At 45.4% G+C, this 141,981-nt stretch overlaps 3 protein-coding genes, 2 long non-coding RNA genes and 2 pseudogenes across 8 annotated transcripts; 2 read left to right on the top strand and 5 right to left on the bottom strand.

Annotated features, from left to right (window-relative positions):
• The window catches only part of LOC147582655 (large ribosomal subunit protein uL16-like), a 2,398-nt pseudogene extending 220 nt beyond the window's left edge, over positions 1-2,178 (bottom strand).
• A 3,163-nt stretch (positions 2,179-5,341) lies between these two features.
• LOC147582654 (uncharacterized) lies at positions 5,342-10,797 on the bottom strand. 2 transcript variants are annotated; one of them, XR_015249381.1, is made up of 3 exons: positions 9,047-10,797; positions 8,595-8,945; positions 5,342-8,082 (listed from the first exon to the last, which is right to left on the bottom strand). It is a non-coding gene; the product is annotated as an uncharacterized LOC147582654 (long non-coding RNA). The 2 variants fall into 2 exon arrangements; XR_015249382.1 differs by having other exon boundaries at positions 8,595-8,942.
• Positions 10,798-43,190: 32,393 nt separating this feature from the next.
• On the bottom strand, positions 43,191-53,849 carry TMEM230 (transmembrane protein 230). 2 transcript variants are annotated; one of them, XM_086701741.1, is made up of 5 exons: positions 53,698-53,849; positions 51,465-51,585; positions 51,014-51,092; positions 50,016-50,138; positions 43,191-44,283 (listed from the first exon to the last, which is right to left on the bottom strand). In XM_086701741.1, the coding sequence occupies exons 2-5, from the start codon at positions 51,482-51,484 to the stop codon at positions 44,143-44,145; spliced, it is 363 nt and encodes a 120-aa protein (XP_086557867.1). In that variant the 5' UTR covers positions 51,485-51,585; positions 53,698-53,849; the 3' UTR covers positions 43,191-44,142. The 2 variants fall into 2 exon arrangements, with proteins under 2 accessions (XP_086557867.1, XP_025787596.1); XM_025931811.2 differs by lacking the exon at positions 51,014-51,092 and having other exon boundaries at positions 53,698-53,848.
• A 510-nt stretch (positions 53,850-54,359) lies between these two features.
• PCNA (proliferating cell nuclear antigen) lies at positions 54,360-61,024 on the bottom strand. The gene is made up of 6 exons (XM_025931742.2): positions 60,610-61,024; positions 59,676-59,773; positions 59,457-59,524; positions 58,203-58,397; positions 55,732-55,855; positions 54,360-55,632 (listed from the first exon to the last, which is right to left on the bottom strand). The coding sequence occupies exons 1-6, from the start codon at positions 60,828-60,830 to the stop codon at positions 55,553-55,555; spliced, it is 786 nt and encodes a 261-aa protein (XP_025787527.1). The 5' UTR covers positions 60,831-61,024; the 3' UTR covers positions 54,360-55,552.
• Positions 61,025-61,646: 622 nt separating this feature from the next.
• On the bottom strand, positions 61,647-70,525 carry LOC147582653 (uncharacterized). Its single transcript, XR_015249383.1, has 2 exons — positions 70,401-70,525; positions 61,647-62,967 (listed from the first exon to the last, which is right to left on the bottom strand). It is a non-coding gene; the product is annotated as an uncharacterized LOC147582653 (long non-coding RNA).
• A 127-nt stretch (positions 70,526-70,652) lies between these two features.
• Positions 70,653-127,783, top strand: CDS2 (CDP-diacylglycerol synthase 2). Of its 2 annotated transcripts, none has more exons than XM_025932397.2 (13): positions 70,653-70,950; positions 111,110-111,246; positions 113,129-113,225; positions 114,206-114,303; positions 115,313-115,452; positions 117,231-117,289; positions 117,943-118,025; positions 120,496-120,583; positions 121,104-121,172; positions 122,104-122,256; positions 124,000-124,119; positions 124,843-124,946; positions 125,207-127,783. In XM_025932397.2, the coding sequence occupies exons 1-13, from the start codon at positions 70,894-70,896 to the stop codon at positions 125,337-125,339; spliced, it is 1,338 nt and encodes a 445-aa protein (XP_025788182.1). In that variant the 5' UTR covers positions 70,653-70,893; the 3' UTR covers positions 125,340-127,783. The 2 variants fall into 2 exon arrangements, with proteins under 2 accessions (XP_025788182.1, XP_086557866.1); XM_086701740.1 differs by having other exon boundaries at positions 70,654-71,000.
• Positions 81,569-86,588, top strand: LOC147582652 (ATP synthase F(0) complex subunit C2, mitochondrial pseudogene; annotated as a pseudogene).
• Positions 127,784-141,981: the final 14,198 nt, after the last annotated feature.

Genomic DNA, 141,981 nt, shown 5'->3' with positions numbered 1-141,981 from the left:
TGTTTCGGATTCTGTGTCTCCCTCTCTCTCTGACCCTCCCCAATTCATGCTCTGTCTCAAAAATAAATAAACGTTAAGAAAATTTAAAAAAAAAGAATTTTGGAGGTTAGATACACAATAATGTGAGTGTGTTTAACATTAGTAAACTATACGCTTAAAATGGTAAGTTAGCAAATTTTATGTATATTTTTTCCACAATTTTTAACTTAACCAATCAACCCTAGAGAGAACATGTAATATGCTGAAAATTGATTTTTGGTAAATTATGTGAAAGGAGAAATTAAATATATCCTAATTACTAATCGGTTATCCTAATATGATTTACTGAACAGTTCTTCCCTGTTCTTTTGTGTTATTTTGTGGAACGTGTTATTTCCTTAATTTTTAAAGATGCTGTGAATCTGTGGGTTCTTTTATAAGCCCCCAGTATTTTAAATCCTTTACTGCTTAAAATCTTGGATATTTGTGTGATCGCTCCTTAATGATACACCTGCCAGAGACTTGTCTGTTCCATTAATCTTTTCAAATGATTCTTTTTTTAATGTTTATTTCTTTTTGAGAGAGAGAGACAGAGACAGACCGTGAGCGGGGGAGAGGCAGAGAGAAAGAGAGACACAGAATCTGAAACAGGCTCCAGGCTCTGAGCTGTCATCACAGAGCCCAACGAGGGGCTCGAACTCATGGAGCGCGATATGACCTGAGCCAAAGTCGGACGCTCAACTGACTAAGCCACCCAGGCGCCCCCAAATAATTCTTTTTTTAAAGTTTATTCATTTTTTAGTAATCTCAACACCCCACGTGGCGTTCAAACTCACCACCCTGAGATGAAGAGTCACACATTCTTCTCAATGAGCCACCCAGGTGCCCCTCAAATAATTCATGTTTTTAGTTTAACAATCTTCATTTTTAAAAATTTTATTTTATTTTATTTTATTTTATTTTATTTTATTTTATTTTATTTTATTTTATTTTATTTTTAACGTTTATTTATTTTAGAGAGAGACAGAGACAGAGAGTGAGTGGGGGGAGAGGCAGAGAGAGAGGGAGACACAGAATCTGAGGCAGGATCCAGACTCTGAGCCGTCAGCACAGAGCCCGATGGGGGGTTTGATGACCTCGCTGAACTAAGCCACCCAGGCACCCCTAAAAAAATTTTTTTTTTAGAGAGGAAGCAGGATTCATCGGTGGGCATGAATAGGGAGGGGCAGTGCTGAGGTTCCCATGAGTGCAGAGCCCGCCATTTGTCCAAGGGGCCACGATCAGGGATCTATTTGACCCCACAGCCGTCTGCGATGAGTCGCTTTTCAGTCACCATGTCTTCAAATTCGTCGGCGTTAAACTCAGGAATGCCCCACTTCTTGGAAACGTGGATCTTCGGACGGCCAGGGAACTTGAACTGGGCCCTACGTAGGGCCTCAGTCACATGCTCCTTGTTTTGCAACTTGGTACGGATGGACACGATGACTTACTTGGCCAGTGTGGACCCCGGCCACTGTGCCCTGGGGCTTTCCAAGGCACCTGTGTCCCTGTCCGGAGCCTGTCAGCTCCAGCACAGAAACGTTTCGTGGATACGGATGACGTGGAAGGGGTGGAGCCGACCCCCCATGTGAAAACCATCTTTGCCACAGCCTTTCACCATGTACTTGTTAGCACAAATGCGGGCAGCCTCCAGGGCTTCAGAGGGGAGCTGCTCATATTCATCTGACACCACGTGGCCACATGGCGGGAACTCGTCCCCTTTTGCCTTCTTACGCCCCAGGTCAAAGATGCGGATCTTAGCATCAGGGACACCTCTGCAGAAGCGAGACTTCTTTAGGAATAAATATGCCAATATTAATATAGATTCTTATTTTTCTATTTTAATCCCTAAGATAGCATACTATAATACTGTTCGGCAATTTCCTTCTTTCGTGTAACAATGGATCTTGACAGTCTTTCCACGTCACTCCTGAGAAAACGTCCATGTTCTTTTTAAGAACATAATTGCATAGTGTTTCACCGTATGTTAGGTATGGTGTTTTTGAGCTCTGGCGTGTCTGAGAATAAGCTTCTTTTCCCCTCTTACATGTAAAATCCTTGGGTCCCAGGGTATTCCTCCTTAAAACCTTGCAGATGCTGTGGTCAACACCAGGCTGATGTTTGTTTCTTTGTTGGTATCTCCATTTTTTCTACCTGCATCCTATCTTTTTCCTCAAAGTTTAGGTACTTGAATGGGATGTCTTTAGATCTTTTGTTGATTCTATTCCGAAGACAGTAAGCTCTTTTATCTGCATATTTTTAAATCTCAGGATAATTTTATTCTCACATAACTTCAATTATTAGGTCTAATTCACATGTTCTGCTCTCCTCTTCAGAAATACTAATCATATTTATACTAGCACATCATACTAGGGTTTGGGGGTTCCTATTTCAGAAAACCAGATTATCAATGGCTTAAATAAAATAGAGGTTTATTTTGTTCACATAAAGAAAAGTCCAGGGATAAGCAGTTGCTAGTCTTGGGTCAGTATTTTAAGGATGTTGGAATCTAAAGCCCTGATTCCCTTGGCCTTTTCCCTCATGGTCAAAATATGGCTGCTCCAGCACCAGCCATCACATCCCTGATCCAGTGAGAAGAAAGGTGAAAGAAGCCAGGAGGAGGAAAGGATGGTACCTGTATCAGGAAACCAAGGGGCCCCTGACAGGCTCAAAGAGTATGTGACTCTTGATCTTGGGGCTGTGAGTTTGAGTCCCACCTTGGGTGTAGAGATTACTTTCAAAAAAAAAAAAAAAAATCTTAAAAAAAAAAAAAAAGCAAAACTCTCCCAGCAAACTTCAGCAGAGTTTAGCTTACTATCTCCTGGGCAGAACTATGTCACAAATCCGCATTTGAAGAATGTTTTTGTTTTTTTTTAATTTTTTTAATATTTATTTTTCTTTTGGGGGGGAGGGGCAGAGAGCAAGGGAGACAGAATCTGAAGCAGGCTGCAGGCTTCAGGCTCCAAGCGTCAGCACAGAGCCTGATGCGGGGCTCAAACTCATGAACCCCAAGATCATGACCTGAGCCAAAGTCAGACGCTTAACTGACTGAGCCACCCAGGTGCCCCTGGTGAGTGTTTTTTTAATGCCACCTCCAACAAAACTAGGATTATGTCAGCACAGGAAAGGGGAGCGTGGATAGTTCTATTGTGTCTCTGGCAGAACTGTGTGTTCTCCGGCTTCTAATCCTTTGCAGCTATCATTTTCTCGGATCTTTTTCCCTCCCTTCTAGGTGAACTTTCAAAGGACATTCTCCAAAATGGATTTTAATTCTGTTCTTGGATTTTAGTTTTCCTGTAATATTTTCTGATCTCATTCATCTTTCCCCTTCTAACTTATCCTACTCTCTTTTCATCTTGGTTTTTTTCTGTGTGACTTTTTTTTTCATTTTTAATGTTTATTTATTTTTGAGAGAGAGAGAGAGAGAGAGACAGAGCATGAGTTAGGGGGAGAGGTACAGAGAGAGGGAGACACAGAATCGGAAGCAGGCTCCAGGCTCTGAGCTGTCAGCACAGAGCCCGACGTGGGGCTCGAAGTCACAGACTGCGAGTCGGCCGCTTAACCAACTGAGCCACGCAGGCGCCCCTCTCTGTGTGACTTTTTGCTTGCTTCTCACAGAAGCCGGAGTTTCTCCATGTCATGTTATAGTGGACACTTCTGTGGAATGCCTGCTCAGCCCATCGCCCTCCCCTCCCCTTGAGGAATAGGCTTCGGGGCATTAGGAGGACCATTTTGATACTATCTATCCTGCGTCCTTAAACCGAGCTGAGTGGACCAATGGCAGTCAATTGACTCATCCTATCAGATTAGATGATCTCCCCCTGGGAGTACAAAATTGGAATTTAAAAGGACTATTTTAATCTGGTTGGAAATAGATGTTATTTCAGGAGTATGAGGCAGGCATCCAGTGGGATGCTGGTAGACGTTTAACAGCCAACTCTTTGTGAAAAATAAATGAGTATATATATAACAAAGCTTACTGATGTATAGCATATAATTTATATATAATAAAATATATAATACTCTATTGCAAATCCCACATAGCCAATTGATTCTAATGGAGAGCTTTCACTCTCCATGATTTTTGCTGAGTTCTTGTATTTGTGGCAAAACTTTAGTCATAATGGTTGGATGAGGATAATTCCAACATGAATGTTATGAACATAAATTCTCATTTATGTTGTGTTATCTTAGGAAGGCAAAAATAAAACAACAAAGACCTATTTCAAAACTTTTCTTGTTAGTGATAGGAGGACTTCTTTGCTGCAAAGGGTAATAGTTTTGGAACATTTGCTCAAATTTTTGTGCTATTCCCAATGCAAAGGCTATGGTGCATTAAAAAAAATTTTTTTTTAATGTTTATTTATTTTTTGAGAGAGAGATTGATAGAGTGAGCAGGTGAGGAGCAGAGAGAGAGAGAAGGAGACACAGAATCCGAAGCAGGCTCCAGGCTCCGAGCTGCCAGCACAGAGCCGGATGCGGGGCTCGAACCCACAAACCGTGAGATCATGACCTGAGCTGAAGTTGGAAGCTCAACCGACTGAGCCACCCGGGCGCCCCTATATAATTTAATTTTTTTTTTTATAAATTTTTTTTTTAACGTTTATTTATTTTTGAGACGAGAGAGACAGAGCATGAACGGGGGAGGGTCAGAGAGAGGGAGACACAGAATCCGAAACAGGCTCCAGGCTCTGAGCTGTCAGCACAGAGCCCGACGCGGGGCTCGAACTCACAGACCGTGAGATCATGACCTGAGCCGAAGTCAGCTGCTTAACCGACTGAGCCACCCAGGCTCCCCTATATAATTTAATTTTTAATAACAGGCATGCCTAACAGCCAGTCTACAAAATTCCTGCAAATAACAATGGGCTTTCAAGAGTCTGTAAGAACCAGCTCCAGTGCACGGCTGCAGCCAAGCTCTGCCACAGGCCTAGGAAGCAGAGGAAGCCAGTGGGCAGAACCAGAGGGAGAGAGGAAGGGGTGGCGGGAGGAGGGGAAAGAGAAGGAGGAAGAGAAGAATGAGAACAAAGCAAAAATACAAAGAAAGGCAAAGAGGAGAGTGGTTGGGGGACCATGGCGTGCATTCCTGACTTGTCCAACTGCTTGGTTCCAGTCACTCTTTCAGCCTCATGCCATTCTGCATTTCTATATTATAAAGATGTACTTCATATCCTTATCACAAATTCTTCTTTTTCCTTGTGTTTCTTTTTTTACACTTTATTAAGACCAAGTTGGTAAATCCAAACCAGCTTAAGATTAATACTTGCTGTTCATGCGGGACATCTGGGTGGCTCAGTCAGTTAAGCGTCCGACTTGGGCTCAGGTCATGATCTCACATTTCATGAGTTCAAGCCCCGCATCCGGCTCTGTGCTGGCAGCTCAGAGCCTGGAGCCTGCTTCGGATTCTGGGTCTCCCTCTTTTCTGCCCCTCCCCTGATCGTGCTCTGTTTCTCTCTCTCTCTCTCTCTCTCCCTCAAAGATAAATAAACATTAAAAAAAAGAAAAAACCTTGCTGTTCATACACTGAATTCTATGTTGAGGACTTTTAGGATACAATGACAAAAGATAAAATATTTATATCAATTAACATTTAGAGTCACAGTGCTAGCCACCCGACGTGTAAACTTCCCCAAATGTCTTTGACCCAAAGTTCTATATGACATGTATAGTGCTTCACCATAACACTGGTGCTTTTGTGCCTGCTTGATATTGAATTATGGAATTGTTTGTAAATGTAGCATTTAACTAAGCTTCTCTGTTTACGAATTCTTCTTGATTTCAACTGAAGTACAGAGGTGTGTGGGAGGGCAACGTAGAGTGAGGTTGAGTTTTCTGGTTTGTTGTTTACATATGTTTTGCAGTTGTGTTTAATGATGGTTACAATGTGGGTTACACTTGATTTTAGTCAAAATTATTTACAAATTGCATTGTCAAAATTCCAGCCTTTCCTTTGAAGGAGCTGTCAGTTTCACGTGGAAAGATAACAATGGTGACGAGGTTTTGTTCTCAAGTGAGACATTAGATCAAAGATCACTCAAGTGGGGGAGAAGGGCAAAGGGAGAGAGGGAGGCGGAGGGGGTAGAGAGAGGGTGGGGGGGGAGAGAGAGAGAGAGAGAGAGAGAGAGAGAGAGAATCTCAAGCAGGCTTCATGCTCAGCACGGAGCCCAACGCGGGGCTTTATTCCACAATCCGGGGATCACAACCTGAGCTGATATTAAGAGTTGGACACTTAACCAAATGAGCCACCCAGGTGCCCAAGTGAAAGATGATTGAATGAACCCCCATGTATGTATCATCTACCTTCAACAATTACTAACTCCTGGTCCATTTTGCTTCATATACAGACTCTTCTCACACTGGATTACTGTAAAGGAAATGCCAGACATAATGTCATTTTCATCCACAAATAAGGAAATTAAAAAAAAAAAAAGTATTCCCAGTCTTAATTTGGTTTATGCGATCGCACTTAATATTAGTGCCAAATTTTTTTCAAGTTCTATTTATTTTTTAGTGGTCTTTACACCCAACGTGGGGCTTAAACTCACAACCCCGAGATCGAGTTACTTGCTCCGCCCACTGAGCCAGCCAGGTGTCCTCAGTATAATAATCTTAAGCTTCCTCTATTGAGAAATCCTGGGCGCCCTCGGTGGTCACGAATGAATCAAGCCAGATGCCCAGGAAAGACCCCTTTCCTCGTTTAAGCTGTTTTAAGTTCGCAAGCACAACAATGTGTAACACAATTGCAGTTTTCTTTGTGTGGTGTGCCCAGTTTCCAGCCACGGTCTGCTGAGTCCCCCAAAGCCATTCCTTTTCCTCGGTTTTATTTTTCTTTGGCCCCGCGGTTTTTCCTTTTTACCACTTGGAACACCAGGTTCAGAGTAGATCCCAGGGATCTGTGTTTTTAAGAATCATCTGGGTAAACCTTGCATCCGGTACATTTGAAAAAGACCAAGGTGGGAGATCCTTGGACCACACAGAGGCCTCCCTGCTCCACCAGCCCGTGGAGGGACTCTCAAGGATTTCTCTCTGTGTCACCCTCTAGGCCACCAGCGGAGCCTCTCAGCTCTCCCTTTGAAACACACTCAAGAGTCAGATCCCTCCTCACCAAATCCACGACTACCACACCTCAGTGGAGACAACCATCTTCTGTCCTCTGGATTATTGCAGGAGCCCCCTGATGGGTGCCCCTCACTACCATTGCTTTCCTATAGTCTATTCTATTCTCAAAATTCCTATGTTGAAGCCCTAACCCCCCCAGTGCCTCAGAATGTGACTGTATTTGGAGACAGGGTCTTTAAGACATAATTAAGTTAAAATTTGGTCAGTAGGGCGGGCCCTAATCCAATTATGACTGGTGTCCTTAGAAGAGGGGATCCGGACATAGACACGCACAGAGGGAGGACCACGTGAAGTCACAGAGAGAAGACAGACGCCCCCCTGCAAGCCAAGGAGAGAGGCCTTGGGAGGAACCCACCTGTCCACCCCTTGATCTCAGACTTCCAGCCCCCATGTGAGAAAAGACATTTTTGTTGTTTAAGCTCCCCTATCCATGGTAATTGGTTATGGTACCTGTAGCAAACTAATACACCATTGGAGAATGGCTCCTGATCCCACCTCGAGAAAAGGCCAAAATTTGTACTCAAACCTACCAAGCCCTAAATGATAAATGTACCAGATTAGGTGCCCACTGTTTGGAAACTCACCGTTACCGCAAGTTGGAAGGCTGAGGAACTGCCATTGTCACATGAAAATGGGATCAACACGGTTACTGCTGCCGCAGGAAAAATCCAGAGTAGGAAGGAAAATTAGTCATCAAAAAGTATTAACCTTGGGTGCCTGGGTGGCTCAGTCGGTTAAGGTCTCAGGTCAAGATCTTGTGGTTCCTGGGGCGCCTGGATGGCTCAGTCGGTTAAGCGTCCAACTTCAGCTCAGGTCACGATCTCGCGGTCCGCGAGTTCGAGCCCCGCGTCGGGCTCTGGGCTGATGGCTCAGAGCCTGGAGCCTGCTTCCGATTCTGTGTCTCCCTCTCTCTCTGCCCCTCCCCGGTTCATGCTGTGTCTCTCTCTGTCTCAAAAATAAATAAACGTTAAAAAAAAAATTAAAAAAAAAAAAAAAAAGATCTTGTGGTTCCTGAGTTCGAGCCCTGCACTGGGCTCTCTGCTGTTAGCACAGAGCCTGCTTCGGATCTTCCGTCTCCCTCTCTCTCTGCCCCTCTCCCACGTGCTCTCTCTCTCTCTCTCTCTCTCAAAAATAAATAAGCATTTAGGGGCACCTGGGTGGCTCAGTCGGTTAAGCCTCTGCCTTCGGCTCAGGTCATGATCTCACAGTTCATGGGTTCAAGCCCCACATTGGGCTCTGTGCTGTCAGCTCAGAGCCTGGAGCCCGCTTTGGATTCTCTGTCTTCCTCTCTCTCTGCCCCTCCCCTGCTCACACACTCTCTCTCTCTCCCTCAAAAGGAAGTAAACCTCAAACAATTTTTAAAAAAAGTAAAAGTAAATAAATACGTATTAACCTTCACGGTGGTCACATAAATTAACGTCTCATCTCAGAACGCTTAGCCAACTCTGCCTCCTTACCTTTCTGGTCCGCTCTTCAATGGAGATGTTGGGGACAATCCCTTGGCCCTTTGTAGACGCGGCAGGACCACACAAATCACCCTTCGTCGTCCGAACTGGGTATTGACGGTGGGTGAAGGACTGAAACGCAGCGACAGGCCATTGCTCATTGGAACGGAAGGACCGTCCATCTGTAGCCCGGCTGCACTGTTCCGAGTGCCGAGATGTTCCAACTGCGGCACGTAGGCTGGGAGAGCCGGCTGGCTCCTGTCTGGGGCGGGCAGCTGATATTCCAGCCAGGAAATGAACTGCCTCTCCTAATTGGCGCTGCTGCTCTTCATGACGAGGGGGAAGGCAGATTTAAATGACCTGCTTCGTGCAGGGAGGTGGGGCAGGAAAGGAGAGACGGTTTGGGTGAAGAGCTTAAATGAAGACGGAGAGAATGTTGCAGGTGCCATCTGGGTCCCGCTTACCTGCTGATTAGGTTGCTTGGGCGGCCAAGACCCGGTGGCTTCGCCGACAGAAAATGTGTTTTCTCACCGTTCTGGAGGCTGGGACGTCCGACATCAAGGTGTCGGCAGGACTGGTTTCTTCTGAGGTCTTTTCCCCTTGGTTTGCAGATGGTGGCCTTGTCTCTGTGCACGTGCACATCCCTGGTGTCTCTCTGTGGGTCCTAATCTCCTCTTGGACACCGGTCAGACTGGATTAGGGTCCACCCTAATCGGCTTCCTTTTAATTTAATCACCTCTGGAAAGGCCCTGTGTCTAAATACAGCCACATTCCGAGGGCCTGCGGGTTAGTGCTTCAGCATATGAATTTGGGGGTGGAATACAATTCAGCCCCTAACACCTGCCTGGGGCAACCCTCTCCCCACTGTTGAGTGCTTGTTGCTAGTGACTTTCAGCTGTCCCCTTCTCCGGAGACTTGTTCTGGGCCAACCAGGGTTCCCTTACCCGAGTGGTTCCTCTTACACTATTGTGTAAAAGGCTGGCCCTCTTGCCTCAAGGTGAGACCAACGCATTGGGGCTATCTGCTATGGAGCTGTCTTTGGGGTCACGGTAAGGCCAGATTCCACATGAAACCACAGCCTCCTTAGCTTCTTCCTCTGCACCATTATGCTTCCCTCACTCCCCTCCCTCTGGGAGCACTCCTCCAGTGAGTCACAGACACCTGGATCCCTGCCTCAGGCTCTGCTTCCAGGGGACCCGATTGAAGGCAGTGTTATCTTAGATCTTCTTCAGAACTACTCCAATTTTAACCCTAGAATCTAAGAATGGAAAATGGAAGTTTCTGTCACTGCATTTTGTCTTCTCCATCTTTGAAAGGGCCCTTGAATCTGTCCCCTCCTCTTCATTCCTTCAACCACTATCCTAACTCAGGGCATCATCACCTCTTGCCTAGACAATAGCTCACAACAAGGCTCCCTGCCTCAATTTCTCCACATTTTCTTCAGAGTGCCTTTTGGTAAAACTATTAGGATTAACTTTGATGTGGCTTAAAGCCTTTTAATACCTACCCAGCTGCTCCTGATAACACCCTCCAGCACTCACCCTTCTCTGCCTGCAGCAGACAGTCCATATTCCTTAGCATGGCCTTCAAGGCCCTTTCCAGCAGGCCCCTCCTCACATTTCCACTCCCCAGGTGGGGTGTTAACTCATGTGGCCTGCATAAGGCAGTCTAAGAAGTGCAGGTGTAGACAGCCTCTGCTAGTTGTTGGATGAAGGATGTATGTCCTCCCTAGTCCAGAGGCACGCATCAAGGCTCTGTCCTTCGTCCTTCCCAAGCACTTATCTGTGCACGACAGGAGAACAGGGGGACAGGCTGCTCTGATCTGCCGACAGTAAGAATCCCAGAGGGGCAGCAGAAACACTGGATCGCAGAATCAGGACACGAACACGCTGAGAAGTCGAAGTGAAGGACTGAGTCTAACCATTAGTCTAAATAAGATTTGATCAAGACAAGAGAGTTCATAGGAGTATATTTGAGAATAGGGCCTTGGGCAGCGTGGCCTACGGTACCTGTTCCGGAGCATTATCCCTGTGCCCCACAGAAGGGTTCCATTCCAGATGAGCTTGGGAAACACAACCATGCTTTTCCCTCCTGTTATAAAGTCAGTTAAACCACCAGAAAATACAGAGGCTCTGAGATGCCATAGGAGCCCTTTCTCTTTGTTTAATCCACCAGTCCTCAAACAGACCCCTTTCTGTATATCATATATTAATACCCACAGAATTGGTGTTCCATGGAACCCGGTGTGAGAAACTCTGGCGCGGGGTTTCCTTTCCTTCCCTTTCCTCTCTCAACACGTGTGGTGGGGTGGGGGACAGAAGGGCAGGCATCTGAATAGCTGAAGAAGACCCCAGAAGAGGAAAAAGACTCTGGGGGAATCCCCTCCCTCCACAGGTATCACCAGGTCACTGCTATCAAATTTTTACCGGAGCATCCGCGAAAAGCGGAACCAAAATGTCTTTGAGAGGGAGCAGAGAACGGTTCAGAGACAGGTGGATTAGTTTCAGAAAAGTGAAAAGTAAAAAGTCAGACAAGCTGTGTCCTCGGATCCCTAGGCAATAGAACTACAAATTAATAAGAAGAATTTAACCCAAAACGGGTTAACGTGAAAAATTTTACAAAAGCTTTCTAAATGAGTCTTGGTTTCAAAAGGAAGTTGAAAAAACAAAGTACATACTATTCAGAAATAACCACTAATTAGAGAGCTACATGTCAGAACCTGGGCGATGTGGCTAAAGCAGTACTTAGGACAATGCATACCCACAGGTGCATTGATAACAAAACAAGACGAATGATATTAGGTGAACAAAGTTTCCAACCTAAGAAGCCGGCAGGCGAAGAGCAAAATCAATCCAAAGGAAGTAGAAGCAGAAATCATTAAAGATAAAAGCAGAAATAAATAAAAGAAAAACAAATTAAACACAATAGTACATTTGATCAATCAAAGCCGATGGTAATTCACTGAAAGAAGAACAATAGACATTTTTTTTTTTTTTTTTAAAGAACATTCAGGGGCGCCTGGGTGGGTCAGTCATTTAAGAGTCTAGGGGCGCTTGGGTGGCTCAGTCGGTTGGGCGTCCGACTTCGGCTCAGGTCACGATTTCACAGCTCGTGAGTTCGAGCCCCGCGTCGGGCTCTGTGCTGACAGCTCAGAGCCTGGAGCCTGTTTCAGATTCTGTGTCTCCCTCTCTCTGACCCTCCCCCATTCATGCTCTGTCTCTCTCTCTCTCAAAAATAAATAAACGTTAAAAAAAAAAAAAAAAAGAGAGTCTGACTTCAGCTCAAGTCATGATCTCACAGTTCGTGGGTTCGAGCCCCACATCGGGCTCTGTGCTATCAGCGCAAGGTCTGCTTTGGATTCTCCGTCCCCCTCTCTCCCTGCCCCTCCCTGCCTGCACTTCTTTCTGTCTCTCTCAAAATAAATAAATAAATAAACTTAAAAAAAAAAAAAAAAGAACATTCACCCTTTTTTTTTTATTAAGTTTATTTTTTAAATTTTTTTCCACAGAGATAGAGAGCAAACAGGGGAGGGACAGAGAGAGAGGGAGACAGAATCCCAAGCAGGCTCCGTGCCCGCAGTGCAGAGCCTGATGCGGCCCTCGAACTCATGAGCCTGGAGATCATGACCTGAGCCAAAATCAAGAGTCCGACGCTTAACCGACTGAGCCACCCTGATGCCCCTAAAATAGACATTTTTGGAAAGTGCTAGCAAAGAAAAAAAGGAGGCAGTAAGTACAAGAACAACAAAGCATAGATATTTGAACAGATAGAAAATATCACGTACAATTTGTAGCAATAAATTTGAAAATTGAGACACAAGCTATGATTTTTGTGAGGGAAATATAAATATCCAGGAGACATACGCAAAGATGGAAAATATTATAGGAAAGCAGGTTTGATTTCATCATATGCAATGACTTCCTAACAAATTGGAATGGTCCGTGAATGATATCACCTATGCTTCTAGGCAGGGAGTATCATAGGCCCAGATGCTGGTTGACCAGTTGTCAGGAGCAATGAAGTTGGTGCTGTCGAGGGGGACTGGAAAGAGAGAATTCTCCATTTCTTTGGTTTCCGTGATCCACCTCCCTGGGCTGTTTGTTGTTTTTGCCAATGGCCCTGGTTATGGGTAGCAAAGTTGCTCCGACAATCTCATAAGGACTAGTAGGCAGCAGAGAGGCGGTGGGTATGATCAGGAGGCCAGAGCAGAGGGCCCTCACTACTACCAGCCTCCCAGGTTCCCAGGATACATTTAGGGATGCTTCTGGAATAATTGGGTTAAAGTCAGGTCAGGGCCCATCTAATGACTGCACTCTGGGGCAGGGCTCTGACACGAAGGACAGGAAGTGACCAGCCCACAGAATGGACCATAAAGGCTGTGACTCACTGGTGGTCATGGGACGCAGGTCATGCCCCCAGTAGGCCAGATACCACAACTATGGGTCCCATTGTGGAGATGGGCAGTCCCGGCATGGGAGGTAGGCTGCATTGGTGATGTCCATGCCTGTGAGCACCAGAGAAGCAGGAACTGCCCTGAGCAAGGGGGAGAGGGACCGCCACGCAGTGGAAGGAGCCCGCAAAGTGTCACAGTTTTGGCCTCTGCCCTCACCCCTTGTTCGGTTCTGCCCACACACCCACACTGACCCAGACTGGGAAACATCACAGCCTTGCCCAGTCATGGTCAAACCAGTCATGGCCAGCAAACCAAGGAGGTGACGCATCATTGCCACACTGGCAGGCCTCCTGGACTGGGCTGGGACTGGCCGGCCAAGTCCCGGGTACTGGCCTTGGGCCATTTTGCCAGCCAGGCAGGGTGGAGTCACTCTCCCTTGAAGGACACTGCCTTCCCTGATGGAGGATGTGAAATGTTTCTCTGTCCTCCTAGAGTTTTGAAGGCATCTGAGAAGGGGCAAGACTGGGGAGCAGAGAAAGGAACATTTCTTTGTAAACAAAATCTGTCAAAACCCCAAACATACCCGAAGAACCTTCTTCCGGTTAGTCACACCTGTGATTCCCAGAATTTATGCCTGAATGTTTCTGGGATCAGACAGAACCTCCCCACTCAGGTCAGCTCGCAGACATGTGCGTGCTCATCTCCCCCACTGACTTCTTTATATCCCCACCCCTCCCCAGCCGGGTCCCCAGCTACCAACCCGTCCAGATCTGAGCCCCTATTTACAGGCGCTGGGTGTTCCCATTGACCTAAAATGAAGCTACTGTTTCAGCTGGTCTTGGCTTGAGTTCCAACAAAAGTACATTCTGGCTACGGGGAGTTTGGAAATGATTCCAGGAAGAGGTGGGGAAGTGATACAGAGAAGGAAAGAAATCCGAGGAAGAGAAGCCAGAGGAAGTTGTCTCGATCACCCGGAAATGTCACCGGTGAGGAAGCGCAGTCCACCCACTCCGCCACAGTCTTGTCCCTGGTGAGCCAAGGGCCATGGCAGGTGGCGGGTGGTGTTCGCACAGCACCGTGATTCCACTCGTCCAGATGGAAATGCAAAGCAGTATTTCATTATTGAGTGGGAGAAAACTCAACAAATATTTGCGTAAGAGGATTTTTGCTCACCCTGGGCGAATAGCCCGGCAGGTTTTGTTGGTTGGTTGGGATTGGGGGTAGTGGTTGCTCTGGAGCAAATGTGGCAGAGAAAAAGAAAACAGGCTTCTCAGAAGATGTTGGGGATTTTTAAATTTGTGTTTGTTTCTCTTTGTTTGCTAGGAGCCGGCGGCAATGCCCTGTTTCTAGGTGAATGACAATGGGATGGTTGTCAGGAGGTACTCAAAAGTCAGGTGATCATGTATCTGTAGAAGCCCCAGAAATGACAGTAAAACTTTGAAGTGGGAATGTATTTGACTCCGGCCATTAGGGAATGCCTTGGCTCAGGAAATACGCATCACTGGGCTACGTGTGGCTTTAATGCAGGGCTGGGGAAGTGAGAATTCAGAAATACACTGATAGAAACGGGTGCGGAGAGGGGGGAGCTGGAGAAAGACGGGGAATTAACATACATATGAGGATATACAGATCTTTAATTACAGTGATACATATAACAAGGTGAACGTAGACACCAATATGTGCGCTTAGAGAAAGATATACAGAGATATACAAAGAGGTTCACATATGTAGAGGAGAGTTTATTTACCTGTGTGTGGTGAGATAGCTCCTGGATGTTTTCCCTTTCTGCTTATCTACTATAATCTGCTTTTCCAGAATGGACTTGCATCATTTGTCCAAAAAGAAGGTTTAAAAAAAAAAAAAAAAAGATTGAAGATATAGAAAAAGTACAAAACAGCTCGTAGGAAAGGCTTCAGACTGGCGGACACTTTGAATTAATCTCCTATCTAGTTAGTGTTGAGGCAAATAGAGGACTTTCTGCATCACGGAGGAGGGAATATTGGTTACCCCGAAGAAAAAAAGAGAAGTTATGTCCATGGTCCCAAACAGCTAATAACATACCTTGCTATGTTTCTGTCTGTGAAATAGTGGACTCCTGAAAAGCGGCAGTCTTCGACGAATGTCCAGTTTGCAATCCAGCTTTTCTAGGAGGACAGGAGCGATTCTTTGTGGGGATTCCTGATCCCAACAGCTGTCTCCATGCACGTTGCTCTCAACGTCTGTGGCACATTTAAATAAATCAAACGAACAGGTCCATAATTAAATGGACTCATTTGATTATAAACAACTTTTCATCCTTTGAGAGAGGCTTTGAAATATGAAGCATCAAAAGTTATCACTAACCAGAAGTGGGGACTAAGATAGTTTAGAAAAGGCATTGTATTTGTTTGTTGCTGTGTAAAAATTATCATTAACTTAGCAGCTTAAAACCACATCTGTGTAGGGGTGCCTGACTGGCTCAGTCAGTAGAGCATGTGACTCTTGATCTGGGGGGTTGTGAGTTCAAGCCCCACGTTGGGGATAGAGTTTACTTTAAAAACAAAACAAAACAACACCTATTTATTATCTCACACTTCTGTACATCAGACATCCAGGCAGTCCTGGCTGGGTCTTTATTTATTTATTTAAAAGTATTTTTGTTTATTTGCTTATTTACTTATTTAGAGAGAGCACGAGCAGGGGAAAGGCAGCGAGGGAGGGAGGGAGGGAGGGAGAGAGAGAGAATCCCAAGCAGGCTCCACAGTGTCAGCACAGAGCCCGACGCAGGGCTTGAACTCACGAACCGTGAGATCATGACCTGAGCCAAAACCAAGAGACTGATGCTCAACCGAGTGAGCCACCCACGCACCCCATTGGCTGGGTCTTCTGCTCAGGGTCTCACAAGGTTGAAATCAAAGCCTGGGTAGGGATACATTCCTCTCTGGACGCTCTCCTGGGACAGAATCCACTTCCAAGCTCCTTTAGGTACCGGCAAAATTCAGTTCCTTCCTGCTGCAGGACTGAGGACCCCGTTCCTCATTGGCCGTCGATGGGGGGCCTCTCTCTCGGTTCCTTAATGCTGCCCACATACCTTCCCAGGTGGTTCTCACAATCTTCAACCCAGGAATGACATATCAATTCATTCTCACGCTCCGAATCTCTTTTTCTTCTGCCTTCTGCTGCTGCTTTGTAAAAGACTCATTGTGATTAGATCAGCCCTACCCAGATAACCTCTGTGTGTTAACATCTGTGGATTGGGAACTTTAACTACAATTGCAAAATCCCTTGACAGCAGGGTCAAGGTTATTTGATTGACTAACTAGGGGATGAGAATGTGGAGTGGAGAGAATCCCATCTTTAGAATTCTGCCTACTGTAGGCATAAAATGGACCATGTAGGCATAAGAGGGACCATATGCCCCACTTAAAAAAAATAACTCAAAGCGTCATTTTCAGCATATAGAGAACTTATTAAGATAATGTTAAGTGGTATTAGAATGTAAAATAATGTATGTTATGGGGCTCCTGGGTGATTCAGTCCCGTTGGGCGTCTGACTCTTGATTTCTGCTCAGGTCACGATCTCACAGTTTTCCTGAGTTCAAGCCCCACAACAGGTTCTGCGCACGACCACACAGAGCCTGCTTGGAATTCTCCCTCTCTCCCTCTCTCTCTGCCCCTCCCTGGCTCGAGCTCTATCTTTCTCAAAATAAATAAATAAATAAATAAATAATTTAAAAATGTACATGATAATTATAATTTAAATATTAATATAAATTACAAATATTGTGTATCATTTAAGTATTAATTATCATTTTAAGTAAGGTATTTGTCTGCCGTTAGTTCAGCAGATACATTTATTTTTATTTTTTTTTTAATTTTTTTTTTAACGTTTATTTATTTTTGAGACAGAGAGAGACAGAGCATGAACGGGGGAGGGGAAGAGAGAGAGGGAGACACAGAATCGGAAACAGGCTCCAGGCTCCGAGCCATCAGCCCAGAGCCCGACGCGGGGCTCGAACTCACGGACCGCGAGATCGTGACCTGGCTGAAGTCGGACGCTTAACCGACTGTGCCACCCAGGCGCCCCAGATACATTTTTTTTAAAGAGCTTAAGAAAGCGTTGTATATGGATGAACAAAATGTGATATATACGTACGATGGATATTATGCAGCCTTAAAACGGAAGGACGTTCTGACACCTGTTGCAACGTGTTATAACACCTGAGGACAGTGTGCTAAGCGAAATAAGCCAGTCACAGAAAGACAAATATTGTTTGGTTCCTCTAATATGAAGTACTAGAGGCAGAAAGCAGAGTGGCTGCAGGGGGCGGGGCGGGGAAGGGGAGGTGGGGGGAGGGGAGGGGGGATGGGAAGTTGCTTAGCGGGTGCAGTTTCTGTTGTGCAAGATGAAGGGTTCTAGAGATGGACCGTGAGGATGGCAGCAGGGTAAATGTCCTCAATGCCACTGAACAGCACACTTCAAAATGGTTAAGATCTGGGTGCCTGGGGGGCTCAGTCGGTTAAACGTCAGACTTCAGCTCCGGTCACGACCTCCCAGTTCTGGAGCTCTAGCCCCGCCTGGGGCTCTGTGCTGACAGCTCAGAGCCTGGAGCTTGCTTCAGATTCTGTGTCCCTCTCTCTCTCTGCCCCTCCCCTGCTCACAAGCTCTCTCTCAAAAATGAAAAACATTTAAACAATTTTTTTAAACTAAATCTAAGTAATTCTTGTTTATAGTATTAGAAGACATTACTAATGTTATTAGAAGAATCAGAATTGATTTAATTAGTTATTTAATTAGAATAATTCAGTTATTAAAAGAATTAGAATTTATTATTATTTTTTTAAGAATTGGAATTTTTGGGGCGCCTGGGTGGCGCAGTCGGTTAAGCGTCCGACTTCAGCCAGGTCACGATCTCACGATCTCACGGTCCGTGAGTTCGAGCCCCGCGTCAGGATCTGGGCTGATGGCTCGGAGCCTGGAGCCTGTTTCCGATTCTGTGTCTCCCTCTCTCTCTGACCCTCCCCCGTTCATGCTCTGTCTCTCTCTGTCCCAAAAATAAATAAACGTTGAAAAAAAAATTTTTTTTTAAATAAAAAAAGAATTGGAATTTTTAAAATATTTATTTATTTTTGGGAGAGAGAGAGAGAGCAGGGGAGGGGCAGAGAGAGAGGGAGACACAGAATCCAAAGCAGGTTCCAGGCTCTGAGCTGTAAGCACAGCGCCCAACGTGGGGCTCGAACTCACGAACCACGTGATGATGACATGAGCCAAAGCTCGTCCTCAACTAACTGAGCCACCCAGGCTCCCTGAGAATTAGGATTTTTTTTGAAATGTTTATTCACCTATTTTGAAAGAGAGACAGAAAGAGGGAGGGGCGGGTGGGGGGGATGTGGAAAGAGATTCCCAGTGCGAAGCTGAGCCCTATGCAGGGCTAGATCTCATGAACTGCGAGATCATGACCTGAGCTGAAATCAAGAGTTGGAGACGCTTAACCAACTGAGCCACCCAGGCGCCCCAAGAATTAGAATTTTAAAGTAACTCATGACAGGGGCGCCTGGCTGGCTCCGTCAGAAGAGCAAGCAACTCTTGATCTTGGGGTCATGAGCTCGAGTCCCACATGGGGTATAGAGATGACTTAAATACACGAACTTAATAAAAATAAAAATAACTCGTTACAAAGAATAAGACCTACAAGTTCAAATGATTTACATAGAAACTGGAAGGCGAGAGAAGAGAAAGAAAACTTGGGCTTTCGCGACCTTACGAAATAGAAGTCAATAGAGTCTGTTTCATTGGTGACGTCTGGCCTGGAAGGCGAATTCAAAGGTCTCTACATTTTAAAGGTGACACATAGAATCAAGATGAGAAATATAACTTCCAAATTACTGGATGGAGGGGAAAAAACTCAAGGGGGGGGCAGTACAAATCCCGCTGGTCCGCAAAAGGTGAACTGCTAAGCTTCAAATCTTGGCCCTCCCACTCTCAAAGAGTAACTGTGAAGAGCGCAAGAGAGAGAACGTACATACGACACGATCTCGGTGGGAACACAGCAGTACTCCACGATTGCTGCCACGCAGAAATGTATGGGTCCAAGAAGGAGAAAGGAAAGGAGCTAGCATTTCTGAAATCCTGTTGTGACTAAGGCTTTGCCAGCTCTTTTAGGTCCGTTACCCTACCTCACCCCCCCACGACAACCGTAATTTTATGCCAGTTTTACATCTGATGTCAAGTCATTTCCATACCTTCACACAAAGAGTTCAGCGGCGGATCCCGAATTTCAACCCCGGAATAATTGACTCTAGGGAAGAAATTCTTGAGCCTGGTGAGACAAGACTGGGACAGAATACGAAGAGGGCTGGTTATTTATTTATTTATTTTAATGTTTATTTATTTTTGAGAGAGTGCAAGCAGGGGAGGGGCAGAGAGAGAGGGAGACACAGACTCCGAAGCAGGCTCCAGGCTCCGAGCTGTCAGCACAGAGCCTGATGCGGGGCTTGAACTCACAAACCGCGAGATCATGACCTGAGCCGAAGTCGGATATTCCACTAACTGAGCCACCCACCAGGTGCCCCTATGTTTTTATTTTTGTTTTTTAGAGAGAGAGAGAACGAGAGCATGAATGGGGGGAGGGGCAGAGGGAGAAAGAGAACCTTAGGCAGGCTGCAAGCTCAGTGCACAGCCCAACGTGGGACTCGATCCCATGACCCTGGGATCATGACCTGAGCCGAAATCAGACGCTCAACCGACAGAGCCACCCAGGTGCCCTGAGGGCTGGTAATTTTTAAAGTATTCCTGTAAGTTTCTTTATCGTTGTTAGGCTATCTTTTCCGTAAAAACTAGGGTCATTAAGCCTGTCAAACAACCTGTAAATTCATTATTGGCAAGTCTGAAAATTGGTATACAGAATAGCATGTGCACAATTATATGCAAAATGCATTCACATGACAAAAACCGGAATGATGTGTGTGAGGGTCATGTTAAGGGAGTGGGTCGCCGGGGATTACTTTTATTTACAATGTTTTAATGTTATGTTTGAATCCTTTTTCTTTTTTTTTGTATTATTTTTCAATAACAACTTTTTTTAAGTTTTTTTTTTGGTAAATTATTTTTAATGTTTTTTTTCTTTTTTTGAGACAGAGAGAGACAGAGCATGAGCGGGGTAGGGGCAGAGAGAGAGGGAGACGCAGAATCAGAAGCAGGCTCCAGGCTCTGAGCTGTCAGCACAGAGCCTGATGCGGGGCTCGAACCCATGAATCGTGAGATCATGACCTGAGCCGAAGTCGGACACTCAACCGACTGAGCCACCCAGATGCCCCTAAATTTGTTTTTAATGTGTATTTATTTTTGAGAGAGAGAGAGACAGAGCATGAGGAGGGGAAGAGCAGAGAGAGAGGGAGACACAGAATTTGAAGCAGGCTCCAGGCTCCAAGCTGTCAGCACAGGGCCCCATGCGGGGCCCAAACTCACGAACTGTAAGATCATGACTTGAGCTGAAGTTGGACCCTCAACCAACTGAGCCACCCAGCCGCCCCTCAATAACAACATTTGAAAAGTAAAAGTCGAGGAGAAAAGAGAGGGGAACTTAAGCCATGGAGTTTAAAACCTGGCTCCCAAGCTGGGACAGTGGCCTGCCTCGATGCCATCTCTGTGGCATCTCAAGACCCAGCAGACACTAGGATTGGCCTCTAAATTCACTGGCACAACTTCCGCATCCTGATGGGCAGACGCTGGCCACGTGGAGGATTTCTGAGTCCTTCTGTAGGAAACCAGGCCAGAAAGTAAACACAAGAAAGAACGGACTCATTCATGCTCTCGCTCCCTCGTTTAAGGAGGCCTGACAGCCCCCGTGTCTGGGCTGCGCAAAGCCAGGAAGCCTTGGCCCTCTGTGGTCTATGCTGGGACCATCCACATGCCCAGGATACCCTTGGACTACCGGTCCCTGTGGAGCTCTGTGATACTCTCAAAGGGCAGGTGAACCTTACCCAAGGTCCAGGGGTCAGGGTCGGGGATGTCAATAATCAAGGGGGACCCACAGAGACAGAGCTGTGAAGGGGAGCTGAGGCTAAGAACAGTGGGAGAAACAGTCCCGAGACGTGCCAAACTGCAGGCACCCCAAGTCTGCTTCATTGCAGAAGATAGAAGCTTACCGTCTGAGGCTGATCTTAAAGTGCTATGGATCTACCTGCTGAGTTGCACTGCCACCTGAGTTCAAGGTCCCCCCTAGCCCGCCTAATCTGCTGGAAGGTACAGAGAAGCATTGGGCCTCTGCACCATTGGGACTTAGTTGGCTGCTAAGACGACTATCGTTGATTTTGTATGTCTTCTCGCGATCTCCAGTTTGTCATACCTACCACCATACAATAATCTTGCTAAAATGCAAATTTTACTTATTTATTTTTTAATGTTCATTTATTTTTGAGAGAGAGAGAGAGCGTGAACAGGGGAGGGGCAGACAGTAAGGGAGACATAAAATCCGAAGCAGGCTCCAGACTCAGCTCAGAGCCCGATGTGGGGCTCAAACTCATGAACTGTGAGATCGTGACCTGAGCCGAAGTTGGACACGTTAACTGACTGAGCCACCCAGGTGCCCCAAATGCAAATTTAATTATATCACCCCTCTCTCAAAAACCTTCAAGGACTCACTCCTCAGTGCCTGCTGGATAGTCAGCTTTCTTTTCCTAGTCTGTCATCACCAGCTTTCTAGCCACTTGACTTCAGTCAAATCAACCTTGTTGACTCGCCATAGAGGTGAACACAGATTCCTCCAGACCTTTGTGACCGTGTGCACACAGGTCCCTCCCCTTCCCCAGAGCTGACCCAGCAGGGGTCCTACAACAGAAGTCTTGGTAGAAACAAACTGAAAAATGACAAAATATATAGTAGACATCTTTGCAAATGTAGGGATTACAATAGAAAAATACCATCGAGAGAGCTAGAGGAAAACGTAATCCCTATTGAAGGTCATGTTTCCAACCTGTTCCCTGAAAACACCCCTCCCAGAAGTGTCAGGAAGTGGGAAAGCAATCTGTGTCCTCCCCAGGAGGGTCCTAGTGTACATGAGCACATTTACAGTTCTGAGAAGTCCTGTCATTTGAAACAAAGAGACAGGGGCACCTCGGTGCCTCAGTGGCTCAGTGGATTAAGCGTCTGACTCTCGACTTTGGCTCAGGTCATGATCTCACAGGTTGTGAGTTGGAGCCCCGCACTGCCAGGGGGGAGCCTGCTTGAATTCTCTCTCTTCCCCTTTCCCACTCACATGTGCGTGCTTGCTCCCTCTCTAAATAAATACAATAATTTTTTTAAAAATTAAAAAAAAAAATATGGGGCGCCTGGGTGGCTAAGTCGGTTAGGCGGCCGACTTCGGCTCAGATCACGATCTCGCGGTCCGTGAGTTCGAGCCCCGTGTCGGGCTCTGGGCTGATGGCTCAGAGCCTGGAGCCTGCTTCTGATTCTGTGTCTCTCTCTCTCTCTGCCGCTCCCCGTTCATGCTCTGTCTCTCTCTGTCTCAAAAATAAATAAAAAACGTTAAAAAAATTTTTTTTTAAAAATTAAAAAAAAATAGAACAAACAAAAGCCAAGAACAAACTAGCGTTTAGCCCAGCATGTCCCAAATGCAGTTGATTGTGGAATCCTGACTTTCTGCCCCACCCATCAGCATCCCTTGGAAAAAGCATTTTGTAGAATATGACTGAGAAGAATTACGTGCAGTTGTTCCTTTTTCACTGTGGCCTGAGATTTTTTTGAAATCTCATCATTTTTTCCCTCTATGCCCATAATATAGTATTTGAAAGAAGTCTTGGAAGACCAGTGGTCTCCCTAAGATTCTTGTCCCCTTGTCCCAGAATAATAATTTTTTAGTTGCGCACGTGGCTATCAAGAATAAAGTTGGCTCTACCCAGCCTCCCATGCGGCTAGATGTGGCCATGTGATGAAATGCTGGTCTGTGGAACGTGAGAGAAAGGCTATAGGTTCTCGGTTATATTCACACACACACAAAGGAATATGCTCACCCCTCTCCTTCCCCTTCCTCCACCACAGTGACTGCAGTGCAGAGGGGTGGGGAGCCGTCTCGAATCATGCAGTTAAAAGCAACACAGAGCAACAAAGGCAGAGCAAGAAGACAGAAGGAGCCCAAGCTGGCAACATCACAGAGCTGAGATGCCATACCACCGTGTCCCATTCTATGAGAGGAAAAAAAACCTATTTCTATCGTGTGTAAGGTGGTATTATTTTTTATCTCTGTCACAAGCAACCAAACCTATATTGTCACAAATGCAATCACCGTTTATTATCTTGTCTGACTGGCATAGTAGGCCTACCATGTAGGACATGCTTCTCCACTTTCTAATTGTGTAGTTCTTGGGGAGTCTTCAGGACCCCATTTTCCTGTCCGTGGTGATGGTTGCAGGGGTGTACACGTGACCCATGTCGACCAAGCAGAACTCCCTCTGGGATCTTTCTATTCGGAGCTGACGGGGAAGAGCTTTTCTCTTTGCCGGTTATGACGCTGTAAGAATATGAGCTTGGAGCTTCCTAAGGATCTAGTTCCGGGCTCCTGTGGGGATTGATGACCTGAGAGACCTGGGCCAACCAGCATAGTCACGTAGGTCAGATTCCCCGGAAACAGACCGTGAAATGGTCTGTGTGCGAGAGATTACTGAGGACGGTTTCTAGGGGTGCCAGGAAGGGAGTGGGGGAAAAGAAGGAGGTGGGGAAAGGGAGGAAGCTGAGCCACGGTGGCATTTCAGGTGAAGTGTGAGCCCCACCTGGTCCCTTAAGAAGCTCTGAGTGTCGATCATACCCTAGGGCTATCCTTGCCTCGGGCAGGAAAGCAGGACCTGTCCTCTCCCGAACTCTCACTCACTGATTAAGGGCTGCCCTGGGGGATGCAAAATCCCAGTGCCTATGGAATAGCTCCAGGAACCCCAGGGCAGTCTTCCCTCGAAAGTCACAGATGCAGGTTGCAGAAGACCAGGGAGCCCCCAGGGTTGGGCGCCTAACCAGTGAGAGGGCTGCCAGAGGGTCTGGACAAGGTGCAGGTGGTAACTGCCACCAGAGCCCCCGATGGAGCCAGCCTGGGGAGCCCTTGTGTTTCCTTCCCCGGGTCTTGACTTCACTGGCTCAGGCCACAGGCTCCCGGGCAATATCAAGGCGCTACTGAGGGACAGAGATGGAACCAAGTTCAGGCCGAGGCCTGGCACCACTGACTGTGCTGAGTGGGCAGCTCCGGGGCTCCGCGAGGAGCAGTTCGCAAACCCCCCACCCCGCCCCCACCCCACCCCCACCCCCCGGGGCAAGCGGGCGGCCAGCTCAGAGCCAGGTGGGTCAAGGCCAATGTGAAGCTTGGGTTGGTGGGGGTTGACGCCCCACTGTGGGAGAAACTGGAAAAGGGTATGCTTGTCCCCCTCACTCTTGGACTGGCCCCCTCAACGCCACACTTTGTTCTCCTTTCTACAGCTACGCTCATCCGGTCCCGTTGTGGGGTGTTCCTTGGCCATACCTGCAGCTTACTCCTTTGTGTGGCCTCTCGGGCCCTGCCCTCAGGCGGCCTGGGCCTGCCCATCCGGGCATCATCGTCATTGGCTTTCACAGCAATCCTGCTCACGCCTGCTCTGCCTGTAAATTATATCCTGGTGAAACTGATTAAAAAAAAAAAAATCTTTTTCCTGCAGGGGTACAACCTCATGACATCCTGTAAGCTTACAAGATTCTTATCAGGATTTCTAGCAATGACTCAAGCACCCAACTCCATCACTGGACAGGGAGTGCTGTGGTTTGGCTGTTATCACACCCCCAGAAGATAATATGACGTAGTGATCAGAGAGGCTACCATTAAATACCATTGAATGGATGGACCCACCAATGCATGAATGCCTGTTACATACACTCTTATTGATATCCCTTAATTCATTTACTTGGTCAACAAATATTTATTAAGCAGTCACGATATGACAGGTGCTGTCCATTTAGATGTTGAGGATACAATGGTGGCCAAAAACTGACAAAACTCTGTGCCCTGATGGATTCCATTCTAGTAAAGGAGATACACATAAATAATATAAATGAGTGAACCCTGATGGATGGTGATAAGTATTAAAGAGAAAAATCAATCAGGATAAGGGGTAAGGAACATGGAGGACGGGGATTAGCATCACTGAGAAGGTGACATTTTTAAATAAGGGAAATGTTCCTTCTTTCTTTCAGGTTTTTTTTTTTAATGCTTTTTTTTTTTTTTAAGTTTATTTATTTTGAGAGAGAGCGAGCGAGCACACAAGTGGGGAAGGGCAGAGAGACAGGGAGGGAGAGAGAATTCCAAGCAGGCTCTGCGCTGTCAGCACGGAGCCTGACACAGAGCTTGAACTCACAAACCGCGAGTTCATGACCTGGAGCCTGACACAGAGCTTGAACTCACAAACCGTGAGTTCATGACCTGAGCTGAAATCAAGAGTCAGACGCCTAACCTAACTGAGAGCCACCCAGGCGTCCCAAGATTTTGTTTTTAAGTAATCTCCACACCCAATGTGGGGCTCGAACTCACAACCCTGAGATTAAGAGTCACTTGCTCCACCGACTGGGCCAGCCAGGTGCCCCTCGAGGGACCTGTATTTTATTAATTTTTTTTTAATTTTTAAAAAAATTTATTTTGAGGGAGAGAGAGGCAGAGTGGGAGCAGGGAAGGGGCAGAGAGAGAGGGAGATACAGAATCTGAAGCAGGCTCCAGGCTGTCAGCACAGAGCCCCACACAGAGCTAGAACTCATGAGCCGTGAGATCATGACCTGAGCCGACTGAGCCTCCCAGGCGCCCCACGGGACCTGTATTTTCCTTTTGCGATGGGGCCCACCAATTCCGTGGCCGGTCCTGCATACAGCACTTTGTTCTTTTGGATAGGCAGTACCTCCTCTCAATACCCGCTTTGAAAGCATAGATATGGGGTGCCTGGGTGGCTCAGTCGGTTGAGCATCCGACTTCAGCTCAGGTCACCATCTCACGGTTCGTGGGTTGGAGCCCCGCGTCAGGCTCTGTGCTGACAGCTCGGAGCCTGGAACCTGCTTCGGATTCTGTGTCTCCCTCTCTCTCTGCCCCTCCCCTGCTCATGATCTGTCTCTCAAAAATAAATAAATGTTAAAAAAAAATTTTTTTAAAGATTGTTAAAAAAAAAAAAAGCACAGATACTCCCAGTAAACAAGAATGATCTGCATTTCTAATACATGAGTGTGACTTGTTTTTCTTCTGACGGCTGTGAAGTATGAGCTATGACATAGCAATTGTACCAGTCAGGGTAGGCTGCATAACAGAACCCCCCAAGTCCTGTGGCTTAAAACCTCTCACGCTGTGTGCTCATCGTGGGTCAGCTGGGGATTCTGCTGTGCATCGTCCTCACTCCGGGACTGAGGCAGAGGGAAATTGTGTAATGGCTCTTCCAGCTTCTCAGAAGTGACACCCATCACCCCGACTCACTTTCTGTTGGCCAGTGCCCATCACGTGGTGACACCCAGCCTGAAGGAATGTGGAAGTATAATCCAAACAGGGGCCCAGGAGGACGGGGCAGATTTGTTAATCCGTTATTCTAACACCCTTTAGTAAATAATCCATCCTTTCTCTCTTAATTCTCATTGTCCCTTTATCCTGCAGTAAATTTCTATTGACCTTCAGGCCTTTTTCTGTATAATCTTTCTGCTCCATTGATTTCCCTCTCGATGCCTATGCAGAGTTACTGTTTTAATTTCTGTAGCTTTATAATGTTATTTAATTTTTTTTTACATTTATTTATTTTTGATAGAGAGAGACAGAGCGTGTGTGGGGGAGGAGCAAAGAGAGAGGGAGACACAGAATCCGAAGCAGCCTCCAGGCTCTGAGCTGTCAGCACAGAGCTGGACGCAGGGCTCCAACTCACAAACTGCAAGATCATGTCCTGAGCCGAAGTCAGACGCCCAACTGACTGAGCCACCCAGGTGCCTCTATAATGCTGTTTAATATCAAAGAGGACCATCGCTCCTGGGTGGCTCAGTCCGTTAAACATCCAACTCTTGATCTTGGCTCAGGTTATGATCTCACGGTTTGTGAGTTCAAGCCTCACATGGGGCTCTTTGCTGACAGCACAATGCCTGCTTGGGATTCTCTCTCTCCCTCTCTCTCTCTGCCCCTCCCCCACTTGCATTCGCTCTCAAAAATAAACATTAAAAAAAGAAAAAGAGGGTAAGTACTTTTACCAGATTCTTCTTTGACAAATTTTTCTGGCTATTATCGTCCTTGATCTCTAGACTGATTTGAAAATTACCTTGTCAAGTGTTCTCCCCCATCTTGTGTGATTTTGATTAGAAGGGGATGGCATTGGAGACAAATTTGCGTCTCTTCACAATACAGAATTGCTAGTAATAAAATTTTCTGAGTATTTCCCTCAGGTGGTATGATTTTCTCCAAATATATTCAGTAACTTCCTACTCATTTGATCTCCAAATATTTTGTTTCATGGTTACTGTGAGCGAGACCCTTCCTGTATTGTTTTCTAGGCATTATTCTAATACAGGAGAAGCGCTCTTGAGCTTGATATTCTTTGTAACCATTTATCCTACTGAACTTTCTTTAAAAAAAAAAAAAAGTTTATTTATTTGGTGGGGGAGGGGCAGAGGGAGAGAGAGAGAGAGAGAGAGAGGATCCCAAGTAGGCTCCGTGCTATCAGCACAGAGCCTGACTTGGGGCTAGATCTCACAAACCTTGAGATCATGACCTGAGCCAAAATCCAGAGTCCGTTGCTTAACCAACTGAGCCACCCAGGCGCCCCAAATTAATGATATTTTCTTTTTTTTTTTTAAGATTTTTTTTTTCTTTTTTTGAGAGTAAGAGAGGGAGGGAGGGTGGGACAGAGGAAGAGAGAGAGAGAGAGAGAGAGAATCTCAGAGGGCTCCATGCTCAGAGGGGGCCCTACAACCCTGGGGTCATTACCCGAGGAAATCAAGAGTCTGACGCTTAACCGATTGAGCCAAACAGGCACCCCAAGTGTTTGGTAGGTTGTACATTGATTTACATTTACTTATTTACAAATTATGATTAATCTCTCGCTTTCACCATTAAAAAAAAAAAATCTTATACTTCTCATTTCTGCAGCAAGAGTGAAACTTGCTGTGTGAACCGATGCGATTTTCATTTCCACTATTTTCTGTGATCTCATGACCACTGCTCTCCAGCCTGGCAGCAGCTAGGGTGTTCGGTGCCTACTGGCTTAGGGAAGGGGTGACACAGCAAAAAATGCACAGGGAAAGGAAGTCAAGTTCTTGGAATTTTTATTTTTGAATGTCTTTACCACATTTAGAAGAACAGATGAGGAGGTGACTGAGCCCTTATACCGGGTTACTCAGTGTGGCCTCTGACCACTGCTGGCCCGTGAGCTGTTTGTCACTGGGCCATGATGAGTTAGGTACATATCTGGAGAGGAATCGTTTAGAAACTTTTATAGCAATTCGATGTTGCCACAATATCCAGACGCGTGAATGGCCGACTGGCTTCATCGAACAGTGTATAGACCAAAAATATTGATCCATGACAACCGGAAGTAAAATGATTCTTCACCCCACCTTGTTTGATCTTTAGATTAACTTCTTTAGGTTAACCAAAAGGTTCTGGATTGAGAGAAAAGAGGAGAGTTAGAAGGAAGCGAGTGGGTTCAAGACCTCAAATGTGCCCCAGCGTCCTGGCCCCGCCCCCAGATGCTCTGTAAATGGAGGGCGGGGGATGGGAGAGGAGAGCTGCCAGCGGAGAACAACAGATACCCTTGACAGACTGGGAAATTGGAATGGGAAGGGGCCCATGCCCTTTTCTAAGTAGGGCCTGGGAAGCAGCAAGTTTCGATCATTTCTTTGAGAGATGAAAAGGCCCTGGGCAGAGCTAGACGGCTGGATTGGAGACAGCCCACACACTTCCCACACACCCAGCATGCCGCTGGGAGCAGCAGAATAATTTGCTGTGTATCCAAAAGGAGCCCAAAGGCGGTGAAGAACCTTGGAAACTCCCACTATGTAGGCCCAAGGGCCACCTGATGTCCTCGCGTGCCCAGCTGGGGTGCAGAAGGAGCTCGGGGGCAGAGACTTTAGGGAAATGTGCAGTTGATACGCTTCGTGGTGAGCACAGCATACTGTATAGACTTGTTGAATCACTATGATGTATACCTTATATACTTGCTTAATATTGGGTCAGCTATCCTTCAGTTGGAAGGGAGGAAGGGAGGAAGGAAGAAATGAAGGAAGGAAGGAAGGGAGGGAGGAAGGATGAGAGAGAGGGAAAGAAAGAAAGAAGGAAAGAAAGAAAGAAGGAAAGAAAGAAAGAAAGAAAGAAAGAAAAAGGAAGGAAGAGAGAAAGAGAGAGAGAAAGTGGAAGGTAGGGAGGGAAGGGGAAGGAAATGTGCAGCTGAGAACAAGGGACAACACCATGGGTACGTGTATGGACCAATGCCTAAGGTCTAGACAAGACAAAGGACATCTCAGCAAATAATAGTGTGGAAACACAAGGGCCAGGTGCTTCCTCTCCCGAAGACCTTGACACCACTGGACACTCCCCTCCTGCCACTAAGATGGCTAACCTGGTGGCAAGGAGACCCTCCCATAATGACCAAGAGTAAATCTCAGGCACCTGGTGGAATGGTGACCCGTGGTTGAAATTCAGTGGAGTTATTTAAAAGGCAGAAAAAATCGAACACCATACGTCTTGCAAACTTGAGTCTATGAAATGAGATTCATGCCCACTTTTGCTTTGTGTAACCAGAATGAGAGGTGTTAATGGATAACACACCTTGTTTCTGATTTTAATGGGAATGCATCTGGCATTTTACTGTATGACATTTGCCATTGATTCTTCATGCTTTTATGATGTCAAGGTTTATCTATTTGAAGCTGGTTAGAGAGTTTTGTTATTAAATCAGGAATAGATGTCGAATTTTGTCTAATGCCTTTGGCATCTATCAGGAGGGTCATATGATTTTTGTCTTCTAACCTATTAAAGGAATGAGTACAGAAAAGATTTTAATACACTTTCGACTTTGCCTGTTTAACTCATAGCTGAATTTGAGCTTATAGCTTATTTACAATTAAAAATTTTTTTGTTAATGTTTATTTATTTTTGAAAGATAGAGCACGGGTCGGGGAGGGGCAGAAAGAGGGAGAGACACAGAATCCCAAGCAGGCTCCAGGCTCTGAGCTGTCAGCACAGAGCCTGACGTGGGGCCCGAACCCATGAGCCATGAGATCATGACCTGAGCTGAAGTCAGATGCTTAACCGACTGAGCCCCTATTTACAATTTTAAAAACAGTATTTATAAGTGAGTTTTGTGTGTACTTTTTTAAAAAATTCATTTAGACAAGATTTGATAAGGGGTTATACTAGGCTTATAAAATTTTCTCATGCTTAAGATTCTAGAATGTAACAATTATCGGCAGCCTCTCTTGAAGATTTGCTAGAAAATTTCCACGCTGTTGTCCATCTGGGTCCAAAATTTGGATGAATAAGACCTTTGGCGACCCCTTTCTTATCCCTTAGAGTTAGTGGGTCTATTCGGGTTTTCCATTTCTTACTGAGTCAATTTTAGGAATTTGTATTTTATTCTAAAAGTACATTTCATTTTCATTTTTTTTTTTAATTTTTTTTTCAACGTTTTTTATTTATTTTTGGGACAGAGAGAGACAGAGCATGAATGGGGGAGGGGCAGAGAGAGAGGGAGACACAGAATCGGAAACAGGCTCCAGGCTCCGAGCCATCAGCCCAGAGCCCGACGCGGGGCTCGAACTCACGGACCGCGAGATCGTGACCTGGCTGAAGTCGGACGCTTAACTGACTGCGCCACCCAGGCGCCCCTCATTTTCATTTTTAAACTCTCACAAGTTGTGCTTAACATTCTCGGGGCACCTGGCTGGCTCAGTTGGAGGAGCATGCAACTCTTGATCTCGGGGTCATGAGTTCAATCCCCATGTTGGGTATAGAGATCACTAAAATAAATTTATGAGGCGCCTGGGTGGCTCAGTGTGCTGAACGTCTGACTCTTGATTTAGGCTCAGGTCATGATCTCGCAGTTCGTGAGGTCGAGCCCCATGTTGGGCTTGGCACTGACATGGCAGAACCTGCTTGGGATTCTCTCTCTCTCTCTCTCTCTCTCTGTCCCTCCCCTGCTTGTGTGCACTCTCCCTCTCTCTCTCAAAATAAATAAACCTTAAAAAATAATTACTAAGTAAATAAGATTAAGAAAAAAACGGTACCTAACATTCTCTTCTCTGAGTGTCTACTCCTGAGTAGAAAGCAGTATTCATCTGAAAGCAGAATTCCCAGACTCCAGGTGGCCCCTCCAATGTCCTCTCCAATCTCACCACAAACATGAATCTCCTTTTGGGACACACTTCCCGTTACTGGAAGCAACGCTCCTCTCATTTCCTGCTCCATTTTCTTTTGTGTTCCTGAATCTTTTCATGTGACTCTTTTCATCTTTACCCACAAGAGTCTGTTTTTATCCAGTGTCAGGAGTTTCATGGGCTGATCAAAGACCGGGATTTTCTGTTCTAATCTTCTAGCCTCAAAAGAAAGTCATACGTTCTCTGGGTTATTTGCCAGATTTAGAGGATGAGCTGGGAGTGAAGGGAAGGGCTGGGCGCCCAGCTGGGGTAGGGGACGGGAGGCTAGCCTCTTCCCCAAGATCTCACCTGCCTGCGCTCTCTCCAAGGCCCCTCCTGTTAGACTATCTTGGCAATAAGGATCCGGCAGCTCTCAGGCCACATCTGCTTTGTCGCCTCTTACCTTCTTGTCAGCCCTGCCCCATCTGCCCGGGACGCCCTTGTGGTGCTTCTTGACTTGACAGGTGCTTCCTTGAGTTTTCACTTTACAATTATTTAAGCTATACATTTATGTTTTGTGCACTTTTCTGTATATGTATTATATTTCACAATGAAAAGGGTTTAAAAAGAATCTACATATTTTTAAATTATACTTTTTTTTTTTCCTGAAAGAGTATACTAGCTTTGGAGGTGAGTGGGTAATTGTAATACAGTTCCATATTTAAATAAATTATGATTTTCCAAAGCCTGGAAAGTGACCAGGTAGCAGGGAAACCCCAGGCTGATCCCAGATGACCAGAGACACTCTCGCAGTCTTGGCTGCGTCCAGAGATATTTCAACACGCATCTGTCTCCTTCCTGGACCACAGACAACCACGCCTTTGACCTGTTGCCTTCTGCCCTCATTGCAGACTGTCAATCAGGGTTTTGGGCCTCAGGACCTGATCTTTGCCGGATCTGGCTCTTCAAGGCTTTCTAAGGATCTCAAAGAGCAACAGGACGTTTTTAAAAAAACAAAACAAAACAAAACAAAACTTCAAACACAATGAATTCTTTTTTTTTTTTTAAGTTTTTATTTATTGGGGCGCCTGGGTGGCTCGGTCAGTTAAGTGTCCGACTTCGCCTCAGATCATGATCTCACCGTTGGTGGGTTCAAGCCCCATGTCAGGCTCTGTGCTGACAGCTCAGAGTGTGGAGCCTGCTTCAGATTCTGTGCCTCTTTCTCTCTCTTCCCTTCCCCCCACTCGTGCTCACTCGCTCTTTCTCCTTCAAAAATAAACAAACATTAAAAAAAAATTGTTTTTTAAGTTTTTATTTATTTTGAAGGAGAGAGAGAGAGAGGGAGGGAGAGAGTGTGAGCAGGGGAGGGGCAGAGAGAGAGAGAGAGAGAGGGAGAGAGAGAATTCCAAGCAGGCTCTGCACTGTCAGCACAGAGCCCAACGTAGGGCTTGAACTCATGAACCGTGAGATCATGACCTGAGCCGAAACCAAGAGCCAGACGCTCAACGGAGCTACCTAGGTGCCCCAAACACAATGAGTTCTAGTTCAATTTCCTTTAAAGAAAAGAAACAAGAACCCTTTCCAGGGTAGAGATTGAAAAGGAAGGAAGCTAGTCCTGTTTTGAGAGTGGCATAACATATATTTATTGAGCAGTTGTGGTAAATAAGTTAATGAGTGAAGTGGTGCCCATGTCTTTTAACTTGGCTAGGCCAGCAGAAGCGAGAGCAAAGGCCTAGCAACTGGGTTGAATGACAGAGAGGCCACTGGTGATTGGAGGTCCAAGCAGCAAGTATAATGTTGATGACACAAGCTTCTCTGCGCGTGGGTGGTGGGAAACACAGCAGAATCCAGGCCCTGCAAGGGTTTGGGGGAAGAAGGAAATATGGTACGAGCAAAGAGCCCGTGGTAAGGATCCGTGCAGGAGAGCAGGAAGTGGGGGGGGGGGGGGGTAAGAAAACGGGCCCACATACAAGAACGGGGGGAGGCAAGAGGAAGAAAATCAGGGCTCAGTTACTGAAATCATCGCTCACTTTCCCTCTCTTCTGTGGCACAGAGAGCAAAGAGAAAAAACGTTCGTGTGTAGCTTTGCTGGGACACCGACAGCTAGATTCCTCTCACCCAGGGCCAACACAGACCTTAGGACCCCGGGCAGTCCTAGGAGAGCGGTTCAGCTTCTCAGGGACAAGCAGGCTGTGCAGACTGACCCACTCTGACCTTTGTCCCATTTGCTAGAGAATGAGGAATCCTGATTGCAGAAGAGAAAGTGAAAAAGCAGAGAAGCAGCATGAGTTTATAATAGGGCCCCCCCCCCCCCACCAGACTCAGGGAGTTGATGATGCCAAGTGCCTCTAAAAGTGGAGTTCAGGGGTGCCTGGGTGGCGCAGTCGGTTAAGCGTCCGACTTCAACCAGGTCACGATCTCGCGGTTCGTGAGTTCGAGCCCCGCGTCGGGCTCTGGGCTGATGGCTCAGAGCCTGGAGCCTGTTTCCGATTCTGTGTCTCCCTCTCTCTCTCTGCCCCTCGCCCGTTCGTGCTCTGTCTCTCTCTGTCCCAAAAATAAATAAACGTTGAAAAAAAAAAAAAAAGTGGAGTTGAGGTCAAGCATACATGAATGGATTGGCTAAAACGTCTAGTTAAAAATTAGACTTTATGTGTTTATGAAAATACAACAAACTTTTGATTTGTGTACTTTTATGTATGCTATACTTCAATAAAAAGTGAAAAATAAAATGAGTTAAACCCGACCTCTCCTCCCCAACTCTAAGAAACAGGGCAAAGATCACTCCAATACCCTTGCAGAAATTGGAAGCTTGCTCTTTGCAGAGGGTTTGTGAAATCAGGGTTTTTGACCGAGAGGCTGGGAGATACCATTTACAGGTGAGGTGAGAGCAGCATACTGAGAACAGGGGGTTAAGTAAAAGTCTACAGACCGAATGTCGAGAATCCCAACTCTTGTTGCCAACTTTGTTCTCAGGCACTGGTGGCCAGCCCTGTCTGGGAAAGACCAGCCTCAAGGAAAGATCGAAAGTTACTGACCACGAGTATTCCCCAATGAATGGTCCCTGCAGAAGATCCCATAGTCAACAAGGCCCTTCCCCAGGCACAGAAGCTGCACTGGGTTTTGTATCCTGACTCTGTAACATGAGCTGACAGTCATGGATCACCTGAGAGATAGAGACTGAAGTGAAGAAATAGAAAAAGCAACCTAGAGAAAAGAAAGGCATGCAGGGAGAAGGAAACTCCGAAAACAAACCGTGAATATCCTCAAAGACATTCATTCATTCATTCAACAAATCTTTTCACTCAACAAAGACTACCAGTGCCCCTTGTGCCAAGCATGGTTCTGAGGTGCTGAGAACATCAGTGAACAAAACAGGTGTTTGCCCTTCTCAGTGGCGTGGGGTGAGGGAGTGGAACAGGACAGAAAGCAATGAAGAACACACACAATAAGTAAAATTAAATAGTGAGCTAGAAAGTGACAATTGCTATGGGTAGCATAGAGTCGGGCAGGAGAAGGGAGCCCGGGAGTGCTGATGCTGTAGGCAGGGGTGGGATGCGAGTGTGGGCAGGTTGCAGTATTATCATGGAGGCCAAGGCATGCCTTACCGAGAAGATGCAGTCTGGGCAAAACCTTGAAGCAGTGAGGGATTCTGGGCAGAAGGAATAGGTAAGGCCAAGGTGCCAAGGTGGGAACACTGAGGAGGCTGGTATGGCTGGAACAGAGTGAGCAGGAGGTGGAACAGCCCATGACAGGGAGGCCAGGGGGAGGAGAGATCATGTCAGACCACATCAGCCACTACAGGGACACAGGATTTTTCTGTGAGTCAGATGCAGAGCCACCGAGGAGGTATTTTGAGAGGAATGACATGATAGGACATATTTTCAAAGGACCATTCTGACTGCCATGCTGATAAGTGAATCTTTATGTCTTTTTTTTTTTTTTTCTTAAATAAGATCTATACCCAACGTGGGGCTTGAACTCACAACCCCAAGGTCAAGAGCCGCATGCTCTACTGACTAAGTCAGCCAGGTGCCCTGATTCATTCACCTGATTCAGGTGTCCAGAATGTTTATGTTGATAATATATTAAGATAAGAAAAGATGTTATGGCCACAAAATAAAATTTTGTTGCCGTAAAAAGAACACCCAGAACACTGAAGAGAGTCTTTGGACATTAAAACCACGATAGCAAAAAACCAGAAGGTATGACAGAAGAGTTGGAAGACAGAGCTAAGTAAACCTTCCATAAAGGACATCAAAAAGACAAACTATGGAAAAAAGGCAAAAATGTGAACAATAGGAGAGAAAAGGTAAGGACCAATGGCTAAAGAAACAATCCCAGAAACAGAAAACAGAGGCCTTGAGTGAAGGAGCTTATCAAAGAAATTGATTTCAGAAAATCCCCTAACACTAAAACATGTGAGCTTCCAGAGTGCCTGTGTGGAGAAACACAGGCCATCAACAAGACATGTCATTGTGAAATGTCAGAACACTGAATGCCATCCTACAGGCATCCAGGGAGAAAAACAGTAACAAAAGGAAGAACCAAGAATCGGAGGGGCACCAGACATCTCCACAGAAGTCACATGGGAAGCTGAAGGCATTGCAGTCACATCCTCACCTCTGGGGGACAATAAGCAGGCAGAGAACAGGGCAGCAGGCTCCGGAGAGAGTTCAAGATGACACGGATAGAATTCCAGGGGATGCACATGGAAATGGTGGGATCAAATGGCTTGAATTAGTGACAGTTACGTAGAAAGTAAACAAACAACAGGATTGTTAACTCCAGGGAAAACTAAAGGTTGTGCCAGAGGGGAGAAGCAAGTCATAATACGTGTCCTGGCTAAGCTGCAAATAGGGTTTATATATTCTTAGTCATGTCAACATTTAATGTTGATCCGATCTGAGTCACGCCATTATGCGGAGGAAAGGGACGACTGCAAGGATGTGAGTATGATGGGAGACAAGGAGGGAACAGAGCAAAATCTCCATTTTCTACCAGATAAAGTCAATTGATTAGGCCTAGTACTGAAAAATTGTGAAGGGGTAATATAAACACTTTTTGTTGAACTCTCAAAGTCAATACAAAGAGATTCAGGCGGAAGAACAGAAGGAGGGTGGTTTGTCCCTTGGAGGACGAGGCAGAAGGGGTTGCTAAGAACTGCTGATTTTCATAATGAGCCTGGTGTAACTATTTAACTTCGTAAGATATGTGTGCTGATCGTTTTGAGAAAAAGAAAACAAAATTTAAAAAGAAAACCCTCATAGCTTCTCATTCCTTAGCTGGTCACAACCTAGTCCCACTTAATCTAGGCAACCTAATCCCCAATCTCCCAGTGCCCTGCCTGGACACAGCACACCCATTGCCAGTTGGGGTTCAGCCCAAGTTCCTTCCCACCTGCCCGGGGTCTAGCTCAAGTCCTGTCTCCACCAGGCCCTTCAGAGCCTGCTGAACCTCCTTTCCTTTCTAACCCACTTAGCAGAGCAACACTTTTCTAAATTAGCATGTATTAATATTACTTATTACATTTGGTTAGCTAGTTCAGGTATGGATCTCTTCTCCCTAAGTAAGTTGCAAACTTCTGGAGGAAGTCCACGATTCTTTTTTGATGCCTGGCAAATGTCTACAGTAGGTGCCCAAAAAACATTCCATGAATCAACTTAAAAGTATTCAGGGGGTGCCTGGGTGGCTCAGTTGATTAAGCATCTGACTCTTGATTTCAGCTCAGGTCATGATCTTGCAGTTCATGAGTTCGAGTCTCGCATTGGGCTCTGCACTGACAGTGCTGAACCTGCACAGGATTCTCTCTTTCTCCCTCTCTCTCTCTGCCCGCCACCCCCCCCCCCCGCCTCTATCTCTCTCTCAAAATCAACTTTTAAAAAAAGTAGAATTCAAGGTGAATTAACAGACAGATTTAAAACAAAGTCTGGAGATAAAATAAGATTAGATTAAGGCTGGGACTGAAAACAGAGCTGCCTTCTAAGCTTTGTGGTCTACTTTTTTGGTTAATGTTTCCAAGTTGACTTGTTTTAATAAGGAGATATTTTGCTCCCAATGTACTCTCAGATTTCAAGTTTTGGTGACCCGGGCCTTGGAAAGTAAATGTAATCTGCTCTGCCCCAAACCTATGTGACTCTAGAGACTTTGTGCCTGCCTTGTTCTTCTACATTGCAAGACCCCGATCTCTGTGCTTTGAGAAGTTAACTTCTTTTAGGGCCAATCGATGAGATAAGACTGGAGGAGAGAGACTCCCCGGCCCCTTGCTGGAGGCGGGGCGTAAACACCGGGAGAGCAATACAGAGGAAGACCATCTTGAGTCAATGTTCAGAATGAGCAGGAGTCCTTGATCTTGGGCCAGCATCATTCCGTGCTCTTTCGGTGTCACTGTGGCTGCCTTCCGCCATTAAATGGGGAAATACTTGGCATTATTCTGACATGCCCAAGAAGGGGAAACTTGGAACTCTCAGCAAGTACCCTGTCAATATGTTCTTAAGTCTTAAAGGGCTCACATCACGGCTCAGGGGACAGGAGCCTGCAATTATATCCAGAGACGTGACTCAGCCCCAGCTCCTCATGGTTACAACTCTTGCCCGGTGCCAGTCACCTTCCCAACTCTGCCAGGCCACAAACCCTGCTAGCGGTGTTGGTGATTCCACCGTTGTCACCTTTTCAGTTGGGGGGGGGGGGCACTGGTCCCGAGGGTGCTGGTCTAAGCGCAAACTCTGTGGATACTAATCCCAGGGAAAACCCTCTCAAAAGATGAGCACTTGAGCCAGGACTGGAGCATTTTCTAGTTGGCTCTTCTCCAGTTAGTGAGAGGGATGAAAGAATGGAGGCACTGGAGACCCACCCAGCCAGGGAGGAAAGCCAGCACCTCCAGTGTTCAGGGTAAACTAAGCCACCAGGCCTGGCTTCCATTGAAACTGCCAGAAAACAGATCCTGCCTCTCACTGGGTCCTAAATTACACTACCTCCGGAACACTAGAGTGTGCTTCCCCTCCTGCCATGGCCCTTCCCCATCTGCGGGACTTCCATTTTGATTTCTCACTGCTCACACAAAGGATCTTCACAAAACCTTCTTGCGTCGTGTCCAGGCCATTTCTAGGAACCTTCCTCAAGACACTGGGAGTTACTGTTTCAGCTGGAGAGTAATGGTGGATCAAGGAGGAGGAGCTACAAATTCTGGGTGCCCCCCCACCCTCAGCCATTGGTGCTAAGGGGAGGTCTAGCCCCAAAGGGAGGAAACAGATTAGGAGGCACAGGGCACCAAACCATTGCTTCTCAGGCACTGACACGCAGTGCACCCCCTGAACGTCTTGTTTAAATGCAGGTTTGGATTTGGCAGGGCTGGGGCAGGCCCAAGCTTCTGCATATCTAACTCCTGGTCCACAGGCCACACTTTGAATAGCAAGGGGCAAGACTGAGGAGGGACAGTGGAGAGGGAGGTGAAACTAGGGACCACGGGAAGAAAGGTGAGGGAAGGCCAAGCTCCAGGGTGACACGGTCCGATAGCACTACAGCTGCACCACCTCTGGTCTCCAGGGCCCTCTCTGCAGGGCCTTCCCGGGCAGGGCCTCCGCTGGCCGCACTGCGGTGCTTTGGTCCTTTCCCTTCGCCTCTCGTTCCACGGGACTGGAGCACACAGCCTCCCAGCTGCATGCTGGAGAGGGGCCAGGGTCCGGAGACCTCGTCACACCTCCGGTTCCGTCAGGGGAGCCCTGCCTCAGCTGGGGCCGACCACCACGCCAGCTCTGCCCAACGGCAGCCAGGGCAGTTCGGCCATGGAACAGAAGATTCTTCAGGTTGGCCCGAGGAATACGGATGGGCTTTCTCCCCTCCCGAGCCTCACCCCAGGCACCGCTCCCTGAAGCCGAAGGGGTGATTGTCTTCACCTTCTCAGACCGCAGCCCCCATTTACTGAGTGCTTACTACGTGCCAGGCTCTGGTTGAAGCCCCCTCCCACATTAACCTAATCTTCAGAACTACCCTAGGAGACAGGACTTGGTTTATCCCCCACTAGATAAGGAAACTGAAGCTCGAGACGTAACTTGTCCAATAGCTCCCAGCTAACAGGATTCGGTCTACCCCTCCTACCCTTGGCATTAAACCATAATGTGAGGCCAGGAGCCTGTGGGACTCTATCTAGGAGAGAGGCCTCAAGATAGGAGTTTAGAGGACACAAGACAACCCAGGTGAGTTTAGTTTAGGGCACTTGGAAGGTCAGCAGAAAGTCAAAACTGTTATTGTCCCCCTACCAGCTTCCCTCATCGCACCAGGAACAGCAGGCTCTTCTGTGCCAGCTGGCAGGGGACACGGCAGGACCCTGGAGGGAACTTACAGGATGCCTGGGAACTGGGTTCAATGGCCTAAGCAGAGGGTGCCAGGCGGAGACTCGGCTCACCAGGCGGCACCCAATCTTTCTGAAGAGCAGCTGGCCTGCCAGGCAGCCGATGGGAGGGTCATTTGGGAATGTCTGAGTCAAACAGTACCAGCCCAACTGTCCACACCTCAGAGGAGCGGCACATAGCATCCTGACGTGCAAATGCGCTCTCAACGTTGGTTCTCCATTTATTTTTTTTAATGTTTTTTTTTTAATGTTTATTTACTTTTGAGAGAGACAGAGCGCGAGAGGCAGAAGGGCAGAGGGGGAAGTCACAGAATCCAAAGTGGGCTCCAGGTTCTGAGCTGTCAGCACAGAACCCGACGCGGGGCTCGAACTCACGGAGTGTAAGATCATGACCTGAGCTGAAGTCAAACGCTTAACTGAGTCACCCAGGTGCCCCGTGGTTCTCCATTTAATAAACCAAAGTGCCCACAAGCACTGGGCTGGACTTTGTGGGTCCCTAAGACACTCTCAGCCTTTAGTGAAGAAAATTAGCAGGTTGGGTATAAAGGTAACCAAGCAACGGAGAACTGGAGAACGCTGCTCAGATGAAGCTGCTTTACTACCTTGCTGCAGTTGGTTGGGGCCTCTCATAAGGAAGAACAATCTGTTGATTTTTCAAGAAAAGCCCCAAAGCAAGATAGTGTGAACCTTCCCATTTTTGAAAACGAAACGCAGGCCAACACCTGCGGCCACTAGTTTGCAACCTCTGCTCCGCTGCCTCCACCATCTAACAAACCCTGGCAGAAAGCAAGCAGTCAATATGCGTCTGCCACGTGCCCAGGTGAAGCTCATCCAGAGGCAATGGGTCTGAACCTGCATTAGATGTAGAACAGCTGATCCAATCGGGGAGGATTTTTAGCCTTGGAAGTGACTAAAGAGAGAGGCCTAACAGTTGTTGCAGGTAAGAAAATCCTCATAAAGCTAGAGCACATGGTTTGGCCAACACTGTAAGCGGGGAGACGGGGAGAGGAAGGCTGCTTTCAGGTAAAGTGTACAATTGACCTTGGTCCCCACTGCTGCTGTCTATAGCTCTGCCCACCCCCCATACCCCACTTCTTTACTTGTCCAGGCCTTGAAGGCATCTATCTGGCTTTCACACTTGGTAAGGGGAATTCAGACTTTGCCTTCATAGGAGTACCAAATGTCCAACCTATTAGCTAAGAACATTATCCAACGCAAGTGTTTTTTCCAAGGATTAAAATGAAACAGAGTATGTAATAAAAGTGCTTGGCACAACATCTGGCAAAGTGTTCAAGAAACATTCACATTATGAAGGTTTAGATGTTTTCTTTTTTATGAGATTTTTTTTTATGTTTATTTATTTCCGAGACAGAGAGAGACTGCATGAGTGGGGGAGGGGCAGAGAGAGAGAGAGGGAGACACAGAATCTGAAGCAGGCTCCAGGCTCTGAGCTGTCAGCACAGAGCCTGATGCGGGGCTCGAACTCACAAACCGTGTGAGATCATGACCTGAGCCGAAGTCGGTCGCTCAACCGACTGAGCCACCCAGGCGCCCCGATGTTTTGTTTTTTAACTTTGAGAGAGTGAGCGCGCAAACGAGGGAGCACAAGCCAGGGGAGAGAATCCTAAACAGGCTCTGTGCTGTCAGCACAGAGCCTGACTTGGGGCTCGATCTCATGAACCTGACCTGAGCCAAAGATCATGACCTGAGCCAAAGTCGGACATGAACTGAATGGGCCACCCAGGCACCCCTAGTGTACATTTTTTAAAAGAGCATGGCTGATCTCCATGGATATGGAAATATCTGCCAAACAAAGTAAGTGGGGGGGGGGGGGGGAGGAAATTATAGACCTATACAATGGGAACTTGAGTTTTAAAAAAGGATATGTACGTTCATGTGCTTAGAACACTTCTGGAAAGGTGTATTAGACAACCTTAGAGACTGAGTCTGGGGAACAAATATTTACCTTCTACCACAAAATGCTTAGTTCTCATTTTATACCCTTCTGTTCCATTTTGAGTGTTTTCCCCTTACTAGCAGCATCATTGCCCTTATTAAAAGGACCAAATAATTTGGTCTGCCCAAAACCTTCTGGTCTGAGCTTTGCTTTGCAAACAGTTCCCAGGATAAAGTGTAATAGATCTCAAAGTCTCCAGTGTCAAGGCCCAGGAACTTCAATTAGAGTACTGGGCTCCCCAGCCTCCTCTCCTATTACCAAATGCATCTAACTTTGGAGGCTGCTTCAGGCCACCCCTGCTTTGTCCGTTTTCTGTGCCCTAGGTTTTTTTTTTTTCCTCCCCCATGTGCACTTTGCTCTGTGGATAGTATCACCCAGCTTTTAGATACTGTTCCAACAGTGACTACTCACTTTCTGTCTCTGGCCTAGTCTCCCTCCTGGACTCCAGATCCATGCTTTGCAATTGCCTATTCAACAGTTCCATGTGGATGGAGAGTACACATGTAAAATTGAACACATCCCAAACTGAATTCATCTTCCCCAATAGACCTGTTCCACCCACAGCCCTCCAAATCTCAGTTGATGGCACTTCCAGGCTGCTAGTCACCCACGTCCATAAGCTTGTGGTAAAAGGACAACTGAGAAGCAGTCCAACCCACAATGCCAGTTATCTAAAAATGAAGATGGCCCTGGGTACTGGGATCAAAAATATATAATCACTGAACTAAAGGGTATTATGCTAAGCAAAATCAGTCAGTCAGGGAAAGGCAAATATCAGATGATTTCACTCATGTAGGATTTAAGAAAAAAAAACAGATGAACATGGGGGAAGGGAAGGGGAAAATAAGATAAAAACAGGGAGGCAAACCGTAAGAGACTCTTAAATACAGAGAACAAACTGAGGGTTGCTGGAGGGGAGGTAGTTGGGGGGATGGGCTAAATGGAAGATGGCCATTAAGGAGGGTACTTGTTGGGATGAGTGCTGGTTGTTATATATAAGTGATGAATCACTAAATTTTACACGTGAAACCAAAAAAGAAAGAAAGGAAGGAAGGAAGGAAGGAAGGAAGGAAGGAAGGAAGGAAGGAAGGAAAGAAGGAAGGAAGGAGGGAGGGAGGGAGGGAGGAAGGAAGGAAGGAAGGAAGGAAGGAAGGAGGAAGGAAGGAAGGAGGAAGGAGGGAGGGAGGAAGGAGGGAGGGAGGAAGGAAGGAAGGAAGGAAGGAAGGAAAGAAAGAAAGAAAGAAAGAAAGAAAGAAAGAAAGAAAGAAAGAAAGAAAGAAAGAAAGAAAGAAAGAAAGAAAGAAAGAAAGAAAGAAAGAAAGAAAGAAAGAAAGAAGGGGGACATACAATCATTAAACTGTTTTCTGAAGTAAGGGGTGCCTGGGTGGCTCAGTCAATTGGGTGTCAGACTTCAGCTCAGGTCATGATCTCAAGGCTGGTGGGTCTGAGCCCTGCGTCAGGCTCTGTGCTGACAGCTCAGAGCCTGGAGCCTGCTTTGGATTCTGGGTCTCCCTTTCTCTCTGCCCCTCCCCTGGTTGCACTGTCTCTCAGGAAATAAACATTAAAAACAATTTTTTTTAAATGTTTTCTGAAATACACTTAAAAGTAACAGGCTTTAAGTCTAGGATTTAGATATTGGCATTTTAATTTCTTTTGATTATGTCACTTTTTTTGCAAGCTAGGAAACAGAATCAAACTAAGGCAGTCTATAGTCCTCTAGGGATCCAGGTCGAGTCTTGGGATCTTCAGTAGAATGACATCATAATATAACCTGCTAACAACGGGCTTATAATCTCTAAATGATAACCACTTATCTGTACCTCTTCCTTAGGAAACAGCCAAAAGTTCAGCCCTTAAAGGCATGGTATACAGAACACCTTGATCTACGAAGAACGGAATGACCCAAATGATATGCTGGCCAGCTTACTGGTAGGCCAAATCAGAGCTAAGGATGGATGAACAGAGCAAGTGTCTACCTTTTGGAAACTTGATCTGAGATTTTAAAAAGTCCTGGCTGCTGCTAATAAGAAACCAAGTAAAACTGCACCCACGCTGACACTTGATTTTGCCAAGATCTTCCACTAGAACACAAAGTTAGAGATGAGTGTAGGGATAAGATACTTCAATGTTTTCAAAATAAATTGCTAGTAACAGGAAGTCTGAGACACTGAATTCTTCCATTTGCCACCAGAACAAACCGACAACGAAGACTATGTAAAAGAAATGCTGAAAGCTAAAAAGGATGGTAGCAGTAACTCTTCCCACTACAGAATAACCTCCTGCTTTCCCACACCACGAACACTGCCACCCTTCCAAGATACATATTCGTGTGGAAAAACTTGTCAGCTTTTGCTAGGGCCAGGAGACGAAAAACAGAGCATGCCCTAATTAGTTAATTGGTAACTGTAAGCTCAGTTGACATCCTGAGGATGGACCCATAAAATCCGGCCATTCTTTTGTTGAACGTCTGCAACTTGCAGAATTCTTTAGCCCTTAACCACAGTTTCTGCTCAGTATCTTAAAGCTGGTCTCAGTCCCATCTGTGACTCTTCTCCTCAGGGTTGAGGGCAGGTGCTAGTCATCAAAATCTGGAATGTCATCGTAGGAGTAACCCCGGTAGCCTTTGGATGCATAGTAGGCGATGCGCAGGTGGTAAAATCCTGGCAGGAACACCAGGATGCCAATGATCAGGACGGGAACGGCCCGGTCTGCCCCCTGGTGGCAGAAGGAGGCAAACACATTAGCACCACACAAATCGTAAATTTTAAATAAAGCCATGGGTTCAATCCACATATCAGTATTTTACTCTTCAGGATATTTCCTTTGGGTAGAATACCCAAATTATACCAAAGGGAACAGGTTTACATCTCTTTTCCTCCTTATTATAAAATGTAGAAAAACTGCAAAGCACTAAATATTATAAAGAAAGAACTTATTTCTAGTTTCTCCATTCTAGTTTTTAGTTGTAAACACATCATACCCTGTGCCCTATTTTAACAAGCAATTGCCAAAATATTATGAAAAGCTCTTCATTGGGAGATATGCAAAACGGTGAAAACAGTCAGAAGGTACAAACTTCCAGTTACAAAATAAGTAAGTTCTGGAGATGCAATGTACAGCATGTGACCACAATTAACAATACTGTGTTTTATGTTAGAAAGTTGCTAACACAGATATTAAAAGTTCTTATCACAAAAAAAACCTGTAACTATGTGTGGTGATGATTATCTCCCAATCTATACATATGTTGAATCATGTTGTACACCTGAAGCTGATACATTATATGTCAACTAATGGTGTCTATCATTCCACTGTAATGGATACACCGCAATTTTACTCAACCACCCCCCACCCTCTCTCTCTCTCTCTCTCTCTCTCACACACACACACACACACACACACACACACACACGGCCGACTGTACAGAATACCACAATAAACTTCATCTGCATTTTTCAGAGTATTTCTTTAGTGTATATTCCCATGAGCACAATTCCCAGGTCAAAGAGGAAGGAATGACGTTTAGTCTCTTTATCAGCAGGGCTTCAAATATTTGGGGAGTTCCCTGAGGGCAAGGACTTTGTTCATCCCTGTATTCCCAGCTGCACCCAACATATAAGTGTATTGAATGAATCCACCTTTGTAAAACTGCTCTGTCTTGTCTTTATGTATAGTTTTAAACGTTTATACAGTTAAACCTATCCTCTTTTTCTTTTGTGATTTTTCCCATTATTTGTAGGCTTTCCCTCATCTAAAGATTTAAACCCAATCTAAAAATCTCATTTAAACAGGGCTACTTACACAATGTACACTGATAGGTTAGCTACTCAGTATAATTTCGGTTGCTTCATTCAAAAACAGCAACAGGAGTATTTACCTCCTATGGTTACAGAAAAACGAGAGGAGGTAATACATGTAAGGCAAGCAGCCTCAGCTGCACACAATGACTCAACAAGCTTAAAACCCAGGAAGGAAAAAAACAAAACAAAACAAAACAAGAAAAGAGAACTTGAAGGGGCTCTCTCAGGCCAAAGATGGGACTATGTGAACATCAACAACAATAAAGTCTACAACTCTCACAATTGACATACTTGGTGCTACTTTTGTTTTCTTGTTTTTCCTGCTTCTTTTATCTTTTGCAGGATACTGACTGTACATCCCTAAAAGGACATATCCTAAGGATTAAAAGAATTACAAAGAAAACTTAGAGCGCATTCAGCCTTTTTTTACTTAGCATTAACATTCACACTTATTTTAAAGCTATTATATGTGTAACATACACTAAGGTAAGGAAGGCAAGATATTGCGATCATCAGGACAGGCATACATATAAAAATCAAAGAAATTGAGTTCAACTCTAATCTTAAATTTTTTACTTGAAATTGTCGTCTAAAAAGTATCTATTTCCTGGGGCGCCTGGGTGGCTCAGTCAGTCTCGCAGTTCCTGAGTTCAAGCCCTATGCCGGGCTCTGCTGTCAGCGTGGAGCCTGCTTGGGATCCTCAGTCTCCCTCTCTTCTGCCCCTCTCCCATGTGTACTCAGGCTCTCTCTCTCTCTCTCTCAAATACAAATAAACATGAAAAAAGGTATCACGGTGCCTGGGTGGCTCAGTCGATTAAGCATCTGATTTCAGCTCAGGTCATGACCTGAGTTCGAGAGTTAGAGCCACACTGGGCTCAGTGCTGATAGCTCAGAGTATGGAGCCTGCCTCAGATTCTGTGTCTCCCTCTCTCTCTGCCCCTGCCCCATTCGCATTCTGCCTCTCTCTCAAAAATAAACATTGGGGCGACTGGGTGGCTCAGTCGGTTAAGCGTCCGAATTCGGCTCAGGTCATGATCTCATGGTTCGTGGGTTCAAGCCCCACATTGGGCTCTGTGCTTACAGCTCAGAGCCTGGAGCCTGTTTCAGATTCTGTGTCTCCCTCTTTCTCTGACCCTCCCCTGTTCATGCTCTCTCTGTCTCAAAAATAAATGAATGTTAAAAAATAATAATAATAATTAAAAAGAATAAATAAACAAACATCGAAAAATTTTTTAAAAAAATCTATTTCCTAATTCTGTCACTGAAAAGGCTCAGAAACTATGAAAACCAAAGCATGAGTACCATTAATGACCAATTTGTGACCTCTCTAAATCTACCTCCTATAAAGAAACCAGGGCTCCTCAGAGAACTGGTTATTAGTTGGGGGACAGGCAATGTACAGATGGGCCTAGGATAACCTGCTGTGCCAGAAAGCAAAAAAGCTATCAAAGACTACGTGGGTCAGGTTTAAAAGACAAGAGTAACACACAGAGGTCCTACTGGCCAAATACGGGACAGTTTAGATATTAAAAAGAATAGGGACTAGGACTGAGACAAATATGTAAAAAACATGAGTTTATAATGATTCTAACCATTCGATCACCTGTTGAGCTTGCAAGGTATGTTTTTATAAAAGTTGTGAAAGAGGAATAAACATTCTTCCTACCTTCACTACACATGTTATATTCTGGGGTAATCAGATAGATTTGAAAAGTTCTTTATAGCAGAATTTCAGCTGATAAATGCAGAAAATGACCGAACTGGATTCATCAGTATAAAGGGTGATGGAGAAGTTTATAATAAATGAATTAGGCTGAAGACATTCAAACACAACAATTTATCTTAATAGCAACTAAAAATCAGGATAACCATTATGTGCTTCCTAATGCAACGCAATGGTTCTCAAAATGAGGTCGACGCAATACCAGCAATACTGGATACTGGGAACTTGTTAGAAATGCAGATTCTGACAACCTACCTACAGAACTGGAATCTCTGGGAGTGGAACCAAGGAATCCATGTGTTAACAAGTCTGCCAGTTGATTGTGATTAACACTGAAGTTTCAGAACCAATCTGCCATAGTAAATACACAGCACCTCCTTACAAAATAGTCTTCCTCAAACAAAACTAAACACGAATCTACACAAACCCCAAAAGCTAACAAAAATATGAAGAAGAACAAGGTCAAAGATAATAAGATAGCGCCCTTGGATTTATGTAAAAACTGTTACAGATGTATACTGAAGATGCACACTCAGGAATACCAGCAAAATGTGGGGTGCCTGGTTGGCTCAGTCAGTTAAGACTTCAACTCTTGATTTCAGCTTAGGTCATGATCTCATGATTCACGAGATCGAGCCCCAGGTTGGGCTCTATGCAGACAGTGTGGAGCCTGCTTGGGAGCCTCTCTCTTTTCCTCTCTATCCGCTCCTTCCCCACTTTCTCTCTTGCTCTCCCTCTCTCAAAATAAATGAATAAACTTGAAAAAGAAACCAAACCCATTTTTACCCTTACTTATAAAGCAGTCTTTTGAAAAACCACACAAGGCAAACAAATTATCCAAGGTAAAATGATATTTGCTGCATGTGGATCTCACCTCCAATCTCAAATTTTATAATTAAACTGATACTGCATGTTGCAATGAAAGTTAACTGAAGGCACAGTCTTGAAGTGAAGTGTTCAAACGCAGATTGCAGCAAGTAAGCATGTGGCGGCCATTTAATAATTTTAAATAGATTAAGAACCAAAAGCAGATCAGATACATTTATTTTTCTTTAATTTTAGAGAGAGAGAGAGAGAGAGCACACAAGGAAGGGAGAAGGGGGGAGAAGGAGAGAGGAGGGAGGGAGAGAGGGAGAGACAGAGAAGGACAGAGAGAGAGAGAGAGAGAGAGACAGAGAGAGAGAGAGAGAGAGAGAGAGGGAATGAATCTTAAGCAGGCTCCATGCTCATTGTAGAGCCTGACTGGGGCTTGATCTCACAAATCATGAGACCATGACCTGAGGTGAAATCAAGAGTCAGCTGCTTAACCAACTGAGCCACCCAGGCACTCCAGATACATTTTTTAAAAGCCACATGCAGGGGCTCAGGTCATGATCCCAGGATCATGGGATCAAGCCCTGAATCGGGCTCTGTGCTGAGTATGAGTGTGGAGCCTGCTTATGATTCTGTCTCCTTCTGCCCCTCCCCCTTGCTCTGTCTCCAAAAAAAAAAAAAAAAAAGCCACATGCAGCCACTTTATTGCAACATGCTATTCCTCATTTCTCTAACGCCCACAGTTTCAGCTCTTGACTGTGTTCCCTCTGCAGAGTAATAGGACCATCATCCCCTGGCCTGGTGCGTGTTGAAGAACAGACATAGGGGGGCGCCTGGGTGGCGCAGTCGGTTAAGCGTCCGACTTCAGCCAGGTCACGATCTCGCGGTCCGTGAGTTCGAGCCCCGCGTCGGGCTCTGGGCTGATGGCTCAGAGCCTGGAGCCTGTTTCCGATTCTGTGTCTCCCTCTCTCTCTGCCCCTCACCCATTCATGCTCTGTCTCTCTCTGTCCGAAAAATAAATAAACGTTGAAAAAAAAAAAAAAATAAAAATAAAAAAAAAAAAAAAAAAAAAGAACAGACATAGGGGCGCCTGGGTGGCTCAGTCGGTTAAGCGTCCGACTTCAGCTCAGGTCACGATCTCGCGATCTGTGAGTTCGAGCCCCGCATCAGGCTCTGGGCTGATGGCTCAGAGCCTGGAGCCTGCTTCCAATTCTGTGTCTCCCTCTCTCTCTGCCCCTCCCCAATTCATGCTCTGTCTCTCTCTGTCTCAAAAATAAATAAACGTTAAAAAAAAAAAAAAAAAATGAAGAACTGACAACCTGGAGCACCTGGCTCTTGGTTTCAGCTCAGATCAGGAGTTTGTGAGTTCAAGCCCTGCATCGGGCTCTGTCAATACAGGCTCAGTATTGACAGTGCGGAGCCTGCTTGGAATTCTCTCTCTCCCTCGCTCTCTGCCCCTCCCCTACTCACACACACACTCTCTCAAAGTAAATAAATAAATTCTTAAAAAAAAAAGTAGACATAACTTATGATCACTATTACTTCAGAACAACCTGGACACTCTGTATTAGTGTTTGTATGTAGCCTGAGAGAAAGAAACACCAAATATCACTTTAGGCTTTGAAGATAAAATACTGAATCGTAACAGGAACTCCAACCAAACCCAGTGTAAGAAGGATAAGACTCATGAGTTGCAAGTCCTGGCTTGGTCAGTGGCCCCAGACCTATACAAGCCTCACTGCTTCTCCCCAAACCCTGGCACTGCAAAATTATAATAACACATTCTACTCCAGTTACAGCCTTTATCCATCAGGAGTCCTCAATGCCAGGCTTGGCTTTGCTGTCCCAAATTATGACAGTCGGAAAACTGCCCAACATCTCAGAGGGAAAATTTACCTACCTGCTCCCACCCACCTCATAGAAACCGTGGGACAAGCTTGTTGTTGCTCAAAACAAAGATACACGTGTTTTGTGGTCAGAGAACAAAATCTAGAAGAAAATAGTTTTCTTCTTACTGCTGGAATCTGCTGTACTAGATATGAATATAAAACAGAGCCCAGACTCACACTTTAAAGATTTTACGGCACATTCCCACAAATGCTTCTGCTTACCCCTTTGCTGATATAGCCTGCCAACAGGAGGGAGCCTATGATAATGAGAAAAGCGCCAATCAAAAACAGCACCGTAGCAAGTGCAATGGCTTTATATGGGATCTTAGGAGGGCTCTTCTTAAACTGGAAGAGAAACAAAAAAAGGCAGAGCATTATGAAAACACCAGGACTCAGACACTTTAAAACAGAGAAGATAATAAGAACCAATCTGGATGCTTTGTGTGCCTTGAAGGAAGTCCTACTACTCAGTACAGCTCTGGGACAGAAAGGAAAGGGACAAGCAGGAGGTGAAGCTCTACTTATTGCTCTAACAGTCACTCAAAGGAATCCCGGCAAAACGTTACTCTTTCTACTTCTAATCTCATTCCACATACCATTCACTGTACCATAAGAAAATATTTTCTTACAAAAACAAAAGACACTTCATGGTCATTCACTGATTAGACATAGGTTTATTAGATGCCTGGCACATGGAAGGCTGTACTAATCTACAGGGATTCAAGAGTGAACATCATGCTCTGGAGAAGTAAAAAAAAAAAAATAATGTCTGGCATTCAAAGTTAAGTCAGCATATAGTCAAAAGGTTTTAAAAATAGCTTTTTCTCAAGCATTACTTGCCTGCCCCATGAAGTAACCTGACTTGTATTTAATAAGTTTGATTCAAAGTTAAGATCAGAGACAAGCTTTCTAAGGTGTGCCTCATCTGACCTAACTGGCTGGAAGCTTCCCAGATGTATACTTTAAAACAAAACAAAACAAAACAAAATCTCTCTCCTTCAAGTGTGGGTCCAAAGAATGCCAAAAATAATTGATTTTTTTATATTTAAAGGGATGGGTTCCTGCTACTTCCTCCTTGGCCCTGGTCCCACCTAAGGTATTCTGAGGGGAAGTGGACAAAAGAAGATGTTACACCATTAAGTATTTTATAAACAACGATCAGGGTAGGATACAAACTTAATAAATATTCTGTTTTACTTACTGTTTGCCACAAAAAATACCTTTAATAAATTGGATCTCATGACATCAGGAAAGAAGGAAGATTCCCACAATCTGCTGGCTTTACCAGTGAGTTTCTCCCTTAAAAGATGCACTGGCTTTGACTAAAGTGTAAATGAACCAATGACACAGTCCTTAGAAAAATTCTACTTAACAAAACATAATCTGAGTATTTTCCAGATACACTAGATAAAATTTGCAACTACTGGGCTCTGGTGTCATGTGTCACAACTAAAAATTCTTAGAAATGAACAATATTTATATTGGTTTGAAACTGCTCTACCAAGGTCCTTCCTTCTGCAAACTATGGCTGAAAGGATCTCAGGGCTTAGTTTCTTTTTTGCTGCGCCTTCTAATCCCCAGGGGCTTAGCAAAACCTCCACCTGCAAGGCCTTCCTGCTAACTCAACAGAAACAGAGCCAGCTGGTCTGATCAGCTCCCTTCTGCATTTACCTGAAGGTCAATGTAGCCATCGTCTGTGCTGGAGAGCCTTGAGTATTTCACTTTACTACTGGGGATTCCAGTAGCCAGGTTGGTACGAGACGGCATCATAACACACTGACACAGCTACAGTCTGAAAACAAAGAAAACTGTTATTGTCTGCAAATGACAACACTGTGTTATGTATACTGGATATACTGGCATTTGGGGCTGTGATGTCACACAAAGCAACTGGCAATTTCTGCTCCACTGCACTTAAAATCTGATATTCCTTTGACAAAGTGAAAACATTCTCATTATGCATCTACTTTGGTTTGTCCTGGTGGAATGAGAGCCAAGACATTTACCAAGAAGCAGACCTCATGTTTACCTTGTCACCAATGTCCCCCTGACTCCTAATTTTTCCAAATTCACAGAGAGTAGGTGGAAGAGTGGTGACTTAAATCTAAATCTGACACCAAAGTCCACATTTTCAGTCATTCTGCTATTGTACTGCCTGGCCCTGTCCCTGCTTCAGGAAAAAGCAAGAGGAGCATATATTCTAGGGATACTCCTATTTGCCAGGAAGGGAGAGAGGGTGGAATGTGGAATATGGAATACACTCACATTAGCATTTTGCTGATTCCCCCTGATGGGTATCATTCTTTTTTTTTTTTTTTTTAAGTTTATTTATTTTGAGAAGGGGGAGACAGTGCATGTACAAGTGAGGGAGGGGCAGAGAGAGAGAGGGAGAGAGAGAGAGACTCCCAAGCAGGCTCCGCATTGTCCGCACAGAGCCGACTTTGGGGCTGAACTTACAAACCATGAGATCATGACCTGAGCTGAAGTCCACGTTTAACCCAATGGGCCACCCAGGAGCCCCGGATATTATTCTTTTAATGCAAAGATCTGTAGAGCTTCTTGTAAATGTGGCTATCAGCACTATGGGTTCTGGTTATCAGCACTGTACCAGTGCCTTCTGATTTGCCTGTCTTTCTGCCCCACCCCTAGCACTAAAAGTAGTGATTTCATTTTCCAAATTACTTCTCTAGCTCCCTTAAACAAACAAAAACTTTTTTCCAAAATATTCAAAACCAACTTTAGTAATGAAATGACTATTTTGTCACTAGTTTAAGAGATAGCAGATAAGATTAAAAACAATGACACTTTAATTGGAAAACGTCTGTAATTTGTGCACTTTTCCTCAGTAAAATCAAATTTATATGAATAAAACAAGTAAATCTATTTTGACTGTGAAGCTATTTCTAAAGGGGAAATGTATCTGTAAACAGAGAAAGTGAAGTATTTCACAATAAGGGCAACAACAACAAAAAAACCCCAGAAACCATAAAGACTTTGCATTCCTCTGGTATGACACTTTGCAAATAACCATCATCATTATATCAATTAATAATTACCCAGTGTTGGTTAGGTGCCAAGTACTATTCTAAGTGCTTTCTATATACTTAATCACAAATATTGATGATCTGTTTTAAGAGGTCCACAGTCAACCTAAAACAACCAGCATTATGATGGAATTGGTGGCGCTAACTGCAAATGTCACTTTTTAACAATTACATACCAGTGCAGAAATCAAGTACTGAATCAAGTATGCTAATTGATATGCTTTTCTAAAATGAGCTCACAAGGTTTCAAGTGTTGCGATCCCGATTACACGATAACCTAAACTTAATTCTATGAAATTTAAAGTCCAAACTACGGGTTTGGGGGTGGGGGTTGAGGGCATTTAATCACCTCTGATTTGTACTGTCTTCTTGAAAAAAGTTTACGTACTCTGCCAATACCTATTCATACACCTGCATCGAAACATAAAAGAGAGCAGGAAGCGAGGAAGAGGGACACGAATGCTCACTGATGCAAAGGGTAAGAGGAAGGAAAAACGTAACCCGAGGCTTTCAAAGTACCAGTCCAAGTTCCCAACAGGCTCTTTTTCACGGGCTGCACCGAGACCCCCAACCTCCGTCAGCATCCGAAGGCTGCGAGACTTGAAAAGCACCAGCAAAGCCCTTTGCGCAGTGCCTGGCACTACGCACATCCACACACGCTACCTTCCTGCCCGTCTCCAGACCTAGGCGGGAGGAGAACTAAAAGCCGACGCGAATTTAGACGATGAACACACAAAACCGGTTTCTGGAAAGAGGCCGGCCGCGGCCGCGGCGAGCGAACGCTGCACACCCAGGGCGCGAAGCTAGGTTTCGGCGGGGAGCGCAGTCTCTGCTCCCGTCCCGCCGCACGCACGCCTTACCGGAGCGTCGCGCCAGGCCGCCCGGGCGCCGACAGCTCGCTCACGGTTGGCAGCGGAGGCGCCCGAGGCCTCATGGCACGTCTCACCCAACGGCCACGCGCCCCTCCCGTCCAGCTCGGCGGCGGAAGTGGCGCGTCGAGAGGTGGCGCGCCGGAAGTGGCGTCACCGAGAGCGACGCCTTCTCATCCCAAGCTCGGGAACGTCCCGCGTTAGCTCTACGCTGGTGGGGGTGTGCTGCAGGCGGAACTCTCCGGCGGCAAGTACCTCGCTGTGGGTTGGCGGCAGTCGCTGCGGCCTGGGCTTGCTGCTGGCCACCTCCACAGGGTTGTGCGGGTGCCTAGGGTGACCGGCCGCCTGGGTCACAGTCAGACCCGGGTAAGAAGGCTACGTGTTTCTTTCCGTGATCCCTCGGGCGGTGGTGGTGGCGCCCCCGGGAGACGAAAGCCGAGCCGGTGAGGCACCGGATAACCGGAACTGTTTGGTCTCCTATCCACTGCCCAGGGCTGCGAGTCTTCCTTCAGGGCGCGTAGCGGTCTTGCTGGTCAGTACCCCAACAACTACTCGAGTGCCCCCACATTCTTGTGCTTCAATTTCCCTCTCCTCGCCTATCAGGTCTTGCCCAGGTAAGAAGCCCGCCGACAAGGGACATTTTGCAGCACATGAAGCTTTTCAAAGGTCAGATTTATTAAAGTATAATTTACATACAATAAAGTACAATTGGAGGAGTTTGACAAGTGCATAGGCTTGGAATCATCACCACATTCTAGATAAGTTAGTTACATCACTCCCAACTCCCATCAGGCCCCTTTTCCGTCTTCTTCCCCACCCCCCAGGCACACAGAAGGTAATGAACAGTAACCTACTGGATTGTGAGTCCTTCCAGGTATTACACCAAAGAAATCAGTCATTTAAACCGCCAAGCCCAAAATACGCCGGGAAAAAGGACTTTAGTGAAACAATTCTCAATATGTAGAATGCCAGTTTGTGGCCTTGTGGCACCATTAGTAGGTACATTTCAACAGTCTGTTTCGCAAGTGCTGGGATTAAGTCCCCAAAAAGGCTACTTATACTAGAAAAATTATTTTTGCACAAACACTCCTTGGGCCTTAACTCATATCTACTAAATCTTTCAAGATTCTTTCAAAAGGCTCCATAGGCTAAAGAAACACTGCCCTATAGCACTGCTAGTCTTCTAAAGCACACACGGCTTTGGGTTCATAAAGCTTCTTAAAGTGTTAGTTTTGCTAACAAAATTGGCAAAATAACTAAATATATAGGATTTGGTCTATACTTCTGTTCATTTCTTGAGTTAAAGGTAGAAGAATACCAAAGTAATTTTGACAAATAAATCCTCTCCCCCCAAATATCTTGTCAGCTACTGTACTTGGAATACTTTTATTGCTGTATCAATGTATTATTTATCAGGCTCCCCTGGACTGAAAAAATAAACACATTTCTAGAAAACAGTAGCTTGAAGTGAATTCCCTAGGATACCTGCAACAGTCATGGTCCAAATGAAGGCACTGTCTTGTGATGTTTGAAATTCAAATAACGTTTATTTAAATTGAAAAAATTAAAACTGCATTTATAGTCAAAACCCTTTTGTTATGAAAATCATGGGTATTTCTAGGTTAAGGCAGAGATATTTCTAGGTTAACAAGACCAGATTTGACTTTGGACTTTATTCTTTAAACAAATTGTAAAGAATGGAGGAAAAAATAGGTTATTTACATAAAATATCTACATATGTACTGAGAGGTACAGATTTGGTGACAGAAGAGACTTAAGTACATGCTGGCATCTCAGAAGCAGTTCTCGAAGAGCTTAATTTTATTTTCTTGGATTTTAAGAATGCCTAAGATCCTTCTTCATCCTCGATCTTGGGAGCCAAATAGTACTTTAAATGTCCCATATCTGCAATTTTATACTCTACAACTGAAAGAAGACAGGAACATAGTTAATTATTGGGAAGGACTACATATACTACCTACAAAACAAGGTACCTTGTTTTACCTACAAAAAAACTTATCTTACCAAGGGGTACATCTGCCGACATACTGAGTGTTACTGTAGGAGAGAGTGGAGTGGCTTTTGTAAAGAAGTTCAGGTATCTCAGTGCAAAAGTTAGCTGAACAGGCTCATTCATCTCTATGGTAACCTAAGAGAAAACAAAAGATTAATCCTATTGAAAAACATCAAGAAAAATTGCACGCATGTTTAGAATATACATTTAAAAACAAACCAAAACCAAAACTTTAAAAAAATTTTTTTAAACGTTTATTTATTTTTGAGACAGAGAAAGCATGAACAGGGGAGGGTCAGAAAAAGAGGGAGACACAGAATCTGAAACAGGCTCCAGGCTCTGAGCTGTCAGCACAGAGCCCGATGCAGGGCTCGAACCCGCGGACAGTGAGATCATGACCTGAGCCAAAGTCCGATGCCCAACCGACTGAGCCACCCAGGCACCCCCAAATCTTTTTTTTTTTTAATGTTTATTTATTTTTGAGAGAGAGAGTGAGAATGAGCAGGGGAGGGGCAGAGAGAGAGGGAGACAGAATCAGAAGCAGGCTCCAGGCTCTAAACTGTCAGCAGAGCCCGACTCGGGGCTTGAACTTACAACCCAAGAGATCATGACCTGAGCCAAAGTCGGATGCTCAACCGACTGAGCCACCCAGGTGCCCCCAAAACCAAAACTTTTATTGGTTACTTTGGAGAGTGGTATGAAACTAATTTTGAAGACTGATAAATGAAGCAAAAGAATCAAGTATTTAGTCTGCCTTTCTCATATTAACTGTACCTCAGGTAATCCAATTATGTGTTAAGAGAAAGCTGCTCTTCATGGGAATATTTCTAATAAATGAAGAATGGAATGTGTTAATACATTACAACCCTAATGACAAGGATTCTAAACAATTATTATGGTTGCTAAAACAATGTATCTAGACACCTCATATGCCTACTAGAGGGAGGCACACCACCATCTATAAAGTATTCTTACTCCCAAACACTGAATATCAAGCCTCTAGAGCTGGAACTACCAGTTTATAGGAAATACAGGTTAGAGGAGCATATTAATTGACATAAGGGATACAATGGGCAAAATCCAGAGTTTGGGGAAACTCAATGACAAAGGACTTGCTTCAACAAATTGTAATGGGGGGGGTGCGCAGAGACTGAATGGAGAACCGACAGATTAAAATAAATTTGAGGGCCCATCAACCAAACTATAATGTGTACAGCCTATTAAAATCTTGATTCAAACAAACTTCTAGGGGCACCTGGATGGCTCAATTGGTTAAGTGGTCGACTCTTGATTTCAGCTTGATCTCACAGTTCAAGAGATAGAGCTGATGTACTGAACATGGATGGATCCTGCTTGGGATTCCCCCCCCCCCCCCGCCCTTCCCCCACACCACACACTCTGGCATGCTTGCACTCTCAAAACAAACAAACAAACACACACACACACACACACACACACACAAACCCTGAAATAATCAAGGAAATAGGAAACACTGAAAAATTCCTTAATATCAAAGAATGTCATAAAATGTTTATGCTTCAGATATAAAAAATATTTATAGAAGAACTAATGTTTGAGATTAAAACAAAAAAAATCCAGATTGGCAGGGGAGTTATTAATTCAGAATTAGCCCCTGGACTTTTGTTAGTAATAGTTTTAAGTCTTCATTTAAACTTGAGTTTTACCTTCATTTAAACTGAAGGTTGACTACTCATGCAAGGGACTAGAAAATAATATCTCATATTTACTATAAACTTACATTGTCAGACACTGTCTTAACCACTTTGAATACGTTACCATATTTAATCCTAATAATCCTATGGAGATTTCTAGAACCTTCGATGGTCCTTTCATTTACAGAGTTAACTGATGCTTTGGTTCAAAGGCTAGTAAGTTTTTTTTAGTAAATTACAAAATATTAGTTTATAAATACTCTAAGGATCTTAAAAAAGCACCCAATTTATAGGAAAACCTTAATTTAAGGATATTTAGTAATTAGAGTGTTATTGCTAAATGGGGGGAGTTCTCTAGGCCCCCCTATTGGGCCTTCCATGCAGAAAGTTAATATAAAGATCACATAAAGAGCTCCTAAAAGGTAGATTTTTACCTCCAAGTAGATACTTCTGTTGATTTACAATTACCTTGTTATAGACTGAATGTTTGTGTGCCCCCCTCCCCCCCACTCATTCATGTTAAAACCAAATCACCAATGTGTTGGAACTTGGAGGTGGGGCCTTTGGGAGGTGCTTTGTGCTAGTACCCTTATATAAAAGAGGCCAGCTCCTCTGACCCTTCCGTGAACCAAGAAGCAGGTCCTCACCAGACACTGAATCTGCCAGTTTCCCAGCCTCCAGAACTGTGAGAAATCAATTTCAGTTGTTTATAAGCCATTGTCAATGTATTTGCTATAGCAGCCCAAACCGACTAATGTTAAGCAGGGTTATAATTCTCTTCAAAGTATTTTGTTTACTTAAAAACTTACAGCTTCCTCCTCTTTATCGACATTACTTGTTTGTGACAACTTAATATTTCCATTTCCTAGTTCTCCACTTGCAGAAAACTTCACTCCATCTTTTGCACAGGAAATTACAACAGCATCTCCAATATGACTGAGATCTCGGCATATACGTGCAAATTCACCAGAAGGCATCTTTACTACACAGCTATACTCTTGTTCCTATTAAAAAAAAAACAAACAAACTTAAAGGTCAGTTGCTGGAAATTAAAGATTTGGCATCCTCACTTTCTGAAGACTCAGCATGTAGACAAGAATTCAGAATTTAAGATTTCCTGATTACTTTGAAATATCACTCATTGTGTGATTTCTTAACACACTCTAACACTCAAAAAAATAAATGCAGATATAAAACAAGTATATAGTAAGAATAATAAGAAAACTAAAATTAGAGTTTAGACCTGTAATAATAAATGCGCTATCCAGGGAAAAGAGCCTCCCCTAATCACCCTCCAAGGCTAAATCAAGAAGGCATTAGCCCATGACATATAAACAATGATGGATGTTGTAAGCAGGCCCAACTACTTTCCAAAACAAGACAAAAAATATTAAGCATTTTAAACATCCCAACATCTCTTCTCTCTTTTGATTTTGATAAACCTAACCTTAATGAATTTGTTAGCATAGCCTTAAAGTATACTCTTTAAAAAATAGGGGGGTGGTGCAGGGGCACCTGGATCACCCAGTTGGTAACCCTCTGACTTCAGCTCAGGTCAAAATCTTGTGTTTCCTGAGCTTGAGCCCCACATCAAGCTCACTGCGGTCAGCCAGTCAGCACAGAGCCCACTTCGGTTCCTCTACCCAACCCTGCCCCTCCCCTGCTTTCTCTCTCAAAAAATAAATAAAATATTTTTAAAAAAGTCTTTAAAAAAAGGGGGACAGGTGCTTGGGTGGCTCAGCTGGTTAAGTGTCCCACTTTGGCTCATGGGGTTCTTTCCTTCTCTCTCTGTCCCGCGCCCCCATTTTCTCTCTCTCAAATAAACTTAAAAAAAAAAAAAAAAAAAGCACGGAGGTTAATGCAAATATTCATTTAGCGGGAATGAAATGATCCATTTTAGAGTACTGTAGTTTAATGAAATTACAAATGACTAAGTACTAAAAACCCTACTTTGGAACATGTATCAGCAGACATATAGTTGTTGGGAACTGGGCTTTAAATTGTATTAACATATATAACTATCATGACTTGTGTACAGTACACTCAGAAAATTTCATACTCACTGGAATTCCAAGTTGTTCAACATCTAAATCCATTAACTTCATTTCATAGTCTGAAACCTTTTCTTGGTCTACCAAAAGAAAGCAGATTGAAGAAAAGCATGTAAATTTATAGCAGTGATGTAAAGTTTTACAAACATTACCTTAAATTTTTCACAACTTTGAGAAATACTTAACACTGCATTTAAATTTCCTCTAACTTTGCAGAAGAGTATGACTTACTTGGAGCTTCGAATACAAGTGCCAGGGTGTCTGCATTATCTTCCGCCCTTAGTGTAATGATGTCTTCATTGCCAGCACATTTTAGTATTTTGGACATGCTAGAGCACAGAAGACACAGGATTTAAAACTGACACCACGTTCTCAAGATCGTTAATTTCTGACGCAATTAAAACAAGGAGTTGCCATTTATACCCATTAGGCCGTCCAGCCATTTTGGAGTGCAATTTGGCAGTATTTATACTTTTAACAAGCACACACCCTACCAGTAGCAATTTCAATTCTGGATATAAACAAAAGAGCAGTATTTTATGAACTGCAAATCCTTTTGGTAGGTGAAGCAAATTATTGGGTCGTTACGATCATTAAAAATCTAAGATACCCATTAAAACACAGTGCATGTAGTCCGGGTATTTCTCATAAGCCTTAAGATTTAAACATGGTTATGTACTAGACAGGTAGCGACCAAAAAGTTGCAAGCCACTGCCCTGGAGAAATTTTAAGTCGAGAAACTTAGGGTGCTCACTGAAACTTTGTAAGAATAAAAGACCGGAACCAACCGATTGTCCCTAGGTAGAGTGACAGAACTAGGGCACGCTCTAAGTCAATCAAGCCACAGATTTCTCATCCAAGGCCGCCAGGACCAAATGGCCAAAGAACTGTGCAAGTCTCTTCCTGCCACCGCAGAGAAGCCGTCATTTTCCCGCCACCACCCGCTTTGTGACTTTGGCGCGGAAAGAGCCGGTTCGCGCTGCTGCCAGCGCGGGCTTTCCGAACCGCGCGCTCTGCTAGATCCCGCCCCTCGGTGTCGCAGGCCAATGAGATGGCGCAGATGGTCCATGTGGGCCAATGAAGGTCCGACTCACGCAGGCGCTCCCGCCAAGAGCAGGAGATGGGGGTGCACCAGAGCCCGGCTCTCGGCAACCCCAGGGCTCACCTGGTGAGGTTCACACCCATGGCCAAGTTGCGATCGCAGCGGTATGTGTCGAAGCCCTCGGAACGCAGGGTGAGCTGCACCAGGGAGACATGGGAGGAGTCCATGCTCTGCAGGTTTACGCCGCTCGAGCTTATGTCCCAGCAGGCCTCGTTGATGAGATCCTTAAGTGCCTCCAGCACCTTCTTCAGGATGGAGCCCTGGACCAGGCGCGCCTCGAACATGGTGGCAGAGTCGCAACGACGCGGCTACAGGCGAAAATAAGGAGGAAGTTGTAGCCTGCTTGGGCGTCACAGGGTAAGAGCGAGCCTGCAAACGCACAAGCGAAAGCCCGAGACCCAGGAAGATAACACCCAGCCTGCTGCGCCAGCAACCGTTTAGTACAGCCGCGTCTGCGAGCGCGCGCTCTCCGCCTCGGCGCCCGTATGGACACGTCACCACGCTGCTCCGCCCACTGCCCGGGCGGAGAGACTCCAGGGCCAATAGTGCCCCAAGTCTGCAGGTAGCCCGCCCTCCCCGAACACCCATTGGAGGATTGGGTGCGGGGTCGGAAGCGCGGCTCCTCCACCTCCTCTAGAACCACTTGCGTTTTTTGCACTGTTCTGGAAACCCGGACGCTTGGCTAGTGTAGGCCTCTATGAAGGCCAGGCCCAATTCGGGGGTTGGGGGTGGGCTTTGAGTTAGTTTTATGTTGCCTCCTCAACCTCCCGCTTCAGGAGTAGAAAGAATTTAGCCGCGAAAGTGAAAGCGAGACGCAAATCCAGCCTACCAGGATTAAAGGGCGCCTTGCAGCCTGAGGAATTACAGTTGTTTTAAATGTGCATTTTATTTTTGCTATTATCGAGGTGATGTGCTCCTAAAAGTCAGTAAAGAGGTATACAGTTATGACTACAAAATCATCTCGCTCCCCCCGCCCCGTACACACGCACACCAAGCTCGTGTCATTTACTGTGTACAACTTTTGTAAGCTTTTTTTTTTTCTCTACAAATACACATTTTTAAAAAACAAAAGTGGATTCATACAGGAAACTTCTGCAATGTACTTGGTAAGATATATTTAATGTTATGCCACGAACATCTTTATATCAGCATTTCTTAAAAAGATGGCATAATATCCTATGCATGTAACCTAATTTACCAATTTCTTGTAATTACAAACACCTTTGAGCATTTAGCTGATTTTTATGAGATCGACTCCTTGAAGTAGCATACACATTAAAGTTTTGATAAATGTTACTAAATTGACCACTGAAAGACTGCAGTTTAACTTCCAACCAAGACTGTGAGCATGCTCATTTCTCCATATTTTCCTAACAGTGGATATTAGCAATCTTGTTTTAAAGTCTGTGCTCATTTTTGTGAAAATTCCAATTTCCAAATTAAAAATTTGTTATAGATTGGACATCTTTCATATATATTTCTTGACCATTGTTTCTATTAAACTCTTTTTCCTGGGGCACCTGGGTGGCTCAGTGGGTTAAGCGTCTGACTTTAGCTCAGGTCCTAATGTCAGAGTTTGTGGGTTTGAGCCCTACCTGGGCTCGCGTGCTGAGCGCTCAGAGCCTGGGCCTGGAGCTGTTGCAGATTCTGCCTCTCCCTCTCTCTCCCTCCCCTCTCCTGCTTGTTTTCTCTCTCTCTTTCAAAAATAAATAAATATTTTAAAAAATAAGTTCTTTTTCCTATTGATTACAGGGACCACTTTATATATTAATCATTTCCCCATTTCATATATTCTCCCCCATTTTGTCATGTTTCTTTTGCTTTGCTTATAGCATTTCTCTTTAGTTGTGTTTGCTATCTTATCTTGGTCTGTAGAATGTTTTTCTACTACATATCTTGATGTGGATTTAGTTTTATTTATGCTGTCCAGGGAGTTTTGTGTCCTGAATCAGAAGATTTATGTATTGCATCATATCTAGAATATTCTCAACTCTTAGGGCTTCACATATTGCCTTTCCCTACACTATTCTCTCCCTCTGGCAATTCTATTGGATGAATCTATTTCATGGAAAGTAAGATACCTCGAAGTATAATGCACCATTATTTTGTGTAGCACGAGAAAAAAATATAAAATGTTAAATGGTCACATAATACTTTATCATTTAGAATTTCTATTTTGCAATTGTTGAAAGAAATTTTAGTTTCTTTAAAATATTTGTGTTGTATATTACTCCGTGCATACATAAAAATACAAAATAAATTAAGACATTCTTAGTATTTCTCCACATTTAGTTTCTCACAGTTGCTAATACTGCTGTTTTTCCATATGCTAGCATACTCTGTTATCACAGGTGTTGATGATGCAGCATTCTCAAGAGTGCTACTCTCTGGTCTCTGGAATCTCTTCCAAGTCTCTGCCACCTGTTTGTAAATTAAAGAAAAAATGTCTTAAAGTTTTTAATATATATATATATATTTAAATTTTTTTTTTTAGTGTTTATTTTTGAGAGAGACAGAGACAGAATGCAAGTAGGTTAGGGGCAGAGAGAGGAAGACACAGAATCTGAAGCAGGCCTCAGGCTCCGAGCTGTCAGCACAGAGCCGGACGTGGGGCTGGAACTCACCAGCTGTGAGATCATGACCTGAGCCAAACTTGGTGCTCAACCGACTGAGCCACCCAGGTGCCCCAATATATATATATTTTAATGTTTCTTTATTTTTGAGAGAGCACGCACGTAGGTGAGCATGCGTGGGAGAGGGGCAGAGAGAGAGAGGGTGACAGAGGATTCCAGGCAGGCTCTGTGCTGATAGCGGAGAGCTTGATGTGGGGCTCAAACTCAAGAACCACAAGATCATGACCTGAGCCAAAGTCAGATGCTTAACCAACTGAGCCACTCAGGCACCCCATAAAAATGTTTAAGTCAATTTATTTAAAGTAAAACAAATAAGGAAACAGTTTACCCATTTCTCCCACCCCCACCCCCGACCTCTAGCAACCACCAATCTGTTCTCTATTTGTGAGCTTGGTTTTGTTTTTGTTTTAGGTTCCATGCAGAGATCATATGGTATTTGTCTTTCTCTGTCTGACTTATTCACTTAGCATAAAAGCCCTCAAGATCCAACCATACTGTTGCAAACGGCAAGATTCCATTCTTTTCTATGGGTGAATAATATTCCATTGTGTAAATACACATATATATGTATCATAATTTCTATATAAATTCATCAATGAATACTTAGGTTGTCTCCATCTTTTCAAATTAATATTTTCATTTTCTTTGGATTAATATCCAGAAGTGGACTTGCTAGATTATATGGTAGTTCTATTTATATTTTTTATTATTTTTTAATGTTTATATTTTGAGAGAGAGACAGAGAGACAGAGAGACAGAGACATAGTGTGAGCAGGGGAGGGGCAGGAAGAGAGGGAGACAGAATCTGAAGCAGGCTCCAGGCTCTGAGCTGTCAATGGAGCTTGAACCTACGAGCCATGAGATCATGACCTGTGCCAAAGTCAGACACTTAACCGACTAAGCCACCCAGGTACCCCTGGCAATTCTATTTTTAATATCTTGAGGAACGTCCATACTGTTTTCCATTGTGGCTGCACCAATTTACATTCTCTCCAACAATGTGCAAGGGTTCCTTTTATTCATATCCTTGCCAATACTTGTTATTTTTTCTCTTTTTGATAATAGGTGTGAGATGATATCTCATTGTAGTTTTGATTTGCATTTCCCTGATGGTTAGTGATGTTGAGCATCTTTTCATATGCCTGTTGGCCATCTGTATGTCTTCTTTAGGAAAATGTCTATTCAGATTTTCTGCCCAATTTTTAAATTGGATTGTTTTTGCTATTGAGTTGTGTAAGATAGTCCCTTATCTGTTACATGATTTGCAAGTATTTTCTCCCATTCAGTAGGTTGCCTTTTCATTTTTTTGATGGTTTCGCATTTGTAAATTTTGATACTGGCACCTTCTTGCTTTATGTATGATCAACTATTCTTTTGCATATATTTTAATATCAAAACGTAATAGTTTCATTCATTTGTATTTTCCTTTCTTATTCTGTTTGCAAAATGGGGAATTCTTTGCAAAATGGGGAATGTGTTCCCGCCAGGAACTCGGCTACTCTGTTTCTTTGCCTTTTGCTTACATAATAACATTTTGGTTTAAAGCCAGATCTAAGTGTAATGGATTTGAAGGCATTTTAAATGGCAATTAAATTCCACCCATGTTGCACCCACAGTGCAGGTGATCAGTTGAAATGAAGACCTATGAATGACTATGATCTGTGGTCACAGAAGGCCCTCCAAGGTAGTAGAATTTTACATAAAATCTAGCTGTTTGGAGAGTGGAAGAAAGAGTATATTTGGCTGGGACGCCTGGGTGGCTAAGCGACTTCAGCTCAGGTCATAATCTTGGGGTTTGTGGGTTTGAGGCCCCCGTTGGGCTCTGTGCTGACAGCTCAGAACCTGGAGCTTGCTTCAGATTCTGTCTCCCTCTCTCTCTGCCCTTCCCCCACTCTCTCTCTCTCTCTCAAAAAATAAACAAACATTAAAAAAAAAAGCATTCTAGGCTGAAAGAATAGTACGTTGAAAAAGGACAGCATACTTAGAAGATGTTCACATAGTAGTTTGTTTTAGAATTCAAAGATTTTTTTTTTTATGGGCAATTTCCCCCAGTTTTATTGAGATATAATTGACATATAATAGAACTCAAAGATTGATATGTCTAGAACACATTGAGAAAAGGGGAGTGTGGTACAAGATGAAGCTGCAAAGGGAAGCAGAAATGAGAGCTTGGAGACTTTGCAAGTGCAAGGGAAAATTATCAGAAGGTCACTGACAAGATCTAATTTGTTTTTAGAGGATCACTTCAACATCTGGTAAAGATGCTATTCCAATCAGCAAGAGAAACAATGTATTGATTATCAAACTCATTAAATGTCTAGGAAATAATAAAGCTATAGACTCTTCCTAATAACTCTTCACCAAAATAGATTCCAAAATAAATAGATTAAAGAATTAAAATTCAAATGAATGGAGGTGCCTGTCTGGTGAGTTGGTACAGCATGTGACTCCTGACCTCAGGGTTGTAAAGTCCGAGCCCCACATTGGGTGTAGAGATTACTTAAAAATAAAATCTAAAAAAAAAAAAAAAAAAAAAAAATTCAAATAAATGTAAACCCAAAAAGATGTGTAGAAGTCTTCTGGTGATTATTTATGAGATCCTGCTATGGGTTTCTAAATATAAAAGGAAAAACCTCATAAAACATAAGAAATGGCTACATAAATTTAAAAACAATTTTTTTAATGTTTATTTATTTTTGAGACACAGAGAGACAGAGCATGAGTGGGAAAGGGGCAGAGAGAGAGAGGGAGACACAAAATCTGAAGCAGGCGCCAGGCTCCGAGCTGTCAGCACAGAGTCCAATGTGGGACTCGAACTCATGGATCGTGAGATCATGACCTGAGCCGAAGTCAGATGCTTAACCAACTGAGCCCCCCATGTGCCCCCCTTTTTAAAAAAAATTTTTAATGTTTTTAATGTTTTTTTTTAATTTTTTAAAATGTTTTTTTAAAACATAAGTTTTAAAACTTCAGTATGCGTGAGAGCACTGTGGTTGGTTAGTACATTTTAAGTTTCCACGCAGAGAACCTAATTCAAACTTTTCACTTTTCAATCAAGAGAAAAGGTGACTTTATCAATCTAAACAAAAGCCGAAGTAGGTAGTTTCCAGTGTCCAAGGCTCAGTCTTAGTAAGTGTGTATGGAAAAAATGGTTACCCACATTAATAAACAAAGAAAAGTAAATTAAAGGGAGACAGAATTATAACCTACCAATTAATGAAAATTGTGTTAATATTTGTTGATAGGAAGAAATCAAGGAAGTGGGCACTTTCATGCATTGAAAATAGGAGTATAAATGGTTTACTTTTTCTCGTAGGAATTAGGTAATGTGTACAGAAAGCCTTCAAATTTTATTTATTCTTTGACACACAAATTCAAACTCCAGGATTTTTTCCTAAAGAAGTAATGGGGGTACTTACCAAGATGAAGAATGTTTATTTCTTGTAGAATTATTAAAAATTCCTCTGAGGGGCGCCTGGGTGGCTCAGTAGGTTGAACATCAGACGTGGGCTCAGGTCATGATATCACATTGAGGAGTTTGAGCCCCCCATCTGGCTTTGCGCTATGGGGAGCCTGCTTCCAATTCTGTCTCCCTCTCTCTCTGCCCGTCCCCTGCTCACTCTCGCTCAAAAATAAACAAACATTAAAAACAAATTATAAAAAAAAAAATTCCTCTGAAAGTGGAAATAACCTTGAGGTCTAACAAAATACCGTTAAGTAACAAAATGCTGTTATGGTAAATCTGTAAGAATACTAAAAGGTCTTTGAAATACCATTCTCAAAGGGCATATAATGATAAAGAGAAAAGTCAGATTATGAAATGGTATAAATAGTAGTAGTCCAATTTTCTAAAATTGTTATATCGAGGTATAAATGCACAGAAAATAGAATGAAAATGCAATAATGTAAATAATAACAATAATTATGTGTGGCTGGTGCTACCATAAATGATTGTAATGTTTTCCATTATATTTTTCTGCATTTTCCATTTTATTTTTCTGCATTCTTCATCAGATATGTATTGTTGATCAGAAAATGTTAATGAATGTTGGGAGAGAAAAATGCTATAAACTATTTTATATAATTTCTGGCAAATTTCTTTACAAGGTGGTATCATGTATGAGTGATTCTCGATTCTAGCTGCCCATTAGAAACACCTTGGGAGCTTAACAACAACAAAAAAGCCTATTTCCTCTAGGCTCCATCTCAGAGATTCTTATTTAGTTGGTCCAGGGTGGGCCCTCCATTAGTATCTTTTAGAAGCTCTCCAGGTAATTCTAATAAGTAATGAGGCCTGAGTAGTACTGTCTCTCACCATGTGTGATCAATAGATGAATATTTGCTTAAAGCTTAAAGCACCTCCATAGTCTACTATTGGCTTGAAAAAAATCAGACCTACAATTTGCCAAGAGGAAACTGAAATTATAGTTTAAACGGACTGTCTAATGATTGACTAAGTTTGTGGGAGGGCAGGATTTGCATTTTTGAAGCTTTAAGAAGTTTGACAATTCTGCAGAGTGCACTCGTAATTCCATTTTGCATGTTGCCTCATTAAACTGAGTAAGGTTTCCCTGAAAACACTTGTCAGGCTAAGAACTAGAAAGGCGATATGGAGGGCAAGATAAAAAGCAGATAAAGCCTGTATTTGTTTATTGATAATTTTTAAAAGAAGTTACTGTTTAAAGAATTATTAATTCTTCCGATGTAATAGAAGAAAATTCTTCAGGTAACTGAAGAATTATCTTGCTGTACCAATGTAGTTTTCAAATATCAGAAAGGGGGGAGGTGTTTTTATTGTAGAATAATAATTACAGCAATAGCTGTCCACTTACACTGAGTTCACAGTCAGCCTGAATATTCCGGGGGGTTTAAGACCCTCTTGTTGGTTACCTCAACTAATCTAAGTAACATCTAAAAATAATGGAACTAATGAAGGAATGCAATGAAAAAAAGTCACTGTAAACAAGATATGCTACAAGCCCAGAAGAAATGACCCTAGGGAAAGAGCTATTATGAGCATTAGAAAAGAAAAATCAGGAATAGAGGAGGAGGTGTAAGGTAATGTAAAGGAACAAAATCTTTCTTCAGGCTGGAGATAAGGGGAGATTTTTAAAAATTTCTTTCTACAGTTGAGAGAGAGCTAGACCCTAAAGCTTGCCTAAAGGCCTATTAGTATGGCTTTCAGAGGTCTGAGTACCTGTTCCCTGTTCTCTACAGCACTGATTTCAGTAATGTACTTGGTCTAAGCTCAGTTAGCCTGGCAGGGCTGAGAGGAATGGCTGAGAAGTTTGTTCAGGCCAAATTGTAGGGCCTTATCTACCCTAGTAATCATACTGTCCATTCTGAAACTCTGATTTGTATGCACAGCTCTCCAGCCTCCTTTATATTAAGCTGGGTTTGAAAGGCAACAGCTGAGCCTGAAGGACTGCTGTGATGCTTACTTCTCAGTTGTGACCTTTCACAATTATGTAAGTACCCTAACAGTAATGATCTGGATACAAACACCTTCTGTCTCAGAGGATGACCTTGTTGGCTCTCTGTGTTGACATCCTTCTACATCCTTTAGATAATAAACCTTGGTTAATTTACTCAATACGTGTCTGGTCTTTAGATGAAGTAACCACTGACATTGGTCAAAATGGTGGTCACACAGTCCTCAACAGATTAAAAGAGCTTTAAAATTACCATTAGTATGTTATTTACTTTTATAATAAAAGACAAAATACAAAAGCAAAGTTTTTTTTTTTTAAATGTTTTTATTTATTTTTTTTGAGACAGAGAGAGACAGAGTATGAGCAGGGGAGGGGCAGAGAGAGAGGGAGACACAGAATCTGAAGCAGGCTCCAGGCTCTGAGCTGTCAGCACAGAGCCCGACGCGGGGTTCGAATCCACGGACCGTGAGATCATGATCTGAGCTGAAGTCGGACAATCATGACCTGAGCTGAAGTCAGATGCTTAACCGACTGAGCCACCCAGGCGTCCCAAGCAAAGCTTTCTATAAATAAAGTATGGCTTAAAAGGAGTGATCTGTTTCTCCCCCTCCCCCCCGCCAAAAAAAAACCCCACCAAGTATTTGTGCAACATTGTTGGTAGAAAACAAAGCACACCTAGGAGCGCCTGGGTGGCTCAGTGGGTTAAGCGACCAACTTCAGTTCAGGTCATGATCTCGTGGTTGGTGAGCTCGAGCCCCGAGTTGGGTCCTGTGCTGACAGCTCAGAGCCTGGAGCCTGCTTCGGATTCTGTGTCTCTCTCTGCCTCTACCCTGCTCACGCTGTCTCTCAAAAATAAATATTAAAAAAAAAAAAAAAAAAGCACACCCGGATTCAGTATTCCTCCATGCCTATTTTACTGTCACTCTCAAGCACTGTTAACAGGAGCTTGGGAATATACTTATACAAATCAAGGAAACAAGCCTTTCTCAGAATTCTGACTACTTCATCCAAAACTAAGGTCAAAATTGCTAATACGAAGTTGCAACTCCTACGTGTGCTAGTTTCTCTCGCTAAATTACAGTATAATTATGGGAAGGCATCCCATTTCATTCTTGTTTTACATCACTTACAAAGCAGAGAATAGGAACCGCTGAAAGAAATGTTTGAACCACACAGGTATGAATGAATTTAGGAAGGCAGGCAGTATGTACAATGGTTATCGTGGACTTTGGTAACAAATAGATCTATGTTCTAATTCCTAGTGGGCACTTTCTAGCTGTTGAGACCTTGGTTAAATCATTTTTCTTTAGGAGAACTTTTAAATCCATTCAAGTACCAAGGATGTGTCAGGTACTTCGGGGATCCACTGTGGACGAAGAAGGCAGCATTCCCGTCCAAGAAAAGGTCTTTCAACGGTCCAGAAGACAGAAGTTTGAAAAGCCGTGTAAGAACTCTGTAAAACGAGAATCATATCCACTTCCAAGCAGATTAAGTGAGATAGATAAGGCGATTACTTAGTTCAGTGCCTAGCATAATCAACACTCAATAAGTACTAGAGACAGCTTGGAGAGGCAAAGCCGACTTAAGTTTGGGTTTCACTTCCTTATCACGTGAGTCTCTCCTACACAGGTGGGCTCCGCAGGCCTTTCCACTCAGGGCCTAACAAGTATCTGCTTATACGTGTGAGGGACGCGCCCCGGTTACAGAGGACGCGAAGCTAAGATCAGCAAAACACCACCCAGACAAGAACCTCAAGGCTCCCACCTCTACCCCCGGCTACCAGTTTTACCTTTAGGATCCTGGGCGCCAGCGCCAGCCGACCCAGGTCAGGCCCGAGCTGCCATTGGCTAGTCTCCTTCGGAAACACACGCCTTTTCCCGCCTCCTCACGTTGATAGTCCAATGCACCCCTCTCCGCTCCTCTCCGGTTCTCTCGGCCCCGCCCCTACCGCCCCGCCTCCCTGGCGGATTCGCGCCATTGGTGGGTCTCTGGGGCCGTGATGGCGGCTGTGCGCGTGCGCGCTCGCTCCAGGGCCGCCCTCTCGAGAGGAGCTAGCAGGCGGGTGGTGGAGCAAGCTGACCGTGCTTCGCCTGGGTGAAAGGGCGGCGGCAGCACTGGGCGGGGCAGAGTTCCACGGCGGGCGGCAGGGCTGCGGTGGGTCCTGCAAGCGGCTCAGGCGGGGCGGGGCCGGCCCAGCGGAGTCCGCGCGCGCCCGCACTGAGCTGCCCGCTCCGGCGGCTGCGCTGCTCGCCTGCTGCGGCGTCGCGCCGGGGTCTCCAAGCATGACTGAGCTGAGGCAGAGAGCGGTCCGCGAACCGGACGCACCGCCAGAGGACAAGGTAGCGGCGGCGTCGGAGTGGGCGCGGATGGGCAGCGGCGTCCCCCGCAGGTTCGCGGGGCGGGGGGGGGGGGCGCGCTGGGGGTCGTCTGGTTCTCTGACCCTTTGTCGTGGCCCACGGCGGCCCCGGGCCTGGGTAGCGCCCAGGGTCTTTGGGTGGGGGCCCCGGCGGAGCGCGCATCAGGGGGCGGAAGGTCCGGGCCCCGGGGTCTGGTTGGGGGGGTGGCATCTCCCGGGCGCAGGAGGGAGCGCGCGGGAGGTTGCGCGCGGCCACCTGCCTCGCAGGGTTGGTTGGGGTCCCCTTCCATTCTCTCACCTCCCCGAGGCCTTCCTGGTGTGGAGACGTCAAGACCCCGTAAAGCCTTCTTTGGCAGGAGACTCCCCTGAGTTCGTCTGAGGCTCTCTGCTCTCCTTTAAAATGTTATTTGGGCAGGGAGGCGGCTATCAAGACAAGGCCATGGGCTTTGCTTCTTAGGAGATTTAAATCCTTTCTTGAAAGTTGAATCCCGTGGCTTTCAATTAAGCAGAGAAGTCTCTTGACTCACGTCGTCAGCAGGTGATGGAAGGTATACTCCCCGTATATCTTCCTTCCTTCGAGAGTGGGCATTGATGGGTTAGAACAGGAAGGTAAAAAAAGAGGCCATCTTGGTGGGGATGCAGCTGGTTGGGGGGTGAGATATGAGGGGAGTCGACACCTCCGACTGAAGTGCAAGATTTGTGTAGGGGAGCTGAGGAAGGTGGAGAGTGGTTTGTTCTGTGGAGGTGGAATGACAGCCTAAGGATTGGGACTTCGCGGTAGCATTTCAAGCTTCAGGAGCAGTGTATTTGGTAAATTCATCTGCCAGTGATGTGTAGAATGGACCGAGGGAGCCTGGGCCGGAATCGAATGGTTAACTTGGAGGTTGCCAGTGTGTGACCTGCACATGTTTGCTTTGGTTGACGTGCTAGTTTAAAAACCAGAAGGTTTCTCCCAACTGTCTGAACTTCGGGCCTGTGTGGGGAGTTGGAGGGTCTGCCGTCATATTCCCACCTGATTAACGTGGGGCTGGAGCTGAGGAACAGCAGTTCCCACCAATCCCTGTTGCCCTACACCAGGCCTACAGCACCCACTTATGTATGTTGCTTGCATGGTAACTGGAGGAAAGGGGCATTAGGGAGACGCCAGGAAGGAGGAAGAAAACACAAGGTTTGGTGACAGTGTCAACAGAGCAGTTACACTAGGAGCAGTGTTTTGGGTGAAAGATAATAGGGTGTTAAACAAGTTTTTTGTTCTTGACAGTGGATCGTCCAAGGGCAAATTTTGGAGAAAATTTAGGGCTTCAGCGGAAGTTTAGGAGTCACTTGCAGGGAAACGGTACTTTGAAGTCTCTTTATCTTCCCATTAAATGTTCTGGTTGGGCCTAAAAGAACTCTGTGCTACCCTGCATGTACTAGTTGGTGAATATTCAAATGTTTGTAGGTGTGTAGCCCTGTTTAAGGGTGAGAGATCAGACCTCATGTTAATGGGACTTTGTGGCCTAAAAGGTGGGAAGAGAGGGAGATAAAAAGAAGGCATGATAGCCAGTGGGCTACAATTTTTGAAAAGCTATTTGTAATAGACGTACTTACTGGTGAAAACAAAACCGCCTACCCACGACCCTTGGGATTATGAGGTGAAAGTTTTTAGTCTCCCCACCCAACTCCTTGGGTCCACCTCCCAGAGAAAAAGTGCCGGTTGAGTCTTAATTACTTTCTCCTTCCTTGTTTTTAGGTAGGGAGGACAGGAGGAGCTGTCCAGCTAAGGATACCTTAAATTTTCACAGCTGCACTTAAGCCACTTATACAATGACAATGCCTGGGGTGGTGAGCTCCACTAAGTGCTTGTTCCTAAATCACAGAGGCTACTGCATTCAGTTAAAAGCTGATTGATGTAGTCCATTAGCCCAGAACAGGGCACTCAGCTCCTCACCCAGTCGCTCAGTATTTCTGAACTATCACGTATGGTATTTTTAATAATAAAGGTACAGTTTAACAACTGTGAAATGTTTTCTTTGCCTTTGATGAATGCATATAGTAGAGTCTTTAATAATATTTACTCTATTTCAGAGTTTGAAACACCTATTTCTGTGACTCTGGCTTTGCTGATATTCTTGTGTTAAAACAAAATTAGAAGTAATAAAACAAGTATATCTCTTTAAAAAAAATGAATTGTGAAATGAGGACTTTCTTATTTCATGGTAGAAGAATCCAGAAAATAATACCAGGTCAATTCATTAAAAGAACTGGAACAAATTTAAAAGGCTCTTTAAAATGTTCCAGTTGCTTAACGGTTGTGGCAAAATTGTTTTGTAAATAAGCAATCGTTAGTTTCAAAATAATCTGGAGAATGTGTTTATTAGAAGTCAGAAGGTATTTTGTTATATTTAGCATCCTAGAATGGAATTTTCAAAGCCAATTGCTAATAAAGGAAATGTTTTCCTCTGGGAGCCGTGCTTATAATTTTAAAGTCCCAAAAGCACAGTATTGTTGCCAAATTTAAGAAACTTGGAATTTAAGCTTTGGGAATGATCCTCTTTCCGCCCAACCACGTTTTTCCAATGGAGGTTAGAAAAGAAAAGGATGAAACGTGGGCCAAAAGATTGGCATCTTAAAATTTATGTTTGGGTTGACATTTCAGGAGACTTTGTTTTGAAGGTTAGAGTGAAGGCTGCTGTATTTAGGTGCTAGAGTGCTACTTAAATTAGAGCTTTACTTGTTTCAAAGCTTCCTTTGATGGATGAAACCAGAATGGGGAGGAAATAGTGACATCATTTGGAAAGGGGCTGTGCCACTTTGAGCACAGCAGGGTAACTCTGAGCAAGGCACTTGTATAAACACCTCAGTTTGTCCATTCCTAAAATGGGGGTGATAAAATTAGTATGTGCTTCATAGGATATTCCTGTGGATTAAATGAATATGCATGTTACGTAGGGTAGGGCAGGAATTGTCACATTGTGATAATGGGTTAGCTAATGTTGTCTTTGGCTAAAATACAGTTTTATAGAAAAAATAATCTTCACCTTCCACTCTTGTAAGATAATTAAATCATCAAGTTATGAGTTTTTGGAGTAGTCTTTCCCTATTCATCACTTTTTAAGGAAAGTGTTACAGATAGGGCTTGGCCTTCCTTGACCTATCTTTTGACTTGATTTTCTTGCTGAATTTTTCAGTGCTCAGAAACACAGGCTGTAGAAGCAGCATCGCTATATGCAATTATCTTCTCTTTACTGCACTAACTATAATATGTTTTAGGACAGTGGTTAGTAATTAAAAATGTTTTTCTGATTTTTAAAAAAATGTTTATTTTGAGAGAGAGAGCACGCAAGCGCCCTTGAGTGGGGGTGGGGGTGAAGGAAGGAGGGTCAGAGAGAGGGAGAGAGAGAGAATCCCAAGCAGGCTCTGCGTTGTCAGCACAGTTCCTGATACTGGGCTCGATCCTACAAACCGTGAGATCATGACCTGAACAAAATCAAGAGTCAGATGCTTAGCTGGCATGCAGGCTCCCCTGTTTTTCTGATTTTTAAGAGTGAACTACTGAAATAACATTTTAAGAGCTATAAAACTACAGATGTAGGAGAAATGCTGTATTTCAACTTTTTTTTTTTAACATTGAGAAATACTTTGGTATTGAAAAATCAGTAAACTTTAACTATGGTTCTTCTTTTTTTGTTTTTTTACATTCATTTCTGAGAGAGGCAGAGAGCACAAGTGGGGGAGGGGCAGAGAGGGAAGGAGACACAGAACCTAAGCAGGTTCCAGGCTCTGAGCTGTCAGCACAGAGCCCAATGCGGGTCTTGAACTCACAAGCCGTGAGATCACGACCTGAGCCGAAGTCAGACACTTAACTGACTAAGCCACCAAGGTGCCCCTCGACTATGGCTCTTAAACAGGGAGAGAAGGTGCAAGATTTGTCATATAACCTGCCATTTTAAGTTTCTTATTTATGTTGATCAAACTGTAATTTTAAAAGCTCAATTACCTCCCATTTTATGACTACTCAATATTAATTTTTTTAAAAAGCTAATTTTGAGGCACTTAGCTGGCTCAGTAGGTAGAGCGTGTGACTCTTGATCTCAGAGTTGTTAAGTTTGAGCCCTACTCTTGGTGTAGAAATTTACTTAAAATCTTTTTTTGTTCAAAAAGCTAATTTTGGGGGCGCCTGGGTGGCTCAGTCGGTTAAGCGTGTGACTTCGGCTCAGGTCATGATCTCACCATTGGTGGGTTCGAGCCCCAAGTCGGGCTCTGTGCTGACAGCTCAGATCCTGGACCCTGCTTTGGATTCTCTCACTGCTCCTCCCCCACTCACACTCTGTCTCTCTCTCTGCTCCTCCCCCACTCATGCTCTGTCTCTCTCTCTCAAAAATAAACATTTAAAAAAAATAGCTAATTTTGTTTGAAATGTTTTGTGTTTGCACACATTTGTGATATTTCATTAGAAGAATTTATATCTTTTAAAAAGTTTAAATTATTCTCATTGGGTGTTAGAACTAGAAGGATCTTAGGGGTCATTATTTTATACAAGAGGATACCACATCCCAGGGGGTTTACTTGCTGAAGAGCACTCTGCTCGTTAAAGGCAGAATGGGTCCTAGTATAAAGGTTTTCTAATTTCTGTTTTTTTCTCATGTTGCATATGCTGCCTTCACAGGTATAGACTTAATTTACAGACTTTAAAAGCTCCAATACAGATTGGCTTTGATATAAAACATGCCCAGATATCACCTGTTTTTCTTATGTGGCTATAAAAATCAGAAAAATAGCAACATTTTTCAATGTGTGTGTGTATATGTATATATATGTATGAAAATTCTCAAATGTGGAGATTCTGAGGGAAAAAAATTGGCAGAAAAAGTTGATTAGGCCTAGTTTTCCCCATTACTGGATGACTGGTGATTTCTAGATTTTGAAGCCCATCCTTTGGGGGAGCCATTTGGGTATCCTTGGAAGGAGCTCCCGGCGTGGTGTGGGCTTCTCCCTCTGAGCTGTCTATGAGCCTGCTTTCCGGATGATGACTCATAGTATCGGAACTGTCTGTTCCAGCAGTAATCAGTCACTCAGTATTCAACATACCTTCTCTTTAGAACATCCCCTGAATCCAGGGTCTGCTGTGTTCAGTCTTTGTTGTCTCTGAGGGAGGAGGGCTGGTGTCTGTGTTCGTGAAGAAAATGTTCAGGATTTTATACCGGTTTGGGCTCCAAATATTTGGAGAAATCTAACTTTGCCCCTAAATGAATCTTGTAACTAATTTCACAGTTGCAAAAGGTTGCAAATGATCCTCCGTTAAACTGTTTGAAAGAATGTGAGCATCAATACAGTAGCCCCCCACCCCCCATCTGCAGGGGACGTGTTTCAGGACTCTAGTGGATGCCCACAACTACAGATCTCACCGAACCCTGTATACACTGTGTTTTTTACTATACGTACATACCTATGCTAAAGCTTAATTTGTACATTAGGTGCAGTAAGAGATTAACAACAGTGTTAAAATAGAATAATTATAGCCATGTACTATAATAAAAGTTACGTGTGTTCTTTCTCTCAAAATGCTGTTCTGTACTTGCCCTTCTTGTGACAATGTGAGATGATAAAACGTCAACGTGATGAGGCGCAGTGAGGTGAATGATGTAGGCACTGTGACTTGGCAGTTGGCTACTGTTGACCTTTTGACGATACCTCAGGAGGATCGCCTGCTTCCAGACCCTGGTTGACTGGGGGTAACTGGGACCTCGGAAGGCAAAACTGCAGACTAGGGGCTACTGTGTTTCTGATTTGTGCGCCCTTCCATCCGTTCTCGGATCCACCCAGGTGGAGTATGTTGAACTTGTTTGCAGACTTGCAGAGTAACTCTCCTGCACACAGCTTCTTGTTCCCTGTGCTCTGACAGCCTCCCTGACTTTCCTGACTGGTGCTGGAGGCTGCTGGGTGTGAGAAAGCATGGCCTTTCATGTGCTGTACTGCCTCTGGTTTGTGAAAGAGACATAGAGACCCTGACTCTTGACTGGTATTTTTGCCAGGGTCTTTTTGGAAAAATACGAATTTGTTCCCGACATTGGGCACAGTGCTTGCCTTCCAAGCCTTGTCGCGTGGTGGTGCAGTGCCAGTGATGGTAGGCTGGTTCCACTAGGCAGCTCGCCCTGCTGGTCCCTGATCTTTGTTCTTCTGCTGTTTGCCCCAGCAGTGGGGATGGCATAGGGCCCATTCAGTTGAGTGACCTTTTCAAGACCTTATTGTGTCATTTTGACTGGACAGTGCATGGTTCAGAATTCAAAAGGTGCAAAGGGTACACTGTGACTTGCAGCTTCGCTCCTACCCAGTTCTCTGCAGAGGCAGCCTCTCGAGCCAGGTTGTGGGGCTCCTGAATGCCTGCTGTTGGTGCGGGACCTGAGAGGTCTTTCCAAAGTCGGATGTCACCACATTAGGGTCACCACAGGGCCAGCCTGGGGCTTCTCTGGAGACTCCGCTGTGTTTTTGAAAGAGCTCTTGAGACTAGGATTTCCTGACAATGCTCTCTGCTCCTGGGTCTCTGATGTTGAGAGGATCTCTGTCATTGACCCCAGATTCCTCAGTGGGTGATTCTCAGAGCCTCCTCCCCACAATCTGTGTCCTGCTAGTCCTGGTGGTTCCAGTGGCTTGGAGGACATTCCCCAGTGCATATCCCTTAATCAGTGACTATCTCAAATCTGACTTGTCTTGTTCTAGACATTGAGCCTCTTTCTGTCTCCTGTGCAAGTAGAATCCTATCTCTGAGTTGCTCCAGCTTAAAATCCGTTGGTCCCAGTGTCTCTGCTCCCTCACCGCATCTAGGTCACAGGTTCTACCCAGGTGTTACCCAGATTCCTTACCTGTTGCTCTTGTGTATTTCACATAGTTCAGCAGTATTGTGAACCCTTCTAATTGAGCTCCGTTCTTTCAGAATTTGCATGGTCGGTTCTAGTCCATCTGTCCTTTCTGTCCTCTGACAGCTCTGAAACCATCCTGTAAATTACAGGGGAAAAAAGAATTCTGGCCCCTTTTTCAGATCTCTTAAACTTGGTCCTTCATAGCCTTCTCTCTTTTTTTTTTTTTTTAATTTTTTTTTTCAATGTTTATTTATTTTTGGGACAGAGAGAGACAGAGCATGAATGGGGGAGGGGCAGAGAGAGAGGGAGACACAGAATCGGAAACAGGCTTCAGGCTCTGAGCCATCAGCCCAGAGCCCGACGCGGGGCTCGAACTCCCGGACCGCGAGATCGTGACCTGGCTGAAGTCGGACGCTTAACCAACTGCGCCACCCAGGCGCCCCCATAGCCTTCTCTCTTAACTGGTCCCTCCTCTTGCTTGGTGACCCTGTGGTATCAGTCTTGGCTCTTGCTGTCTCCAACCCCTGAATTGTGCTCTTTCTCTACACTCTACCTATTTAAATCTTATTTTCTCAAAATCCATTTTGGATCTTCTCCATCTCAATACTTTACCAGGCATATATTTATTGTAGAAATCACAGAAATGTATACATAGGAGAACAAAATCCATCTGTAATCCTGTAATGCAGAGAAACAACCATTGTTCAAATGCATGTTGCTACACATGTCTGTAATTGTAGTTACCGTGTATGATCTGATAACTTCCTTTTTTATGCTGTCAGAAGCATTTTCCCACATCGTTAAGGTTCATTAAGTTCTTTGTAAACAATATATCAAACTTTTTCTCATTATGAAAGAAACAGATGGAAATAAAAGATGTTCATTGTAGAAGCACCAAAAAGAAAAGAAATCACCTTCAGCCTGCCATTCAGAGATAACCAACCACTGTTGGTGTTTTGGTGTATAGCCTTTCTTTTTATACACATTGCACCTTCCTGTATTATATATACTACTGTTTTATAACTCTGTTTTACTTAAGAATATGCCGTAAACATTGTTCAAGTCTTTAAACAATGAACCAGTGTCCTTTCTTTGGCCATGTGTCATTTCATTGTGTGGCTGTACCTTAACTTATCGAACCAATCAGGCTCTTAAGTTGTTTTAAGTGTTTTTGCTATTGTAAGCGTGCTGCAGGAAGTACCCTTGTTAAAACAAAACAACACAAAAAAACCCTTTCTGCACTTGCATAAAACCCTTTCTGCACTTAGATAAGTTCTATGTTTAGAACTGCTGATTCAAAAAGGGATGTACGTTGTCTAAGCTTTTGACACAATTAATGTGTTTCCTTCCTGCAGTAAATTTGTAGCACCCTAACTTCATGAGAGTGTCTATCTCTGTGGTCTCTCCTCTCCCACAGAGACATATGGAGTATTTATTTGTTTCCTGATCTTAGAAGAGGCATTATAGCCTAGTGATTATAAGCACTGACTCCTAGTTGGACTGCTTGGTTTATAACTTGGCTCCCCCAATAATTTGCCTCAGTTTTCTCATCTGGATAATGGGTTTAGAATGGGGTTTGAGGCATTATCCTGCTTTTCCCATAGGAACTGTACCTTAGAGTAACCAAATAGTTGATTAGAAGTTTCTCTTTACAGCCCCCCCCCCCCCCCCCCCCCCCAGGTGGCTCAGTTAAGCCTCAGACTTGGCTCAGGTCATGATCTCATTGCTTTGTGAGTTGAAGCCCTGTGTCAGGCTCTGTGCTGAAGCTCAGAGCCTGGAGCCTGCTTCAGATTCTGTCTTCCTCTCTCTGTGCCCCTTCCCTGTTGGCGCGTGCTCTCTCTCTCAAAAATAAGCATTAAAAAAAAAAAAGGGGGGCGCCTGGGTGGCGCAGTTGGTTAAGCGTCCGACTTCAGCCAGGCCACGATCTCGCGGTCCGTGAGTTCGAGCCCCGCGTCAGGCTCTGGGCTGATGGCTCAGAGCCTGGAGCCTGTTTCCGATTCTGTGTTTCCCTCTCTCTCTGCCCCTCCCCCGTTCATGCTCTGTCTCTCTCTGTCCCAAAAAAAATAAATAAAAAACGTTGAAAAAAAAAAAAAGAAGTTTCTTTTTTTTGGATAAATAAATGGAAAAGGAGTTATTATAGAATATTAATATATTCAACTCCCCATTGAATTGATAGAATGAGACCATAACCATCAATGCTGCTACCATGACAGAGACAGCCAGACATTGTGGATCTCCTGATGGAAGTACACAGTACTACTGATGGAGGAATCTTGTCCAAAAATCATACCTGAGCCTGATCAAGACTTTAGTTCTAAGTGCTAGTTGACAGGAAATTCAAAGGACAGGAGAACACGTTGAAAAACACCACTGGACAAATGACCTGGTTACTTTAAAAAATACATGGCAAGAGACATCTTGACCCACTTAAAAAAAGGGTGTGTGTGTGTGTGTGTGTGTGAGCAATAGATATGATAAAACCTACAGATTAGAAGACTTAAGGCATGTTAATGATTTCTGGACCTCATTTGGATCCTGATTTAATGAAACTGCTATGAAAAGAAAAGAATTGAAAATTTTGTGTAAATTTGAATATTGGAGATTTAATATAAAGGAATTATGAATTTTTATAGGTATGATAATGGTATAGTGATATTTAAAAGTCCCTAATGAAAACACTAACTATAAAAGAAACAATCTATAAATAGAGATACCTTAAAATTAAGAACTTCTGTTTATTAAACTAAATGAAAAGGAAGTCTACAGATGAGAAGATATTTATAAAAAAAATACTTGACACAAGACTCCTATCCATAATCTACATAAATAATTTCAACAAAATGAACATGTAAAAAAGACAACTCAGTTTTAAAAAGGCTCTTTAGACGGTCAATAAATATATGAAAATGTGCTCAACATCATTAGCCACAATGAGATTTCCACTGCACACCCACCAGTATGGCTGGGATTAAGAAGGCTGAAAATACTAAGGGACGGCACGTACGTGGAGTTCATATACTGTTTGGGATAGTATAAACTGGTACAATTACTCTGGGAAACTGTTTGGCAGATACTTACTAATGCCTATTTTATACACAAATCTTACGACCTAGGATAGATCCTAGGTGATTACCTGGTAGAAATCTGTATATAATGTTCACTGAAAGATAAGTTCTAGAATATTGAAAGGAGTGTTCTTGGTAGTGGCCCCAGCCTGCAAACCACCCAAATTGGGAATAATGCTGCCATAAACATGGGTGTACAAGTATCTGTTGGGATCTCTGCTTTCAGTTATTTTGGGCAGAGACCCCAAAGTGGAATTGCCGGATCATACTGTAATTCTGTGTTTAATATTTTTAGGAACCGCCACATTGGTGTATTCTTGTATTTTAGGGATTTCTGTTTTAATTTCCAATAATGGCAAATATTGATGCATATAACCTACATAGAGAACTATTGAGGTCCTCAGTAATTAAGAGTGTAAAGAGGTCTTGAGAATTAAAAAAAAGCAAAAAAAATCAAGAACTGCAGCTTTTTTAAAAAAAATTTTTTTTTCAACGTTTATTTATTTTTGGGACAGAGAGAGACAGAGCATGAACGGGGGAGGGGCAGAGAGAGAGGGAGACACAGAATCGGAAACAGGCTCCAGGCTCTGAGCCATCAGCCCAGAGCCCGACGCGGGGCTCGAACTCACGGACCGCGAGATCGTGACCTGGCTGAAGTCGGACGCTTAACCGACTGCGCCACCCAGGCGCCCCAAGAACTGCAGCTTTAATGAACTGCATTATTACTCACCAAGGAAGAGAAGGATTGAAGCAGTCTTTGCTAATGGATGTAGATGAGGTGGGTGACATTCTCCTTTGCCCTCCAGTGTCCCAGTTTGGAGGATACGTTATATGGTCACCCTAATGACAGGATCCATTATTAGGTGGATGGTCAAACTGGGCAACCCACTCACCTTTGCCTGGTGTTGTAGCAGAGCTTCCTAAACTGGCCAGCTTTCATCTTCTTGTGGACCGTGCTTTAGGATGAAAAAACTACAGAATGTAGCTACATTACATTCCTGGTTGTTACATTAAAAATTTCTTTGTATGATGCTGTAAGACATCATGTCATTTTTTTTTTTCTAAAGGAAAACCTCTTATATATTCACAAAGCATATGTTGCCAGTGCGACTCTCAAAATTCCAGTAATTCTGGAGACTGTACATTCCTTTTGAATTTTGACTAATGACTTGAAATTTATCTAATGATTCTGACCTCCTCCCAGTGTTATTTGGAATGTAACTTGAAAATTTCCCCATGCATTGTTTTGTTAAAAATGCAAAATCGGGGCACCTGGGTGGCTCAGTTAGTTAAGCTTCCTACTTCAGCTCAGGTCATGATCTTGCAGTTCGTGGGTGTGAGCCCCACGTTTGGCTCTGTGCTGACAGCTCAGAGCCTGGAGCCTCCTTTGGATTCTGTGTCTCCCTCTCTGTCTCTGTCCCTCTCCTGCTTGTGCGCGCGCTCTCTCTCTCTCTCTCTCTCAAGAATAAATAAACATTAAAAATATTTTTTTAAATGCCAAATGGATTTTTGAGACATAAATATACATTTGTTTCTTACATAAACATTGACTGAAAACCTCATGTTGAAGATCATGTGCATTGTTTGAAGTTTGCATATTAACAATCTGTGCCTATGTTCCCAGGCAAACACGAACTGGGGAGGGTTCGCAGGGTGTGCTTACTTAATACAGTCTCTTCTTCCGGCCTGCAGAACACCTCACTTCCTCCCAAGGCAGGCGGCACCAAGCCCATCCAGTTGCTAGTCCTTCTATGCAGCCCAGAGTTCCATGTCACCATTTGATGTCCAGTGGTCTCACTGGATCTGGTGACTACGAACTAAAAGTTATTTTCCATCCCTCTCTTCTTCAAGGACAGTTGGGACAGGAGGAAGGAGGCAGGATAATCCAAATAAGTTTTCCCATTTGGACAAGGAGAGGATGAGGAAGACATATAGCAATGTCTTGGCTCACCTCTCTCCAGACTGGGAATTTGTCTGAGACTCTGTTGTGCTTAGATGGGGCCTGTTGTGCGATAGACTTCATTTTAGGTTGAGCGGTTAGGGAGTGGGACCTCCTAAATGCCATCCACCATCCCATATGTCAGATCTCAATCCAGAACCCTCCAGGGTGGTGGAGGGCAGAGGGGTTCTACTTTCTCTGCAGCATTCTGAAGTGTATACTGTTGTCTACACTTTGTTTCATTTCCTCCATCTTAGTTCTTCGGTCTACTTTGTTATCCAGAAATTTGTTAAAATCTCACATCCATGGATGGTCCCAGTCCCCTACTATTTCTACCTAAAAGGCCATGGTTTTATTCCTTACTGTGCTTAATGACATTCATTTCAGTGGGATATTGAGGTCAAAAGGCATGCGCTCTGTCTGCTTTTACCAACAGGAAGTTTTCAGTTTTGAGAGACTGAGTTGATCTTACATTAGAAGCAGGCTGTTGCAACCCTTTGTTGTTCTGTGTTGGGGGCGAAGGATAAAAATGGTTGCTCTTGACTGATGACACCTGTGAATTCCGGACTTCTGCTCTTGACATTAAGAAGGGCAAGAGCTGACGAGCAACCCTAGGAAGGGCCTGTGTTTGACTGGAGTTGGCTGGTGGAGGAGATGAGACTGGGCAGGGGACCAAGGAAGAGTCAGGAGAGAGGTGTGCTACCAGATCCTGAAAGAACAAGTTTTTGAGAAAAAAGAAACACAGCTTTTCAAGTAGATCAAGTAGTATGAGTAGTAGACAAGGTTTTACCTTGCCACCATTGTTTCCCACAATGGTCCAAAAATCCTTTCATGGAAGATGGTATCTCAGAAGGTGATGGGGCCTAAATTTTTCTGAACTGCAAACTTGTATACATGTATACAAATATAAAAGCTTTATACGTGGCCCATTTAATGGATTTTGTTAAACTCTTATAATATTTATTAGCTTCTATTATCTTATGAAATAACCAGTACTGTGTGTGTTTATAACCTATTTCTTTAAGCATTACCAGAAAGTCTCTGGCTTCTGTACCAAAAAGTAGTTGCTGCCCTGTTAAGCTACATGTGACTGAAAACCAAAAATGATAGTGGCTTAAACAAGACAGAAGTATAGATACACTTCTTCCTCACACAAAAGAAGTCTGGAGGTGGGCATTCCAGCAGCTTCACAGTGTCAAGGATTCAGGCTTCTTCTCATCTTGCTGTTTACCATCGTGAGTCGGGTGACTTCCATCCCCTGGTACAGGATGGCTGCTGGAATTGCAGCCATCACTTTCATATTCCAAGAGGAAGAAGGGAAGGAGAGTCCTTTCCTGTAAGGACTCGTTCTAGGAAATGCACTATTTCTGCATCTATCCCATTGGCCAGAACTCTCACATGTCCTTGTCTGGCTGCAAGGGAAGCTGGGAAATGCTCCCTCTTGGTGGTTGTGTGCTTGACTAAACCTTGGGGTTCCTATTACGATGGAAGGAAAGGAGAATGGATGTTGGGACAAACGGAGAACTGTGAGCACTTCCATGGGCCTGAAGATGCCTATGAAAAATTGGCAGGCATTCTACATAGCAGTGAAGAAGCAAAGCTGTGGGAAGACGAAGGTAGAGAGTAGAAAAGTCCAGTTTTGGGGCTCAGGGTCTCCTCTGGTGGTGGTAGACAGCCGACTCACTGACAGCCAGGCAAGGAGAAAAGAGGGGCTGTTTCACAGGTGTGGGAATGGGAACGAAGGGCCAGGGGATCAAGCACAAGGAGCTGCCTGCTGCTTAGTGGGAGAACCGTCCAGGCACAGGCCTTGGGGATCTATTGGTGAGTCGTCCATAAATGTCTGGCAAACAAGAGTAATATCCAGAAAACTCCCTGCATCCCAGTAGTTCCCAACTATGTCCAGCAACATTTTTCTAAAGGTAGAGAAAAAAAACCAGGCTCTCAGTTTCATACCCCTCCTCTAATTTATATCTTGTGATCTCTCTATAGGGCAGAGCAGTAAATGTTACCTAAAATGACAATCTTCTTGTTCTTTTTTTTAAGCTATCTCTATCCTCAACGTGAGGCTTGACCTCACGACCCCAGATCAAGAGTTGCATGCTCTACCGACTGAGCCAGCCAGGTGCCCCTAAAATGATGATCTTAATTCTTAAGAAATTGTACCTGTTTAAGATAGCCAGTGGTGGTGCTGCTTTAACAAGATGGTTTCAGATAAAAATGATTATCGCACATGTAGCCTCTTTCCACCAATGCAGCGGAAATGTATGTTCCTTAGATGTTGGAACAGTCAATTGCTGGAAATCCTGGCAGGGCTGTCTTGCTACCTGAAGGGCCTAACAAGCATGCCATGGTTAGGGTCTTAGTGCGACATGGCAGTTTTCTTTGGAGAAATGAATCAGTTACTAATAAGTTCAGTCTTCAAAATAATAATAGTTTTCTAAATAAGAGGTCATTGGTGGAAAAATAATCAGTTGAGAAGGGGTCCCATTATGTCGCATGTGTAAGCAGGCTCAGGGGGACTGACGAGCCAGCCTGCATTCTGATTGCCTGTAGCCAGTTTTTTCCAGGGGCTTACCTCCGAAGGCATAAATCATGAATCTTTTCTGTTCCCTTCCACTGTAGGTGTATAGTGTCCCATCCTACTTTGAGTATGAGGGTAGTTGTAGAAGCCCAAGGACCTTCTTCCCTGGCTAGTTTAAATAGAATCTCCCACTACAATCTGCTCTGTGCCGTGTTGAGACTGATGTCTGTCATCTCCTATAGTGTTGGGCGAACAAGAGCCACATGGGCTTTGTTTTCTTACAGGGATGTCAGCCAGACTCTCAGTTTTCCAGAACAGTTGCCATTTCTATCTTCTGTCTGTTCCATAGAGTTCTCTGTACAGAGAATTTTCAGTTTTCACATAGTGGTCTGCTGAAAACACGCCATGGCAGAGTAGCTATTTTGAGCACTTCTGACAAAGGGCCATTTCTTCCAGAGAATTCGCCTTTCCTAGAGGCTTTTTATCAGACAGGTGGCATCTCATCGTTCTGCTTGAGGGTCCTGCTTGAGTCCTAGGAGAAATGGTTAGACATCCTGTTTCCTGGATCTCAGGAAGAATTATCTGGAGTGTTGGGTTTGGCATTCTAACACGACTCTTACATTTCTCATTGGTCTTAAAGTATCTAAAATAGGAGCTCTCTGTCTTCTCTGCACTGGGCACAGCTCTCCTGCCACAGCCCCTCGTCCCCTGAAAATGTACACCTGGGCAGAGTTTGTCTCCACCCCTTCTTTGTCAGGAGCACTTCTCAGCTGTTGAGCAGCGGTGTTAAAACCACTGAAAGTTGAGAGCCTTAGCAGCTTTGGCAGTCCCATGCCTTACTTATTCCCAGCCACAGCTTCCAAACCAGTGCCATTTCAAGGGACGTCCACACAGCAGCCAAGTTCATTGGGGCTGGGGCTGCCGCGGGAGGGGTGGCTGGCTCTGGGGCTGGAATTGGGACAGTGTTTGGTACTTCCATCGTTGGTTATGTCAGGAACCCTTCTCTGAAGCAACAGCTCTTCTTCTGTGTCGTCCTGGGCTTTGCCTTCTTGGAGGCCATGGGGCTCTTTTTCCTGATGGTGGGCTTTCTCACCTCCTTTGCCATGTGAAGTAGCTGTCTCCACCTCCCATAGATCTTTTTCCTGAGTCTCATCTGCCCTGTATGTTCCTTTTCCTATACCTCCCCAGGCAGCCTGTGGAAAGTGGTTGGCTCAGGGTTTGACAGAAGAAAGACAAATAAATACCGTATTAATAAGATTTAAAAAAATGTCCAAAGTACGAGAATGAGCCACTATTTGAAGTTGAAAACAAAGACTTTTAGTGTCCAGGGGACCAAAAAGGGGATGGGAAACCAGGATGGTTTGAGATTTTTCAGGGCTCCCCTTTTTTCCAGGGAAATTTGGCCTGGGATGTCCATCTTCATTCGTCACAGATCTCTCTTAGCTTTGATGAGTTCAGTATAGGTGATGTGGTTGTGGAAGCTGACCTCGGGGGCTGGTTGTTTTGGTTACTTTTGAAGAATCTCATGTTGCCTCCTATGGTCATCCGTGTGGGATTATAGGGCTTGCTCATCATTCTGAAGTGTTCAGCACTGCCTGGGCGGGGGCAGAGGAAAGTCTTGTGGGGTGGTGACATTTGAGCTGGAGGAGCAGGAATGTGTCTGGAAAGATGCACCAAGAATGAGTCAGGGGTCCCAATGGGAAGGCCTTGAGGGCCAGACCAGAGAGTTTAGGGGGAAGCCAGTAGAGATGTCAGCACAGAGGAATTGAGAGGCTTAGATGTATCCATTTAGTACTTTTTTTAAATTATGGAAGCAATACTTGTTTGGTGGAAAATGTGGAGGTGATGAGAAAATATTAAAAAATTTAAATTACCTTTAATTTTACTACCCAGAATGTAGCTGCTGCTAACATTTTTATCACGTCCTGCTAATCTTTTTTCTATGGCTGCTTGGTGTTTTTCCCTATTTTTGTTAAGTAGATCATATAAATTGTTTCTTCTTATAATGGTGTGATGCACATCCTCATGTAAATGATGCATTTCTCCAGATACTCATTTTGGATATATTTCTCATCAAGGAATGGCTAGATCAGAGGAGATGTGAATCATTTAAAGGCTCTTAATACGTCTTTCCAAATTGCCTTTCAGAAAGGTGGTACTAATTTATATTTGTGTGAGCCCTATGTGAGTGTACTGGTTTTTTCCAAGCCTCGTTCACAGTGAATATTCTCTTTATTTATTCACTCTGATGTGAGAAGATGGCTTCTATGGCCATTTTCTTTTTTATGTCATTGATTATTAGTGAGGTTAAATAAGTATACAGGTTATTTGTATTTGGCAAATTGTCTCTCCTGATTTTTTTCTGTTGGCATGGCCGTATTATAAGAGTTTTTTTTTTTAATAGTTAAGGGAGCCGAAAGAGCTAAAGTGATATTGTTCCTAAAGAATTTTTTTTTTACAGTGATGATTTGTTTTTCATACACATGGTGCAGTGATCACCTGGCAGGTATTTGAGGGCCAGGGGGCGCTGTTCAGTAGGGCTGTGATGTTATTATACGGCCTGACTGATCATGCAGTGACCAGCTGGCCGCTTGTATGTATATCTAAAGGCAGGCTTTCTGGATTATAAGTATTGGTTGCAGGATACCTGGGTGGCTCAGTTGGTTAAGTGTCTGATTCTTGATTTCGGCTCAGGTCATGATCTCACAGTTCGTGGAATCAAGCCCTGAGTCCGGCTCTGTACTGACAGCATGGAGCCTGCTTGGGACTCTCTCTCTCCCACTCTCTCTGCCCCTCCCCTGCTCACACACACGCACTCTCTCTCCCTCTCTCAAAATAAATAAATAAACTTAAAAAAAAAAAAAAGTATTGACTCTGATTTTACAGGGATGAGCTAAAAGGCCCGAAATTCAAGTGAGAATTTGAACCCAGGGAGGCTGAATCTGAGTTCCATGCACTTTGTTTTGCCATTCTGCCTTCCTGGCCTCCTGGTCTCCCCAGTCATTTTCTTCCATGGTTTGGCCAAATTGGCCCTAACACAGGAAGACCTGTGAGTGTCTCAGCGTTGGCCAACAGGGCCCCATGGGGGTGGGAGAGTACTTGCCTCACTCTGCAACAGTCTTGGAGAGAGGAAGTGGGGGCAGTGGCCCCAGAGTTCCTTGGGGCCTGCATGCTGGAAGCAGGGGCATCTCAGCACAGGCCCTGCAGGCTGCAAGGAGGCTTGAGGCTACAGCAATGTGAAGCACGCGTGGCATAGAGCCCTCATCTCCTGATGGCCACCTCAGCCCCAGCTCCTCTGTGGCACCCTCTCTATTCCTGCACCCCATTTCTTCATCTTCCTTCCTTCTCCAGTCTCCTATGGAGATTGTTCAAATTCTGGGTAGGTGCTGTCTCATCAGCAAAGAAAGTCTCTGGAGTTGGACTCCTTGTCTTAGATTTGTGCAGGTCCCATGAGATTCAGTAAAGGCATGTTGATCTGTCATGATGTTCCCGGCAGGGAGGCAAAACTGACTGTCCCTGGGAGAAGAAAGCTTAAGGGCACAGCTCTCCTGCTGACTTGGTCATAAGCTCCTTGGTTGCTGTCAGACTTAGCTGTCCCTAGCACATATGGTTGTCAGAAGGTGGAGTGGTGTTAAGTCAGCTGTGAAGATTAGCAGCTGGCCAGGCAGTGAGAACCAGGGCTCTGGTTGCAGGAAGAATTTCTTGAGTGTAGTGACTAGAGTTGTTGTAGAGCAAAAAGAAAATATTGGCATGTCAGGATTTATTTCTAATACTGAAGTGCCACATTATGTTAACATGACGTGTACCCCTTTCAGGAGTAGCTTGACTTCTGGCGCCATATTTGATTTTATTTTTTGCTAGTTGTGATCCACTGAACTGATTTTAAGACCCAGTAAGTTTCAATCCACAGTCTGAAAAACACCTACCTTATTTTATCTCCCCAATACCCCTGAGACAAGAATTGTTTCTTTCTTATAGGTGAAAAAGCTGAGGCCCAGAAGGTGACGTTATTTCTTCTAAGATCACACAGCGTATACTGGTTCCCCCTTTCCCCATGCCTCTGAGATCTCTTCTTGAGATAGACTTGTTTCTTTGGAAAGTCGGTTGCAGCCTTTTTGTTTTTGTCTAGTTTATCACTCCCTCTTACTTGTGTTTACAGGATTGATATTCATTATTAATGTAGCCTTAGTGAATTCCAGTATTCTTAAGTACCGCAAATGTTTTTGTGAATATGAATGGTATACATTTGCTCACTGTTTTGGAGGTTGTGTGGTTTGGAGGCTGTCATGGCATTCATCCTCTGCCTCCCCCTAATAGAATGAAACTCTGCTGGTGTATAGATAGCATGCAGGTATGACAGATGAATTGGACTGGGTGTAGACAGCTCCTCCCTGTCACCTGCCACAAAGCACTGTGCTGACCTGCATTTCCTTCTCTCTGTGTAGAAGCCTACAGACAGATAATTCTTCTCACCCCATGTCTCCCTCAGGCTGCAGGAAACCTACCTGCAGGGCCTAAGTGTCATGTGGTCCTGTCATTCTCAAGCCTTTCTGATTGAGAGATTTTTTGCTCCCAGCCACAACCTCTTGGAGTAAATGCTCTGAGAGCAGCAGGGGCTGGTGTCTAACAGCGCATGCCTAGAAGTCCTTGATTGGGCACTGAGCCTGAGGACCCTCTTGAGCTGTGAATTACTCACGCCCTGTGTCCATTCTTAGGTCAGGCCTAGTTCTAAGAACCTGGGCCATCTGAGTTCTCCGTCCTTGATAGAGTTCTCTGGGAGAGAGGCAGCTTGGAAACACTCTCAAGACAGGTCTGCAGCTAGCCAGTGGCCTGATAATGAGGGAGGATACTCTGGGATTCAAACTTAAGCATGAAGTACGGGGTCTGTACTATTGGGGCAGGCGGCATCTTTATTCACTAGCCCCTGAGTCCTGCCCAGCCAGAAGAACAGTAGAGATTTCAGATGTTGAAAACAACATAGCTGGCCCAAAAATGGAGTCACTTTCGCTAAGCATTACATCACCAAACTGAAACTTAGTTTTGGCTCTCGCAGAAATGGAATCTTTTTTTTTTTTAATTTTTTTTTTCAACGTTTTTTTTTTTTAAAAAATTTTTTTTTTCAACGTTTATTTATTTTTGGGACAGAGAGAGACAGAGCATGAACGGGGGAGGGGCAGAGAGAGAGGGAGACACAGAATCGGAAACAGGCTCCAGGCTCTGAGCCATCAGCCCAGAGCCCGACGCGGGGCTCGAACTCAGGGACCGTGAGATCGTGACCTGGCTGAAGTCGGACGCTTAACCGACTGCGCCACCCAGGCGCCCCTTCAACGTTTTTAATTTATTTTTGGGACAGAGAGAGACAGAGCATGAACGGGGGAGGGGCAGAGAGAGAGGGAGACACAGAATCGGAAACAGGCTCCAGGCTCCGAGCCATCAGCCCAGAACCTGACGCGGGGCTCGAACTCACGGACCGCGAGATCGTGACCTGGCTGAAGTCGGACGCTCAACCGACTGCGCCACCCAGGCGCCTGAAATGGAATCTTAAACCAGTCAGAAGTCATCTGATAGCACCAGTTAGGTAATCTGCCTTATAGACCCCTGTTGTCCCCTAAAGGAAAACGATCTCACAGTAACCAATCTGCTTGGGCCTAGCGTGACTTCCTTATTCCTACTCCCTTCTGCCTATAAAAGTCTTTCATTTTGTACAGCTTGTCAGAGCTCCTTTCTGTCTTCTAGAGGGATGCCGCCCTATTCAAGAATCATTCAAAAAAGCCAATGAGAGCTTTAAAATTTACTCAGCTGAATTTTTTTTTTTTTTTAAACGAAGGAAACCTAGAATGATGCCCTGTTAAATAAGTGTCCTCGTTGCAGAAGTGCATAATAATCTTTGGGTAGAAGATTTACAATCCTGAACATTAAAAGCCATTTTTTGTTGATGAAGTAGGTACATTTTGGTTATTGAGAAGTTTCACTGTGGATTCGCAGATTTCTTCTTAATGCCAGATTACTGAGGTGTTAGAGTTTATTCATCAAACCTCAACTGTCAGCTGAGACAGAATTGGGTGGGCACAAGAGCCAGCCTGTCCACAGTGCAGAGACTGGAGTGGCCGCCACAGCTGTGCACCTGTTGCAAAGATGGTGAGTGATTTTCTTGGTTGTTGTATCTGTCTGGGGCAACAACAAGTTGGACAGGGGCTTAGCTTCTAGAAGCCCGAGCTGCAGGAAGCAGGTATTTCCCTTTTGCAAGATTGCTGGACAGGAAAGCCGTCAGTAGCTGCTGGAGATTATTTTCTCATTCTCCTACCACCTTTATTCTCTTGGATGTTTGATGCCTCATCCTTAGGACATTCTTAAAAATTTCCCATTCCTTCTACTTAGGGAATGTGCAAATCTGGGGGAACACAGTGAGACGGGACCATTTCGTGCAGAGCGGCTGTTTATGTGAGAAGTTATGCTTGCTGTTTTAACCTACAGAGTCAGAAACGGAGAACTCTTTAATTGTTCCTTAACTTGTCATCTTCCCACTCTTCCTCCCTTTCTGAAGAAACCTGTACTACTGGGGACCTCAGATATATCAGACAGTGTTGTAGGCCATGGGGATGTAGCGGTGAATAACCAACGTCCCTTCTTTTTTTTTTTTTTTTATGTTTATTTTAACTTTTGTTTTTTGGGGGGGAGAGTGAATGGGGGAAGGGCAGAGAGAGAGGGAGACAGGATTTGAAACAGGCTCTGTGCTGAGAGCAGAGAGCCCTATGAGAGGCTCGAACCCATGAACCATGAGATCGTGACCTGAGCTGAAGTCGGAGGCTTAACCGATTGAGCCCCCCAGGCGCCCCGCAAAGTCCCTTCTACATGGAGTTTGTGCTCCAGCGAAGGCAGACAAATGTGTAATAATTTCAGGTGGTAGTAGTGTTATGAAGAACAAAGTGGGTGTTTTTTTAATATGAGGGTAGCATTTTGAAGTGTTAGTGTTGGAAGGGCCCTTCCACTAATTAATCCGATCAGCTCAAAGGACAAATGTGTTCTTACTTTTCCTGGAGCATTTCCCATTGTTCAAGGGAAATGTGCACAGACCTACCTTTTGTAGGGCAGGTCTGAACCATTCAGGGCTCTAAAAGGTTTTACTCTGCCCACTTATTCATTATTCCTGGCAACATTATGACTGTCTGGAAATATAGCTCATTGCCACCCTGAGTTTTATGGGCGCCCCCTGGGGCCTTCCAGTCATTTTAACCTTTGGGAAGGATGAAAATGCAACCCTTTTAGTCACCAGTTGGATTTGTAGCGCTGTAGCTCTAGGGTGGTCTTCCGAAGAGAAATGCTGGCCTGCCATGATTCTAGGCTTTGTAGATAAAGGTTGATGAATTTGATTAAAATTCAGTGAGTTTTTAAAAAAACACTTATGTAGCTTTTACCGAATTCAAGGCAAGGAGCACTCAAGATAAAGATGAATAGTGCAGTCCCGATTTTTGAGGAGTTCGAAATCAAATCAGATTATGGAAAGTTCCCTCTTGACATAAATACACTTGGGCAACAAATGGTGTGAGAGAGGTGTAAGTAACATCCTGTGGGAACTTTATTTGTAGGAGATAAAGCTGGTGGGAAGGATGGGCTGTTTATTTCCTGGGGCTCTTCTAACAAATTACCACGAACTGGGTGATCTGAAACAACAGAAGTTTATTCTCTCACTTCTGGAGGCCAGCAGGCTGAAATGAAAGTGTTGGCCGGCCTGTACCCCTTTCAGATCTAGGGGGGATCCTGTGCCTTGCCTCTGCCCTGCTTCTGGTGACTATTGGCATTCCTTGGCTTTTGGCCACATTGCCCCTCCTCTCTCAGATTTTTCTCTGCCCCCCTCTTGTAAGGGTACAAGTGACTGCATTTAGGGGCCAGAATACACCTCCTTCCAAGATCCTTAATTCAGTCACGCCGTTTGCCATATGAGGGAATATTTACTCTTCTGCAATGTAAGGTAATATCCACAGGTTCCTAGGAAGTCAATTTATATTGAGGGAGGGAGCATTTTTTTTATTCCTACTACAGATGAGAATCAGGGAAGACCTTCCTGGAGTCTCGGTGGCTTCTAAGATGGGATTTAAGGGATGAGCAGGGAGGAGAAAAGGCAAGGAGCAAGGGAGAGAAGGAAGAGTGGGATGTAATCAGGGCCAAAGTGTAGTTAGTTGTGTTTGGTGGGAGCATGTGGTGTGTGCAGAGTGTGGAGGCCCCGGAAAGGGAGGCAGTTGGTCTTTAATTCACTAGGCAAAGATGAGTGGAGGCGGGGTGTGATCAGAACTGTGCTTCATGAAGATTAATCTGGGAGTGTGTGCAGAATAAATTAGAGAAAGGAGGAATTGGTGGAGAAAGCAATTGAGAGACCAGCATAATAGAGAGAGGTTGACGTGCAGACTTCAGCAAGGGTACTAGCAGTGGGAATGGGAATAAGGGAAGACCCTGTAAGTGAGAAGGTCACGTGGTTTGAGAACTGATGAGGTGAAGGGTGGGTGGGGGTTGTTACACAACAACAGTTCAACTAAGTGAATTTTAAAGACTGAATTGGCTTTTCTTAAATGATTCATGAACCAGGCAGCATCCCATCTAGCAAATAGAGGGGAGCTCTGAGGAGTTGTATAGAATGGAAGGTTTTTTTTGGGAGGGGGTGCGGGGGAGAAAGTTACTAGCTAAAGAAAAGGATTGTTCCAGGCAAGTGGGGAGAAGCTGAAGGTCTTCTCATGCAGATTACTTTTCTTCATTTGGGGGATGAAGAGGGCCATGTGGCATACTTACTGCCATTGACCAGAACTTCTGACTGCACAGTTAAGACTACATTTCTGGGGGAGGTTGAAACTGCAATTAGATTAGGTACTAAGCTCTGGTATGGGAACTTGGTGTAAGTGACACCATTTGGGGTCTGTAGTTTTCAACAGGGGGTTGGAGACAGTGATGAGGATGTGCTTCCCATGGAGTACATCTCAGGTTGATTAGGGTATTGAAGGAAGACAGAAGAGCTTGTGTGGGTTGGAAAGGAGGTGATAAGTTTGGACCTATTGAGTTTGGGGTGCTGGTCAGACATGAAGGCTGAAGTGTAGTGCTGTAGCTTGGGGGAGGGGACACAACTCGTGTTATGGAGGATGAGTCCATAGAAGAGAGGCTGATGGCAGTGGAGTGATCATTAAGGATATGGTGTAGAAATACAACCCGCATTTAGGAAGTGTGGGGAGGAAGAACAGAAAAGGTGTGATTGGAGAGGAAGAAAACTAAGATGGTTTTAGTTATAAATGCAGGAAGCTGCTCAAATTTGATTAAAATGGAAAAAGGAATCCATTGGCTCATGTAAACTTAAAGACCAAGGGAATTCTAGCTTCAGGTCTAATTTAATCTGGGGTCTCAGATGTCACCAAGCCTTGGTTGCTGTCTTTTACATTACTTTTGTTTTGAGGCTTCACATGATTGCAAGATTTCCCAGCAGGTGGAAGTCCCATGGACAAAGTCATGCCTTCTTCCTTGGGGCTCCAGAAGAAGTACAGGAAATCACTGTGATTAAGTTTGTGTGTCCAGTGAAAAACATACAAACCATGACCCAAACATATTTATCAATATTATCAAAACATACTGGCTCTTGAATGAGATCATTTTGTCAGTAGACTAATGGTTTAAGGCATGTACAGTGGTAAGTAGTAGGAATTTGAGAATTGCTGGTAGGGATGGATGATTATTTTGTCCAAACCAGGGTTCTCTTTGTATTGAGCCAACAATTATTAGATTTCCAATATTGTTTTTCCCTCTCTGGGGCCAATTGTTGGGTATCTCTGGTCACTTTTCCCAAATTATCGTTTGGGAGAACATCCTTTTGGAACATGACAGAGGTTAGGCCATTAGTTTCCTTGAGAACCGTGTTTTTGGTGGAAATACCAGCAAGGTGTTTAATTTGGCCTTCAGGGAGTGAATCTGGAATGCACAGTAATCTTAACAGTAGCCAGAGCAACCAGCAGAAGTATGGCATCTGATAAATTTTGGACATAGGAACCATACTTGATTTTGTCCCCATTGCAGGTAGGGACACCTGATTATTTCCGTAACATTCTAAAGTCACGAGTTACCCCAAAGGCATAGCAACTATCAATATAAACATTTACTGTTTTACCTTGGGCTAAGGTATAAGCTCAAGTAAGGGTTTATAACTCTGCCCTTTGGGCTAAAGTAGCTAAAGGTGAAGGTGCTGCTTCAGTGGCTTCAGAAGGAGTCGCACTAGCATTCCCAGCACAGGATTTACCATTTTCACCCTATAAATAAAAACTATCAGCGAGCCATGAAAAATTTGCATTGGTTAGAGGAGTTTCCTGTAAATTTCACAGAAATCAAAAGGTAATCTGTCAGTGTTAAGCTGTCATGAGGAGTTTCATCTGAATGCAAAATGTAGTTTTGGAATGGAACCGGAGTTTGAGCAAACCGAAAAAAAAAAAAAAAAGAGAGTCTTTATGTCTCTTTAAGGCCAGAGTGTTTTGTTTTGTTTTTTTTTTTTTGTATTTTTTAAAAGATATTATTATTTTTAAGTAATTGCTACACCTAGTGTGGGGCTTGGACACAACCCCGAGATCAGGAGCCACATGCTCCACCGACTGAGCCAGCCAGGTGCCCCTAAGGCCAAAAGTTTGAACAGGTGAATGCTGTCTCCTGTGAAGAGGTTTGAGAAAGGGAGCAGAGAAGCAAATCATCTCCATGTTGTAACCAACCAGAGCCTGCAGAAGATTTTATATCTTCCAAATCAGCTTTTAAGGTTTGTAAAAAGTTAAGAAGGATTATCTGTATAACCCTGGAGCATTACTGTCCAGGTATAGTACTGTTCTTCCCAAATGAAAACAAGAAGATACTGGCTGTCCTTATCAACTGGAGACTAAAAATGCACTGTGTAGAACAGTTATAGTAAAGAATTTGCTTTCAGTGTAAACAGATGTCAGTGTGTGGGGGTTAGGAACAACAGGGCACCGAGGGATAATGTTGTTATTTATTGCTCTGAGGTCCTGGACTAACCTCCATTCTTGGCTACTGGGTCTTCTGACAGATAAAATGGGGGTATCACAGGGACTAGCGCAGGGGATAATAAGGCCCTGAGTCCATGGTGCCGTATTATGGGCTTGATGCCTTAAAGGGTTTCTTTTTTTAATATACTTTTGGGGAGAGGTGTTGAGGGATCTGTTTTGAATATTGATGGGAGGTGCACTGTGAATTCTGCCAGTATCCGTTGAGGAATCTGCCCATAAAGGAATCTATCCCTACTGGTCCAATAGGGATAAGTGCTCAGCATCCCCGGACTCCTTTATAGTGACATTAGAGATGGAGCAAATAAAAGATGTTGAAGGGTCATTTAATTCACCTGGTTGGCAATTTGTTTTTAAGTTTATTTATTTTTAAAGAGAGAGAGGGTGAGAGGGTGAGAGGCGGGGAGGGAGGGAGGGAGAGAGAGAGAGAGACAGAGACAGACAGACAGACCCAAGCAGGCTCCACGCTATCAGTGCAGACCCCAGTGTGGGGCTCAGTCCCACAAACCATGAGATCATGAGTTGAAATCAAGAGTCAGTTCCTTAACCTACTGAGCCACATAGGTGCCCCATGGTGATTTTGATTCTAGAATTATTTTTCTTTTGGGAGAAATTCTGGCATGATACTTTCCTAAGAAATCTTGGCCTAGTAAATGAATGGGGTAGAGAAATTAAGGAAAAAAGGATGGGAATCTCAAAGGACCTAAACAGGAACAGGTGCAGAGACAGGGACCTGTTGAGGTTTATGAGAGACCCCCTCTATTTGAACTGTTTTCATGCTGTGAGACAGGACCTACTTTATAGCAGTGCTGTTGAGCCCCGAGAATGCCGCTCTGGGGTCACTAAGACAAAGAGATTCATTCTTAGTCTGGAGAGTGGTTTTTCCAAGCTGATTAAGAGGGAGAGCTGGGGAAAAAAAAAAAAAAAAAGAGGGAGGACTGGGAGGAGCCCCTGTAGGTCCTCAGAACCCCGTCACTGGGAATTAAGAAGACATTGGAAAAGCTGGCTAGAGGGCTGAAGGCTTCTGAAATGCTTACATTTGTAACGATCTTTTTTCTAGTGCCCCGGCCCTTTGCAGTGATAGCAGAAAGCCAGGGGGTTTTGGTCTGTTAGGGCCCTTCATTTGCCAGAGTAGAAAATTGAGACGGGGCGCCTGGGTGGCTCAGTCGGTTAAACATCCAACTTCAGCTCAGGTCATGATCTCACACTTCGTGAGTTTGAGCCCCGCGTCGGGCTCTGTGCTGATGGCTCAGAGCCTGGAGCCTGCTTCAGATTCTCTGTCTCCCTTTCTCTCTCTGCCCCTCCCCTGCTCATGCTCTGTCTCTCTCTGTCTCAAAAATAAATAAAAACATTAAAAAAAAATTAAAAAAAAAGAAAATTGAGAAAATTAGTGGTTATTCTTTTTTTTTTTGAATTTTTTTGACGTTTATTTATTTTTGAGACAGAGAAAGACCGAGCATGAATGGGGGAGGGGCAGAGAGAGAGGGAGACACAGAATCGGAAGCAGGCTCCAGGCTCTGAGCCATCAGCCCAGAGCCTGACACGGGGCTCGAACTCACGGACCGCAAGATCATGACCTGAGCTGAAGTCGGATGCTTAACCGACTGAGCCACCCAGGCGCCCCTAGTGGTTATTCTTTGAGGTGACTCCTCTAGCGTGTGAGAGAGCTGGTTTGCCAAGCTAGCTAATTCTGGAGTGGACACAATTTCCCATTTCATTCTGGTCCTTTAAAAGATCTCAGTAAACAGAGTTAAACTACCCAGGTGGATTCAACCTCTAAAGGAAGACCAGAATCTTCTTTATAGACAAGCTGATTATAATGGTCATGAATAGGTTCATCAGGCTTTTGTGTGCAAGCCTGAGTTTTGTTCCTCAATCAGCAGGCTTGGAAAAAGCTACTGTAATTGCCCAGTGAAGATATCCAGTGACTGTTCTAGCATCTTGCCAAAAGTTAGGGGTTTATTTCTCTAAATCCTTTAGGATGTTCTCATGGGGTTAGTTTCATCCCACATTAGGCCTGGTTCTCACCAACAAGCACATGGCCTGACTGATACAAATCTGAGAAAGCAGGGTGGTAAGTTGGAGTAACTATGTTAAATTCTCTAGCAAACGTGGGTCCTGAGTCACTTTAGGAAACTCTAACTCTGGCTTGCAGTTTGGCCTTGGTCCAGGCAGCATAAGAAATCTGGGGTTTATTCAGATCTTCAGAAGACTTAACTTTAAATTTTAATCTTTTTTAATGTTTGTTTATTTTTGAGAGACAGAGTGTGAGTGAGAGAGGGGCAGAGAGAGGGGAAGACACAGAATTCGAAGGAGGCTCCAGGCTCTGAGCCGTTAGCACAGAGCCCCATGTGGGGCTTGAACTCACCAAGGGTAAGATCATGACCTGAGCCAAAGTCAGGCACTCAACCAACTGAGCCACCCAGGTGCCCTGTTTTTTAAATTTTAATTTTTTTAATGTTTATTTTTGAGAGAGAGAGACAGAGACAGAGACAGAGTATGAGCATGGGAAGGGCAGCGAGGGGAAAACACAGAATCCAAAGCAAGAAGACCTAACTTTAAAGAAGCAGGTTTTATTAGGTTCAGGAAAGGAGAGAGTGGGGAGAAATTCAGAGGAAAAGGGAAGTTCAGTAAAAGGGTTAGTATGGGAGGGGGGTGATATAGAGAAGGTAGGGACTGAACACAAGACACATCCTGAGACACAAAAGACAGGAAGGGAAAAAGGAAGCCACAGAAGCCCTTCCCCTCCACCCCCTTTGCTTTCTTCCACTAGTCTAGAAATTGTATTTTGCAGAGCAGCAATTTGGGATTCCTGGTAATGTTTGGAAGCTTCAAAATCCCAAAAGCCTATTCAGTTTTGACAATTTTAGAGCCATGGCTATCCAATTCAGTTTTGAGAAAGTAAGTTTAGGGAGATTGAAAGTTCTCGATGATGGCCATTGAAGTTCTAAATTACTTTTAAGTTGGTCCATTTAGTTAGAAAAAGAAGCCACAGAAATCATTTTGACTTCTTTAGATGATTTGGTTGCCTCAGTTAATTTAGAAATAGTGTTTTTGCAGAAAGGCAAACTTAGAATCTTGAAAATGTTTGGGGGTCTCAGTCTTGAAAATGTTTGGGGGATGCCAATTAAAATAGGCATCCCAGGGTGCCTGGGTAGCTCAGTCAGTTAAGCATCCCACTCTTGATCTCAGCTCCAGTCTTGACCTCAGAGTCATGAGTTCAAGCCCCACGTTAGGCTCTGTGCTGGGTATGAAGCCTACTTAAAAATAAAAAAAATAAAATAAAATATGCATCCCATTGAGTTCTGTCTCTAAGGAGCCACAGTTGTCTTTTTTTTTTTTTTTTTAATATCTAAATATCTTTTTTTTTTTAAAGATTTTTAATTTTATTTTATTTTTTTAATTTACATCCAAGTTAGCATATAGTGCAACAGTGATTTCAGGAGTAGATTCCTTAATGCCCCTTACCCATTTAGCCCACCCCCCATCCCACAACCCCTCCAGTAACCCTCTGTTCTCCATATTTAAGAGTCTCTTCTGTTTTGTCCCCCTCCCTGTTTTTATATTACTTTTGCTTCCCTTCCCTTATGTTCATCTGTTTTGTATCTTAAAGTCCTCATATGAGTGAAGTCATATGATATTTGTCTTTCTCTGACTAATTTCGCTTAGCATAATACCCTCTAGTTCCATCCACATAGTTGCAAATGGCAAGATTTCATTCTTTTTGATTGCTGAGTAATACTCCATTGTGTGTATATGTGTGTGTGTGTGCATGTGTGTGTATGTATGTGTATACACACACACACACGCACACACACGCACACACACCACATCTTCTGTATCCATTCATCCATCGATGGACGTTTGGGCTCTTTCCATACTTTGGTTATTGTTAATAGTGCTGCTATAAACATGGGGGTTCATGTGCCCCTTCGAAACAGCACACTTGTATCTCTTGGATAAATAACTAGTAGTGCAATGGCTGGGTCTTAGGGTAGTTATATTTTCAGTTTTTTGAGGAACCTCCATACTGTTTTCCAGAGGGGTGGTATCAGTTTACATTCCCACCAGCAGTGCAAAAGAGATCCTCTTTCTCCACATCCTTGCCAACATCTGTTGTTGCCTGAGTTGTTAATATTAGCATTTTGACAGGTGTGAGTTGGTATCTCATTGTTGTTTTGATTTGTTTTTCCCTGATGAGGAGTGATGTTGAGCATTTTTTCACGTTTCGGTTGGCCATCTGGATGTCTTCCTTGGAGAAGTGTCTATTCATGTCTTTTGCCCATTTCTTCACTGGATTATTTGTTTTTTGCGTGTTGAGTCTGATAAGTTCTTTATAGATTTTGGATACTAACCCTTTATCTGATAGGTTGTTTGCAAAGATCTTTTCCCATTCTGTCAGTGGCCTTTTAGTTTTGCTGATTGTTTCCTTTGCTGTGCAGAAGCTTTTTATCTTGATGAGTTCACTTTTGCTTTTGTTTCCCTTGTCTCCAGAAACGTGTTGAGTAAGAAGTTGCTGTGGCCAAGGTCAAAGAGGTTTTTGCCTGCTTTCTCCTCGAGGATTTTTTTTTTTTTAATGTTTTTATTTATTTTTGAGACAGAGAGAGACAGAGCATGAGCAGGGGAGGGGCAGAGAGAGAGAGGGAGACACAGAATCCGAAAAAGGCTCCAGGCTCTGAGCCGTCAGCACAGGGCCGGACGCGGGACCCGAACTCACGGACTGTGAGATCATGACCTGAGCTGAAGTCGGACGCCCAACTGACTGAGCCACCCAGGCGCCCCTCTCCTTGAGGATTTTGATAGCTTCCTGTCTTACATTTAGGTCCTTCATCCATTTGGGGTTTATTTTTGTGTATAAGAAAGTGGTCCAGGTTCATTTTTCTGCATGTTGCTGTCCAGTTTTCCCAGTACCACTTGCTGAAGAGACTGTCTTTATTCCATTGGATAGTCTTTCCTGCTTTGTCAAAGATTAGTTGGCCATATGTTTGTAGGTCCATATCTGGGTTCTCTATTCTGTTCCACTGATCTGAGTGTCTGTTTTTGTGCCAGGGAGCCACAGTTTTCTAATTTAATTCAAGAAAAACAAGTTTGGGGAGATTGGAAGTTCCTCATAGTGGCCATTGGTGCCCTAAATTACTTCTCATTAAGTCAGTCCATTTGGTTATAAATGTGCATATGCAGGGATCATAGTTTTTAAATATGAAACTCACTGGGGTCCCAGAAAGGGGGCACCCTCAAAGCATTTTGATGACTGGAATCCCATTTCTTAGAGGTTTTTCTCTAGAGCACAGAAAAAAATTCCTAAAAGCACAGTATCAACAGGAACAGCTTTGTTCCAGAAGGAATCAGACCAGAGGCCAGCACAGTTCCAACAAGAAGTCTGACTCTGGGAAGGAGTCAGACTGAAGGCCAAAAGAGTATTCTCATAAGAAACAGGCCTTAAAACTGATCTCAAATAAAGCCTGGAGAGCTTGGACACAAAGTGGAGCTTGAAATCTAGGAAAAAACTTACCTTCACACTCCAGAGTCAGCAAGAGAGCAGTGAGCCCCTTTGGCTCTGTGGGTACCGGCATCTTCTACCCACCAGCCTTGGAGTTTTGGGAGATCTTTTCTGGATCCCACTTCTTACCACCAAGTAATGTTAACATTAAAAATAAAAGTCATTTTACCAGTAGAAATGGGTTTACTTGGGAATAACAGAGACTTGCAGTCAGACATAAGCAAGCTACTGGCAAAACCACAGACAAGTCCACAGAACAAACCAGAGGAATGGTCTCTTATAGAGGAGATGGAGGGAAGGTGGGAAGGCTGTTACAAACAAAAAGGCCATTGGAGTAAACTGGGAATTCAAAATATGGTGGCTTTTCATTGACTGAGTTGGGACTCTTTCTCATTGGCTGGGCTGTTGGGGGGGGGAGGGGGAAGAGAACCTTTCTTCCTCCTGCTGAGGTAGTAAAGTAGTAGTGATTTGACTTGCTGACTTGCAAAGTAGACTCTTCTTATTGGGTCTGCCCTTGACCAGGAGTGGTAGGGCATGAGAGCTTCTCCTGCTGGCCTCCTGACTTCCTTGTGAACAAGGTTTCCTTTCATTAGTTTTCACAAACTGATAGGCATCTTAGAAAGATCCCTGGCTCTGAGTGACTGCTGAGATATGAAGGATAGCTTTGAGATCTGTTTTGGCTGTGGAGTCAGCAGGATTTGGGTTCATTGTCTTTCAGTTGCAAATAATCATGAAATTCATTAGCTTAAATCATTCTCTGTCCTCGCTTCTCTGTGCCTTTCAGGTGTATGGTCATCCCAAGGCTCTCACGGAGATGCAGGTCAGTGCTGGTAGCACCTGATTTCCTTTTTCCTCAGGCTAGGGAGGGAAAGAAAGCTCAAGTGGCTCTCCATGGTCTTCTCACCAGATTCTGGAGCTATAATTCGACTGTACCATCTGAGGCCAAGTGCCCACTCTAATAAAATAGCCATGGCTTAGGCTGGGGGTAAAAATGCCTCTTCAGGAACCTGTCACTGTGAAAAGGGGGGTGCAATTAAAATAATTAGCTTGTACAGGCTACTGTGTGCCATCGAGGAGGAGTGGAATGGATTTTCAGAGGGAGCCAACTGCTGTGTCCAGTACTGGGGGAGGCTGAGGAGAGAGAAATTAGGCATGACTCCCAAGTTTCTGGCTTATGCAGGATACAGATTGTGGTGTCATCAACATGTCAGCAAGGTGGGGCCTCAGGATCAACAGTTTTGAGGACAACATCTGTAGTTCTGTTCAGGTAGTTACGTTTGAGATGCTTATGAGAACTTTTTGGTGGAAATGCCATGAAGTATTTGGAAACAATAGTTGGGTCTGGCAGTGGGGGAGGGGTTGAGGTTGGCAATATAAATGTCAGAATCTTTGGCATGGAATTAGTAATTAAAGCTAAGGGGTTGGATGGTAATATTTAGGGAGAGAATGTAATGGGTCTAGAATTGGACCAGAATTGGTCCAACATGTAGAGGTCATGTGGAGGGAAAATAGCAGAGACTGAGAAAGAGCAGCCAGTCAGGTGGAATGAGAACCCAGAAGGTAATGATCGTGGAAGCCAAGAGAGAAATGTTTCAAGGAGGAAATGGTCAACTAGATCTAATATTTAAAATTGCCAAGAGGTACAGCAAGATGAATACTGGAAAGTCCATCCAATTTGGCAGCATAGAGGCTATTTACTTCATGTGTTAGAAATTGAGGCCGTGTTGCTTTTCTCTGCTGAGGTACTGGATATCTCAAAGTCACTTGCAGTTCAGCGGTGACCTTTTTTTTTTTTTTAAATTTAATTTAATTAAAAAAACTTGAGGGAGACACAGAATCTGAAGCAGGCTCCAGGCTCCGAGCTGTCAGCACAGAGCCTGATGAGGAGCTCGAACCCACCAGTGCGAGATCATGACCTGAGCTGAAGTGGGACATTTGACTGACTGAGCCACGCAGGCGCCCCTAGCCTGTCTGCATTCTAGCCAGCATGATGGAAGAATAGTAGAAGTGCACACAACTGCTAATGACTCATTGGCCAGAATTGGAAAATGTAGTCCTGGTTCTAAGCCCAGCTAAAAATCAGGGCCTCTGTTACAATGTCTTAGGAAAGAAGAGAAGATGGATAGCGGGGCTACAACCCAGTGATACTTCATGTGGTGCTTGTTAAGAGCACAGGAAATGAGTTGCTGAGTCACCCAGCTATTTGCCAATTCAGTAAACCCCAGATCCTCTCTGACACCTTATGCAGATGTGGTAAGACCTGCTTACTGTCTTCTCTGTTGTGGGCCCCATGCCAGATATTGGGGTACTGTGTTGAGGAAGTCAACAGGAGACCACGCTGTATGTTGTGCTCTTGAGAAATGACAGGGGGCCACTGGGGCACATAGGCAGTTAGGGAAGGTTTGGAGAGAAAGGGATCTCTTAGCCGAGATTCAAAGGCTAAGTTATAATTGACCAAAGAGAAGAGAAATAGGTGTCCATAGAAGTGATTTGCAGACTGCTCTGGGTAGGAGCAGAATGAACAAAAGACCTAAAGGTGACAAAGTACAGCTGACTGTACTTCAGAATGGCCACAAGAATGAGGCTGGAAGGGTGGATAAGACGTGGATCTCAAAGTGGCTGGTACAACCATCTCAAAAAAGTGTAGATCTGTTCCATAGTTCAGTCTATCCTTTAGATTACCGGAAGTGGAAATTGCTCCATTTACACCGGTGCTCCAGAGGGAGTTCACAATAGGGAGCGACATGATCAGATTTTCTTGGTGCAGCATAAAGAGTAGAGGGGAGGTAGGAATGGACTAAAGACTGAGGGTGAGGTGGCCAGTTGAGCTGCTGCAGGTACTCAGCAGAGATGGTACTGGCTTGAATTAAGGGAGTACCAGAGGCGACAGGAAGTAGATGCAGCAGAAAGCCTTTTTGGAGCTGGCATTAACAGACTGGGTGATAGATAGTTCTAGGGGCTGAGGGGGGAGCCACGAAGGATGAAGGTCTCATTTCTCACTTGAGAATTCAGGAGAAAGGAAGTAGTTTGGCTTTGGACACGTGGAGGATTTTAGGTGTGGTGGGGACATCCAAGGGGAGACATCTAGTACATTTGGATGAATGAATGTGAAGCCCAAGGAGAGGCAGTTGGAGGCATCAGAGTGAACGAGGCTACTCATGGAGAGTGGGTAGTACAAGAACGAGAGCCTCAGAAGAAACCTGGCAGAACCCCCAAATTAAGAGCCAGGAAGAGGAAGCTGCCAAGGAGAAGACTGCCTAAAGGAGGCCTGGCTAGAGAGGCAGCTGGGAAACAGGAAGGATGTGCTGCTTGGAAGCAAAGAAGGGGTGTGTCTCTTGCATTGGCTGATGGAAGGGAGGGACTGGGCAGAGGACAGAGAGTGCAGGGTTTAGTGATTAGGTCATTGGTGAGGGGAGAGCTCTTCAGCAGAGTGGCTGGGCAGGCAGGGCAGGTGGCTTGCCATGGTTGAAGAATCATGCGGTCAGAGAGGGGGATGGGGTGTCCGCAGCTCTTGCCAAAGGTTCGTTTGTGAACTAGGAAAGAGAGTGCATTGGGTGGATGAGCTGTCAAAAGCTTTTTATTGAGCCTACTCACCTGGTTGTAAGTAAGGGCCTGTGATGAGGGGGAGGAGAGGACTCAAGAGGGAGGGAGAGAGGTCAGTGGTGTGAGGTCTCAGAGGAGGCCGTAGCAAAAGGGATGGTGCATACTTGGGCATGTGTGCAGCTGTCCTGGGAACGAGTGTCCTTCAAGGGATGTGTTCTCTGCAAAGGTCCCTGGAGCTCCTTGTAAGAAGTGTTGTCTGGAGGTGAAATGGTTCATAGCCAGAGTCAGGTTTTAAAAAGCTGAGTCTTCCACGTACACGTTGTTCCATGTCCTTTCTCTGAGGTCTTTGGTCTGGGATGCAGTCACCTGTAGAGGTAGTTTAGGTGAAGCAGTCCATCTGGAGTAGCTGAGTGCATTTTCTGTAGATCATATTATTGATAGGCTTTTGGAGGACAGGGGATAGCCATATTGGGGATGATTGTGAACTTGCAGAGTAGGACTTCTCTTTCTTGATCTTTTGTTCAAACAATTGAACTTGTCAAATAGGATTAACATTAGAAAAAGCTAGAAATATTTGTTCTTCCTAACACCACACACACACACACACACACACACACACAGAGCTACTTGGCTTTCTCAGTGAGAGGGACACTTAGGTCTCTGATATTAAGGATAAACCTGTCTCTGATAGTTTCTTTCCCGGGGATGGGTCTGTAAGTGGGGGAGTGGATTGCCCTGGCAGCTGCCACAGGGTTGAAAACGATGGCAAGCCCAATATTTAGCAGAAAAGTTAGGCTCAGCCTGATGACTTTCTTCTAGGGCAAGGTTTGTGATTTGCATCTAAAGTAGTGCAAAACATAGTTTGTGTGAGTTTGGAGTCACCTAGTAAATGAAACTTATGAATCTGAATGCATTGCCAGTGGAAAGGGCAGGGTTGTTGGAAGCATAACCAGCCAGTGCACTGAGCACTACCTTTTAATGAAATTTCTCTGAAAATGAAAGAGAGGAGAAAGGGCCTAGTGGATGGTACCACTTATTTTCTTTCCTTAGTTTTTTGCTTCTCATGGGCAAACATGAACAGAATATTAATATATTTTCTTTAGCAAGGTACAAAACCGAGTTGGCATCTGGTAAAGAAATGGGGTATGAGGTGGGGTGACTACCCTCTGCCTGGAGCCTGGTCGATACAATGCCAAGGGCTCCTGTTTAGCTTGGCCACAGCCACACTTTTTTTTTTTTTTTTTTTTTTGGTCAAGCTCTGACCATCACCACTTGTGGGTGTCACTGTGGAGTCTTGAGGAATAGCAACGTCAGAGGGTGGGCCCTGACACTGACCACCAAAAAGGAGCCTCAAAAGGACACTGCCTGGTAAGCTTTTCTAAGCCCAAGGCAGGCCTTCAGGAAATACTGGGAATTAGGAGGGAGTGGGAAGAGGTAGGGTTGTCTACTTAGAGAATAACAATGAGAATGAGTTTTTTGAGTGCTGGTCCCTCCCCAGGCCAGGAAACACCAGGCCTCTGCCCCAAGGAGCTTCACCTCCCACTCCGCAGCTCCCCACAGGCCCTCCCTCACTGCCTTGTCCTTTGTTGAAAGAAGGTTCTGTGCTGTGCTGTTTTGAGCCTTAGGTCAGGGCTGGGGTTGCTTTTGAGCAGTTGTGGGTGCTGGAAGGCTGGTAGGGGAAGCCTTTTGAGCGTCTATTTCTCCAAAAATGTCAACAGGTCTTAGCTGAGCCCTTGGTACCCAGGACATTGCCTCTGTCCGTCATTAGACAGACTTTCTGCTTTCCCTTCAGGGTCTAAGTGAATCAGAAGGGCCTAGGAGGGAGCTTTTTTCTTTCCTTTTGAAACATTCTTTTGCTTCCTGTTTACATCAGCATCACAGGCCCCTTGGGGACTGGCTAAGGGACTGTGGAGGATGGCTGTTGATTGAGATCAAATTGGAGAGCTAGGCTATCCTCCACTTAGCCTTTGTTCTGGGCCCTTGGGTTGAAAAGGAAGGAGAGGCCGCCTGGGAGCTGGGCTGAGACAGTCTGAAGCAACAAAGCGGTCTCCCCCTGCTGCCCTCCTTGCAGGGAGAAGGCCAGAATGGGACTGGGCAAGTCTGGTCCTGCTGTGAGGGCCATTGGGAGGCAGGGGGGTTCTTTCACACTCTCGGTGCAGTCCGGATGCCTTGGCCTGTGGTGGGTCAAGTAGACTTCATTAGCTCATTGGGTCAACAAATCTTTGGGTGCCTGCTATGATCCAGGCAATGCTCAGCACGGTGGGAAACGAGCCTGTGGCCGCTGAGACACTTTTTTCTGACAGTGTGTGAGGTTTTAGCCACGTGTGCCAGCTTGCACGGACTTACTGAGTTACATATGTGTGCTGCTGGGTCCATCATAAAGCATGCACAAGAAAGAAAAATACAAAGGAGATAGAAGGAAGTCCTAATATTTCTTCTCACGCTTCAGTGGATTGTGTCGCACACATCCCACTTCAGAGAGCACTAGTATGTACTGCTGCCTCCGTGTGCCAGGCCACCCCCTAACACGGTAGCTTTGGGAAGTGGATCATTTTTGAGTTGAGGGGCCGCCTATTGGATGAGTGGAGGGTGCGAAAGAGGAAGCAAGGCAGGCTGGTGCTGAGCTCACGTAATTGGTCACACACAGGCCCCAGCACGGCCTGATGGCCCTTGTGCTTTCCACTCTACCCTCCTCGGGCAGGGTACCCAGGTCGCCTGAGTTAGGTGTTTAAGGTTCTTGTGCTCCTGTCCTGTAAGCCATGGTCAGGATACTGTGGGGCGGGGTGGGGGTGGTGTTGCTCTTCAGTCCCTTTATAGTTTTCATGACTTTCATCTGTATGACATTTGATCATTCCAAGTTGTTCAGGATAAGGGATCCTCTCTCCACTGGAAGACCAGAGATCTGAGGAGTGTAATGAGCATCGCAGCTAGGTCCTGGGCCCCTTCTCCCTGACTGGCTGCCGCCTCCTCCTGCAGAAAGTCTTCCTCTCCATCTGCCTATCTTGCCATCCCCTGGAGGAGCAAGGCAGTGTACCTCTCAGCACCTCTGACTCTTGGTCCAACATGTGCCACTTTTCTCCTGGGCAAGAACTCGAGCTCCGGGTTCCTGCCTCCTCGGCCTCCCTGTCCACTATGGGAGCCACCACCAGCACTGGGCTTCTTTGACTTAGAGGCATAAGCAGCCAAAGAGGTGGTCTTAGCGGTTCAAGCAAAAGGCTTTTGCCCATGGGGTGGGAGGAGCCAGAACACTGTAACCTCCAAGTTGTCTTAAGCTTCTGTTCCCTTGGCCTGCTCTCTTGTGACATCTATACCTCAGGGAGTGGGGGGGATGGGGACTAGGGTTCAGGAGCCCACAGAGCCGGCTCTCTTGCTCCCTCTCTGTCCGTGTCTTTCTGGGTTGTGCCCTTGCCCCTTGCACAGGATTTGCCCTTCTTGTCCTGTTAACACAGTTAACAGCTATCTTGTGTTCTACTTCCCATCTCAGGGTATCTCTCTGCACCTCACCCCTTCTAGCAAGGAAGGAGGGGAGTCAGGGCTATATTGCAGCACACAATGCTGGGCTGATGCTCATAAAAGGGCATGGAAGGTCCAGAGAGACTCGGCACCCAAGTCTCTCTACCCTCCCCTGCAGAGGCTCTGCCTAGGCTCCTTCCTGCCCTTCCTCGCCTGGGGAGACCAGCAGCCTTTGTGAGTCTCCTTGACAACAGGATGGATAAGTTAAAAATAGCCTTGTGTTGGGGCACGTGTGTTCGCACATGCGCTTGCGCCTGGATACATGCCCTTTCCCATGCTGGGCTCCAGCTCAGTCCCCGTGGCTTCTGGATGCTCCTGGTGAGCATCTGTGGGAGGCCCTGGTAGAGCCCAGGTGGTCACGTGCTGAAGCTCCTGGGCTTGGGGGTCAGATCTAGATGTTACTTCGTATCATTGATGGTTGCTGCTGGGACGTGGGTGTTAATGTTAACATAAAGAACGGGAAGCTTTTCTGAATGCCTCGGTCTTCAGTCTAACTGGAGAGGGGTAATCCCGGAGGCACTGCCCTGTTTCGGAACCTCAGATGGTGGAATAGGACATAGCCCTGGGTGGAGTTTGGCTGGATCTCTTTAGGGAACCCTCACAAGGAGGACCTTTCCTGGCCCCCTTTTATAAGGTGAGGACACTGAAGTACAGAGGCACCAGTGTGACTTACTGAGCGCCACCAGGCTCAGCTGTGGCAGAGTAAGGAACAGTGACCCTGTCATCAGAAGCTGTGGCTCTTTCCCTCACATCCTACTGAGGAGACCATCTCTACATCCTTTACCAAAGCCAGCTGTCTTCTTTTTTTTTTAAGTTAAAAATTTTTTGTCCAGGAAAATCCCCTGAGATGGGTGATTCTTGTCCATCCCAGTTTCCCCCATCCCCAAACCAAGGCTCCTCACCCATAAAGTGTCGGATGTCAGGAAAAAAATGGATTCCAAGATACTTAAATAAAAGGAAGTCTAGTGGGATGAACACCTAGAAGTCAGAAGACCAGGATTAATAGGGGATTTGGGGCCAGCCATTGGACTTCTCAGAGCTCCTGTTTCTTTATTTGTAAGTAGGGATCTTCCTGTCTCCTTTCCCTTCCTTCCAGAACTCTGAGGTTCGCAGGTATGGGAAACATGCTTACAACTGTTGAGGGCCCTGCAAATACGGAGCAGTGTTGTTAGACTCTGTCTAATTCGAAGTGATTTGATTTCTCTTCCACCTCTCCTCACGGCAATGATTCTAAATTTCTGTAAGAGAGAAATGCTCTGAGTAGCAGTAGGGTCCCTAGGATTCAGAGCAGCCTGCTCCTTGGTACTTCAGATAGAGGGCCTATTGCTGGCATGGCTCTGGTCCCCTCACAGGGGCTGGCGAGCAGGGTGACTGCCTGACTTGGCTGGAGCCTGGATGGCAACTCTGTGAGTGACATTGCAGGGTCTGCTGATGCCCAGGACCGAGTGACAGGGAAAGGACGGCAACACGCCCGTCCTGGTGAGCGATACTGTGCGGCCTCTACACTCGTTGGGGCTGGCCTCCTCATGGGGTGCTCTTGTGAAGTCTGGAAGTAACACTGTGGACTTTGGGGAGTCCAGCGGGGAGCAACAGCCTGTGCATCCAGCCTTTCTCTGAGAGAGCCTGGTTCTGGGGCCACTCCGGTGGCTCTGAGAGTTCACGGCATGTTGTGGCAGAGCAGGGACTGTTCCCTGCATGATTCAGGTGTTGGGGGAGAGGGGTTTTCAGAGGTGGATATGTTTTCCTGGGTGCCAGCAGCTGAGCCCTTATAGGTAATGACCCTGGCATTAAGGGCAGGGTCAGGAATGAGGTCCTGATGAAATTCAGGCCTGACTCCCTTTTGCCTTCTGTGGATGCAAAAGAACCCCTTTCTCCCTGTTCTGGACTGTTCCCTCCCCTGCCCCCAGTAAGGCAAGGGAAATTGAGCAGGTTGTGGCTGTCACTCGTCCCCCACCCCGTAGTGCAGGTGCATGCCTTACTTCCAGCAGAGCTGGCCACCTCAGCACATGCCGGAACAGTGTTGGGATCGCTGTGAGTCCCATCTGTTCTGTCACCTGACTGTGCTATGTCCCCGAGCCCTGTTGGGGGTCTTTTCCCACAGATCTCCTATGATATGCATGTACTTCTCGGCATGCTACTAGGCATTTTTTTTCTTTTTTTAACTTTTCATCTGTTTTTCTGCCACGTAGGAATCGGAGTCAGAAGTAAAGGTAGATGGAGAGACTGCATCGGACACTGAGAGCCGAGCGGAAGCTGTTCCTTTATCCACCTCTGCAGACGATACCCCAGAGGTCCTCAACAGGGCCCTTTCCAACTTGTCTTCAAGGTAACCTGGCTTAATGTTGCAGATGCCCATGGGGGCCTCGCATCAGGTCCAAGTGCCGTGGAAGACCCGGAGCCCTCAGACAGCCTGCAGTCATGTGGCACGAGCCCACTTCTGTTAAAATGTGCAGGGTGGGCCTGTTCACTTGCATTGGCCACAGTCTCCCTGCTTCTGCTCAGGGCTCCACTGAGTGTAATCTAGGGCTTAACAGCAACTACATCTGGCCCTTGAAGGGTGCTGCAGGCTGGGCTGGGAGGTGCAGTGCCCAAGGAGGAGGAAAGTGTGGACAAAGGGGTGGTGGTGGTGGGAATGCAATCTGGTGCAGCCACTCTGGAAAACAGTATGGAGGGTCCTCAAAAAGCTAAAAATAGAACTACCCTACGACCCAGCAATTGCACTGCTAGGCATTTATCCAAGGGGTACAGCTGTGCTGTTTCGAAGGGACACATGCACCCCCATTTTTATACCAGCACTATCGACAATAGCCAAAGTATGGAAAGAGCCCAGATGTCCCTCGATGGATGAATGGATAAAGAAGATGTGGTATATATATATACAATGGAGTGTTACTTGGCAATCAAAAAGAATGAAATCTTGCCATTTGCAACTACGTGGATGGAACTGGAGGGTATTAGGCCAAGTAAAATTAGTCAGAGAAAGACAAAAATCATATGACTTAACTCATGTAAGGATTTTAAGAGACAAAACAGATGAACAAAAGGGAAGGGAAACAAAAATAATATAAAAACAGGGAGGGGGACAAAACAGAAGAGACTCATAAATATGGAGAACAAACTGAGGGTTGCTGGAGGGGTTGTGGGGGGGCGATGGGCTAAATGGGTAAGGGGGCACTAAGGAATCTACTCCTGAAACTGTTGCACTACATGCTAACTAATTTGAATGTAAACTGTAAAAAATAAAAAATAAAATATAAAATAAGATGGAAAATAACCCCAAAAAACAAAGGGGTGGTGGTGGGCAAGATTGCTGACGTAGCATGTGAAAGGCTTTGTGACTGATGGGCAGACTGCTTTCCACAGAGGAGCCCAAGTTTCATGGTCAAAGTTTAGTTTTCCCTCTCCCACACATCCATTGTGGACATTCCTGAGATTCTTCTGGAAGAATTAAGAAATCTCAACTTGAGTGAATCCAGGGTTAAAGTGTTGGTCCCTTGAGACTCTGGTCCTCCAACACCAGCTATGTGTGTAGACTAAAAACACAAACTATAAGACCCCAAGACATTATCTAAAAGTGTTTCTATGTGTGTGTCCCATGCACGTCTCTCTTTGAAAGGTTCTGTTGTGGTCAAGGGCATGGGTTCTAGAGCTACACTCCCAGGATTCAGGTATCAGTTTAACCACATCACAACTATGTGATTTGTCCAATTCTTCCACTGTCAAGGCTAGTAGTGTTGAGTGTTAAATGAATTAATATATGCAAAATCCTTATAAGTGTGCCAGATGCATATTTGTGATAGCTATTAATCACTGGTTAATATTGTTATCACCATAATGATGCAGGGGCAGAGTGATATAGGATTGTGCCGCAGGATAAATATGCAGTTTTTTCTTTGGATAGAAGCCATCCGAGTAGATACAGAAGTAGGCACCACATTTCCCTCAGGATTTTTGCCTGATTCTTTCGTTAAGATAGAAGCTGGGTGTATTTTTCTGTAGGCCGTGGAGCACCTGCTGAGTCTGGTGGGAGTGAGGTAATGGCTCTATTGGCCCTGCTTCTGCCAGCCTGTGGCTAGTACCTCTGTCAAGGTGAAGGAGGTGTTCCTAGAAGGGATTGACCTCTACTGCCAGCCCTCCCCCTTGGGTTTGTGCTTTGCTTCTTTCTGGGCTCCTAACATGTTTTCTCCTTTCTCTCTTCTCTAACTTAGATGGAAGAACTGGTGGGTGAGAGGCATCCTGACTTTGGCCATGATTGCATTTTTCTTCATCATCATTTACTTGGGACCAATGGTTTTAATGATCATTGTAAGTGCCATTTGCATGCTGTTTTAATTTTGTCTAATTTAATCTTGAGTATGGGGTTTGTGGTTGGTTCTGGGAATCAGCGGCGGGCCTGGCTCCTCAGACCACATCTGCCTTCCAGTATCTGTGACTTCTCCCTTGTCAGGAGCCAACCAGAGGGGCACTGGGATAGGCCAGTAGTATGTGGTTAAAGATCTCCCTTCACTTAAAAATTTGATGATATTATTTCAGCCATTTGATGAAACTGTGACCCCAGCTGTGACTCTGTGTGACTCTCGGGTTTGTTTCTGGTTTTCCTAGGGCCTCACTCTGGGGCTTAGGACTTTCATTTAAAAATCCCAGTCCACAGCACTGCTCTTGCAGTCTTCCCACTGTCATGGACAGGGTCAGATGACTAGCAGCTGACTGCTGAGCAAAGCAGTTGGGGCTTTTCAGGTATTCCTATTCAAAGTCAAAGGGAAGGGATTGAATCCAGGGAGGTGCAACAATAAAAAGTTAATTGAAGCTTCAGGGGTTTGTTTCTATTGCATCTACTCTGTGTGACATAAAGGACTACATTGCCAAGTCCTGCGGTGTGAGTGAGAGTGAGGAGGAGAGCGGAGTCCCTGTAGGACTGACATTCTTTTTAAAAAAAATTTTTTTTAATGTTTATTTATTTTTGACAGAGAGAGCATGAGTGGGGGACGGGCAGAGAGGGAGGGAGACACAGAATCCGAAGCAGGCTCCAGGCTCTGAGCTGTCAGCACAGAGCCTGACGCAGGGCTCGAACTCACAGACCGCGAGATCATGACCTGAACCAAAGTCGCACGCTTAACTGACTGAGCCACCCAGGCGCCCTACAGCCACTACAGGGCCTGTAGGACTGACATTCTTAAATGTGATAGTTTTTCTTGAAGGCCCATGACCTGTGTGTGGGTTTCTGTTTCCAAAGATGGTAAGAACTGGGGAATCAGCAAGTATTTGGATTCTTTTGTGTCTTGCAGGTGATGTGTGTTCAGATTAAGTGTTTCCATGAGATTATCACTATTGGCTACAACGTCTACCACTCCTATGACCTGCCCTGGTTTAGAACCCTCAGCTGGTAAGCCATCTAGCCCCACAGGGGCCCCACAGATTTGGATGAAAAGTGTTTTGTAGTGGGTATTTACAGGCATGGTGGTTGGGTGGGCGGGGAGGGATGGCCACCAGCTCACACAGTACCTTTGAGACCCAGGTATTTTATGTGGTTGGCCTATGAGGAGTGTTTATAATAGTTACCTGGGATCTGGAAACTTGCACACTGGCTGTATCCATGAACACGTTGGCCTTGGTATTTGGATCCGTCAGACTTTGCACAGTGACCCCCACTTTTAGACTAGCATATATTTTTTTAAATCTTTATTTATTCTGAGATAGAGCTTACACACATGTGCACACGAGTGGGGGAGGGGCAGAGAGAGAAGGAGAGAGAATCCCAAGCAGGCTCAGAGCCCAACCAGGGGCCGGAGGAAGGTTCTGAGACAGAGCATAATTAATTGCTTAGTGAAATGATGAAATACTATATACTATGGAAATAAATGTGGGGGAGACAGATACATGTTAGGTTATATAAAGGTTTTATGAAGAAAATGGTATTTGAGCAACAAGTGAAAAAAATGGGTAAGCAAAGAGGATATTCCAGGCTGGGAAAGACAGGAACAAAGCAGACGGGTGGCAAAGCCAGAGTCAACCATTGTGATAGGTGCACAGGGTTCCTGGAAGAGTGGAAATAGGATGGGGAGGCAGGCTGAGGCACACTCTGGAAGGTCATGTTATGGTTTGAGTGTTCTTACATTAGGTGTGGAAACTGGACAAAAAGAGCAAAAACTGAGCCCCCGATTTGTGATACATGGAGAGGGAGTGGAAGCTGCCACAAATTCCCAGATAAACTTCTCACCTACAGGGTCACCAGTAAACAGGGAACCCTGGTCTGCTTGTCCCTCTGCAAGCTGCCACCAGGGTCTCGAGGGGCAGGTGGACTGCTGCTCTGATCCCTGGAACTTTTTCACGGCCTCACTGTAAAGGAGCGGACACATGTGCCCCTCACAGCAGTGACCTGTCTTCCTTTACAGGTACTTTCTACTGTGTGTAAATTATTTCTTCTATGGTGAAACCGTGACGGATTACTTCTTCACTCTGGTTCAGAGAGAGGAGCCTTTGCGGATTCTCAGTAAATACCACCGGTTCATTTCCTTTACTCTCTATCTAATAGGTAGGCATTCAGCGGTTTACCAGTTCTTGTGTTTGTCTTGTGTTTGTATGTCCGTGGAGGAGAGGTTGGGGAATTTCTTGGTTCACGCAGTTTCGATGGTGTTAACTCTGTTCAGGGCAGCAGAGCTGAGGGCCCTGTAGCAGCTCTTGCCTAAGAAATGGGACCCAGGGCCTTGTGTAGTTGTGGGGACTTCAGTCTGTGCCATCAGACCTTGTGTCCCAGCCTCCGTCAGAGGACAGCATAACACGGTCCTGTCCTGACTCTCTTGTTGGCAGAGATTCTGCGGTGTGATCAAAACAAAAACTGTCCAGGAAGTTGGGTATAAAAACAAGCGGCTATCGCTAGGGGCGTGGCCGCATGGGGGACATTGCAGTGTAGTGGAAATTTTACCGACCTGGGTTTAAAAAGACTCTGTGACTTCACAGGAGCTGGGAGCTTAATCTTTGAATCCCTTTCATAATCTGGAGCTAAAACAGCAGGGGTACTGTGAGGGTTTAGTCAGATACATTAGAAGTTGACAAACAGTCAAACACTGTGTCCATCTAACCTCAGTCTTATCTGAGTGTTAAGTGTTCATGCTCCTGTTTTTTCATAGTTGCCCTCAAAGCCAGTTTGAGGCACATGAGAAATTTGTTCTGACCTAAATTTCCGTCTGATCTATTTTTGATCAGCTTATAGCAATACTTGTCTCTGTGAATGACACCTGGCTGTAAAATAGAAAATCCACTGCCAAGAGGTCTGCTGGGATTGAGCACAGTCAGAGAGCATGCCTCAGACCCTGAGAGTGACCCCTCACAGAGCCAGGGGTCTAGAATAGCCACATGCTTTCTTCTGGGCAGGGCTGTGTTTGAGGGGCCCAGCACTCTCGTGGGTAAAAGTCTCTTTCCTTCCTGAAGGGGGTGGGGAGGGCGGCTGCAGACTGTTTTGCCACCATTTGGGTCAGTGTGAGAGATGCAGGGGTGGCCTTGACTCCACACCAGGTGGGTCTCCCTTAGCCAGACCTATAACTTTGGACAGGAGGAGTCAGCAAATTTTTTCTCTTTTTTAAAAAAAAATTTGTTTTAATATTTATTTATTTTTGAGAGAGAGAGAGCGCGCGCGCGCGCGCGCGCGAGCGAGTGTGAGTGGGGGAGGGGCAGAGAGAGAGAGGGAGACACAGAATCTGAAACAGGTTCCAGGCTCCAAGCTGTCAGCACCGAGCCCGACGCGGGGCTCGAACCCACAAGCTGTGAGATCATGACCTGAGCCGAAATCAGACGCTTAACCGACTGAGCCACCCAGGCTCCCTTCAGCAAACCTTTTCTTAAAGGTCCAGATAATATTTTAGGCTTTGGAGGCCAAAGGGTCTTCATTGCACCTCCTCTGTTCTGGCCTTGAGCATGAAAGGAGAAGCCCAGACGACATGTAAACAAATGGGCATGACTGTGTTCCAAAAAAATTTGATTTGTAAAAACAGGCAGCTGGCTTGACCTTTGTTTGTTGACCCTTGCTCTAGGATCAAAACATTCCTATCTGGTGAACAGTGTTCTAAATTGAGTGTAGTCTGCAAGATTTAAAAATATTGCCTTCCTCTGACTGTCTTGAGGGAGTCCATTATCCCTGCTGTCATTGGAATGACTAGGATTATCCCCCTAGGCTTTGGAGTTGTACCCGTGTTAACCGCTGCCAGGGGATTGGCCAGAGGACCACTTAATGCATCTAAAGGAAATGAGTAGGACAAAGATAATGCAGAGTGTGATTCATTTTGCCCCTTCTTCTCTTCCTGCTCCTCAAACTAGGATTCTGCATGTTTGTACTGAGTCTGGTCAAGAAGCATTATCGACTGCAGTTCTACATGGTAAGGAAAATGTATATGTGTGTCAGAATTCTTGGCTTAAGGGAAGTTCTGCAGAAACTCGGCAGGCCTTTTATGCTTTCTGTGACAAATCAACAGTCTGGAATGCAGGCTGTTGTGTTTGCATCTAGAACCTAGAGCACGAAGGAGTGTCCCCATTTAAGTTAGGTGGCTCTGCTTCTACCTAGACCCAATCACTGTTACTTAATACACCCCAAGCAACCTCTCCACCAGGACCTGAAGGTGGCCTCCAAGTAAGGCTCAGGGTGAAGCTTCAGGCAATGCTCACGAATATCCTACCAGCTACATCGCTCCCTCAACTTGAAAACATCCCCTCACTGAGTGCCCCAAGCACCTAGTAAACACTTATTGAGAAAATGAGACATACCCAGGCTTTTGGAGCGTAGAAAGACTTGCTCACTAAGTGGGCCCTGTGGTTTCTACTTTTGGTGGGGACTGTAGCGGGGGGACAAAGTTACTCCCAAATGCCTGTTCTGTATCTTTTTACTTCCAATAAGACAGGTACAGAAGCAGACATTTTTTCTACATGTTTTTGTTATTGTTGCTGGCAGTTTTCTATTTGTTACTGGCAGTTATTTGAAGTTCCTTTCAAGGTAAAGACACAGGTAAAATGTAATCTATATCTTCTTTTGCAGTTTGGCTGGACGCATGTAACATTACTGATTGTTGTAACCCAGTCACACCTTGTTATCCACAACCTGTTTGAAGGAATGATCTGGTGAGTGATGTCAGTGAGGGAGGTTTTCCCTTTTATTTTGTGGGTTTTCTCATGTACAGGTAGGCTGAGAACCCCTGCTTACAGTCTAAGCCAGGGGTTCTCACCTTGAGCTACATCAAAATCCCCTGCCGGGCTGGGTACAACACAGATCACTGGGCCTCACTTCTGAGTTTCTGCTTCAGTAGATTCAGTACTAAGAATTTGATTTCTAATACACTCCCAGGTGATGCTGATACTGTTGGTCAGGATCTATATTTTGAGAACTAATGTTCTATTTAAAAAAAAATTTTTTTTTAATGTTTATTTACATTTGAGAGAGAGAGAGCAAGTGCAAGCAGGGGAGGGCAGAGAGAGATGGAGACAGAATCTGAAGCAGGCTCTAGGCTCCAAGCTGCCAGCACAGAGCCCAATGTGGGGCTCAAATTCATGAGCTGTGAGATCATGACCTGAGCTGAAGTCAGACGCTCAATCGATGGAGCCACTCAGGTTCCCCAAAAACTAATGTTGTAGACATTAGACATGTGCTTGTTAGCATATGGATATTTTTAATTAATTAATTTCTAAAAGTTTTCTTTTTTTAAAGTTTATTTATTTTGAGACGGAGTGCACGTGAGTAGGGGAGGGGCAGAGAGAGAGAGAAAGAGAGAGGGAGAGAGAGAGAATCCCAAGCAGGTTCCACACTGTCAGTACAGAGCGCAACGCCAGGCTTGAACCCACAAATCATGAGATCATGACCTGAGCCGAAATCAAGAGGTAGACACTCAACCAACTGAGCCACCCAGGTGCCCCTATACATGGATATTTAAAGAATAAAAGATAATGCAATTGTATAGCAACAGGTTTGAAAACAAAAGGAAACTTTCATGATTTGGCAAAATGGAAGCTACCAAAAGTCATGAAGAAGAAAACCTGAAAAGATCAATAACTATAGAAGAACTTTGGATTGCCTAAGAATCCACACCTGGAAGGAAAAAAAAAAAAAAACAACCAATGATAATCTCAGAGTTTTATCTAACCCTTCATACTAAAGCTAATAAGCATGGGGAGGTAGAATGTTAAGCTGATTTCTTTAATGATTACAGATAAGCCATTGTAAATAAACTATTAGCACATAGAATCTGGCAATGTGTCAAAAGAATGATATAGTTGTTACTTAGTAGACATTATTCCAGAAATGCAGTGGTTTCAGCAGGAAATCTATCAGCATTTATAGAAGTCTGCAGGCTGGCTAAGGAAACTGGATGATCTTAGTGAAAAGGTAAGGCATATCCTAGTTTATATTAGAAGTGTTAAGGAGTTGTGGTTAAGATCCCAGACTGTGTCTGTTTCCAGATCTCAGAATGAGGGTATAATAGTACCCACCTCCAAAGTTAGTAAATATATGTAAAGTGCTTAGACCAGAGACTAGCTCAGATAATTGGTAGCCTTAGGCATTATTATGTTTAAAACTATGATAGCAATGGCCTGGGGAGACACACAATCTTTCCTTTTCAGAGTTTCAGGTAATTTCGAGGAATGGCTCATGATAAGTCCTTATCTTTAGGGCCAAACGTGCCACTCGGTTCTACAGTGAATTATATTAAAATCTCTGGTTGTTGGTTTTCACACTCAAACTACAAGATTTAATTGTAGATGTAGAAAATATGTTGAGCAGAGAATATGTGCTAGAAGCCTCGACAAAGTAAATAATATCGCGTGGTGTTGAGAGGATACAGATGCTCCCTTAACAAACAGGAAGTCAGAAAATACTGCCTGTAGTTTAGGGGCCAGGAAGTCAGAGATTTCTGTATGTGAAATTCAGAAATTTAAATAGGGGAAATTTTAAAAAAGTGCTGGCCAGAGAGTGGAGAGTGAGGAGGGCAGAAAGATGTTACAAGTGTGGGAACAGCCTCCTGTTTCATGGTGGGGCTGGTGGGACGGGGGGCGGGTGCCGAGAAGGTAGCCAGCTATATGGGGTGTGGTTGTGCACTCAGCCGAGCACTAGGAAATGTAGGCCTCATCAGAGCTAGTCATAAATAGTTAAAAAAAAAAAATAGGTAAATTATGAAACATACTGCATAGAATTATGGAGATGACCTCTAGAAGAAAAGTCAGAAGTCATTAAAAGCAGTTATTTTGGGGAATGGAGATAGGGATGGGAGAAACAAGGAAACCTTCTTTTCTTTACAGTTTAAATTTGTAGTATTGTGTGCCTATATTAACTTTGTAAGGATAAAAAGAACAAATGGCATTTTAGAGAACACCACCTCCGTTTACTCGGGAGTCGTTCAGTAAACACTTGAATGTCTGCTGTGTGCCAGGTACTAGGTATGGCTTATCTGCTGTTTAATTTCTTTTAGCTTATTAGTTAGTGGAGAACAAGTACTTAGGGGTTATTTTGGTGCCAGAAGTGATGAATGGCAGTGTTTTATAGACATCTGAGGTATTGTCATCTTAGGAGAGTTGATTTCTACTTTGGTTTATTCCCTAGGTTCATTGTCCCCATCTCTTGCGTCATCTGTAATGACATTATGGCCTACATGTTTGGCTTCTTCTTTGGTCGGACCCCACTCATTAAGGTAAGTGGGTCACCCTAACATGAAACACCACTGTGAGGCAACGGTGAGGATCAGCTTGGCACAGAAGAAATCTCACTAGCGTGTATGTCTTCGTGTCATCTTGGAGAAAGTCTTGCAATAGTTTAGTCTTAAGAGAAAAGCCAGACTAAGACATTTGACAACTATTCAGAAAGGAAGAACAAGTTCCTAGAGAAGATAATTGTATAGACTATACAGGCACACTTTGGGGGCTCTGATCTGAATTTGAGTGTTGTTATTTAATTAGTATACTATTTTATAATATAATTAAATTATTTGAATGACTAATTGGGACAGAAAGGAAACTGAGGGATATCAGGCTGGGAACAAGGAAACCAAGCATGGGGTTATTTTTAGAAAGGGAGGTGGTTAACAGAATGAAGGTTTTTTTGTTTATTTTTTGTTTGTTTGTTTTAACAGTAGGAAGGTTTTAAACAAGTAATCATTGTTCCAAAGCCAGTTATCAAAATGACCTTTGTTAAGATTTGCTCTCTGTCCGTAGCTGTCCCCGAAGAAGACCTGGGAAGGCTTCATTGGGGGCTTCTTTGCTACAGTGGTGTTTGGCCTTCTGGTAGGTGGTGGTTTCCCGCTGGGTGGGAGAGGGCACAGAGACCTCAGCCCACCTTCAAAGCTTGTCCAGGGCTAGAGAGCTTGTCTCCCGAGGCCAAGGACCCTGTCCCACTGAATGGTAACCTTGCCCTGCAAGGGGCATGAGCCTGGCATGCTCCGTAAGTGGCCCGGGCAGAGCCAGCTGTCCTTTATCTGCCAGATTCCAAACAGGGTCTTGGCAGTTGAGCAGGGCCGTGTGAACCTGTACTCCCCCCATGTCGAGGCATGGTGACACTCAGCAGGTAGCGTCCTTGTCCACGCATTTGATATTTCAAGATCAAGTGATTGGCAGCTAAGAGTAGGAGGTGAGGCGAGCCATGCCACTCTGGCCAAGGTTCTCTCCCATTTGTGCCCTGCCTGTGGGTGGTTGATCTTCCCACCCTTTCTGGAGCATTCCCTGCTTCTGACCATCAGGCCAGCCTCTCTCCTTTCTTCAGAGGTGTCCAGCCATCCTCCAGTACTGATTCCCTTACTTCATTCTTCTTCTTCCTTTTTCCTCTGGACTGGCTGTCTCTCACTATATCGCTCCCTGCCAACCTGCCTCCCGTTTGAATTAAATTAAGAGATGCTGAGAAAAAGGGACCGTAGCTTCCCTGAATGGGGGGAATCTTCTTGTAGTTCTTTGCCCAGATTCCTTCAGGTCTGTCCTGGATTTTGGCCTGGATGTTGGGGTAAGTATGTGTGAAGCCTCAGCAGGCCATGAACCTCTTTTAAAATTTTTTCCCAGATTCTGGCAAAATACTCACGTGGGGAAATATGAACCTCTGATTTAGTGCACAGCTTGCAGCGAGCAGGCTAGGCGCTGTGAGGGACACAGCCAGGCCCCGTGTCTGCCACGCAGGCAGGATGACTGGGACTGGTCTCCTCTGCCCGTCTCTGCTCTTCATCCTCAGCTGTCCTATGTGATGTCCGGGTACAGATGCTTTGTCTGCCCCGTGGAGTACAACAATGACACCAACAGCTTCACTGTGGACTGTGAGCCCTCGGACCTCTTCCGTCTGCAGGAGTACAACATTCCTGAGGTGATCCGGTCGGTCATTGGCTTGGTACGTGCCATTCGCATGGGGCAAGCTATCCCTGGTTAGATAGTGACCACTCCCTCAAAACAACAACAACAACAACAGCAACAACAACAACCTAGCTTCCTCCCTCCACAACGCTGCAAGCCCCAGGACAGAGAATTGTTCAGGTCAGTTCAGGCTGAAAGCAGAAGGAGACACTTCATCTCACTTCTATTCATTTAGACCAGTGGTTCTCAAACTGTGCTCTGTGGATCCTCGGGGGACCCTGAGATCCTTTCAGGGGGCCTGTGAAGTCACGATTATTTCCATAACAATATAATGACATTATTTGCCTGTTTACGTTGTTGAAATTTGCTGTGAATGGTAGGGTACACAAGCAGTGATGGGTAAACTCGCCTGGTGCGTTAGTATGAGTGGGGGCTCTGGCCCCGAACTGGACTGAGTCATTGGATTCTTCGTGCCACACACACGCAGTGAGAATAAGAGAGTTCCTCCGAAGAGTGTCTTCGCTGAAACAGTAAAACTATTCATTTTATTAAATCCTGACCCTTGAATACATATCTTTCTAATACTCTTGTGTATGAAAAGGATGCATAAAAGATTTCTGGTAAATACTGAAGTACAGCGTTTACCTAAAGGAAAGCACACGTGTGCCTGTTTGAGATATGAGCTGAACTAGCTGCTGTTTTATAGGGACATCATTTTTACTTGAAAAGTACCGACAAGCTGTGGTTTTTCAGACCTGTGTATTTGACAAACATTTTCCTTGAAGATGACGAAAGTGAGTCTGTCACTCGAAGGAAAACACCTAACGGTGATTGTTACCAACGATAAAATTCACCTGCCAGGTGAAAATTAGTATTTGGGAAAGTGTCATAGGGTTTCCACCAGAGCTCTTAATACTTCATAGCTTTGCTGATGAGAGTTGTGGTGATTCTTTGTAAGATTCTTATAGTGATTTTAACATATGATGACTTTAACATAATGATGTTTTGACATTATATATAGCAAAATGTGTCCACGTTTGGAAGATTTACATAACTTAGTGAACTATTATTTCCTAAATAGTCAGTGCATGGCATTACAGCAGTCACGTGTGGGTAAAAGGTCCGTTCAAAGTTCAAGACCAATGGATTTTAATGCTAAGAGTACAAAAATTTCATTCCTGGATCTCACATTCGACAAATTTTTAAGAAACTACCATTTGTCAAGTTCTGGTGCAGTATCAGAGGAGAATACCCGTAAGCATCTGAAAGACAGTGCTAAAAGACTCTTCCTTTTTTCCTTTTTTTTTCTTATTTAAAAAAAAATTTAATGTCTTTATTTTTGAGAGAGAGAGAGAGAGACAGAGTATGAGTGGGGGAGGGCAGAGAGAGAGGGAGACAGAATCCGAAGCAGGCTCCAGGCTCTGAGCTGTCAGCACAGAGCCCGACGCGGGGCTCGAACTCACCTACCGTGAGATCCTGACCTGAGCCGAAGTCGGACGCTCAACCGACTGAGCCACCCAGGCGCCCCTACCTTTCCCTTTTTTCAACTACCTAATTTGTGTGAGGCTGGACTTTCTCCGCATACGTCAGCCAAAACATACTGCAACAGACTGAGTGTATGATACTTAATGTCCTCCATTAAGTCAGATATTCGAGATTTACAAACACAAAATCCACTTTTCTTACTCATTTTGATTTTGGAGGGAAAATACAGTTCATTTGATAAAGAGTTACTTATGTCAACAAGGCATCTTGACTGATTTTCCCTTGTTCTTCTCAGACAACAGTCTGGATGTACCCCTTCCAGATCCACAGCATCGCCCTGTCCACTTTTGCCTCGCTCATCGGCCCCTTTGGAGGATTCTTTGCAAGTGGATTCAAACGAGCCTTTAAAATCAAAGTAGGAAAATCGTCTTCCCTATTCTTCTGTCTCCCAGCCCAGTCTCCTGTCCCACCCCATCAACCACCGCCCCCTTCAAAATTCCAGGCTATAAACCCTGACTGTTAATGTGTGCTTTCCTTCACTCGTGCATGAGATTTAGGTAGGTTAAATAAAAATACATTGCTTTCCAAGAAAATTCAGTATAGTTTTGACCCTTGAATAATGCAGGGGTTAGAGGCACTGACATTCCCCCCTACTGCATCCTCCCATGTACTAGAAAACTCACATGTGACTGTTGACCAGAAGAATTATTGGTTGATTCACACCTATTTTGTATGTTATATGTATTATATACTGTATTCGTACAATAAAGCAAGCCAGAGAAAAGAAAATGTGATTAAGAAAATCATAAGGAAGAGAGAATACATTTATATTCCTGTACTATATTTACTGAAGAAAATGACGTTTAAGTGGACCCTTGTAGTTCAGACCCCTGTTGTTCAAGAGTCAACTGTAGTTGGATTTTCAGTTTATTTGTTAATATACCTTGTATCTTTCTTCAAAAGAAACATTTTATAATAAGATTTTGTGGTATTATACCCTCAGCATTTGGGTCCATACTTCTTACTTTTTTTGCCCTCAGCTACTCAGGATAGTAGCTGGTCCCTGAGGTGGGACCATAGGGCAGGGTTTGATCTGGGCCTAGCCCAGGCTTACCAGTCCTTCCCCTGCCTCTAACAGGACTTTGCCAATACCATTCCCGGCCATGGCGGCATCATGGATCGCTTTGACTGCCAGTATCTGATGGCCACCTTTGTCAACGTGTACATTGCCAGTTTTATCAGGTACGACGCCTTTCCATCTGAAGCCAGTTGTTGGATTTTTGAGTGTGGTGAACATCTGAGATTTTAGCTACACCTCAGTTGAAGTGAAAAGCATCCCAAATATGAATGCAGTTTTCAGTTGCTGCCCTTAATGGATTCTTTGAGGCCCCCTGCCCTCCACGAGTAGAGAATCCACAGGGAACAGCAGCTATTTGGATAATCAGGCCCTAGAAGCTGCTGAGTCCCCCCACTCAGAGCTGTTTCCTCACGTTCTCCTCCAGGGGCCCGAACCCAAGCAAGCTGATTCAGCAGTTCCTGACCTTGCGTCCAGATCAACAACTGCACATCTTCAACACCCTCAGATCTCACCTGGCTGACAAGGGGATGCTGACAGCCGGCACGGAGGATGAGTAGGGGCCCCAGGGCCGAGAGAGCAAGAGTGAGCAGAGCGAGGGGCAGGGCCCCAAGGCAAGCCCCACTGGTGTGTCTCAGACTATGACAAGGCTTCAACTCACTGGTGTTTTGTTTTTGTTTTTTTTTGTTTTTTGTTTTTTTTGTAGAGTGTTTTTTATTTGTGGGATTTAAAAACAATCTGTATATATACAGTCTATGTGCTTATGATTTGGGTTGTGGGTAAACCATAGCTTTGAGTTGGAAAGAAGTCACAGGGGTAAGACCATTTGGGTCTTTTATACAAAAGTTTTAACCTGGAAGGCAGTGTTGTGCCCACCTGGGGTGGGTCTGCTGGGTACTTCTAGCTCCCAAGCCAGAGCTTCTGTTTCGGTGCTCCATCAGAGAGTGGAGACGTTCGTCTGTGTCTGACCGGTTCAGAGGACCCCCTGCCTGCCTTGTAGCTGCCCCCCCAGCAGGGAAGAGGTGCACAGCTTGGATGCCTTTGCTCCCCAAGAGCTTTCACACAGGCCTCTTGAGAACACCTGCGCTGGAGTGACGGGACGGTCGCCTTCTGTAGGCTGGAGGGACACAAGCTTATTAATTGGAGGAGCATCCTGCCCACAAAGCCCTGGGGAGCCTGAGCTGTGCTTTACGAGAAGGGTTCACCTTACTTCATCACAGACTGAATGAAAGAAGGCTTCGTTTGATTTTTTTTTTTTTCCAGAAAGCACGAGAAATTATTTATAATAGTCTGAAAAAATACACTGTAATATCTCAAGTGTACGCAGTAGAATGGACTGTAACCGAGCCCTCCCACAGGCTGTAGGCTCTGGTGGCTCCGACTAACTGTGTCTGTTCAGGGATGATGCTGTTCACGTTTGGGCTGTAGACTTGTTGCTGCTGAATCCTTTCTGGGGGCTTTCCTGTTAGGGAGCAGGGAGCTTCCTGTTCACGCACCCTTAGCCTGACCGACCACCCACGTAGCTGCTGTGTTGTGTATATACTCCTCTTAAGGCAAGTGTGTATCTGTGTGTGTGTGTGTGGTTTAAAAATCACTTATCCCTTGCAGTGATTTCAGTTGTACCATGACTTCTCCACTGAAACCACAGAATCCTGCTTACAGCTCTGGAAACCTAATCCGATTAGAGGTTTGACTCTTCTGAAGATTCAGTGCACATTTTTTTTTTTTTTTTAATATAATGTGACCAGTTTAAATGTAGCGTGTATTTCGTTGAGGGACCTTTTTCCTTTTAAACTGTGATTTATTATTTTTTTCCCCTGCCTGATTATAGGAGTGAGGTTGACTTTGGGAAGACAAGTTCTTTGTCAGGACAGCAAGCAGGGGAGAATGGGAGAGAGAACTTGGTGCCCAAATGTGTTTGCTTATTCTGTGCCACGGCTGTTCTCATTGCCAAATGCAGTGCAGAGACCCGCTTCAGCACCTTGGTCTGCGGCCGGTTCATTCTGTTTCTGTTTAAATCAGCCCTCCTGCTTCCCTGAAAGCTCACAGTCCGCCCAGATGGCTGCCATGTGCAGCACAGGGCAGGCCTCCCTCAACATTGCAGCTCTCAGTCACTACGTGACTTTTTCTTCTTAGCGTGTACTTCTGTTTCAGCACATGGCTTTTCTTTTTCAGGTCCAAGGCCCCCTTAAAAACAAAATGTGTTTTTGCTTGGGGTTTCTGTTGTGGCTCTGTGACCCTGGGCAGGACATAGCACTCTCCGGGGCCTCGTTTTCGGAGCTCTCTCCTAAGTCCAGTATTCTGTGATTTCTGGCTGAGCAAGTTCTTGTCACCAGAGGCTACTTATGGGTATCGAGTGATGTCCTGGGCACCCAAAAAGCCACAGCTTTCAGGCCATTTCTAAATGCTGGTCCTTGAGATGAGTCAGTATCTCACCCACAAATCTTAGTGGAGGTAATTAGTAACAAGTCCAGTTTTCACATTGAAGAATGAACTTGGTTCCTGAGACCAGAGACAGAAGGGGTAGTCTCTGTTGCCTTATTGTGGGCATGTGGCGGGGTGCTTGGTGGCTGGGGCCCAGCAACTCCTGAATAAGGCCATCTTTGGGATCGAGGTGACTGGCACATTCCTTTGTGGAAGTGGTCACCAAGTGGGGAGGGTCCTGGCATCCCAGGAAGCTGAAGCTGGGTGCTCATGAGAGCTCTCAGCAAGAAGCCCAGAGGGTCAGCTCGGGTTTTATCTTCTGATTTCCCCACATGCTTTCAGGTCAAATAAGAGGAGCTTCCTAGCCTAGTAGCTGGGAATGTGACACCACCTCGTGTCTATTTATCTATATCTATATATATGCACAGTGTTTTTCTTTCTCCCATTTATTGAAGATATTTCACTGTACAGACGAGATTCAAAAGACTATTTTAACATATATCTGTGCATTCTTAATGAATGGTATAACTTGCTTCAGATCCATTTTTTGTGTGAGAAATAAAATGTGGCTGAAACTGTATACTCTCCCTTGTGACTTCAGTTTCTCACTTCGTGTGTGGATGTGTTTCCCACTTGTTTTGCTTCATAAATGTCATGCAGTCCTGATGTCAAGATTTTTCTTTTCTTTTTTCTTTTCTTTTCTTTTTTCTTTTCTTTTCTTTTCTTTTCTTTTCTTTTCTTTTCCTTTTCTCTTCTTTCTTTCTTTCTTTCTCCTTCCTTCCTTCCTTCCTTCCTTCCTTCCTTCCTTCCTTCCTTCCTTCCTTCCTTCCTTCCTTCCTTCCTATGTTTATTTATTTTTGAGAGAGAGAAACAGAGCATGAGCAGGGGAGGGGCAGAGGGAGAGAGGGAGACAGAATCCAAAGCAGGCTCCAGGCTCCAAGGTGTCAGCACAGAGCCTGATGCAGGGCTCAAACTCACAAACCATGAGATCACAACCTGAGCCGAAGTCAGATGCTCAACCGACTGAACCGCCCAGGTGCCCCAAGATTTTTGTTTTCTGCTCTGAATCTTATAGGTTCTCACAGCAGCCTCCTGAGGGGCCTCAGGCAAGAGTCCTGAGCGCCTTGCCTGTGAGGACGCTGAGGGCAAGAGCACGTGGAGCGCTTCCCCAGGGTCGTGGGGCAGAGGCAGACCTCACTCCAGCTTGCCAGGACAGGAATCAGCCCTAGTTCCACTTGCTTTTGTGAAAGTGGTGTAGGTGTGCCTGAAATTCCAAGAATTCTGGAATATTCGTTCCTCAAGCTGAGGAGGTCAGCCTGTGCACCAAGTTGGAGCTTCCTCAGGGAGCTGACGGACACGCCGTCAAGGAGAGCAGGGTGCATCTGCAGAGGGCTGGGCCTGAGCCGCCTCCCTGTGAGCCCTACTTGTGACCGCTCACGGGACACCTGGGTCTTTCCCCTTTACAAGCGGGCGCACCTAACTGCCACCTAACTGCCACCCCGTGCACGGGGAAAGTCCACGGCAGCCTGGGTCCTGTTTATGTTTATTATTATTTGCCTGTTTCATGTTCTGAGCATATTAGTAGCTATTGTGTAATCATATTTAAAACATATTACTCTTAGTGTTTTCCATAGTGTTTTCTGGGTTTCTAATTCTACAGTGTATGTTTGAAATTAGCGTCTCTTTTACTTGTAGAAGGAGTGAACTGTAACATTTAACTTTGCCCAGGTGGACTTTGAAGTCACTCTTATGGTATTTATTTTTCCCTACTGGGCTTCTTCTCCTGTAACTTGATTCATATTTTTGGAATCTTCCTGTATGATATATTTTAAAGGCGATTAAACAGACCCTGTGATTTGAGTCTAAGCGAGTTGCTGAGTTGGCCAGAGGCTGATCCGAATGGATCCTTGAATTCAGATCTTCAGTGTGTCCGTGAGGTCCCAGCAGACTCAGAAGCACCCTGGATGTTGATGGCGGTGGGCAGGGGAGGATGTGAATGGCTCAGGGCAAAGAGCGGCAGTGCTTGGAAAATTACCAACGGCCTTGCTCCATAAGGAGCCTGCCCTAGGTCAGTTTCTAGGCAAGTAGAATTTTGTTTCTCTGCCAGATGTGATCCATCCTTGCTGGAACCTCTTCCCGTGCTCATCATATCTTAGGCACTGTCAGTCTTTCGGAGTAGCAGTCTGTGTGCCCACCTTGCTTGTGCATTGTGATGACGTGCTGAGTAAGGGTGGAGTGGGGAAGGGTTTGGTTTCACCTGGTCCCAGGGTTCCTGTTCCTCCAAAGTCAGGGTGGGGGGGAAAGGCTAGAGGAGGATGTCCAGGTGGCTGTCTAGACACATCACAAGAAAATAAGCGTGGACCCACTCACTGTGCTTGTCTGCAGCAGGGGCTGTGACAGCAGCCAGAACAGACCTCCCACTCCCTGCGGAGAGGGGCTGATTCTTGGGCAGTCTCGTTATTCTGTCCTTGTCTTGGTGAAAACAAACTTCCCTTTCCCTCGATCGATCTCCAGTTGACCAGCTTCCAGTTTTTGAAGAGATTTGCCACTCCCACTGCCTGACGTGGTTTCCCTTGTTGAGGGAGGGCCTGATGGCCTAATCTACAGAGGGTGCTGCAGTTTGGACCAAGTGGTGGTGAGTGAAAGTTCTCTTCTGGGCGCACCTCCTCTTGGTCCTGGACTCTGCTCACTCACATCCCTGCAGGAGGTGGCCCCTTCTCAGTGAGGAACGGAGTCACGGCTGCTGACTGCTTGTACCATTGGAGAGTGGCCCGTCTTTCTGTTCCTCCTGGCTCCGCCCTGCCACCCTCCCCCTCTCAGGTTGACCAGCAATGACCATATTTACCTGGGCTCCCAGGTGGGTAGAGGCTATTCTTGCCTCTTGATTAAGACTTTCCCCTGTTCGTATGTTCACCATGTTTTCGAGGGCAAAGAGATCACAGCCGTGAGGGCAGTTTGGGGGGTATACTTTGGATGCTGAAGTATTGGGGTTTGTAGAACATGTGGGTGATTTATGAGAATAGGGGGCAGAAATATGGCATCCAGGAATTTATGGTCAGTGGATTTCAAACCTATGGGCCATTTGAAAACCCTGACCCATCCCTTGTCCTCTCCACCGAATGCCTGTCTGCTGAGGCTCCATTTTATTCTTGAGCCAACAAGATACCAGCGGTATGTTTATTACTAATAATTGCAAGAACGCTGATAGTGCTTAATATGTGCCAGGCATAGTGCTAAGGGTTTACAGACATTATTCCTTTTGATCCAGAAAACAGCTATTGATTAGGGATTATTCCCGTTTTGTAGATAAAGAGACTGAGAAACCATGACAGGCTGATCTCCGTGGTTAGGAAGATGGCCTTTGGGCTCAAATAGCCCTAGGTTTGGGCAGGTTACCGGGTGTAACTCCAACCTGCCAGGGTCTGATAGTAGTACCACCTTCGCAGGATGGTTGTGAGAATTTTATGAGATAATGCATGTAAGCGTCGAGCACCGTGCCTGGCACATAGTAAGCGCTCAATAAATGGTAGTTATTTTTGTTGAACTCAAGTGAGTTATTTGAACCCAAGTTGGTGTAATGTGAGAGACTGGGTGCTTCCATACTACACTGTCACTTGCCCTGCACACAGCCCGGGAGTTCACCGTCGAGAAGATTTTGAGAGAAGCAGTCCATCCTTAACGCCCACCTACGACCTCTAGGTGCTTCATACTGCATTTAGAAGACCAGCCTGACAAAAGGAAAGAGGACATGAGGATAGTCAGGGATCCTCCCCTCTTAGTTGGAATGGTTTCCTTGAGGTCTTGCCCATTTCCTGCTGCCCCTGGTCTAGACTTTCCATGGAGGAGAAGGCCCTTACCTCTTGCTGATGGCACCTCCACTCCATGAGACGTGAGGGTCTGTAACTCCGGACCCCGTTTTCCTCTGCTCCTTTTCCTCTGTGTGCTCTTTGCACACAGCTCAGGGGCCTACAGCTGTTCTCGGTATGGATGGACCTCTCTGGGGCCAAGAAGAGTGGGGAAAAGAGAAACCTGTGATTATGGGACCGATGGAAAGCCTAAAAACGCTGCCCACACCCTCACAACATAGCCAGTTAGGAGGCTCGTGTTTCATGCTTTCTTAAAAGTAGTAATGGGCTAGAAGCAGGTGACCTCTTGAGGATAGATGGTGTGGGATGTTTCTGCTGGAGTCTAGGTTAGCTAGAATCTAGGTTGAAGGATCAAATGGGCGTGTGATGAATGAAGGGGAAAGGGGCACTGGATTGTGTGAAAAATACTTCCTCCGCTTAGTTTCCCAAATGGAGATGGGGACTTGGGAAGGGCCCGTGTGAAGAGTTCTTTGCTTTGAAGGAATCTTGTTGTCCAAGGATCCGTGAAATTCTCGAGCCAAGGGAATGATGGTAACAGGACTACCAATTGACCTTTGTCTGTTTCCTGGGTGTTGGTGGGGAATGGAGACCAGACTCAAAGGCCCATTGTATTTAAATAATGGCCTCTCCCCTTCAGTTACCCAAAGAAGGAGTGATTATGACAGGAATCAGGACAACAAGGTTGTGGAAGTGTTTAGTAAGCAGCTGCTGTGACAGGCTGATCCTGGCTTGCCCTCACGCCCTCCCGGACCTGTGTTTGCCAGACCTGGCACTTCCTCCCTCATTGTTGCATCGGATGGACCCAGGCTGCTTTTTTCTGTAGAGAAGTGGGGTCTAAACTGGGGAGAAGGGCCCTCTGGACATTAGGCTGAAGATGCCTCTGTGTCGGTCTCCAGGCATTAGGCAGGGCCTAGCTCCTTACAGCCTCCTGGGGGCTTTACCTATACGTAGCACTCAGATGGCTTAGCTGGGCTGAGTCCCCTGGTGATTCTGTTCCGGGAGAAATCGTGTCTGATATCGTCCGCATCGCTGTCTTTGTCCTTGGCTCCTGGAACACGTCTGTTTCTCACCTCCATTAGGTTCACGTACTGGGCTTGCCGCCTTTGTGCCTAGAAACGCCAGAATAGGAAGGGAGTTCTAGCGGGCAGAACGTGCATACCTGTTCTTAAAAGACGCCCTTCGTGTGCTGTTTCATTTAAATCCTCCATACACAGAGCACCGTGTTCCTGCCGTAAGTCACACTAGCTGGGTGCCTGGGGACTGGTTAGAAAGGGGAAGAGCTGAACAGACATCAGGGCCAATAAAACCAGAGGACTTGGAGCCAAGAGAACAGGTGAGGGACAGGACGCAGAGAGCTGCCGTTGTCCAGCCAGAGGACAGCCGAGAGACCACAGGAGCCAAGGAGAGGCCAGGAGTCCTGTAGCTGAGGGCAGACTGACAGAGGCCGGCTGTGTGTTTTGTGGGTGCAGGGGTCAGGAACAGGGCTCAGAAGCCCATCCGGGGAGAGGCAAAGCTCATGGATTGTGGACTACCTTCTGGAGCTGATGCTGATACCAAATTTTAATTTTTATTGATGTTTATACTTTCCAGGAGAGGAGGGGAAGATCAAAGTGGTAGAGGAAAGAGTCCCCTCTGTTGAAGCCCTGGGAGCCCTGTGCCGTTGGGTGAGTTGGGCACAGCTATGGGCCTCCTCCTCAATTCTGTCTATTCTGAGGGTCTGTTTAAGGGTAAAGTTCTCCCAAACAGAAGTGGCCTCCCTTGGGGAGTGCCAGGCAGTCACATGTTGCCTATCACTGCCTGTGTCTGAGCCACGCAGAGGTTAGCCCGTATATACCCTGCCCCCTCAGAGTCACTTTCTCTGCTCCTCCTCTTGTGTGGGTGACATTTGGTATTCTTGCATGGATATACAGGGTATTGACATTTGGTTTTCTTGACCTCAAACACGGGTGACCTTGGAGCAGCTCTTGGGCGAATGTGGAGCCCACCTGGCAGTCCTAGGGCCTCCCCCAATAGGTGTGAGCCCATGTGCTGCCGCCGTGCCCTTTACCCAACTTAGTGGTTCACAGTCCATGTGTGTTAGCCACCGCTGACCTTTCTCTGCGCGCTGTCTGATCCCTGTTGAACAATACGCGTAGATTCTTTTCCAGCACGGTTCCACAACATGATGTATTGTCCATTGGGAAGTATTTACCTTATTTATATACCTGAGTGTTCCTGTTACACAAATAAACATCTATTAAATTCTGTGTCACTTGTGGTTTCTGTTGGGGGAGGAGTGCCTGTTGAAGACCAGGGGTGCAGCAGGGGCGGACGCACTTGGCTCGAGCTGGGGGGTGTTGGTTGTGTGGAACCAGCGTCCCTTCCCAGGATGCTGCCAACAACTGCCTGCTTCTAGAGACACTCTGCCCTTGGCCTTCACAACCTGCTCTCCTGGCTTTCCTCGGGCTTCCTCAGTTTCTCCTCCACGCCACCTTTTTTTTTTTTTTTTTAATGTTTGTTTATTTCGAGAGAGAAACAGTGAACAGGGGAGAGGCAAAAAGAGAAGGAGAGAGAGAATCCCAAACGGGCTTGTCGGCGCAGAGCCCAACGCGGGGCCTGATCCCACGAACTGTGGGGGTTATGACTGAGCCGAAACCAGGAGTCAGTCGCCTAACCAACCGAGCCACCCAGGCGCCCCTCCTCAGCCACTTTTCTGAGTACCTTCTTCCGCCTGTCCCTCAGATGGTGGCATTCTGCCCCAGGCCCTCTTCCCCTCCAACTGAACTCCGTCCTGGGTATTCTCCCCCACTCCCACGGCTCCCATTACCACACTCATCTCCACGATTCCCAAGTCCACATCGCTAGCCCACATGGGCTGTGAGGCCTCTTCATGTGGACTTTGCACGACCAAACCCAGACCCTGGCCCCTTTCCCACACCTGCCCCAGTCCAGTGTTCTGTTCCCCAGCCGGTAACTAGTGTTCTGTTTTCAGCAACCACAGCTGCCCATCCTGCCTTCACCCTGCCTGCCAGCCAGCTTCCTGCGGTCTGGCCACCTCCACCAGTCAGGCTCTACCAGCCCACTCCGGCAGGGACAAGCTTTCTCAGGTGGGTGCTTTCCTGCGGCTTTAGGTCCAAGTTGAGGCTTGTTGGTGTGTTCCCAAGGCCATGCCCTCTGACCCCACACCTGGGCCCTGCTCTCTCCTAACCGTGCTCCGTGCACGTCCCCGCTTTGTCCCAGGCACTCACCTCCTCGCCTCCATGCTGTATCCTCTGCCAGATTTCTCTTCCTCCTCCCCGGCTCCCCCTGCCTGCCTAACCCCTACTTACCGTCCCACCCTAAGATTCTGCTGTCTCAGCAAGACTGTGGGCCTGGTGGGAGGGTGGAGGACACCACGAGTCTGCAGCCCTGGGAGCATGTGGGCCAGCGCCCCCCACCCCCAGGTTAGCACCTCGGCCCCGCGGGAGGGACCGTCAGTGTTTGCATTTTGCAAGGGGCCTCTGCTTTTCTTGCCCACAGGGACCCTCAGTGGGGATCTTCTGGTAGGAATTGCTGCCCAATAGTCAAGGTGCAAAATAGCCCGTATTTACTTACTTTTCTTAATCCAACAAAATCTCACTGCAAGCTGTGGGTTTCCAAGGTTCATGAGAAGCCCAGCATTGGTTGTTTTCCCTGGCTGCCTGCCCCCCTGTTGTACTGGGAGCCAAGGCTCATGTGGTGCTGGAGAAATGGTGGGGCCCCCGGTCCCCAGTCCATGTGCTGAAGGCTCTTGTCGTCCAGGCCCACGAGGTCCTTCTGCTTGCTCTGAGGAGGTCCCCAGTCAGTGGTATCAGGGCCCATCCCCCGTGACACCCCCTGCAGTTGTCTGGACCTGGTGTCCTTCGACCTCAGAGCCCCTGTGCTCTGGTCTTGATGATCTCCACGCATTCAGCACACGCTCATGGGATATCTGCTCTGTGGTTGGCCCGTCCGGACACTGGGGATGCAGCCACAGAGCCAACAAAGTCCCTGTCCTTTTGGAGTTCATTTTAGGAGTGGGTGGCAGACACCTGGAAAAGGTAGTATGTTAGTTGGAGAAAACATAGCCAGGAGAGGGGAGGGCTGGTGGGGAGAGGTTACAGCTTTAAATAGGGCCCTCGGGAAGACCTTGCTACCAAAGGGATGTTTGGGCAACTGGACGCACTGAAGGGTGTGGGGGGCGTGTTTGGGCAGGTGCACAGCAACACGTCCTCAAGGAGCTGCAATGGAGGTGGAGCAGGGTGAATGGGGAGGGGGCGGTGGTGGGAAATGAGGTCCCAGAGATAGGGGGTAATTATGGAGGCCAAGGCCACGGGCTTTTACTCTGTGAGAGATGAGAAGTTGTTGGAGGGCTTGGAGCCAAGGAGTAACTTGATCGGATGTTTTCAAAGTCATTCAGCTGCTGTGCTGAGAACAGATTTCAGAGGGGTTGGAAGGAGGACGACCAGAGAGGGGGGGACCCAGTGGCAGTCCAGGCAGGAGATGGTGGCTCAGTGTGGCTGGTGTGGTGGGACTGAAGGATTCTATGTGGCATGGGAGAGAAGAGAGGAGTGAAGGGTGGCTATGATGCTGTTGGCCTGGGCAACCAGAAGGATGGTGTTGCCATTTTGGGGGGCTGAAGAAGGCTGAGGGAGAACAGATTTGGGGTGGGGGGTGGAGCAGAGAGGGAAGATCAGGCGTTTGGTTTTGGACACAATAGGACTGATGTGCCTGTGAAATACCCATGTGGGGTTGTCCAGTCCAGGGGGGTGGCCAAGATGTAGATAATATTCTGCACCAGGAGCCAGGATGAGACCATTGATGGGGAAGAGTTGAAGCCCAAAACTAAGCCCTCTGTTCGTTATTTTGGACTTGGGGATCCGCTTTTCACCTGGGGCCTCTCCCCTCATCCCTTCAATGAGACAGTGTTTCCTTTCTCAGGGAGCCTCAGACCATCCAGCTGTTCGGATGGGACAAAGGCCTGGATGGAGTTTGTCTTCAGGTGGCCCCATTCCCACCCGACAGCCACAGCAGCCGTGGCTGCTAACTTCCTTCTGGAGAAGGGGGCCAGAATTTTGTAGGCTTGGGTGCTCCTTCCTTGAGAAGGAAGGGTGCCATTACCTTTTTGGTCTCCCAGGGGAAGGTGGCAGAGGGAAACAAAGCCAGAGTGACTTCTGAATTTGGATGTTCAGAGGACTGGCAGTTGGAGTAGAAAGCCCCAGAGAATGGACTGATGGCCTCATGGTGACATAACCACAAGCCATTACTTCCCCATATTTGCCAGAAGACAGTACCAGTTCCAAAATCAACCCAAACCCAGGTTGCTCTCAAATGCAATAAAACCATGCCGCCCTTCCCTTAATGTCTCTTCTCAACTTTAACAAGATACCTAAGTGCATTTTCAGGCTCAGATGCACATCCATCAGAGACTAGGTTCAGGGTTCATTCTGATTTCTCTTTGAGGTGATTGAAGCTGTTATTCCTACAGCAAAGATGGGCCCTCTGATCTTGTTCATGTGGTCCTGATTTCTCTGAGATTCAAAGAGCCTTGGAAGGTAGTGCCTTCTAAGCCAGTGATTCTCAAGCTTGCCTGCACATTAGAATCACCTGCAGAACTTAAAAAACAAAAACTCAATGCCCAGGCAGCACCTTGGACCAATTACATCAGAATCTCTGGGGGTGGGACTCAGGCATGGGTGGTTTAAAGAAATTCCCGGGTGATTCCAGTGTATGGCCAAGGTTGAAAAGCAGTGGTTGGAACTCCCTGCAGTGAGTCCATCCCCTCTCAGACGCCCCTCCCCCTGTAGGTGGTCAGCACCCTCTTGGGGGAGCGTCCCCAGTGGGCACCCCAGGGTGCCCTGAGGTGAGCTTTCTGGATTAATCATTGGATGGCATTCTGCACCATGGCCCCGGTGTAGAGTGACCTGTGCCTCCCGGCACCTCCACTCAGTGCTCATAGTGTCTTCTCACATCTCACAGACTGAGTCTGCTTCTATTTTGCTGGGCAGAGATCCATAGTGTTCCCTATGTGCCCCCAGGTAGCTCCTTTCCTTGTCACCCAGCTCTACTCTTCCCAAGCGCCCCATCTTATGCCCTTCATTCTACCTCACGAGAAATGCCTTCTGGCCCCTTCACTATGCTGACCGGTATCCAGACACACACAGGCGTATCCTTTTTGAGGGTCTCCCCTCGTTGCCTACAGTGACAAATTCGTGTGTGCCTTAGTAGGGCTGCACATGGGGTCCTGTGGGAAGTGAAGACCCCTAGTAGCTACTGCCCAAGAGGTAGCTTCTTCCTCCTCTCAAGGGTCCCTGTACTCCGGACCTACCATGGTGGTTGTGCTTATTGTCATGAAGAAGGGCCGAGGAGGGAGCCCCGTGGCTCAGAAATTTGTAGTCTCCTACAGGCTCCATCAGTAGCCAGAGACTACTCTCAGGGGAGCTGTGGTGGGTGGTTTCCTGAAAGTACAGTTTATTTGAAATAATTACAGACGAACAGAAGAGAAAGAATAGTAAAGAATTCCCTACATACTTCCCCCAAATCCCCCAAATGCTAACATTTTCCCAAGTATTCTCTCTCTCTCTCTGCACACACACTTTTCCAAATTGCTTGAAAGTTATAGATGTGATGTCCCTTTTATGTAACCTTATTCAAACGTCACCAATTATCCTAATACTGTTCTTCATAGCAAAATAATATGGTTTCTACTGATGTGATTTGAGGAGCGTTGCCAGTGGCTTTGAGAATGAGAAATATCATCCCTGTTCCCCCCCCCCCCCCCACAACGTTCTCCTCAGGTGGGATCACTTTGGACACCGTGTTCTGGAAGCGTAGGTAACACGTGGTTACAGCACATCAGGGAGGTGCTCTCATGAGCCCAGCAGAGGGCAGCAGTGGGGCACGAGTGAGGCACAGGGCTGTGGTGTGAGAGAGATCTGAGCGGAAACCTGGTCCAGAGGTCGCTAGCTTCATGGTTTGAACAAAACACTCAACCACTCAGCTTCCTCCTCTACAAAATAGCGATTCTCGAGGAGATGTGCAAAGCACCTCCTAATCCCCCATCAGAAACTTATTTGTGCTATTCCCACCTTGGTCTGAGAAGTGAATTTCTGGGGGATGCTGGGGAAGGAAGGAGCTAGCACCATGCTCCAGGGAAGGCGGGAGCGGGGCTGGACACTGGGGCTGGTGCACAGACTAGGAGGGACACTGCTGGGGAGGGAGGCAGGGGGAACTGAGGTTAGTGGCTGGATCACTTACCTTGGGCATCCCAAGGTCAGGTCGAAAACTCTCACTGGATGCTGACTGCGCAGATTCCCACGTGCGCTGCAACCCCCCACCCTCCCTCCACGGAATCCTTAACGATCCACAAAGGAGGAGTGCTGGTCTTCTTTTCCATTTTGGTTGGGAGAGTGCCCCTGACTTTGTCTCCTGGCTCCATCATTTTCTGGCATGACCTGATATGACCTGGTAGCTTCCGCCTAGTTATTTAACCTTTCCGTGCTTCCGTTTCCTCATCTGTGAAATGGGGGTAACGACAGTGCCCACCCCGCGGTGTCGTTATGAGGGTTAAATGAGTTAGGACTTGGAGAGACCTTAGACCAGCTTCTGGCACACAGTAAGTTTTCATAAATATTAGCTATTGTTATTTTAGTGTTTCCCTCCCCGCACCCCCCTTGCTTCCTGATCTGTATGCTTGGCCTTTTCATATCACCCTGGAGACGACCCTATGGGAGTGGAGGAGTTAGTGTTGGGTCTGGGCCGCCCTCTCTCGAACATACCTGTTGTATGTAAATGGCTGCTCACACTGAACTCCCCATAGCCCCCAGTCAGGCTTGTGAGATTTTAAGCTGCCCAAGGGCTCCCTACCTGCCCATTACCTATTGCTGCAAATGTATTAGAGAGCAAGGAAGCTATAAAAAACAATAGGGCCACGTCCAAATGACTCAACAAGAAGAGGCTCCCAAAGATAGGACATTCTGAACATCGGTTGGGATTAATAACTGCAATTGACTGAAATTGTATCAATTAGGTTTAAATACATGAATTCTGGATGATACTTAAAGTCAATGGATCACCACTGAAGGATGCTGGTAAATTAAAACTATTTCTAAAACTTATAAACAGTGGTGCCTGGGTGGCTCAATCGGTTAAGCGTCTGACTTCGGCACAGATTATGATCTCACGATTCATGAGTTCGAGCCCCGCATCGGGCTCTGTGCTGACAGCTCAGAGCCTGCAGCCTGCTTTGGGTTCTGCATCTCCCTCTCTGTCTGCCTCTCCCCTGCTTGCGCTCTGTCTCCCTCTCTCTCAAAAATAAATAAAAACATTTAAAAACATTTTTTTAATGTTTATTTATTTTTGAGAGAGAGAGAGTGTGAGAGAGGGGCAGAGAGAGAGGGAGACACAGAATCTGAAGCAGGCTCCAGGCTCTGAACCGTCAGCACAGAGCCCGATGCGGGGCTTGAACTCATGAACCTTTGAGATCATGATCTGAGGCCAAGTTGGCCACTTAACTGACTGAGCCACCCAGGCGCCCCATAAATAAACACATTTTTTAAAAAATTAAAAATAAATGAAACATAAACAAAGGGGCAAAATCAAGCATTCATCCTGCCTTTTCTAAATAAACTGTAGCAAATTTTTTATACCTGAATAAATACCTGCCGCATGAAGACGAACCAACTAGCAGCCTAGGTAGAAACTGGTGAATAAAGGGAAAGAATTAAGAGCAGGGAAACACACCTGCACATATATGACCACTTGGTTTACGACCAAGGTTAGTGCAGCAGGGAAAGGATGGGCTTGTCCGTAATTGTGGACAGGGTCCCACTGTTTCCTGGTAAGAGTCTCACTACTTAGTGTAGGACAGAGGTGGTTACGGAGATGGGGAGAGATCCGAGGGAGTGGGAACATAACTGGGTAACGGTTGTGAAGGATGTTTCCGAGGAGAAACACCTGAAACACTTTCCAAATCGGGACTTCTCATGGTGAAGTCGCGTTCACCTGGGAGTCGATGGCGCTAGCCAGGGCTGACTGCTTTGGTGCGTTCGTATCCATTAGCTTTGTTTTGACAGCCTCTCTCTTTCTGGCATTTTGCGGGCGTCAGCATATTTAGGTTTGCAGAAATAACAGCGGTTCTTATTCTGCCCACTGAGCGGGATTGATTTGACTGTCATTGCGTACGTTCAATTCCTCTGTGAAAATTATTCCCCGTCTACACTGGAGTCTGAAAGAATTAGAAGAGCTGAAGGAAGAATCAATGTACTTAGTCCTTTAAGCAGCTGCTTGCAACTGGGCTTCTCCAGGAGCAGACCCCGAGGCAAGGAGGTTGTTTGGAAGTACGTTCAGGACAAGCCTGCAGGGTGGTGTGGAGAACAGACCGAGAGGTGTGTATTAATGAGAAGCTCCTGCCAGGGGGCATCTGGGGCTCAGTCCCCCTGCAGGAACTTGTGACACTATGAAAAGCACATTCTTCAGAGTTGTCACCCCCAAGAGGTGAGGAAGGGCCTCCAACCTGCGTTGTCACCAGTCGAGGAGAGCATCCCAAAATATTCCACCCATGTTTGATACTTCCTCCAACGATTTTGTTCTTTAAAATAGCCAGCTTGCATGGAGCCCATGCAACTGGCAGAAAGTATGGGCTGGTCATGGCAGACCTTTTCCAGGAATTCATGCATACAATACCTAGGTAATTAGCTGGCTTCGATGTTTGGAGGCCTCGCTCACGTGGGCTCAGTCTGGATACTGCAGGGCGGACCCCTGCTGCACAAGGGTGCTGGGTGAGGGGGCCCAAAATGCACAACAGCTACACTCACCTAGTCTCCAATATCCAGTAAGGAGTTGTATCCAGTCCGGATACATCTGGACACAAGGAATCTGCAACCTGCCTGGAGGATGTATCTTGTTCTAATTTGTACAAATTTGCCATATGAGTCAACATTAATGGAAGTACTATCCGGGAAAAGTGAGTTTAGAAAAGAATGATTTATATCCAGGATGTGTCATTAAGTCAACTGTTGGGCATGATGAAGGCACAGTATTGATGTTCCGTGTGGACGTGAAGACGAGTCATAATTAGTTCGGGGAGCTGCCACATTTCTTCCTACGTCAGTCCAAACGCACACCGACCCTTCTGAGGACATTTGACTTGAAAAGGGTTAAGTGGAAAGTCACATCAGCTGTCTTTAAGAACAGCTTTTACTTCCAAACAGTAGCAAGGGAAGGCTGGGTAGCTCAGTTGGTTAAGCATCCAACTCTTGTTTTGGCTCAGGTCATGATGTCACGGTGGTGAGATCGAGCCCTGCATGGGTGTGCAGCCTGCTTGGGATTCTCTCTCTCCCCACCCCTCCCCGGCTTCATGCTCGCTCTCTAAACAAACAAACATTAACACATACCAAATAACCACTCACCCCCACTTTCCAAAAAAGGGCAGAAGGAAACACAGGAGCCTACCAGTTTGGGCCTCACAAAGTCCACAATATTAACCAGCTTCAGGAGGTGTGTGGCAGTAACAAGACCACGCTGACTTCAGAGTCCCCTGCAATTCAATATCTGGTGACAAGAGTGAGTTAGTTGCCTCTAACTCACTCCTTTGGGCCGAACTCCTCCTTTGGGCCCCTTATGGGACAGACCTTCCATGGGGAAAGTAGGGAAAGTTCAAAGAGGGTCTTTGCCATAAGGAAAGGAACAAGGAGGAAGGAGGGGGTTGCTGGCCAAGTCACTGGATGCCACCCTTCGCCTCTCTAAGCCCACACCACACACAGGCAGTGTCCATGTCTGGCCTTCTTCTTGGCCTCTTAGGTTTGTATGGTATGGATATCTGGGACATCACTTCTGGCACAAATGTATTTTACTTATAATTTCCCTTAAAAATGATGCACTTCGCATCCAATCACTTCTTGCCCCTTGCTATCACCTTGGAGTGAGTCACTGTCAT

Source organism: Puma concolor, chromosome A3, assembly GCF_028749965.1.
Source record: "Puma concolor isolate L17-30 chromosome A3, mPumCon1.1.hap2, whole genome shotgun sequence".
Lineage (NCBI taxonomy): Eukaryota > Metazoa > Chordata > Mammalia > Carnivora > Felidae > Puma > Puma concolor.
This window is presented reverse-complemented; position numbering and strand designations above follow the sequence as displayed.

Bases quoted from the DNA above. Each gene is read 5' to 3' on its own strand.
- PCNA (XM_025931742.2), bottom strand. From the start codon at position 60,830: ATGTTCGAGGCGCGCCTGGTCCAGGGCTCCATCCTGAAGAAGGTGCTG. The intron at 59,525-59,675 runs GTAAGTCATACT...TTCTTTTGGTAG, and splicing joins ACTTGTATTCGAAGCTCCAA to ACCAAGAAAAGGTTTCAGAC. The intron at 55,633-55,731 runs GTAAGATAAGTT...GTCTTCTTTCAG, and splicing joins GTCGGCAGATGTACCCCTTG to TTGTAGAGTATAAAATTGCA.
- CDS2 (XM_025932397.2), top strand. From the start codon at position 70,894: ATGACTGAGCTGAGGCAGAGAGCGGTCCGCGAACCGGACGCACCGCCA. The intron at 115,453-117,230 runs GTAGGCATTCAG...TCCTCAAACTAG, and splicing joins CTTTACTCTCTATCTAATAG to GATTCTGCATGTTTGTACTG. The intron at 118,026-120,495 runs GTGAGTGATGTC...TTTATTCCCTAG, and splicing joins CTGTTTGAAGGAATGATCTG to GTTCATTGTCCCCATCTCTT.
- TMEM230 (XM_086701741.1), bottom strand. From the start codon at position 51,484: ATGGCTACATTGACCTTCAG. The intron at 51,093-51,464 runs GTAAATGCAGAA...GCATCTTTTAAG, and splicing joins ATGGCTACATTGACCTTCAG to GGAGAAACTCACTGGTAAAG. The intron at 50,139-51,013 runs GTATTTTTTGTG...TTTCTCTTCCAG, and splicing joins TGAGATCCAATTTATTAAAG to TTTAAGAAGAGCCCTCCTAA.